The following is a 144,179-nucleotide window of genomic DNA, read 5'->3' as shown; positions in this document are numbered from 1 at the left end:
ACTTGTATCACTTGTAGTCCCGTTGATCTTTGATTTGCTCAAGCGGGCACCAGTAACGTCTCCATTTGTCCCTCTCAAGTGCTAGTTCAGCCCAATAATATCTGCTTGCTCCAGGAACAGGAAGAGCCTCAAATCGTTCATTCGGGGATTTGACGAAGAAATCGGACCATCTAGTTGGTGGGCGGCCGAGAGGTCTTCTGACGTCCCGTAGAATCCAGTAGGTAACAGCTCTAGTCCAGTGGTCATCTCTGAATCGCATTACATGACTGGCCCATCTGATTTTTGATGTCTTAGCAAATGAGACAGCATCCCTGATTTTTTATCATAGATGGAGGGCAGAACTCTGGATTCCTTCTCTCACTTGAGTGAGACATGATATTCCCTGCATAGCTCTTTTGATTCTTCTTTGGGATTTCCTAATAGCATTCTCATCCTGTTTGCCTAGGGCCCAGGTCTCTGAGGCATATGTTAGTTCAGGAAAAAGGGTAGAATCAAAAAGATGTCCCCGGAGTCGGAGTTCTTAGTTCTCTTAACCATTTCTTCAACGCTCTTGAATGCATTCCACTCTGCTCTCTTCCTCCTGTGCAGTTCTGGCACCAAGTCATTCTTCATGTTGATTTCTCGACCCAGGTACACATAGCTGCTGCATTCGGAGATGTTCGTTCCATTGAGAGCAAATGAAGCTTCAGGGACCAGTTCGTTTTTCATGAACATTGTCTGGTTGAGATTCAGCTGTAATCAGACCTTTCCACACTTGTGGTCGAAGGTGGCCAGCATTTGTGCCGCTTGGCTAATGTTTGGTGTTATGAGAACTATGTCATCAGCGGAGTGGAGGTGGTGTAATTGCTGACTGTCTATCTTCTCTCCCATTCCTTCCCATCCCGGTCGTCACATGATGTTTTCAAGGGCAGCACTGAAGAGTTTCAGTGAAATGGTATCACCCTGACACACCCCTCTCTTTACATCAATGATCATTTCCTTGTAGAATGGTGAGATCCTGGTGGTGAATCCACAATACAGCTCATGGAGGATTTTGATATACTGAATTTGAATGCCCTGTTTGGCCAGGGATTCGATGACCACCTCAGTCTCAACAGAATCGAAGGCCTTCTATAAGTTGATGAACGTTAGATAGAGTGGCATCTTGAACTCTCGTGAAACTTCAATGAGTTTGGTCACTGTGTGGATATGGTCTATCGTGCTGAATCCTCTTCAGAACCCGGATTGCTCGCATGGTTGTCCTTTGTCTAGTGCTCTGCCTATTCTAGTCAGGATGACACGAGTGAACAACTTGTAGACGACAGAGAGCAGGCAGATTGGGCGATAGTTGCCGATGTCGTGGATGTCTTCTTTCTTGTACAACAGAACAGTCCTACTGTTTTCCACTGAGACAGAACCTTGCATTCAGGCAGGTAGCATGTGAAGAGTCGAGTCAGTGTATTGATGAGTACTGGTGGCAGATTCTTCAGGTGTTCACGTCTGACCTTGTCCGAACCAGGTGCTGTTTGTATCTTTACCAAAGAAATGGCATGTTGGATTTCAGAAGGAAGAACATTGGGAACAACATATCCATCCTGCGGAATTTGATATGTGGGCAGGTGGACACGGCTGTCAAAGAGGTCCAAGTAGATATCGTGAATAATTTTCTCCATTGCCTTTCTGGAGGATGTGATAGATCCGTTGGGATGTCAGAGGGCATTCATCTTGGTCTTGTAGTTGGCGAAGGACAGGCGAGCATTGCGAATACTTTTCCTGGCTTCTGCTGCACTTGCCAACACTGCTTCTCTTCTCTCTTTGAGGTCTTCCTTTATCGCATCTCTGCACAGCTTTGTGCGCTTGGACGTTAGCTTGTGGTTGCCTGAGGCTCTCGCCAAACCATGTTGACTAATGAGCTCGAGGGTTTCCAAAGACAGGTGTCTATTTGTGGCTTTCTCACTCACGACATTCTTTGCATAGACATGGAGGTGCTGAACCAGTCCATCGTATTCCTCATCGATGTTGTCAAGGACGGGATCTTCCCACGTAGATGCAATAGTGCCAAAGAGCTCCCAGTTGGTGGTCATGCTGGGAGTTGCCTTCTAGACTTATGGGTAGGTACTCTAAAATTACAATGTTCTCAAACATAATGACTCAGAGACTTTGAAGAGTTTATCCAGAGTCACCAAACACATCAAGATCTTGTTAAAGGTCTTTATAGACTTTATAAGTTTCTCTAGAATCTAGTTTCATAAGCTGCAGGTTGCAACCCCATAAGGTACCTAAATGTGGGGGTTGTGAAAAATTCTGTAACAGTTGAAAGATTGTAAATGCACATTGATCAAACATTAATTCAAAATCAGCCATGGAATGAATCTGAAGTGTTTTTGTCAGCGTTCACCCATGTTAGATTTCTTGGGCAAAAAGGAGTTATGAGTGAAAAAAGTTCAGGAATACCTGACTAGCAGGAACAATAAGTCAGAACTGAACAAGATCTGTGAAAAATGGTATCTACAAGAGGGAAAACCATTAGAAAAAAACAGATTCTGTCAGCCTGGACTACCTTCTGCTTATAAGTCAAAAGATATCATTTTCCTTCTTGGGAAACTTCATTTCAGAGATATGCATGTACTCACAAATACAGTAATCTATTCCACTCCTTCTTGGTCCTAAATATTCCAAGACAACACTTCTTAATTCCCAAAATTGGAGGTGAAGCTTTGTTTCAAAGATGTACAAGTACTCTCAACCACATGTCCATTTGATTCCCCCATTTGAGTCCATCAACACTAATTGTGAAATGATACAAATTGCTTCCACATCTGAATTCTTACATGTGTTATTTAATATTCCAAAGTCCCAAATTCATTGATGCTGCCTCAAAACTCTACCATCGCTTGTTGATTTTTCAGATTTTGAACACCCTTCATAGAGCCCCGCCACATTCACTTTCAATTAGATGTAGTTTTCTCATCACAATAGAAAAAAAACCTCAAGTGTTAATGCATTTTTCTTCCAGCTCTTCCTTTCACAGCTTTGACTGAACCATCTTATAACTACCTGGGGCCTTCTTAAAACAATGTTCCCATTCCTTCTATATTCCAAGACAACACTTCAGATAATTCTCATTATTGGAGGTAAAGGATATCTCCCCCACAAAACCAATGAATTTACCAGTGTATTCATACAGTGACTAATTTTATTTCCTTTCTATTTTTCTAGCTAAAATAATTTAACCCCCCTTTTCATACAAAGCCTGGTTTCCCAAACCCACATTCACCACCCACTTAGTGGGATCAAAGGGGCATTAAATCATAAAGGTTTTACCAAATTTCTCCATTGCTCTTTTGCCAACAGAAGGAAACTGTGTTTCTGCTGGATTTGCTAGTAATGGAATTCTTTTCCCTTTTTCTTAACACAGTTCTATAATTAATGCATGTTTCTTTGATTCTACATTTATATTTAACACATTTTAAAAGGTACAAAATGTGTTTTAAAGTTGCTTCTTGTTCCCTTGTGATTATTCAAGTACAGAGGAACCATGTTAGGATTATGAGAGGAACTCACAGAAAGGAGGGGTAGACTATTGACTGAGACTCCCCAGAGCGGAAGCCAGGCACAGGGGAAGTTCATGGACTTGGAAACTCTTGCACCACCTGCTGGTAATTTAGAAAAACAATTAAAGAATTAGACAGGGACTGAAACAGTAACTGTGGTATTTGGGAGGAACCACAGGCACTTTGGATATCATTTCATCATCAGAGTCTGGAGGGCTGACAGATTCAGATGCTGTGCTTAAACTTATGTAAAACTTAGTTTTGGCATCTCACACCCCTGGAAACGCAGCTGATTTTAAAAAGAAATTTTTCTCTTCCTCAATTGGCTCCAACTATATACTTCATTCTTCGGAGGGTTTTAAGGGTTTGGATGTCTTTATTTTAACTTTAATATAAACTGCCAAAGTGAGTTCCTCTCTATATCTGGGAATTTATTCCTAAAGGATAATAAGGTCCATTTTGGTGTTAGTTAGAAATGCCCCCGATTGGGCTGGAGTGATAGCACAGCGCTTAGAGCATTTGCCTTGCACGCGGCCAACCAGGATTTGATTCCCACCATCCCATATGGTCCCCTGAGCACCTCCAGAGGTATTTCCTGAGTGCAGAGCCAGGAGTGACCCCTGTGTATCGCCGGGTATGACCCAAAAAGCAAAAAAGAAAAAGAATACCCCCCAATGAATTTGCTAATGGCAAAGATACTTAGAGATCGGGATAATTTCGAGGGACTACAAATCATAAAAGCAAAAGCTCTGGGAGAAGAAAGGGGATGTACAAAGCTGAAACAAGGGATTATTTCTTTTTTCATATCTAGAACGGCCTGAGCTTCTTCCCTCCACTGCCTTAGAGAACTCTGAGCTGTCAATGCATTCCCAGGACATGACTAGAAGCTGCTCAGCATGTAATTGTCAAGCAGTATGACAGAGCATTACTCAGATACTCTTAAATTTAAATTAACAAAGTAATTACTCAGCCATAGTCTCAAATCCTTATAACAATACATTAAAAATCACCTGGGAAGCTGTTAAAGTTTCAAATTTCAGTCTCTGTATAGAGTTCCAGATTAAACAGACCTGAGTCTGGCTCAAGAATTTGAGCTTCTAGAAAGATCTACAAACAGTTCTGGGCTTCAAACCGCACTTTAAGACACACTTAAAATAGTCAAAATGTAGGTGTTTCTTACTTCTCTTTGCAAGAACTATTTTTCAATAACATCCTCTATAATGAGTTCTCTGTGAGTCTGTTTACTCTCTCATCTTCATTGTGACTATTTTGTAAGAAAAAGAAGGATTATTACAGGGTGATTTGGAAATATAGTTAAATAAAAATGAAAAAAATAGTATAATCTAAATTTATGCCTAGAGAGAGATAACCTTTTTTAAGACTAACTTTTATTGTGGATTTTATCAGAATTTTAGATATACACTAAGACATACAATTACAATATTTATATACTGTACTTTATAGCTTCTTTTAACTTATTAATCATGAAAGTGTTGTGTCAAAACCTATAGTATCTTCTTCACTACAATTTATTAAAAGAAAATAAGCTCTTCATGATTATTCTATGAAACATTATATAATCAGTGCCCTGATGTTGAACATTTTGATTTTTCAGCAACAGTTCTATTCTTATAAACAGACCTGTGATGAACATTTCTGTACATATGCCTACTTATTCAATCTTTTCATCCAACAGATTCTAGTATTGAAGTTGTCAAGTCAGAGGGTAGTAGATTTTAAGGCTTTTGTTAAATTGCTATATATCTCTCATGTAATGTTTCCTGATTTACCCCCTCAGTAGCACTTTACAAAAGTGAGGAAACACACCCTTGCCAATCTGGATATTTAAAAAAAATATTATCCATATGCTCTCATATAAAATTATCTTATCATTTTATTTTATTTTATTTATTTATTTGATTGCAGCAAGAATGAAGCATTTTAACTGTGTGTTTGCCATTTAAGAATTTATTGCTAACCCTCATTCTTTGTTCAATATTGTTGCAACATTTGTCTTTTTTTCCAATTATTTTTAAATTGAGGTAAATAGCTTACAATGGTATTAAGCCCTTATTTTATAGTCGTTGAGTGTTACACCAATCTTTCCACCTTTCAATGGAAGAACTGCTCATATCATTAATTTGTTGACTATTTTCTACCCACTTGCAGTTGTGCCCAATCAATTTCTCAAGACATTTTGTTCTTGATGTTTAATTTTATTCAAGTATGAGCAAATATACTACAGTGCTCAAGGCACTACTGGCGGGGCTCTGGGGGCCATCTGTTCTGCCAGGGATCGAAAACAGGCTGACTGCATGCAAGGCAAAAACTTCTTACTATTATACTATCACTCAGGTCCCTGTTCTTGATATTTTATGTCCTGTTCTTAATATTTTAAACTGGTTGGCATTTTTATTACACAGTATTTTTTTCTGAGATAAACATGATTTTTTAAGCATTTCTATTTTTAATTTAATATTTGGAAGTATCCTCCTACTTTAAAATTATATGAATACTTGCTTATTTTTTTTGTAATTTGTATAGTTTACAATGTATTTCTAAGGGTAAGCTCTAAACATTGCAGGGTATCTCCCAAAGACCAAATAAAATAAGATATCAAGAAATGTTTTAAGAAATATATTGAGGCACATTTGCAAGTATAGTCAAGAATATAGAGAATATAGTAATCCTTGATGTATCTGATTTTTTTGATATGAAAGATAATTTTTCATATTGTCTGTTGTTCTAGAGCTATCAATACCAGCATTTCTTTTGGGATAGTGTGTATGTGTGTGTGTGTGTGTGTGTGTGTGTATGTGTGTGTGTGAGAGAGAGAGAGAGAGAGAGAGAGAAAGAGAGAGAGAGAGAGAGAGAGAGAGAGAGAGAGAGAGAGAGAGAGAGAGAGAGAGAGCTGACTGTGCTCAAGGCTTACTCCTGACTGTGTATTCAGGAATCACTCCTGGCAGTGACCTGAGGACTGTATGGAGTACAAGAATAGAACCCAGGTCAGCTGCATGCAAGGCTACTGACTTACCAATGTACTATCTCTCTGACCCTTCAATGCTATAGTGATTTTATGCTTGTGTGTTTGTTGTTTGTTTTGGATTTTGAACCACACCCAGCTGGGCTTCAGGCTTACTTCTGGCTTTGTGTTCAGGGATCACTTCAGGTAGGCTCAGGGGAACCATATGGTGTGTCTGATTTGAACCCAGGTCAGCCTAAGGCAAGGCACACACCTTACTTGCTGTACTATTGATCCAGTCCCAATACTATCATTTCTTATAGGGAGAAAGTCTCTTCACAGCAATCAAGGTTATTTGAATATGAACAGTCTGGGAGAGACAAAAAAGTGTTTCTTTAGAAGAATGCTCCTTACATTACCTCTCTGTAAAGCTTCTTACAGTTGATGTTCAGATTTGTTAAATTGTATGTCTTCCAAATTAAGCTAGTAGTTTTTTCTTCCCTTCCTACTACCTGCTGAGGAGTAGGTTTCCATGGATTGTTTTATCTCAGATAAATGGACTGGCATAGGAAAAGACAATACTTAAAAAAAAATATCTGACTATGGTTTAATATCAAGAATTCACTTGTATATTCCAATTCAATTCCTTCTTTATCCCAGCATTTTCAACACCTTCCAATTGCAATATGAGAGTGAAATAAGCAGAACTTGAGAACAGATGTGTATTTTGTTCCTGGCTTTGTTACAGTATGATCTCTCATTTCTTAGAATCTTTTGTAAAATGGGTGGGTAGGTGTGTGTATTTAGCTATTCCAGCTGCCTTAGCAAGATAGTACAGACTGGATAATTTAAAGTACAACATCAAAGTACCAGAAGAGTTAGTTTATGGTGGAACCTCTCTTTCTGACTTATAGACAGCTTTCGTCTTACTGTGTCATTTCTTCTGTGCATGTGCATATAGAGAACACTGTGGAGTTCCCAGTCCCCCGCCTCACACACACCCTGCTTTTTTAAAGAAACACCTCTCAGTCCTTGAAGCTGAGAGATAATATAGCCAGGAAGAATTACCTTCACATTGCCAATGAGATTTGAATCCTGGCACCACACATGGCTCTGTGAGGGCCCCCAGGAGTGATTCCTTAAACCAAAATTAAGAGTAAACCTGAGCACTGCCATGCGTGCCCCTCTCCCACTGAAAAGAGCACTGGTCCTCAAGTGTCTTTGGTACTTTGATGTTGATGAACTTCAGTTAACTTTGCACACCATTACTGTTTATAATACTTACACACAGATACCAATAGTATTTGGTATCCAATAAATAACAATAATATGGGGAAGTGGGGTCATGCATGGAGGTGTTAAGGGTTTTCTCCTGGCTTTGCACTCAGGGATCACTCCTGGCAGGTTCAGGGGAACATATAGAGTTCTCAGATTCATCCAGGTTGGCTATATGCAAGGCCTGCACCTTACCCACTAAACTATCTCCAGGGCTCCAATGTTAATATGATTTTAACCATTAAATTACACTAAGGTAATTAATTTATTAAAAATAAGGAATCCAAATCTTATTGATTTATTTCTCTGTTATGACCTTGCTTCTCAGTATTTAATTTTATCCAAGTTCTATGTACAGAAACAGTCACATTGGGGCAGGGTTTCAGTCTATGAAAGGAGAGGAGAGAAAATGCAGCCTACAACAGTATGGATATCCATAGCTCATACAGATGTAAATATCTTGAAAACACTTTCAAATGAGTGTCAGTGGTTTCAGAAGAAGCCTGAAAATGCAAATTGCATTGCCATTGAAGACAGCCAGTGTGTTTTTAGCATGTCAAATATGCTCAGGGCATGCCGGAAGACTTCAGGATTTTAAAACCAGCACACAGAACAGTTCAGCCCCTACCCCCAAAGAGCAGTCTTTTTTTTAATGTAGGAGAAGTAAGACCAACCTTTGGAGCAAATAGCACAGAATTCAATTCTATTAAGAATAAGATGGGGCCTCATACAAGCACCTATGTAGTAGGCCATTGCAAAAGCTCTCCACTTTTGAGCCTTAATACTAAAGATGTGCTGAGCCTTTGGTCTGCCCCCTGGGACTTAACACCTTCACTGGCAAAGCAGAAGGATATATATCACATTTCCCCAGAGTCAAGTCCCTTATTTGAGAGTTGACTTGCTCTAAATAAAGACAGCTTGGACTTGTTGTGAACTGGTGGAATCAGACATTAGTCAGGAAAGGAGAGTTGCTCAAACACATTTAGGCACAACCCCTTCTGAGAGCCCTTCAGTTAGATTATAGGAGTCATTGGCTGGATTTTTAAATCAAATAGAGAAAGAAATTGTATCAACATTTTCTGTTCTGCATAATCAATGTTTCTCTAGAAAATGGAAGTTTGGGTGAATGTGAAGGCAATTTCCGAATCTGAAGCCGTTGTTCCGGTCAGACCTCTCATGTCCTCAGAGCAGAAAGCAGGGAAGTTTAGATTTGCCACATTAAGGACATGGAGTATTACTAAGGTCCTAAAAAGTGACAAATACAAAACTGGCGAGAAGCCGGGCAAAGGCAGCAGAGTAGGAAGAGCCCAGCACAGCTGGGCTGCAGGTCCGGTGAATAAGGAGAGCTCCAGGGCTAAGAGAATGAGTAAATCTTGCCCTCTCCCCAGTGGCATTGCTTCTTTCTCTTCTGCCCCTTTCACATCCACTGCAAAGCAGGCTACTAAATACCTGGTTGTAAGCCCCACAAGTGGAGCTACCTGAAGTGGTTTAACCCACTGCAAGTGTTGTACCAATCATTCAACAATTCCCATAGCTGCTTTTGTGAGAAGCCTCTCTCTTAAGCCTCTGGTTTAAGAATTTAGAGTAATCATGTAAAAATGATACCCCTGTGCTCCATGATCCGCTGAATCTCGCTAATGCCGGATCCCAGAAGAGGGCTTATTAATGGTGAGACGCAGTGACTCTCTCTCGGCTCATGTTTCACACAGATCTCTCTTATGGATTCAGCTGTAAACCTCACTGCTGATAAAGGGAGTTTAATGAAACTCCCTGCTCCATGAGAATGAAATCTAGGACTGAAAGAGTTAGGTACCTGCTTTACCTCCCGGTACCCAAGGAAGTGTCAGAGGGCTTGTGCGGGCTGTCGGAAAATATAGGCAGAAGACCATTTCTCATTATATCTCAGGTTTTCTCTAACATAACGAAGATGTCAAGTTTCCAAGTGTCTTAAGCAGCCAATAGATCCTTGGCTGAAATATCGCTTTACTCCTTCTCACAGGATATATGACTCATGGTTGGATGACTTTGGTATGCAGCCAGGGTTTTGACCACTGGACATGTGACTGTAATAGAGGTCATTGGCTATCCTGGAAGAATCTTCTAGTGTCATTCAAAATATGTTAAAGTCATTAGGGCAATAACATGCTAGGAAATTTTGCCCTTTGGTGTGTAGTGAGGAAATAAACACGGGAATTGACCTCTCAGTTCTAAAGAAATAACCAGAAGTCTTCGCTGTTAAGACCAGTGAGCCTACAGTGTGGCTTCGATGGAAAGATACACAGACACATACAAGTATCTACAGATGACACGAAGCAGCATTTGGTCATAGAAACCATTCTTCCAAAGCAACCCCTCAGGTAGCCACTCCTGCCTCATCTGAAGTACTTCTGCCATTTTACATTTGCTTCTCACTTAACCTTTAAAAAAATGCACCTCATTTTGCTCTGCTTATTGAATAGAGGATTAGTATTATTTTCCTTCCTCCTGTGAACTTCGTTGCACTTCATCCTCAGTAGATTGTATGTCTTTGTATTTCTCTGCCAAGATGTCACTATTGAGCAAATCACAGGTCTTAATGCTGCCCAGTTCACGCAGTGATAACTTTTTACTTAGAATTGCTTGAGGTCATCTCCGGGGAAGGAACGGGTAGAAATGAAAATTTACCCCCAACATGAATTAAAATAACTTCCAAGCACTTCCTAGAGCAGGAACAAAGATGAAAGGGGCCCCAAATTATGGAAGTATTTGAAATAACTAGGCAAGGGTGTCCTTTGAAATATACTCTGACACATTTGTTTGCCTTTAAGTCAGATCACCTTAACCAAGGACGTTGGTGGCAGGAACAAATGGTTAATGATTGTGGAAGCAACCTGGCCAATTGGCTTTTCTTCCCTTCTCTTTCTTTAACTTATCTTTTTATATATTTTTTAACTTTGGCTAGAATGCCCAGTAGGAGTGCAGACTGGAAGATCAGCTGTCTTTTGAACCGGAGACATCACAGGAAACTGGGGAAGCTCCAAATTGCTAACCTGAGGCCCGAGCAAAAAGTTTTTTTTTTTGTAGAAGTGAGTTTTTTTTTTTTCCTTTTCCCTCCCCCTTATCGAATGGATTCCCAAATCCTGCTGGATTGCAACCGTCTTTGTTCCTGCAGCCAAGCCTTATAGCTGGCTCACACTCTGCCACGCTCATAACCTCACACTAGAAACGAGATTACAAAGAGGGGCAAACACCCTAGAGGGTTCCCCTTTATCAGAACCTTCCCTGTCAGTTGGGCTCCTCATTTCCAGAGCCCTCGTCTGATTATTAGTGTACTGACGGAATAAAAATAACCTCATATTCCTACATGAATCATAAATAAAATCCTTTTATTTCATCAAAGAGGTTGGCAGGTTTATAGTCCTTTGCAATGCAGGCACGATGTGAATGACATACCTTTAATTTTGCTGACAAGCTCATCGGGGTTCAAATGAAAAAGGAGTAAAAAGCAGGTGACTTCGAAAATGGTTGCGCTGGAGCTTTTTGGTGAGGATAAATATTTCACCTTGCCACTGTAATCAGAGAACCAACTGATCTTAGTAATGAACTCTTCAATTACAGCCCACTTCTGACTCATCACAACTGCCTAAGCAATAATATCAGTGATTATTGCTGACGTGATAGTCAGGAGAAACCTGAAAAGAAAGAAAGAAGAAAAACAAAAGAAAAGAAAATGGTGGTGACATGAGACAAGAAAGTCATTGTAATTCAACAGTGTTGAGTTATTAAATAAGAAAATACTATGCTGTGCAATAGGGGAAAAGTGCATTTCCCCTCCTTGATCTATCTTGATCATTCATAAATGCTTCAAATTTTTACTAGACTAAAGTTCTCCAAATTAAGGAACATAGCAACAAAAATTTCACTTTGTATACAAGCTCATTTGTCTTTGATTTCTATTAATATGATGAATTTGTGAAGTTCCTTCTCTTATAGTATGAGCAAATACGCAGAATTGTTATTGATACTGATTTGAGTATAAGTGAGGTTCCTGCCTCCCCTAATTAGTGTAGGGAACAATCAAAGGAGAAAGCCAAAGTCTTAATGTTAGTACATAAATGATTGACTTTTATTTCTCCAATGATTCCATGAAGCTATAGAAAACATCATTTTATAAAGAAAATCATGGGAACATAGAGGAATCTTTAGATTATATAGAAGAAATTCCTGAAGCAAGAAAAGATCATTTATTTGAGGACAAATGATGACTGAGAGATGTGTTGTACACATGTGGGTTTCAACAATAAAATGGATAGTAAAGAGACACTGATCATGTTTCAAGGCAAGGGACTACATGGTAGTCCATAGGAAGAAAAATACCTGTAAGTAGAGATGACAGTTCTATGGCCAAGGAAACATGGTCTGTCTTAGATTTCCTGGATTTGTCACAGCTGCAGTGGGCATGATCCTTCATGGGGCACTTGAACTGCTAGAGAAAGCTCTAAGAGGGTATGCCTAGTCTCAGATGACCTGAGAAATAGAGTACACTCAAACTCCAATCAGAGTGGTGAAATAAGTTAATGTAAACAACAAGACTTTTAGGAGCAAGCACTTAATAATGAACTGTTATTCCTAGCACATTTTTGACCATGAAAGGAATAAATATGTATTACTTCAAAATACTACATAATCTCACATTTAAAGTCATTTGCATGTTGTTACCAAGCATATGCAGTGCAAAAAATTGCACAGTGAAGAACTGGATATGGGACTTAACATGCAATTATTTTTTTATTTTTATTATTTTTTATTAATGAGTCACCGTGAGGGTACAGTTACAGAGTTTCATGCTTGTGTAATAGTCATGCATTACTTGAGTATCCATCCCTCCACCAGTGCCCATTCAAGAACTAATATGACACAGGTCTTCATTAAACGTCTGTATGCATTTGGCAAATATCTGAGCATTTTACTATTCAGCAGACACTGTTCTCATGTTTCATGATGATAATTATCATTGCCCCTTCTAACAATGTTGGGAGAAAGGTGGGTTGGTCAGAATCCAAACAGTAAAATGAAATTCTCTAAACATTTATGATAGAGAAGATTTAAGAGGTAATTGATAAAATAAAAATTTAAGACAATGAACTGCTAATTCAGGTAAGGCAAAAGCTTGAGAAATTGGGCTCACAAGACAGAGTAGAGGTAAACACGCATGTCTTTCTCACCTTAGTTTGATTCCTGGCATCAAACATGGGCCCCTGAGCACTTCCAGACTAATCCCTAAACACAGAGTCAAATATAAACCCTGGGCCTTTTTAGGTGTGCTTCAATTTCCCACCTTAACACAAAATAAATAAATAAATAAAATGATTGAGAAGTCAAACCAGAAGAGGTGAAGCACCCATAAACTGTTAGAAAGAGTAATAGTGTGGAATTATTAGGGCCCTAGAAATTAAACCCAAGAACAGAGTAAGGACAGGCAACACAGGTGTTAACAATGCCCATATGAACAGAGACACTGAGTTTCAGAGGAGTTATGGTTTCAGAGGAGTTACCCAAGCTCATATAATAATAATTGAAAAATAAAGATTCTTACCAATAGTTTAGCATTCACCAGACACTGTTCTAGGTTTACACACACACACACACACACACACACACACACACACACACACACACACACAATGGTGACTTCCCTTCATAATACCATGGTTAAAAATCTCATCAATCTGCATCTTTGAATAATGCTAATTCTTTCCTATCTGTTGGACTTGGAAGAAAGAGGGAAAGGTCCACAGAAACTTGGGATGCTCCTATCTTAAAAAAATCAAACTGAGCCCTTCCATCCAACTGTGGTTAAGACATTGAGCTTCCAAATAATAAATTATCGCACTTTATAGTCTGCTTGGCCCAACAAAAATCTTAGTGTCGTTCTGAAGGTCTTGCATTAAAAATTTTTGTAGTTCACTTCCTTTTTTTGTGGATGTAAGCTCCCTGGCAGTACTTTAAAAAAAAAAAACAGAGTCAGTCACAGTTAACAGCAATACTAAGCCTGCCATGTCTGAAGATTTTTGCTGCTCAGCTCTGGAGTTCTGCAGTCACCAAGTCCACATTGGTGCTTGGTTGCCACCAAGGACCCAGTGATGCTGGGTGACAAACATTAAGTGCTTGGAATCATACTAAGGGCCTAATGCAGGTAAGACTTGTGCTTTAGCTTTATGAAATATCACCCAGCCCTCACTACTCATTTTTTTCCACTTGAATTTTGCTCTTCTACCCTCAGCTTTGACTTTAGAGCCTGATTTCATCTATTAGTTCTGGGGGTACAACACTTTTGTCTTTTCTGGTGTGCTAGTTTCAGCTTCCTCCTGGATACTCATGTTAAGCATGTAGGTGTACAGATTCTATTCCTGGATCTTGATAAAATAAACAGTTTACAAATCAAGATACCCAGACAAATGCCATCTGCCAAGATATATCTTTGAAGTCTGTCTAAAATTGGCTGCTTCTTTTTCTGCGGAACATTGTCCTGCACCTTGAATTAAGTTTGCACCAATAGTAACTGTTTATTAATGAATTGCTGTTGATCATATTCCTAACTCTGCAAGAATATTTTCTTTAAAAATTTACATGTACTTTCTGAAAAATAGTGCTTTTATGCATATAATGAATATACCAAGAAAGAAGACATGTGTCTATATTTGAGAGATGGGAAGAAAAAGAAATAGGAAGAGAAAAAACTGACAAAACCATAGAGAAAGACCAAATCAACTCTATTGAATTCTAGATTGCCATCTTGTCAGAATTTTTGCAAGATTCCTCTGCTACTCTTTTAATTTTCATTACTTTCTATTTTCCTTGAATAAGCATAGAAGCAGGTTCTAATTTTACCAGAGGCTTTTCATCAAATCAGACTCTGTATTCTCCCTAGGTTATCCCAGTCACAAAAACATTTCTCTTTCAAAGCTTGCATAATATTAACTAACTCTAGTGGGGTAGAGCTTCTTGAACCTACAGTGAAGAAGCAAGCATTATTCTTTAACCTGAAACCAGTTATCTTTCATCACAGAGACTGATTTTCTTAGTAGCCAGAATCTTCACAGAACCTCTACGGTTTATAAAAATCTTTTCTTAATCACTGGCTGTGCAGATTTGAACTTTTGCAACTTAAAGCAAATCGTCTGTCCCTTCAGTGTTTAGAGAAAGAAATCACATGCCTGCTGCTCCTCTTTCTAACCTGCTCTAAATGAAAAGGCTTCTGTGTTTGGGGAAGCCTTTTCCAAGCAAGGTTTGCTGTTGCTTCTTTGGCATAGTGACCACATCTTATGCAGTTCATGTGAGACATCTAAATTGTACTGGAGCAATATCACAGAAGGTGTTTGGGGATGGTCAATGTTCAAAAGAACCATTCTACCTAAATTCATCAGCATGGTCTCACCATTCTCTGTGTCAAAACATAAACTTCAAGACAGATACCAGCAAACTAAGCCCAGAACTGATAGTTGGGAGAAAGGGACTAGCAAGTACCTTGTGATCATCGACAAGTGATTTCTAAGATTTTCCTTTTTTTAGACACAGGCAGTTCCTCTCTGGTGTACTTTCCTTAGGAATGAAAATAGGTGTGTATTTCTGAAAGGAAAACAGGTGTGGACTTCTGCAGACTCTAAATGCAGTCGTATATTTAAAGCCTGGCTTAAACTCCATTGATTTTCCCTCTTTTAAAATAGAGGTCACAGTGCTCTCTTAAAAGGAAACAGCTTATCCATATCCATTAGGAATTTTCACTCTGTTAACTACTGGTAGATTTTTAAAATGGTCCTAGGCATAGCCCATTTTATCTTAGAATTGAAAGTATGATATATACCTGTCCTCTAACAGACCTGAACTTTAGTCCAGATTTGAATGTTCATTGGATCTACAGCTCTGTATTGTTTTGGGATTTACTTTCTCTGGACTTGAGTTTTCAAATCTGAAAATTATATAGTGATTCTTGGAATTTTTGCAAAATTTTATAAGATAATTTAATACATGTATGCATCATGCCTCAAGAAATATTTTGAAGGAGTTGATACATAGGTATAAAAATAGTTTTTCTTGACTGGCTCTGTCAAGGTGAAAACCAAAGTAGAGCTGCAGTTTTTAAGGTTTGTGAGAGTTCTTCGCAAAAGGAAAACCCTATTAACTGAAGTGATTAAGAAAGATTATAGAGTGTGTGGCAGAGCCTTGGCAAATAGGAGTGCTTTGGGAAAGCAGGTGTAAAGTAATTTATGAGAGGCTTGGTCAGAGGGGAAAAAAATAAAATGTGGGCATGATAGGTTCATAGATGTACAAGTAAGCAAATGACTTGACTTGATCGTAATTAAGTAAGGAACCAGGGAACATTAGTCACAAAAGTTTATAGGAATTGACTAGGAAGTCTTTCAGAGAGAAAAAAGATTTTCATCATAAAAATTTTGGTAAGAGGTGGGTGGTTAGTTTGTGACAAAGGAAATAAAGATAAAGTCAAGTGCAAAAACTAGCAGTGTTGCGATGTCATATAAACTGTTCAACAGAGGCAAACAACAACAACAACAACAAAAAGATCTGTGTGACCCTTGAAAAGAAAGAGTCAGTTTTAATGTGTAAATAGATATATGAGGGGAAAGGAAGAGCTCACAATTGATTCTAATCCTTTGATTTTGCATAATGGGGAAATGGTAGCAGCTTTACCACAAATAGAAACAATCAAGAGAAGAAAAGAGAAGCCAAATTGCAAAACAGGGGGTATGTTGCCCTCCATTTACTCCACAAGTCCCTTTGGGGTCTGAGATAGAGAAGAACAAAAATTTCAGTGAATTCCTTACAAATTCCAACTATGTTATATAAGATATATTGAATATGGAATAAAATATAACATCTTTTCTGCTCATGGCAAGGAGGGCTTTTTGCCAAGCAATGCTGGAACAGCACATCTATTTTGTTGGGCTGACTCACTGAGCCTTCAGAAACAGTTCTAATCTCAGCTCTGTATGATGGCTGTGGAAAGTTTACTTCGGATATTTTTTTTCTAAATCTCAGGGTTTTTTTCTTTTTCTAAAAGGAATATAATGACATCAACTTGTCCTCCACTGCCACTGTAACACATTTTGAGAGAAGTTCCCATACTTAGTGAGAACATGTTCAAGGCTCCTTCCAATTGCTCCTGCGTAGTGTTCCCAGAGTATACTGCAAAGTGCCTCTAGGTGCATTAATCTGTCTTCTCCTTTAAGACAAGATGAGCTCTTGAAGACTGGTATTTTATTTCTATATTCCAATTATTCTTGAGTTTAGCATATAGAAAGTGGAAGAATAAATTCAGTGAAGTGTGTATCCATTTATCCTTTAGACTTAGAATCATTGATTTAAAATATGGCTTTGGGGGCCAGAGAGAATGTACAATGGGAAGGACAATTGCCTTGCATGTGGCTGACCTGGGATCAAACCCCAATACCCATATGGTCCCCTGAACTCACCAGGAGTGATTCCCTGAGCACAGAGTCAGGATGAAGTATTAAGCCCTGCCAGGTATGCACTCCCCTGTTCCCCTTCACCCTCAAAAAAAGAACACTACAACCAAAGAAAAACTTCTTCTGGAATCAGAGTTGCAGGGGTATGATGAAAAATAAACCCTCATTCAGTGTTGGTGGGAATGTTGTTATGCTCAACCTTTATAAAAAACAGTATGGAAATTTCTCAAAAAAGCAATAATAAAGCTCATATGCAAATTAGTGATTCTACTTCTATGCATTACTCCTCATATACAAAGTCATTATTTCAAAATGTTTTAAGCACACCTGTGTTCCTTGAAACACTTAGAATAATAGACAAGATACAAAAGCAAACCAAATGACAGGAAATAAAGAAAGAAGTTTCATATACATATGTATATAACATATTGAACACTTGAAGAATCTGCTGCCAGTACTTGTCAATACACAGGCTTGGCACTTCACTTGCTACCTGTCTGAATGTAAGGTTCTGTCCCAATGGAAAACCAGCAGAACCATTCTGTTGTACTAGAAGGGAGACATCCATGACATCTGCAACTATCGCCCAATCTGCCTGATGTCCTTTTTACAAGTTATTCACTCAAGTCATCCTGAATAGGATTGGCAGAACACTAGATGAAGGACAACCATGAAAGCAAGCTGGGTTCCAAAAAGGATTCAGCACAATCAACCATATCCACACAGTGACCGAGCTCAGAGAGTTTTTGTGAGAGTTCAAGATGCTGCTTTGTCTAACATTCCTCAATTTAAAGAAGGCTTTTGATTCTGTTGAGACTGAAGCAGTCATTGAAGCCCTAGTCAAACAGGGTGTCCAAACTCATTACATCAGGATCCTCCGTGAGCTGTATTACGGATTCACCACCAGGATCTCACTGTTCTACAAGGAAGTACTCATCAACATAAAGAGAAGGGTTCAGCAGGGTTGATACCATTTCACCGAATCTCTTCTGTGCCACCATCGAGAACATCATGTGATGACTGGAATGGGAAGGAATGGGAGTGAAGATAGACGGTCGACAACTACACCACCTCCTCTTTGTTGATGACATCGTTCGAACAAAACTAAAAATTATCCAAGAAGCACAAATGCTGGTCAACTTTGACTATGATTGTAGAAAGTTTGGACGGCTGCTGAATCACACAAAAACAATTTTCATGAGAAACGGACTAGTTAGGAGAAGTTGTTAAGAGGATGAAGAACCTTCAGCTCCTGGCATATCTTTTTGAATCCATCATTCTCTCTGTAATAACATATGCCTCAGAGGCCTGAACCCTATGAAAACAGGATGAGAATGCTATTCAGGTCTCTCAAAGAGGAATTGAAAGAGCTATGCTTGGAATATCATATTTCACTCAAGTGAGAGAATGAATCTGGAGTTCTGATCTCTGTCAATGATCGAGAATCAGGGACGCTGTCTTGTTTGTCAAGGCGTCAAAAATCTGATGGACTGGACATGTAATGTGATTCGAAGATGACCACTGGACTAGAGCTGTTACTGACTGTATTCCATGGATCATCAAAAGAACGCTGGCCACCCACCTACGAGTTGGTCAAACTTCTTCTTCAAGACCCTAAATGAACGATTTTAGGCTCTTCTTATTCCTGGAGCGAGCAGGCGCCATTGAGCTACACTGGCATGTGACAGGGATGGACGGAGATATTACTGGTGCCTGCTTGAGCAAATTGATGAGCAATGGGATGACCAGTGATACAAGTGATATAACATATATATATATGACATATATATATATATCACATATATACACACAATACAGTCAAAAGAGATGAAATCATGCAGTTTGCTGAAACTTAAATGGAACTGGTGGTGATCATGTAAGGTAAATTAAATCAGAGAGAAAAGGACTATTAACAGATAATTCTATGCATCTATGGTATATAAGTAAACACAATAGGAACATGAAAAATAACAAATGATAACAAATCATTGGCTCTAGATCACAAAATGGGAACTACCCAGCAAATGAGGGAGTGCGGGTGGATTCTTAGAAAGGGAATAAATAGGCAGATGGAAGTAACAGAAGTATTTTGTCAGAGTCTTAAGCACTTTGGTGGTGGGGTAGTTGTGAACAACAAAACCATAAACTCTAAAACTATTATAAACTTGTGTCCTGAATGATAATAATAACAATTAATAAAAATAAGTGAACATAAAAACATGGCTCTCCTTGATGGGTTCAGTCCCTTTCTGAGAAAAATATGAAGCAACTATAAGTGATTAGATCCTCTTGACACTTTTCTGTTTCTTCATTGTAAATATAACTATACATAACAATTATAAGTAACTCTTCTCAGTCAATGAAAAGGTGTGACACTTAGGCATTTCAGCATAACTTAGGTAAAGGACATAGTCATGGACAGAGGCTGTGTGACTTAGGGTATTTATTTATGTGATTGATACCATCAAAAGCATAAGTCAACATGCTTAGTTTGTCTGTGCATTTAATACATCATATATCTTTTTCCAGTAGCATTTGCATCTACATGGCATGGATAAATGGGTATAGTGGGGATAAAGTAGGTGAGCCCCATGGGTGGCTTATGTGAGGCAGAAAGGAGAGAGATGGGCACTTTCTACTGATCTAACTCTGCCACCCCAGACCAAGCTGGGAGACCAGGACCAATAAAGTCTGTGATGTGCCCCTGCTTGACATAGACAAGAGCCCTGCCATCCCCATGAGATGGCCATCAAGCCACACCTGACATCCACTTGGTTTTCTCAGCATGGGAGTTGATCCCTGTCACCTGATTTCTCAGGAAGCCACAGACTCAGGTTGAGGTAAAGAATTGCTCTTTTCAGGAAAGGAAAGTCAGTCCTAGGCCTTATCAAGGTTTGCTGGTTTCTTGTCTTGCCTCGCAAACAGGAATTTCAGAAGTCAACTAGCAGTGAAGTGACACAGATTTTATTTCGAGGCTTTTAAGAAGGGAAGAAGGGAGAGAAAGTGAGAGAGAGAGTAACGTTCTCGAGACAATGTAGGCTTCTCCAATGGCCAAGAGAGCCCCAGCACGCATCCTGGGATTAGATATGAAACTCCACATCTCAAGAGGAGAGATGCAGGCGCAACATGTGCTTGGATACCACATGTTCTTGGCCACATGACACATGGGTTTGGGCAGCATATGCACACCTTTCCTTTGTTCAAGGTGACTTTCATAGGGTTTCTCCAATCTGCTAGGTAGGAGTCATTGCTAAGGTTGTTGTCAAGGGGGTAGAGTTGGGAATGATCTTTGTTGAAACTCCTTTTGTTCAGGCCTTTTGTGTAAGAGGTGGTCCAATCTCCTCGAGGTCTGCTGCTGGAGAAGGTCTTATCAGGTCTTGCTTACTGTATCCATGAGGTGGGGCAATCTTAGGCTGGTGGCTTTATTATTTCCCAGAAATATTGCCAGGGTTTGTGTGTGTGTGTGTGTGTGTGTGTGTGTGTGTGTGTGTGTGTGTGTGTGTGGAGGGGGTTGGAGGCTTCCCTAATCTACCAGTCTACATCATAAAAGCCAAGCGTACTTTCCTATGTGACTGTTTGTTGGAGTATAATGATATGTAGACTTGTGCTGAGTGGAAATGAGTGAGAAGAGAGATGAAGGGATCTAAAATTTATTTCTTGGTCATACAGCTTGAGACCATTTACAATACTGCAGAGTGACCTTTATATACATCAATAAGTTTCTTGATATTGTTTTAGATTATTCTTGATCTTCCATAATGAATAACTCAATAACATTTACTTTTCTCAATTATTATTACTATTCCCTCCCCCCCCCAATTCTTAGGCAAATACTTGACTATGAATTTTGCTACAGGGAAAATAAAATTGATAATAAAATATTCTGCTACTTTGTCTCCTTTCATTATATATAATCATTAAGTACAAGATAAGATAATTTGCAAATTAGAAAAATGTAAAAATAAATTCAGTATTGGAGGGTTGACGCCTGAAGAGAATAAATGCATCATAAGATAGCTAAAATATCTTAATATTCTCAAGACTTGTGGGTAGAAGAAGCTTATAAAAGTAAGGCTTATGATCTCTTATTTGTTCTGGTTTATGTTTTAACTACAATTCATATATTAATTTAAGTGGGCAATATAAATTTGTGCCATAAAGTTCGGTCTAAAACTTTTTAGGTTTAGTTCATTGTTATTAGAACTGAGGCCTGCAGTAATAAGTAATTATTATTTTTTTTTTGGTGAGTGTTCACTTTTTATTTTTATTTTTTATTATTTATTTTTTTAGGTTTTTTAAATTTTTTTTATTATTTTTTATGTTTTAACTACAAATACAGATATGTTAATTAAACATGTTACATAAAGACTTTCAGAAGTGCTTGACAATAAGATTTTTTGGCATCATTCTATTGCTTTGTATATTGATTTTACAATAGTTAAGTAGTGATTCTCGTGTGGCTACCACATATAAGGATAAAGTATTCACCATTGGAAAGTTTGCATATAAAAATCCTATTCTCAGGTAGGAATAAAGTATGGAATAGGAATAAAGGATGGAATAGGAATAAAGTATGGAATAGGAATAAATTCAGCACAAACTGCTGTTATCTTTAGGTAATCTATTGGCCCATCAGCCATATTTCTAGCTGACATTGATGATATGAAAATATGCTATGTACAAAGACATAGGGCTAATGCCACAAAAGACATTTTCAATTTTACTGTTGAAGATGGTGGTGGAAACAAGCTAACAAAGTAGCATTTTTGTCTGAATTGGGCATGGATTTCCTTTGAAAAGGAATATTACCTCATCAAAGAGGACGTCAAATTTCTAGATATTGTTCTAAAGCATAGAGGGTATTTGGGAGACACTGCATTCATCAGAATATGATGGACTTTTATAAGGAATATGATGGACCCACCCTACTGGAGCCAGATAAATACCTCACCAGCAGACCTCCTCTACCTCACTACCCAGCCACCACCATGCTCCAGGCTGCTTTCAGGACACAGTATAGGACACTTAATACCCACTTTCCATAATTTTTGCACCATATTTGATGGGCTTCAAATATGGTATGAACCATGGGAACACCTGTAAGGGCAATTGGAGGCCGCCCTAAAAACCTCCATCCCTCTCAGAGAGCCTGGCAAGCTACCGAGAGAACCCGCCTTCATGGCAGAGCCTGGCAAGCTACCCATGGTGTATTCGATATGCCAAAAGCAGTTGACAACAATAGGCCTCATTTGTCTGACAGTGAAAGAGCCCCCAATATGGCAGCATTAAGAAGGATGAGCAAAGAGAGGCTGATAAAATCTCAGGGATGAACCAGACTGCCAAAATGAAAAAGGACTAAAATGACTGTCTGTACTTTCAACGCATGTATGCTGGCATCAGAAGCATCCATAGAGAACCCGATGGTGCAAGCGCAGAAGATCAAGTATGACATCATTGGTTTGACCGAAACGAGAAGGCATTGATCATATCACACCATTTTCGACACTGGAGAAGAACTCTTTCTCGGACATTGCGACAACAGAGGCGTTGGTGGCATCGGTATACTTGTCAACACGAACTTGGCCGTGAGCATTGATTCATTTGAACGCCTAACAAACCAAATCAGATGATTACGCTTGAAAAGATGTGGATCACTGCCAGAAGTTTCTATCTTTGTCGTCTACGCACCAACATCCAACTACAATGAAGAAGAAATTGAGAAGTTCTACATGGAGCTGGAGAAGTTCTGTAAAGAAGACCACACCTTCTACAAGATCATTGTTGGTGATTTTAATGCCAAGATAGGACCGAGAAGATCGCCCAAAGAACTCCACATTGGGTCCTATGGCCTAGAATGGAATGAACAGGGTGAGAGAGTGTCTGAGTTGATCATGTTGACCAAGATCACCCATGGTAACTCACAGTTCCAGAAGGCTGAATCTAAATACTGGACATGGGAGTCTCCTAGGGGACAGTCCCACAACTAAATTGACCACATCATATTCAACTGAAGGTTTTGCCTGACTGATGTCGCTGTTGTCCCAAAATTCCAAATGGGATTGGACCACCGTCTCCTTCTTGCAAAATTCTACTTCAAAGACCGGGAGAAAGGACTTCAAAGTTTAAGTTTAAGAAGAGAACTCCCAGAATGACCACCAAATGGGAGCTCTTTGGCACTATTTCGGCAATGTGGGAAAAAGCTATCATTGACAACATCGACGAGGAATATGAAGGACTGGTTCAGCACCTCTATGATTGCATGAAAAATGCCAAGAGTGGGAAAGCAAAAAACAGACGCCGGACTTCAGAAACTCTTGAGAGCTCATTCGCCAACGTGGTTTGGCATGAGCCTCAGGCAACCACAAGCTAACGTCCAAGCTCCCAAAGCTGTGCAAAGAGGCGATAAAGGAAGACCTCAAAGAGAGAAGAGCAGCAGTGTTGGTCAATGTGGCAGAAGCCGCAAAAGTATTTGCAATGCTTGCCTGTCCTTCGCCAACTGCAAGACCAAGATGACTGCCCTCCGACGTCCTGATGGATCTATCACATCTTCCAGAAGGGCAATGGAGAGGATTATTCATGACTTCTACTCTGATCTCTTTGACAGCGATGCCCACCTGCCCACATACCAAATTCCGCAGGATGGATATGTCGTTCCCAGCATCCTCCTTTTTGAAACCCAACATGCCATTTTTGTCAGTAAAGACTCATACAGCACCCAGTCCAGACAAGGTCAGATCCGAACACCTGAGGAATCTGCCGCCAGTACTCGTCAATACACTGGTTTGACTCTTCACACATTACCTGTCCGAATGCAAGGTTACGTTCCAATGGAAAACCAGCAGGACTGTTCTGTTGTACCAGAAGGGAGACATCCATGACATCAGCAACTATCACCCAATCTGCCTGTTGTCCATCATCTAAAAGTTGTTCACTCGAGTCATCCTGAATAGAATAGGCAGAACACTAGATGAAGGACAACCATGCAAGCAATCCAGGATCCCAAAAGGATTCAGCATGATCTACCATATCCACACAATAACCAAACTCACTGAAGTTTCGCAAGACTTCAAGATGCCACTCTGTCTAACGTTCATTAACTTAAAGAAGGCCTTCGATTCTGTTGAAACTTAAGTGGTCATTGAAGCCCTAGTCAAACAGTGTGTTCAAGCTCAGTACATCAAGATCCTTTGCATGGTGGATTCACCACCAGGATCTCACCATTCTACAAGGAAGTGATCATTGACGTAAAAAGAAAAGTTCAGCAGGGTAACAGCATTTCACCGAAACTCTTCAGTGGCACTCTCGAGAACATCATGTGATGACTAGAATGGGAAGGAATGGGAGTGAAGATAGAAGGTTGGCAACTACACCATCTCTGCTTTGCTGATGATGTCGTTCTCATAATGCTAAACATTAGCCAAGTGGCACAAATGCTGGCCGACTTCAACCATGAATGTGGAAATGTCGGACTGTAGCTGAATTTCAGCAAAACAATGTTTATGAAAAATGAACAGTCCCTGATGTTCCACTTTCTCTCAATGTAATGAACATCTCTGAATGCAGCAGCTATGTGTACCTGGGTTGAGAACTCAACATGAGGAATGACTTGGCACTAGAACTGTGCAGGAGGAAGAGAGCAGCGTGGAACATCTTCAAGAGTGTCGAAGAAGTGGTTAAGAGGACAAAGAAACTTCGGCTCCAGGGACATCTTTTTGACTCCACCGTTCTTCCGGCAATCACATATGCCTCAGAGACCTGGGTCCTATAAAAACAGGATGAGAATGTTATTCAAGTATCCCAAAGAGAAATCAAAAGAGCTATGCTGGGAGTATCATGTTTCACTCAAGTGAGAGAAGGAATCCGGAGTTCCGAACTCTGTCAACCGTCAAGAGTCAGGGATGCCGTCTCATTTGCCAAGGCATCAAAAATCAGGTGGGCCGGACATGTATGCGATTCAGAGATGAGCGCTGGACCAGAGCTGTTACCTACTGGATTCCAAGCGACGTCAAAAAACTACATGGCCACCCACCAACGAGATGGTCAGACTTCTTCATCAAAACCCTGAATGAATGATTTGAGGCTCTTCCTGTTCCTGGAGTGAGCAGATATCATTGGGCTACACTAGCACACCACAGGGATGAATGGATATGTTCTTGGTGCCACTAGAGAAAATCAAAGATCAATGGGATGGCAAGTGATATAAGTGATTCTCAGGTAGGTCATTGTAATAGAAATCCATAAATGTAAATAGATTCAAGGTTTTTCCTCCTCTCCCCAACCCCTAACCTTAATAAGAAAATTTGTTCATAAGGAAGACATAGGCAAATGGGAAATAGGTCAAACCTGCTAACTAATTTTCTGTGTGAAGATTAGAAGAGGAAATTGACCCAAAAGAGAAGCAAAGGAAATTTTTTTTTTGTAATTTCATGTTGCCTAGAATGCTATGTGAGTATCAAATGGTTTCATTTCATATGTTTGGGAGAATGTCATACTTTGTATTAGGTCCTAATGCTGTATGGTTTTGAGAATACATGGACTTGTAGAATAAAAGAACTAGAAGACAAGTTTACCCTTTGTGTAATTAGTTATGGCACAAAATGATGCATTATAGTTGTCTGACAAGCGACTTTCCAAACTCCTGTCACTGTATCAGAGTTTATTTCTATATCAGTGCATGTTCAACAGTAGAAACTGAACTCCTAGAATTTTTTAAGCAGTGAATTTAATACAAGAACTTGGTGCTTATCCAAAGTGGGAGAATTAAAGCTCAGATTTTACATTGAGTTTTTAGCAATGTCTTCCAGAGTAAGTAGGTCATCCAGAGGAGCTACCCCCACTAGCACTGCCACTAGAGCTAAAAAAAGAGACCAGAATTGAGAAGCTTCTGCCGCTGTCACTATTATGAGTTCTTGTCAATATATTAGGGAAACTTAAAACATGATAATCATTGTAACCATAGAAGTGCCTTATGTTTTCAAACCCTTGGTTCTATTCCTGAAGAGATAGTCAACCACCTCGTTAGTGTCTTTTCTCATTAGTTTCACAGGTACACATTTGGAGGAACTTAATTTCTATTGAATTCTCCAATGGAAACCTATAATATACTTTTAGTTTTGCAATTTCTTCAATTTAAAGAGAGAGGAAATGAAGACTGAATCTCCTGCATCCCTCAGAGAAGTGGAAACTCAAAACTACTCTTGTTTTTCAAATTCAGACAAAATTCAAGAAATATCAATTCCCAACTTTAATACAATCTACTCAGAGCACAATATAGTCTTTGACATATACCTCAATTGATAGAACATTTATGGATGAAGGCATTTGAGTAGTTCTGAGTGGAAAATCCAGGAGTAGGGGATAGGATTATTGCCTTGAATCAAGGGAGTGAAAGGGAACAACACATTTTGTATTTAGTGACCACCTTTGTTGTCAAGATTTGGCCTCCAAGAGAAGGGAAAAGCTATTTTTGGTGATTGCCAGGGCTTGAAAATTTCCTTCCGAGATATCAAATTCACTAAGAGTGTAAAAAGAGCAAAAAAGAGGGCACTTGTTTCAGCTCCAGTTTGAAGCTTTCGGTGGAGGAGGAGAGAGGCTTGAGGTCACATTCAGTGGTACTCAGGGATAATTCCTGGTGACTCTGCTCAAGGATCATGCCTAGTGATGCTTAGGGGATAACAAATAGTGCTGGTGAGCAAGCCAGGGTTGAAAGAATATAAGAAAAGCACCTTGTCTCCTATACTATTTCTCTGTCCACTCTGAAGTATTTTCATCAAAATGTTTACCAGTCTCTTTTTTACCACAGTGTTTTTTTCTTGTTTCCAAATCCCTGTAACATTGACTCTACACATCAGGCTTAGTGATTCAGTCTAACTTGGATTAACATTTATTTTTGTACTATCAAACCTATGCTTCTCACGATATTTAATTATTCTTACTTCCTTTCAAAGAAAGTAAATATGATACTCATTATTTTGTTTCCCTCACCACTACTGCTCTCTGGTATCTGTACTTCCCTTGAATATGAGACTATACATCCATTGTGCCTATTTATTAAAATAGAATAACATGTGTTAGGGACATGGCACCAGGGCTAACATACATGCTAGCCCTGGAATCCATCCCTAGCAACCTTTGACCACTGAGTGCCACTTAGAATGACCCTGGCCTCATAGTGCCCAAAAGTAGAAAGAGATTATGGGGAATACTATCTGCCATGGAGGCAGGGGGAGGGTGGGAAATGGGGGGTATACTGAGGATACTGGTGGGGGGAAATGTGCGCTGGTGGAGGGATGGGTGTTTGATCATTGTGTGATTGTGAACTAAACATGAAAGCTTGTAACTATCTCACAGTGATTCAATTAAATAAATAAATAAATAAATAAAAGGAATGACACTGGCCTCTCAAGGACCCTGGGAACATCAGCAAAATAATATCAGAGCAACACTTTTTTAGTTTCTGCTCCCTGTTACTTTTCTCACTGTGACTTTGTGGTACCCCCAGGCTCTTTAGCCCCCCTCAGAGTATTTTCTTTGTTCTTATCTCTCTCACATGATATTATTTCCTGCTTTGATATTTTTACCTTGTCAGTCACTCCCTGTTTTCATACTTCCCTTCCCTACCCTAGTTCACAGTCTCTTAATTTGGCTCAGTTCCCACCTCTTCTATATTTTTACACTTCATCCCATTTGTCTCCTTAATCAGGGTCCCTGATTTTGTTTGTTTCTGCCTCTGCATCTGTCACCTTCTGTGCTTTTGTTGTTGAGTTCACTCTATATACGTATACCATCTCCGTTTTTAAATTTCTTCTTGACACCTCACTGTTTTCCATCCTGTACTGCTGCTTCACCTATCCTTGATATATTACTTCTCTGTTTATATATTCTTGTTTATATATCCTTCCAATGTATGTTTTTAGATACATAGAACCTCTTGCCTCTTTCTCTTCTAGCACAAAGGAAGATCAGCAGGAAAGTTCACTTTTTACCTACTTCTCTCCATTAATGACTTAGTACTTCTGTCAAATAAAAAGGTCCCAGTGTCTACCAGCTCTGCATAAATGACCTCACTGTCTTTCTTCACAAAAAAAAATTCACCACAGAACAATTTATTTTGAATTTCAGCCCACCAAAATTTCAAAGAGGAGTACTCTCTCTGAAGAGTAGAGCAATCCTATGCAATAGTCCTGTCATTTGCTTGCTGCTCCAGAGAAGTTTACAGAGGCAAATCTATCACTTAGTGCTCATTGTTCAAAAAACATGCAAACACGAATGAACACATAAACAACCATGTATACAAAACATATGCATCATAATACTTCACTACTCATTCATATGTGTGAATGTATGTATGCAAATAATATAAAACACACATACCTACATAAACACATATCTAAAGTGTATATGCTTACTGTATTCATAATGCATTATTATAACCACAACACACATGTAAAATTCATTTATATGCACTATTTACATTATTTTTATGTTTTTTCACAGTTTAAATTACAGTCGTTGAGTTAAGCATTTACTAGATATTCAAAAATGGAATAGTAAAAGTTCTCTATCAAATTTGTGATAGATTATTTGGGGATAAAAAATAATAATGCTTTAATAGTTATCATATTTTAAATAAAGATATTTATGCCATGTAAAGTAAAATTATTTTATCCTTACTAAATGATCATTATTGTTACTTTGTTTGCATTTTCTTTAATCTCTGGAAGAGAGAAAAGTACTCTAGGGCAGCATGGAGGTGGGTTGTATTATTTAATTTTCAAAGTGGAGAAACTAGGGCAAGACTTGTTGAATTACTTACTGAACTCCTTCTATCAAGTAGCTGAGGAGCTGACCCTTAACCAGTGCCCTTTCTTTATTTCCTCTTACATTACTTTCATCCATTTCTTGCCCCATTTACAAGTCCTCCAAACTCAAAAATGAACACCTAAGGATCTGCTTTAATCACTAACAGGTTGAAGCTGGAATTACATGACTTTTTTTGATCTATATATATATATATTAGCTGAACAAAATCTAATTTCAGAAGTGAACACTATAAAATAAATGCATTGGATGCAATGAATTGAATTGTCTTTTAAATGAATATTGTGCTTAGAACTCAGCAAAAGAGAATTGATGCAAAGGTATTTGATCGATCTGATATTGTTATTACTCCAGTCATAATAAAACAGATTTAAGAGGATTTTTTAAAAATTACATTTTAAAATATTTTCTATAAATAATATAAATAGTTATAAAATAATTTGCCATCAGAAAATTCCAGAATTTCCCAAATATGTAAATACAAATATTTAGTGCTTGTTTTGAAGTACTAATATTTAAATACATCTTATTTTTATTTTAATTTATCAGTATTATAGGTTTTAGGACCACATCTGGAAATACTGAGCTTACCTCTGACTCTGTGCTCAGAGGTCACTACTAAAAGTTCTCAGGGGTCAATATGCAATGTATCAGTCTGGCCCAAGACTTATTTTGCCTTTATATAAGCAAGGTAATCCCACAAATCCTTTAAAAATCATAATAAATACAGGTTAAATTTGGATCTGGGATGTGACTTAAGTGGTACAGTATATGCCTTGTATGTGTGTGGCCCTGGGTTTAATCTGTGACGCTGCAAGGAGGTTCAAGCATTGCAGAGAGTGAGTGTCACAATAATTAGAGGAAAAGTTAATATAAATTATATTTGTGATCTCTATCAAAATGTAAGTGACACTCAATGTTTTCCTTCTTGCTCTCAATTTTAACAAAGTGGTCATCTAGAAAGGACATGTAAAAATGATTGAAGAGTAAAACAAAACAAAGTTTAGCTTGCATATGTTTGAGATTTATGTACTACGTATAAAAGGCACAGTGGCTCTACATATTAAGGACAGTTTGCTAAGTACCTTACTCTTCAAGAAACATGCACGCATGGTCACAGCTAGAGCAGTGCTAACTATGGCCTCACCCTCGTCCCTACTGTCCTACTCTTGCAGTTCTGCTGTAGTCACATCAGAAATGGGAATAGTTTCTCACAGCTGGCCAGTCCTGCTTTTTCTCAGCAAAATTGATCCAGATCACACTGATGCATATTAACCAAGCTCGTTACTACACTCAAGGAAAAACATGATCTCAATTTGGCTCCATATTAAAACTGCCAGTCCCTGTTGTCTTACCTAGCACTCTTAATAGCATACATTTAGCCCTTAGTTGGAGAATAATTTATCTTCAGATTGAAAAGAAACAGCTCTGGCCTTGGTTATTTTGGCATACAAGTCTCCAATATGACTCTGTTTTCTAAGCAGACATTAATGATTCTAAAACTAATATTCATTGTTTGAAGAGGCACAGCAGCCTTGGCATTTACTTAACCTTTTGTCTCATGTATGAGACTGAGTCAGCCTAAATCCTTTTCTTAATTAATATCTTTTCTTTTTATGGCCATTATTTATCGAACAATTTGCATGTAACAATTAGAGCCCAGAGAGTTTAAGAAAACTCTTCCAGTTAGAAGTCCACCTTTTCTGATTCTTATTTATTTATTTTGGAAGGTTTTTTGAATTACACAGACTCGGGAAGCCTGGTTGAATAGTGAGAGACAAAGTTAGTGCAAATATATTTATGTAGGTGATCCTACCTACTGGAGCTCAAAGGAAAAGAAGGTTATGTGTTTTTTTAATGCATTTTAAAAAATAAATGTGTAGACACTTTGCAAAGAGATGAATTTGTTTGACTTTATGTTTTCAGAAAATTTACATTAATATTTTGTGCATAATAAGGGAATGTTCCAAAGAAATGAATAAATTCAATGATCAGTCGTTAGATTTATGGTATTTTCCTTTTTGGGTATGTGGGTGGATTGTGCCACATCTACTTTCAGGATTTACTCCTGGCTCTGCACTTAGGAATAATTTCCAGTGTTTGGGGTCTATATATGGTGTAGGAGACAAACAGGATCTGCTGAGTGCAAGACAAGTTCTGTAATCCTTGTATTATTTCTGTGGCTCCAAAGTTCTTTCTTTTAAAATAGCAGAAAAGTCTGGAGAAATACTGTAGTGTATATCATGCCTTATATGCAGCTGACTCTGGTTTAAAACACAGCACTTCACGTGATATTGAGGACTTCCAAGTGAAACCTAGAGGTTGCAAAGAACTGCTAGGTTTACTCTTTGCTCTCTAGCGCAAGGGCTCAAATGTGAGGTGTCAATCCTTGGCACCTCACATGGACCCACAGGCACATTGCTGAGAATTTCTGAGTGTTACCCTGGCAAGCTAAGCATTCTTTGGGAGCATTCATCAAATAAATAAATAAGAAAAATAAGCATAGCACAGCTGGTAGGGCATTCACGTTGCATGCAGCTGATATCTGGGTTCGATCCCTCCGCCCCTCTTGGAGAACCTTGCAAACTACCGAGAGTATCTCACTCCCATAGAAGAGCCTGGCAAGTTACTCATGGCATAATCGATGTGCAAAAAACAGTAACAAGTCTCACAATGGAGACATTACTGGTGCCCACTCGAGCAAATCGATGAGCAACAGGATGACAGTGACAGTGATACAGTGAGTCTCCAAATACTCATAAAGCAAAAAAGAACTATGTTTCCATATTTCCTAAAATTCTTGTCCACATGACCTCATAGTTGGCATCTTATAATCATGCTATAATCATAGTTTTCCAATGATAATATTTAATAGTAGTAAATAGTAATTAATATATTAACACAGTATTAAAGCAATTAGATGCATGAACAACGAGCATTATTTATGGGACAATATATTCTTTATAAAATTTTTCACAGTTCAACTTAATACAATAAGGATTTTTAGAGTCTATAGCTTGTCCCCTTTTTGTAATAAAAATAAAATTATTAGGGCAAATAGCGTGTGAATTTCTCCCTCTTTGGCAACAATATCTCACAAGGTGTCTTTAGCTCTTACCAATGTTTAGTAAAATGGTTAGAAAATATAGCCTGTGATGAATATTAGCAAATTTCTGGAAGTTCTGTTAAGTAGTAATAAAATACTAATTTTCTTGCTAACAAAGTATTGATGTGCCCAACTCAAACTTTATTGGTTCAGATAGTGCTATTGAAAATGTATTCTCTTTATTCAGATCAAAATTTTCTCAAAACCAAATTTTCTTAATCACGGAGGTAGTTTTGAGATCTCAAGCTATTAAAAAACCAAATGCTATTAATGATCTAGAATAACAGTCTTCAGCCATGAACAGTTCATGAACAAGTGAAGGTACTTAGGTATAGGGATGTTGGGAACCACTCTGGCTATAAATTCATGTACTTCGACTAGTATATTTTTAGTGCTTGCTGCTCTGCAAGTATTAAAAACTTGAAGAACACTGATCTAAAGGTTTAGCTAGAACTGAAGAAGATATAAGTATGTTTTTGAAGGTATACTTATTTATGTTTTTGAATGACACTTACTATAACCTTATGTTATAATTATTTCCCCCATCTAGGGAAAAATCAGAGGGCAAAAATTACATTGATTAAGAGCTTTAAGGCGTTGAGATTTTACTCTAGAAAATGTTGTTTTTTCTCTTTCCCAACTGGCATTTCCAAGATATTTCAATTACCCATATTATCAGGTATTAAACACTTCAGCAAAAATTATCTAAATTTCCCAATTTGCTCCTTAAAGACTTCTTGAAGACACTTTTCATTTGTCTGTGGATTGCAGATTGTCTTTTGTACAGCACCAAATTTACTCAGGTAACAAAAACATCTCTGTGTGATTCCGGTGATTTTATCACATGAGAGAAAAGAACACCAGATCATGAAAACACCCCATCATGGTAGATTTTCAGCAGAAAATTTCTAGAAAAAGGAGAGATTAACCATATAAAAGTTTGATAAATTTTATTTTGGAGGAAAGCACACCCAATAGTGCTCAGGCTTACTCCTGGCTCTTCCTTCAGGGATCACTCCTGGAAAGCTTGAGGGACCATATTGAATACCAGGATCAAAGCCCAACCAACCGTAATATCTCTTTAGTCCCAAGGTTAAACTTAATTTTAACATGTAAATATCAATTAGGAGTAAAGGATAAACAAATGTTTTTGCATGTTAATAAACTGAAATGATTATCCTTAAGTATATCTGCAAGGTGAATACTAACATTCACAGCTACTAGAAAATAAATATTTTCAGTATTTTTATCATTGCTAAATTTGCTTCCAAAATATTTTAATCTATTTTCTTATATTCTTAAGATTCTAGGTGTTATCAGACTTCAGTTTTTGTCCTTCTGGACTGCACTCATTTGTGGAGTATAGACTAACATCACATGAGGATGACACCTAAGGACAGTAGAATCAAGGGCCAGTAGGATTGCCCCATAGCTGGAAGACTGTTTCATGAGTGGAGGGGAGAAAGCAGATGGAATAGAGAAGAGAACACTAAGAAAATGATGGCTGGAGGAATCAGTCAGGATAGGAGATGTGTGTCGAAAGTAATAATGGACCAAACATGATGGCCTCTCAGTGTCTGTGTTGCAAGCCATAATGCCCAAAAGTAGAGAGAGAGTATGGGGAATATTGTCTGCCATGGAGACAGGTGGAGGGTGGGAAAGGGGGGCAGGTATATCAGGGATATTAGTGGTGGGAAATGTGCACTGGTGGAGGGATGGGTGTTTGATCTTTGTGTGATTGTAACCCAAACATGAAAGCTTGTAACTATCTCACAGTGATTCAATATTTTTTTTAAAAAATTGTCCTAATTGGTACAAAGTTGTATTGCATTTTAAATTTTCATTTCCTAATTACTATGAAATAGAGCAATTTCCCCACCCTCACTCCTCATCTCATCTGTTTATTGTCCAATAGGGCTTCATTTTTTTCAATCTATTCTCTTCACTTTCAGAGAAATGAAGTTTTCTTGATTCAGTCCCTTAATGGTTCTTTTAAAGAGTTCAAGTAGAGCCCCAAGTCTTGTGTTATCAAATTGCTGAACTTGGAGGCATTCTGCTTTTAGGGTTTTAAGGTAAACAATTGAGAATCAATTTCAGAAATCATGGCACAAGTAATGAAATATACCTATGTGTCATTTCAACAACATGGCCCCACTGTAGGATTTTTTTTACAGTTCTATCTTTAAGCAATGAAGATAGCCCTCCAGGATTAAGTGATGATCTGTGCCCTTATAATATTATTTATCATATAGGATCTTATCAAATGTTAGAAGAGTTCTAGAAAATATTATGCATAGGATAAGTTGAGTTGCTACCTAGAAGAAAAGGATAGCAATCTTACCTAGATAACCACCTTAAAAGTGGAATTGTATATTTTATTGTCTACATTATAGTATATATTTTATATGATTCTATTTTAGTCCATTATTATATTACCTTTTATATATTATGCACTATGATGAACACTTTATATTTAATATTTCATTTGATTTACAAATATACAATGAGATAGGGTATTATCTTTATTTAAAAAATGTGGAAACTAAATGTTTATTTTTATAGAAAAACTCTATCACCTGACAAAACCTGATTGTCTAAAGGGACACATGATTTAGACACAAAATCTAGAGGAACAAAAAATGCCCAGCATTATGAACCATTAGCAACATGCAAATATAAGTTACAATGAGCTACTGTTAAGTGTCTATTAGAATGGCATGAAATAAAATGATTGATGGTGTCCAGTGCCAGTGAGATTATCACTGTATCACTGTATCACTGTCGTCCCTTTGCTCATTGGTTTCCTCAAGCGGTCACCAGTAACATCTCCATTCGTTCCTTTTGCATTCAGGGTCTGGGGAATGAGGCCCATTTCTGTTACTGTTTTTGGCATATCAAATATGCCATGGGTAGCTTGTCAGGCTCTGCCATGCAAGATTCTGCATTGCTCTCTTCCAGGATCTTTGTTTTATAGTCTCTGGATCTTGGCCATTGATGAAAGTACAAGGCGCTGGGTGATTTGTGGGTGTGGCTGCCAAGCTACTGGAAAACTGGGGACCTGGGTGGATGAGGCCTAATTCTGATCTGAGCAGGGTTGGAGATCTCAGCCAAGGATACCTCATACCTGGGTTCCTCTGTTGATTCCTTCATGGGTGAGGCTCATCTGAGTGTGTGGAGAGTGGCCTTGAGCATGGCTGTGGCTGGGTTCTGGAGGTTTTTGGCTGCAGGGGCTCTGCTTGGAGCAGGGAGGAAAACTCAACCTGCCCCCTCAGAGGTGCCCCAGTGAAGATAGCCTGGCTCTGGGGCAGGAGATTCTGCCAGTGAGATTATAGATCAACTAAAACTTACATACAATGTAGTAGGACAGCATAATGGTAACATCATTTTTAAGTCAGGGGATTTCTTTAGAAATTAAATGTAAACTTAACCATCTGACACAACAGTCCTCTTTCTAGAAATCTACATAAGAAAAAACATAGGGCTAGATAGATAGTATAGTGGGGACAGAGTTGGCTGCAGTTTATCAAGTTCAATATCGGGCACCCTATATGGTCTCCTGAACACTGCCAGGAGTGAGCTCAGAGTACTGAGTCTGCCCTGAGCACCTCCAGGTGTATCCCAGTACCCTCCCACAAAGAAAAAAAAAGAAAGGTATTAAAAATATGCCCACACTATCGACATTACCTATTCACAAATATTTATATAACTTTATATATAATGACAAAATTTGCTAGCAATGAAAATAGAGTACCAACTACCAAAGATTACTGACAAGGAGGAAATATTCTCTATATTAATTTAAGAGGCAGTTATATGTCTGTACACTTTGTCAAAACTCATCAAATTGTATTGTCAGAAAAGATAAATTTTATTGCATATGATTTTTATTTTTAAAATACCACTTTAAAAAGTTTTCCTGTGTGATGATGCTTAAATTTTGATTAATCTGGTTTTCCCCAGCTTCTTAGAATAAGGTTGACACATAGTAGGCACATCAACAAATTAATATAAATGAAGAAGAAATATAATGTCTCAATCGTCAGACTCAAATTTAACCTACTACCCAATTTCCTGTAGAGGAGTCCAGCCATGAACTCTCACTGCACCACTTCTGGAAGCTCGCGCTTATGCAAGTGATATTTCTGTAAAGCCGACCCATGAGTAATTTCTGAGTAGGTATTAAAACACCCTCACGTCTACAAGTCTAATATATTAATAAATGTGCTGTTTTCAATAAGACATCTAAATTTGCATGCACCATCCTACTTGTTATGTTCAGTACTCAATTTTTTAATGTTTCTTGGACACTAGCCAGTAAGTCTGAGTCCCTAGTTAGTTCATCTATTACTTTCTCGCCACAATAGATTTGGGTCTCTGCCAAGAAATGGACTAATATTGCATACAAAATCCGTATAATGCGTTTCCTGATATTCTGATATTTCCTTTCCAAGTGTTAAAGGAAATATCACACACACACATGCATGTGCACATACACATGCAGGCACACACATACACATCCATCCATACACACACACACACACACACACGCACACACCCTATCTTTTGCACGGAATCTAAGTTAGGTAAAAGAATTTATTGCCTTTATTAATATGGGTGGCTTCTATAATACAAGTGTTTGCCTGTCCTTTAACATGATCCTCTTAACTGAGGACTGGATGGGAGCAATAAACTGTAAAATCTGATAATAATCAGAGATAAAGCCTATATGTTTGTGTGTGGAGGGAGTTGAGGGGCTGGAGGGGGAGGAGGGAGAGGAGCCAGGATCCTAGGAAAGATCATTTCCATAGGAAAGACACATTTTCTGTATTTGATTTGGCTGTATTTTTCAGTGTCTTAATTTTAAGGATTCCAAAAGGAGATTTTCTTGAACAAGGGAGAGGCCCTGTGTAAGAGAGGGGACATTTTCCTCCCCCACTTTCATTTCTCTTAAAACATAAGCCCAGAACTAATGAACGCTATTAAAGATACTTGTAGAAATTATTCTGATTTGTATCTGATGACTAGCTAACCTATTATTTCACTTCTTGGGCAGAGATTAATGGGAAATTCCTTAAGAATAAAGACTTTAACAAGCCTTAGAAATATGTGTGGGCCCAGACAGTACCATGTGACCCCAGAAAGCCGAACCCTGGCTGTTAATATCCTTGACTAATGAACCAAGGCTTCAGTCCATGCTTGCAAAGTGTCAAGAAATAAGTAACCAGAGAGGTGACCTTTTAACATCTTTCTAAATGCAATTTTTAGCAGTACAGTGTCAATAAGTCCAGATTCCATATGCTTTGATCTGATATGGAACTGTGATGTATCAATATTAGACAGTAAAAGTAGAGGGGGAAAAGCTAGAAAAAATAGTAAAAAGGACCTAAGAGGAAAGTCTATAATTATGACACTAAAAACCTTTCTTTCCATAGAAAAGTATAAAAATGCTGGTTTACTGTATCAACATTATTATCACTGTAAAATAAATAATAACAGTTGCAGATATTACTATTAATTTCCATAATAATTATTTCTACTGCCTATATTTGAACTGCATTGGGTGACCTAGTAAGGATCTCCTTTCCACTTCTGATTTTTAATTATTAAATTTAATCTTAGGGCAAATGATTTGGGGTAAACTCTCAGGTCTGGTATTGTGTGATTAGCTCAAGTTCTGAAGAATGTCATCTTTTAATTCATAAACTTGGGTTATTATTTCCATCCTTATTTGGTCCCTATAAAACATGGGAATATATATATATATATATATATATATATATATGGCTTTTAGAACAACTTATCACAATTCTGATTAATCAGAAGTTTTAAATTGCTCTCATTATGGTGACTTAATGTTATCATTGCTATTACTTGAATTTTATTTTTATTTTAATACCTATTATTCCAGTTTCCTCCATTAGCGTGAAAAGGTTTGAATGTAATCTTTCTGCACTTTTCCTTCACCTGACATTGCCCATCACAGCACCTCCTACTAGGTGCCATAGGTTGCAGAAAAAAATGGATAAGCCTGATGTGTGTCTCATGTTTAACCACTAGTGATTATATTTTACAAATATATATCAAATGCAGATAATATGTTCATAAGTAAAAGAAAACTATGTATACTATCAGAGGTTTTCTCTTTTTATTTTATCTCTTTAATTGATACTGATATTTCTGTATATGTGAATTTAACTTTTAATAAGTGTGTGCTTACAACAGCATGATAAACATATTTATAGAAATATTTATTACTTTTTTTCTTTCATATCATCTGGATCAACAAATGATGGATGTTCTCTTGTGTACCAGTATCCAAATTAGACCCTTACTTTCAGGGGCCGTACTGCTTATACCTAGAGGGACTGTATGTAGCAAGTCCTAAGATAAAGCTGTTAATTCCCTGAAAACAAAGAGTGCCTAACAGTTCTTTAAAATTGAGAATGAGATGAGTCTGAAAGTAGATGCACAGTCCTTTATTTAACATAAAATAAGTCACCATCTTTTACAGTAAATAGCAAGAACTCAAAAACCAGGTAGTCAGTGTTTATATAGTGATCGTACATTTAGTGTTTATACAGTAACAAATAATCAGTTTGTCCTTAATCTCACATTTCTTTAGTTGGTTCTCACAAAATCGTCTTACTCAAAAAGTTTTGGGTTTACTGAGACTAAGAGCTTGAGAGTAAAAAGTAGCAAGACAGGCAATCATAAAATATAATAAAACATATTTACTATATTAAATAAAACATGCAGGGACTATAGAGATAAGACCATGTGGACTAGGGTAAGGAGATCAGAAATTTGGAGTAAAGCCTGTGTTTCAGCCTGCAGTAAGATGATCAGTTATACTGAGTTCATTGAGGAGACATTGAAGCAAATAGTAGGAAAAGATTCAGACAATAGTTAATCAGATTTGTGTTGTGCATGTGTGCATATGTGGATATGGTGAGGATTATATTGAAAAAGAAGCAGAGGAAAAAACTAGCCCTGTGATGGGTAGAATATGACCTATTCAAACAACTGTAAGGCTAGTGTGCCTGGTATATTGGAATGAGGAAGTAAAGGATGGGAAGACTTCAAACATAACTCTGGATTTTATTGTTTGCATAAGAGTCCTTTACAGCAGTTTTAGAAGAAGTGTAGAAAAGTGATGTAATCTGGCAGATGGTTTTTAAAAGTTTACTCAGACTGCCATATTGAAAAAATTCTATAGAATAGAAAACTGGTTAAAATCATCATATTATTTCCTGAAAGACTAGATGTGATGTGTTTCTTAAAGAAAGAGATAGGTTAACTCTCCAAAATCAAATTAGTGAGCACTGGAAGCAAGAGGCCAAGTGAAGGACCATTTTTCTTTGACAAAACAGACTAGCATATACCTAGACCAGGTAAATCAACTAGAGGCAGGAAGAAACAAGAGGACTGATGTGATGTAGCAAGAAGTAAGATGATGTAAGGGACAAAATGACACTCCCATTTAGCTCTCCTTTGCCTTTGTAAGCTACTGTACTATTTCACTCTGACACCAGATATGTTTTTCAGACAACAAGATATTAGTTGTTACCAGCTGAATGTTCTTTTTGCCAAACTGACTGACCGTAACACACACACACACAGACATACACACACACAAACATACTCCTGTTTAGATTTTAATTGCAAGTTCAGATTATTACCCATATTTCTGTTTGAAAGGCAATAGGAGAGAGGTTCCCAGACTCTTTCAGTTGGTTGTATTTATTTACTAGAGTAGTTCACATAATTTGGGCAAATGATTTACTTACCAGATTACAAGGCTATTATCAAACAGTATAACTCAGGAATCTTCCAAATGAAAGATAAAAGAGATGAGCAGGAAAAAATATGGGGAAAGGGTGCAGAGTTTGTATGCTTTCTCCATGCTCTGCACTGTCCTAGCAGCAGCACATTCTCTGTCACTGTCATCCTGTTGCTCATTGATTTGCTCAAGTGGGCACCAGTAATGTCTCCATTGTGAGACTTGTTGTTACTGTTTTTGGCATATCAAATAAGCCACTGGTAGCTTGCCATGCTCTGTCATGCAGGCGAGATACTCTCGGTAGCTTGCCGGGCTCTCTGAGAGAGGTGGAGGAATCAAACCCGGGTCAACTGCATGCAAGGCAAATGCCCTACAGCTGCACTCTCACTCCAGCCCTTCTTACTAACCTAGAATATATTCAATCATGTGTGTGTGCACGTGTGCACACATGCTTTAATAAACCTTCATCACACAGACATTGCTGATTAAATCATTGAACACTGGTGATTGAACAAAATCTTCAGCCAATGTCCCCTCTCCATAGGTTATGGGGTGGGGTTGTTTCAATTCTCTAATCATGTGATTAATCCTTCAAGTAACCATCCCCATTTCTCAGGTCCTTCCAAGAAGTTAGAAACAAATCAAAAGTTTGGTTGAAAGTAGCTTGCTTTGACTAGTAAAGAATGCCTTTATTTTTCTTACTACTTCGGGGATTCCAAGAGCTTTAGGGACTCTATCAGAAGTAGGGACAGCGATCAAACATATGTTTCTTATTATAAAATGTAGTATCACATCTAAGGAATTATGAGTATCCATATCTGTGATATATCACAACTCAGATATAAATCTGAATAATTAAGATAGAATCATGCCATAATAAACCCTAATAGCAATATTTAGCATTATGTGCTTATTCATTCAGTGAGTTGAAGGACCTATGGCATTAAATAAACCTTGATTCTGTTTGTAGAAAAATGCCTTTCCATATGACATAAGTGCCGGCAGAGTGTTTGAAAACTTCTGGAGTGGTTTTCTTAATACCTGCCCTTAGACAAATGTAGCCTATGGAAGCAGAGGTTGCTCTTGGTGCTTTATATGAGCTATATAATAAAGATCTGTGGCACTGAAGACCTCTGGTGGTTGGAATGCTAATCTTACTCATCATCCACAAGAACCCAAGAATATCAAATATGCGGCAACAGACCCAAATTTGTATTGCATTGTAATGTACATACTACATGTATCTACAATCTAACACAGGGCCAATTAAATAATTAAAATTATTGATTGAGTAAGCTTATTTTCCAAGATATTCTCCTGAATTCCTATAACAGTGAAATGGAAAAGCAATACTTGGAGAATATCATGCACTATGATGATTACACAGTACTATAAAATTGCCTAATTATTTACTTCTTAGACTATATCCTCATTGTTATGGGAGATATGTTTATACAAAGCATTAAAAAGACATGAATTTTGCAAGATTCTTCTGTTGGAAAACAGAAGTAAGACCTGTCATCGTAACACCCATCCTGTAGCTAGAAAGGCATCAACCATAAGAAACATGCCTCAAAGTCAATGGAAGACGACAGGGCAAAAAGAGGAAATATCTGTATCCATGATGACTTTTCTTGAGCTACTGCACTAAACTTTAGTTCCTTGAATATACTTCTTTCAGTTGAATAATTTCTTATTCAAATTGTTGAATAAGAATACCTTGCCCCCAAATAGTTGGTATTGAGTGGTCATTCTGTTCAGTCTCTAGTCTACTTTCAACACGCATCTCCCTTCCCATGCAGGATCTCCAATCACATATTACTTGGTGTTACCCTCTCTATTTGGGATGACTTTCCCCCATCGTGTGAGGCCAGCTTCCAAGCTATGGAGCTGGGGTGGGTGGGAGGGATACTGGGTTCATTGGTGGTGGAGAATGGACACTGGTGGAGGGATGGGCTCTTACACATTGCATGAGGGAAAAACAAGCACAAAAATGAGTGAATCTGTAACTGTACCCTCACTGTGACTCACTAATTAGAAAAATAAATAAATTTAATTAAAAAAAAAGAATACCGTGCCCCCTGTATGATCATTTTGGCCTTGCTACCAGTAAATTCTTTTTTTTTATGTTATATTGGAGAATCACTCTGATGTACAGTTACAAACTTATGAACTTTTGTGTTTGCATTTTACTCATATAGTGATCGTTTATCCATCCCTGTACCAGTGCCCATTTACCTCCACCAATGATCCCAGTATCCCGCTCACCACCCACACCCCATCCCCCACCACCCACCCTACCTCTGTGGTAGAGCATTCCCCTTTGTTCTCTCTCCTTTTGGGTGTTGTAGTTTGCAATAGAGGTATTGAGTGGCCATCATGTTCAGTCTATAGTCTACTTTCAGCTCTCATCTTCCAACCCAGTGGGTTCTCCTGACATCCTCTACTTGGTGTTTCATTCTCTATCTGGGCTGCCTTTTCCCCCAGCATGTGAGGCCAGTTTCCAAGCTGTGGGGCAGACCTCCTCATCCTTATCTCTACAACTCTTGGGGGTTAGTCTCCCACTATTTTATTTTATATTCCTCAGATGAATGCAATCTTTCTATTTCTGCCACTCTCTTTCTGATTCATTTCACTTAACATGATACTTTCCATGTAGATCCACTTGCATACAAATTTCATGACTTCATCTTTCTAACATCTGCATAGTATTCCACTGTGTAGATGTACCAAAGTTTCTTTAACCAGTCTTCTGTTTTTGGACACTGTTTTTTTCCAGATTTTGGCAATTGTAAACAGTGCTGCAATGAACATAGAAATGCAGATGTCATTTCAACTATACCTTTTTGCCTCTCCAGGATATATGGGAAGAAATGAGAGCAGAAATAAAAAAAGGTACAAAAAGAAATGAAGGATTTGGTAGATGAAATAAAAAACTCTGTGGCTGCTCTCAACAATAGAATGACTACAGTGGAAGACAGAATCAGTGAGCTTGAAGATGACCTGCAAGAAGCTTACAGGCAACAACAAACAATGGGAAAAGATCTCAAAATAGCTCTAGGGTGACTCAGAGTCCTAGGGGATGATTTCAAGAGGAACAACATTAGAATCATTGGAGTACCAGAAGAACAGGGAACCAACCCCAATGAAAAAGCCACAGTCAAACAAATCATTACTGAAAAAGTTCCCAGAGCTGTGGAATGCAGGCATCCAGATTCAAGGTGCCAGAAGGGTGCCAGCTAAGAGAGACCCTAACAGAAAAACCCCAAGACATATCATAGTTATAATGATGGACCTCGTGGATAGAGACTGCATGCAGCAAGGTCAAAGAAGGAAATCGAATACAAAGAAGGAGCATCCCTTAGATTCACAGCAGACCTATCAGAGGAAACCCTCCAAGCCCGAAGTCAGTGGTGTGATATAGTGAAAAAACTCATTGAAATGAACGCTTCACCAAGATTACTTTATCCAGCTAAACTCTCATTCAAACTCGAAGGAACGATACACTATTTGGGGGATAAACAACAGCTCAGGAACTTCATTGACTCAAAAGCAATCCTAAAAGAAGGACTAAAGGGGCTATTGCAAGACAAGAAAAACCCCTACAAGCACAACAAACCCTTACAGAAAGATGACACAAAATCCAATAGCAATAATCTCTCTCAATGTCAATGGTCTAAATTCACCAATTAAGAGACACAGAGTGGCAAAATGGATTCAGAGACAGAACTCAACACTCTGCTGCCTGCAAGAAACATATCTGAATAGCTACCAGTAAATTCTTCAGGTAAAAGAAAAACAATTAAATTTCTGCAACCAGAAATCCTTGTTCAAGTAATATTTAAGATGAATTGTTTCCACCTTATGAGAAACATAATTATAAGCATTAGCTTCAATTGTGCACTTAACATGGTACCCTATGCTATGCTTAGTACTTTATATTCATTAATTTAAATATCATATACCATTTTTCTTCAAATCATATAAATCTTTTGTCTTTTGCTGGACTGGAGCGATAGCACAGCAGGTAGGGCGTTTTGCCTTGCACACAGCTGACCCGGGTTCAATGCTTCCATCCCTCTCGGAGAGCCCTGCAAGCTACTGAGATTATCCCACCTGCACAGCAAAGCCTGGCAAATTACCTTTGGCGTATTTGACATGCCAAAAAACAGTAACAAGAAGTCTCACAATGGAGACATTACTGGTGCCCACTTGAGCAAGTCGATGAGCAATGGGATGACAGTGATACAATGATACAGTTAGTGACTGATAAACCAATCACTATTTTAAAGTTGAAGAAAGACATTTTATAAGTATTGTTGTTTTAACCATATCATACATGCGGATGGCAACTTAATTATGATTTGAATCAGGTTCTACTTATTACAGAACTAAACTGTATTTTTAAAACCAGTCATAGAATGATGATATTCCAACCTGTAGAAAGGTATTTAATTCTTCATTACCTGTATAAGCTGTCTCTGGAAATGAAGCCATAAGAAATCATTTGGTTGTGTTAATGACCTGCCTTTGTTAAATGGTCTCTTCATTGAAACACAGAAATTCTATGGATCAGGTTTTCCTTTTGAAGGGCTCTCTTTCCTAGATCTAGTATAGATCACTTTATCCTAAAGAATTACTCATTCTCTATCTTGAAAATATAAAATTGACTACAAAACAATTGTTTTATTCAAGTTGTTTTCAGTTTAGCAGTGAAAAAAATGTGCATAGGTAGACTGCCTGGCCCATTAAAGATGACCAACAAATAGTGCATGAATGAAAAATAACTAATAATTGAATAGATAAAACAGTTGACTGATATTTATTTATCAATATTTGATTCTCTCTGTGTTGTTATCTTTGAGGTTGGGTACCATATCTCTAGAACAAGCTATTTCCTCTTCTTTGTTTGACTTTTGAAAACAAAAATAGTTCAGTAGAAGAAAGCACTTTCATGTTCAAGAGTACAGTAGTTGGTTGTCTCGCTATCATCTCTGCTGCATGCACCTAAAACACAAGAATGGCAGAGAAGCATCAGTGCGATGTATTGTCACTTGGTTGTTATTCCAAAAGCATCATAGAGTTGTTGACCCTTTCTATTTTAATTCTTTCAGAAAAAAGAATATACACAGAGTACTTGAAAGACTATCTTGTAGAATAATCTGATTGTTGATTAGATAGCCAAGAATAGATTAAAGGCAATAAAATATAGATTATTTATATTGGACCTTAAAATTCTATTTAATATAACATATTTGCAAAAATGTAATCTATTAATCATTATAGCAAAGGATTTTATCACTGTTATTTATTATCTTGCATGTACATAAGACTAAGCATATGCCTATGGAGATATTTTATAATCTCTCCCCCTTATTACATTAATGTTTGATTATATTAAACATTAAGTAGTAGAGTTGGAAGCAGCAAAGGAGATTTATTAATTGATTCTATTACATAAGCATTTGCCACTACCCACTCCAGACAACAGATTCAGCATAACTAAAAATTCCAGTCTCACTATCCCAAGTGACTAGTCTCATTCGAAGGAGACGTTGTGTTAGAGAAGTACTAATTTGGATAAAGGAAAATATGTCTCCCATAAAAAAAGATTTAAATAACTCATCAGTACAATAATGTGATTAAAAAAAAACATGTATTTCTTTCTTTCTGCTCTCCCACAGGGTTAAATGTTTGCCACAGTTTACAAAATTGCATCTAAGTATGACAATATGTAATGGAAGCTTCTGTCCAATCTAATACCTACCTATAAAGGGAAAGAAGTATTTACAAAACCCCACAGCAAAATTCCCTTCAAATTTTATTCTGAAAGCTGTGCCACACTCATGCCCCTCAGTCAATCACTAGCAAATGAAGTGGTATTTCCACAAACGATTCTCACTAATATGGATTCATTCCTGAACCGGAGATGTGAGTGCTTCATTGAGAAATGGATACACAAATATCACTGAATTCCCATTACCCATGAAGAACTGAGAGACAGATCAGGGCAGAAACAGAAATCACAGTTGAGTAGTAGTTGTTATTCAGGAATTTTTCTATGAATAACAGTGATTGGTTTCTAACTATTGGATTTAATTTTGTATCAATCCCTCCCCCAGTTTATTCTTCACAATATCACAAAATAGTTCAAAAAATACAAACTTGATGCTTTTAGTTTTTTTTTGTTTATTCCTATCCTAATTCACATTATTTTAATTTGGCTCATAATATCCTCAGAAATAGACTGAACAAGACTTATTTGTAAGAAAAGCAGCTGATATATTATTATATTACATTGATTATATGAACTAACATCAATGTATGGAAGAGTAATACTAAATACATATTTATGAGTATGTTCATGAATAATTATAATTTTAAAATATGAGAATAATACCATATGTAAAAAAGCTATTTTAAGGTCATATGAGGTCTAGGTACAAATGTTGAGGGGGACATAAGTTAATGTAATTTACTTTGACATCCCCTTGTATTACCTACCTTCACATGTTCTATTATTGATTTTTCTATTGCAGGCACTGTGCTAAGATTCCATGAGTAAATCCAGTTGGATAAGAGGAGTAAGCTAAAATTATTAGGCTACCTATGAGGGGTTGAGCATTTTGAATTATAAATCAATTTTAAATTACTACATACATTTATAGTAAAGAATGCTGTATACATACTTTTCTAGTTTTCCCCATACTTAACTTTCCAACATAATATTGATGCACTGTCTGCGTGTGGGTATCAGTAATCTATGGCTACATATAAGTTGTTATAAGACATATCTTCTAAAAACTACATTAATTTGTATGTGTATAGATAGATATACATATTAGTTACTAGGCCACAGAAATGTATCTTGAAAAATAAATCCATTAAAATAATAACACTGAATAAGCATGTAGTTTTTGAGTGGATAATTTGGGAACTTTATAGAGTTTTCTCAGCTTTGTAAAGATGGTTCCTTTTTAAAAACTAATCCATGATTAATGATACATTGATTGAGAATTAACAGCTATCTTGTTTATACAATTCATTTAAAGGGCTGTTAAGCCCCGAGCTATGATTTAAAAAATGATCTAGGCCCAGTTTAGCATTCATTACACTAAACATCTCAGCCAATGGCAGTCCAGAAAAGTAAATACCACTTCATCAAGGAAACATGGAAATTCTTACAGACAGCTGGCAAAGTCCAATCAGATACTTCTGTTGACAACTGACTGGCTACTTTTGTAGCATCTGTTTCATCTGTTTCATAAACTCTATTTCCTTCATTTGCTCTTTTGGATAGCTTAGATAACTGGAAAATTTTTTAAACAATTAAAAATATGTAGGGATAAAAAATAATAAAGGAATTATGCTAATTGCCTTGCAAGTGGCTCGCTCCAGTTTGTTCTCATACACCACCCCTAAGCAAACCAGTAGTGACCCTTGCACCAGAGTTGAGTCAGGAGTAGCTTCTAAGCACTACTAGGAATAGTCTCAAAGTGCAAAAACAAACAAAACACCAAAAGCTTTGGTGTATGTGTACGCTGATCTTAGTTTGGGAGAAATAAAGCCATAGATATTTTCACTATTCATCTTAAATTTCTTGGGCAATGAATGTAAATGTTAGTAAATTTAGGTGTCTAAGTTTAAATGTTTTGATGTTAAGTACCCACATTTTAACAAACACAGCTAAACTAGAAGACAGATAGAATAATTTATGTGGAAAAAGTTATATTGCATTTATGTCGATACATGGTGAGTGACCTAATAATCACATCCAAATAGTCTATATTTTTCTTGCATTAGATATCTGATTAGTTCATTTGATCATAGGAAATGCTCATGTAGTAGACAGTAAAATAGAGGAATTATTTTAGATTGAGGATTGCCTTTGTTAGACACGATGCAATTTCTATAGTTAGTAATAACCTTCTCTACCCCTCTTCCACCCCAGCACACAAAGAGAAAGTAGCAAAGGATGAGAAAGAGAATAGAATAGAGCTGGAGGGAGAAAGGGAAAGACTCAGTTATTTAATATGTTTGCCTACATGGAATTCTACCTTTGAACCTTCCAAATGCAACTTTGTACATTGTCTTTTGACATTATGCAGTTTGGAATCCTGAAAGCTCTCAGTTTAGACAACTAAATTATTGCTTGTCAATTTAGCTTGGGATGAAAGACAGGTGTTTTGTTTCACAGTAAACTCCATTTAAAGCTTACATTGGTTCTAAATCCAATCCCAGCATCCTTTTGTGGGCTAGCATTGAAGTGCATCATAGTAGAAATTATCAGTCAGGACCCCAATAGTCAATCCATAGGAGTTCCTTCACCTTGGTTCCTCAGGATGGGCATGCCTAATGCTGTTTAAGAGCAACTGAGATAAAGACTCCTTCCAGCTCCATCAGAATCCATCCTGATACTCTACTATCATTTTGCCTCTAATAAAGAACTAAAATAGCTAAAATAAAAATTCCTAGAAGTCTTCAAAGGAACCAACATAAAACTTCAGTAAACAATCATTGGGACTGTTTCAACTTATTAGAAAGTTATCTAGTTTTATATCTAAACTTCAATGAAATGGTGTGAAAATTTATTAGCATATAGAATCATTATTCCAATTTGAGGGATTTAATGTAAAAGGACCAACTAAGTGACAAAAGTTATCTTAATCCCTTTGCTTATCCTAAAACCATTGCCATTTTTTCCCCCAAGAATTAGTACCTACTGTCTTCTACTATCTGTAAGTTTTCCTGTGAAGTAACTCAATTGTCTCTGAATCATAAAATGCGTGATGGGCACTTTTTTAAATTTAATTTTATTTTTAGAAAGTGGCTTACAATAATTGATTACACTTAATATTCAAACACCAATTCCACCACCATAACACCTTACTACCACCATGTTTCAGATGTTTCCATCGTGAAGTCCAAACCCTGCCCCTAAAGCAGAACCAAAATAATTTATTTTGGATTGTTTGTTAAGAATAATCCGCTAAAACTGAAAAAATGATACCCAAATTTTTTCTTAGAGGAAAGTGTGTGAAGATTGTTGTAATTCACCCAGGAGTCATTAAGCCCATCTATAATTCTATAAGAGATTAGTAAAATGTTGTGAAAAATTGAGACTTGTGTGCATATATACGTATATGCCTTTAAGATTGGTTGCCTACTACTTTAAACCCCATCGAGTGTGGTATGCTACTCTTGATATATCAGTGGTGTAAAATATCAGATGTCTCTCAGCCGCCAATGCAGTCATGAGGTGCAGGAATAGATTCATTCATGAGTGATGCTTGTCCACCCGTGTGGAGAATGGCCATGAACATGGCAGTGACTGAGTTCTGGAGGCATGTCAGTGATTGAGTTCTGGAGGTTTTTGACTGCCAGGGATGGCTGCTCCCTTGGAGTGGGGAGTGGAATTCACCTGTTACCCCCCACCCCTGCTGGGCTCCCCCAAATGAAACAGCCTGGTATGGGGTCTCGAGGCATCTCATTGTGATATCGTTCTGTGCTCTCTTCTGAGAGTTTTATTGTTGGGTCTCTGGATCATGACAGTTAATGAGATTATATGACACCAGAAGTGGTTTGTGGGCAGGACTGTCAAGCTTCCGGAAACAGAGGGACATGGATGTGGGTCACCCATTCCCGACTCCACTGAGCCTGGGATTTTCAGTCACAAGTCCCACATACCTGTTTTTTTTTTTTTTTTTTTTTTTTTTTACAGATTCACTCCTGGGTGAGGCGGCTCACCCTAGCGTGTGGACAGTGTCCCATTTCCATTTTAAAAACAACTTAAGCAACTTTATTAAAGTCATAAAGTATTTCATGGTATAACCAGGATAAGATTAAAAATTTTTTTTTTTTGATTTTTGGGTCATACCTGGCGATGCTCAGGGGTTACTCCTGGCTCTGCCCCAGGAATCACCCCTGGTGGTGCTCAGGGGACCATATGGGGTGCTGTCAATCGAACCCGGGTCCGCTGCATGTAAGGCAAATGCCCTACCCGCCATGCTATTGCTCCAGCCCCAAGATTAAAAATTCTTATTGATAGACTAGTAACTAGTTCTCAATCTGACATACAAACTGCTTTTTTCTTTAATCATTTATGATCAAGTCTTAAATTTAACCTTTAAAGAAAAGGTTTATTTCAGACAATATTACTACCAAATATTTATTGTAGTTACTACAAAGACTCAGCTAAATTTTGAACATTAGTAGACATTAAAACTAGGTGAAGAAAAGTAATAGCTGAATTAAGTATTACAAATCAGAAAACTGCCTGGGAAGGATGGTTATTGATAATGTCTCCTATATATTATTCTTAAACATAAGAGGGTGGCAAGTTTAATTTTTCATTTAAGTAAAATGTTTAATATGAGTATCAATAAACTAATACATTTCTTTTGATGTAATAAGATACCTTAAAACTAAAAATACTATTATATTTATTATCAATTTTTATTGTCTATCATAATTACTTGTCCATACAAATTCCATAATGGTATTTGTAGAAATTTAAGCTTAGTAAGTGATCAGATAGGGCTCCCTGAGCAAATTTCTTTTATTTTGCTGTAGGATATATATTAGGGGAACTTATAATTAAGGAAATAGGTGGAATTTCTTGAATTCTCAGAAACTTTCTGTATTGAAGTCGACAATAAGTCTGATTTGCAGTCTTGAAAACAAATAACCAAGAGTATTTTTCCTGTGTCAAATGAAAATACTAATACAGTCTATAGTGAAACATTCAGTGAGATTAGAGGTTATGGTACATTAAATGTTAAAGTAATATGTAAACAGAAAGACATTGGGAGTGGTAATCATGACAATAACAAAAATTGCAACCCTGAAGTTTACTGCCTATTCCGGGTTAGAGTAAAAATCTTGGGTCAATTTTTAAGAAACAAACAAAAAGAGTTCCTCAGGTTCTAGGGCCAATGACTCAAGACATAAAACATGCAGTAATTGACAACCAAGGGTATCCCTACTGGCCTTTTCCTCTTATTCTGCCTATAAAAAAGAACTTCATTCAAATGCATGGTTGACAATGAAATGGAAGTTTCATCACATTGCCCCATTCCTGACCTCAAACCTGACCTCCAGATCACCCTTCAGTCAAAATGTTAGCAGATTTACTGAATGCAGCTTTAAACTGTATTCAGCAGTTTTAGAAAGAAAATGCCAAAGTATTGTATTTTCACTAGCTGCTTTTAACCCTGTGGCATGATTATTGCTGATAATAACATTAATTTATCAGTTTACTGCCAAGATTATTTTCTTCCTTTATTGTCCAGGTAACTCATAAGCAGTTAAGAACAAGCTTTCTCTATATCTTTGCATTGAAAAAGATACGCATTATTGGACCTGCTTAGCAGTAACCTCAAAGTTAACTCTGAATTTACTTGAATAAAAGGTAAGTTAACAAGTTAGACTAAGAACCCAAATAAAGGGGTCGTGTGTTAAATGTTTAAGTCTAACCTTTCTTAGCTAATCTGAGGACAATTCAGTTAACTACTCAAGTAATGAGCTCTTAGAAGGAATCAATCAAGTCCAAAAGTCATAGAGCGCATAGCTAAAGCAACTGTTTGTATTAAATGTTTCTTAGCCAAACTGATTTTCTATGATTTAATAAAAAATGACTATAATTAAAGTCTCAGAATATGTAAATCAGTAAGCTTATTAAACTGCTCAGTCAAATTTGCTTTATAATGTGGTATCCTTACATTTTTGGCGTGGACATTTAGTACTCTACAGAGTTGTCTAGGCTTCTGAAATCATTGTCACTGTCACTGTCACTGTCATACTGTTGCTCATCGATTTGCTCTAGCAGGCACCAGTAACGTCTCCATTGTGAGACTTGTTGTTACTGTTTTTGGCATATTGAATACGCCACGGGTAGCTTGCCAGGCTCTTCTGTGCGGGTGAGATACTCTCAGTAGCTTGCCGGGCTTTCCGAGAGGGATGGAGGAATTGAACCCAAGTCGGCGGTGTGCAACATATATACAAAATATTATTCAAAAGATAGAAAATAAATTTTATGTGATTTATACACACAAAATAAACTTTATTTTTTACCTATTTAATGTTAATTAAAAGTTTTCTTTTATACAATCAAAAAGATAGCTCAAAAAGGCAAAGCACATATTTTGCATGACCCAAATCCTTAGCACCCATCATTAGTCATGATTGTAAAGGCCTCTAGCACCTCTGGACCTGAGCAGCACCATTTTGACTAACCTGGGCAGTGAATCATCAGGCTAAGTCCTGGAGAATATACAATCCTTCTGGAAATGCACTGCCTTTATATGCTTCCATGTCTCTTTGTTTTGTTCCTGTAGCCTAAGATTTTCTCTACATTCTTTAATCTTATGCACATTTACTTGGAAACTGAGTTCAATGACACTATCTCTAAGAGTTTTTAAGTCTGTACTCACCCTTTCATGTTATATTAGATTTTTAGTCTATATTATTCCAATCTTGGACTGGATCGAAAGCACAGTCGGTAGGGTGTTTGCATTGCATGTGGCTGACCTGGAGTCCATTCAGCTGTCCCTCTCTGAGAGCCCACACAGCAGAGCCTGGCAAACTACCTGTGGCGTATTGGATATGCCAAAAACAGTAATAACGAGTCTCACAATGAAGATGTTACTGGTGCCCACTTGAGCCAATCGATGAACAATGTGACGACAGTGCTACAGTGGTATTCCAATAGTACTTTACACATTCTTGTTATAATAGCCATACAAAAGGAACTTAGATAATTTGTCAAATATCTTGAACAAATTAATCAATGAATTATGGAGACATGAATGAGTGACTAATGCCAAATTTTCCTACTGAGCCATGGCCTGAATAGAAGTTCTACATGGGCAAATAATCTGTAATGCTTTTTATCCCCAAGACCTGAGAATTGCTTGGCATATAGTAATATGGTAGTAGAATTTTGTTGAATAAATGTTGTGAGAGTATATCTCACCTATGTACACACTTATTGAGGATGAAATTTACTCTTTTAAACACTTTTATACTTGGTGGATGAAATAGTTCTGATTCTCAACAAACGACCACAGCTAGATCCCTGAAGCTAAGTATGTGTTACAAATATCCACTTACCTGTCACTACTTGTATGTCATGCTTGTTTATATTTTACTATTTAAAATTAATCACCCTTGTTTACCCTTTCCTTCAAGGGCATTATTTCTCATTAATTTGAATGAAACTTGTTTGACTTCAGCGGAAGTTTTTACCTGCATAGAACAGTGAAGAATCGGGACAAATATCTTTAAGGCTGTCATTTGTCACCATGAACAAAAGAAATAGAGATCCTTAGGCAAGAGCTACTATCGCACTTTTCACACGCCTCTCTTAATTCTATCCTTCCTGACAACCCATGACTGCCACATAAAAGGAAGCATCAGAATTATAATTGAATGGTTCTGAAATATCAGAGACAGAACCTCTGAGAAGGAGGTTCACAAACTTATTATTTGGCAAGGTTAGTGATTTGAGTACCTACAAATGGCCAGAACATTGTTGACAACATTTCCAATGCATTGCACAGGTACTCACTTTAAGTCAGTGTAGAGTAGGAAAGTGTGATAGACTACATCACAGCACAAGTTTCATGAACAATCCTCCTCTACTCAAAACACCCCGAGAAATAGAAAGTTAAGGAGAAGAAAAGGGCATCTGAGCAACCACAGCATTATCTAGTAGCCATTCCTTAAAATAGCAACACTTTATTTTACACAGGAGATGATATATTAGCAGAGCTTGGTGAAATACATGCACCTACCTGGTATTTTGTGTTTATTTTAGTATTTGGTGCTGATGACATAAAAATTATTAGTGTTTAGAAGTTCTCTAGATAATCAATCATCAAAGCAAGCTAGGCTTACTGGTCACTGAGTTATTTAATCATCATAGGAACAGACTACAGTTTCCCAAAAAAGATGTTCTTAAATCCCAACTTAATTATACTACAAACAAAAAATACTACTGTATTCTTATAACCTTTTATAGCATTGTTTTTGCCAGTTTTTAAATGAGATTATATATCCCCAACTCTATGTTCAGCACTTGTTTCTTTTTTAACATCCTATATCTTTGGCATTAAATAGAATTATTAGCTAAATAACTTGGAGAAATAAACAGCAAAGAATTATTGAGCAACCCACATCCAGAAAAGTAGGCATTTAATGAAGTTTAAGGCTACATATATAGCCTTAAAATTCTTTATAAGAATTCTCTAAACCTATATAAGATGGTTTATTTAGGTGATCTCTTGAAAATACCCTAAATGGTCCAATAAAAAGCTTAGTGCCTTCATTGATATTTGGAGCTTATAATTAAAAATTTTAATTTTAATTATAAAGGGACTGTTAGCTAAGCCTTATGCATCCTCTGCTACTCCAATTAATTAGCTTCTCTCCGTCTAAACAAAATATCTGTTCTTGCTGAAATTTCACCATTCAAGTCAACCTTTTGGTTTAATACATTGTCTCTGCAAATATCTTCTATTAAAGTGCAACTTACCAGGGTCAAAGAAAACATTAAGCTCTTATGATGCACTAAATGCTTAAAAGAATCAAGTACTGATATTAAAGGTATTTACCTCTGGAAGTAAATAAAGAGTAAATGGGAATCAGAGGGGGAAAGCTAGATCTTAGATATAGAAAGCAGAAAAAAACCTAGGTTTTTGGAAGTCTAAACTGCATAAGGTACTATGTATGTTGTCCTTTGGAGGGGTAGAGAACTCCATGACTAACCTGAGCCTCTTGGTCGAGGAGTGCACCACAGTGAAATGAAATGCACTTAGAGTACTAGTGAACACAAAAGGAATTGCAGAAAACATGAAACCATCTTTTTATTTCCTATCCTCAAACTAGAAAGTCCTTTGCCTTTATTAGTATTTGACTTCCTAACAGAGCAGCAGACAAGATTGTGGTAGATGCTGGAAGCTTGCACATTGAATTTGAAAGTGATTCTCACTCTGATAATCCATCAAACCTGTTTCTTCTGTATTTCCTGTATCAAAACTAACATGTGTTGGTGAAAATACACTCAATGCATTTTTGTGGACTATATAAGTAAAGAAATTTCACAGTTAATATAACCCCATGTGGCCATCTATCATGACTTGACTTCTGTTAGGGTCTTGAGCTATTTATTCTTCTCCATTTTAATTCTGTTATTCTAAACAGGCTCTCTCATTTTACTCAATGTAATTTCAAACTCCTCAATTGGTTTGCTTCCTTATGCTTTCTCCCACAGTTATCTGTAAAAGTTTTACTTAATGCCTGAGAAATACTGTGGAGGTTAAGGAGCTTGCCTTGCATGTGACTGACCCAAGTTCAAACCCCATACCACATGTGCCTCTACCCCCAGGCACAACTAGGAATGATATTTGAGTAGTGAACAAAACCTTGCAGGGCCCCTAGATACTAAAAAATTAAATAAATAAGTAAAAGTTACCCTTTAAGTTCTTATATTTTTTTTAAAGACCAAATATTCCTGAAATACAAGTGCAACGCACCCTCTCCATTCCCAACCCAGAATAGTGTTTCTAAAGTCTAGAGCCTGACACAGAATAAGTCACTTACAGATCTATAGATGTACTGTTTGTACTCAAAGTTGTTCTAACCCCATCCTTTATCTTTTAAGTTTCACCTCTAGCTCAATCTACACCAACTTCAGTGTATCCATAGCACTTGCACAAAACTGCACCCATTCCCTGCACTCCCCACAATCATAAGGCCATATATATTCCTTTCCCTCCCCGCTCTCCTTCCCTTATCTTCCTTTTGTTAAAATTCTGCCTCATGTATCAGTTATTTTTTCCTCCTTCTATTTCCCTTCTCAACAAGAAATTCTAGTTTCAACCATGGAGCAAATTCCTCAAATTTTCTCTTTTTCAACATGGTAATAGCTCTACTTGAGCCCAGATCAAGATCCTGTTGTGTTCCCTTCCTTGATGTTACAACATCCCATGTTCCCTCTGTCCCCAATATAATGAGATCAATAAAATGTCCTGAAACCACCCTGGACTTCAGTTTATGTGATTATTTTGGCTATCCTCAGACTACAGGATGAGTAAATTTCAGAAGAATTGACTAGTGAGTGGATTACACTTGCTGATAGCTGCAGTCTGGGGGTATTATGTACTGACATGCTGATTTTTTATGACTAAGTCAGATATAGGATAAATTTAGGATTCTACTTGACATTAATCCTTTTGCAATCTCTGATTTTAGTTATGTATATGGGTTATTTATTCATCTTCATCAGCTTACATTCATACTAAGGATTAACCCCTTGTCACCTTCAGTAACTATGGAAAGTGAGGATAACTATAAATGTCAGTTTTCCAGTATGTCCATTATTGCTAATGTTTCGAAAGTACAATGCCATTTTTACAGACCCAGTATGTCAGACACTGGTGTGAACTTAATCTTTCATTTAATGGTAACCCAAATCATTAATTCACATTGTCAATAGCCCTTTCCCATTAAACTGTTAATGTCGTGATTATAAGTTATTTTGTCACATCTTACTATCCTGCACAATTTTAATGAATATCTTATACATATAGGATGTGTATTTTAAAAATTAAAGTAGTAATACTTTGAAAACATAAATGTTTGTGTTTTCAGTGTCATCACACCACATCCACTTCCTTATGCCACTGCAAATAGGATCAATCTTCTTCCTATATTTTTCCCCAAGTTTACAAGTCTACCTACCATGTAAGACATCTGTATAAGCCACATGGAAGAGATCACATTGCAGTATTGCACTTGTATCCTGCTATTTCAAGAGACAGTATGGTTGGAAGATGAACTGCTCTATGTATACAATATATAGTTTCTAGCTGTAAACTTAATGTGATCAGGGAATAAGTTGTAATTCACATTTCCTTGCATTTACTAGACAACTCTTATATTTATGGCTGTCATAAAAGTAGAGCATGAACAATTTTTGAGAGGATTACTGAAAATCAATATGCACAGAAGGCACAATAGATTACTGTGGTAAAACATCAAATATTTTAAAATAGTGGCCAGAGAGATACTACATAGAGTAGGCACTTGCCTTGCACACAGTCTTCCCCAGTTCAGTCCCTGACAACTCATATGGTTCCCTAAACACTTCCAGAAGTGATCACTGAACATTTCAGGAGTATTTCTGAGCACTGTTGGGAATTGTCCCAAAACCACCACAACATTTTTTTTAACTAGCATTTTAAAAAATCAGTAGTAAATAACTGTAAAAACAAAAAGACTTATATAGCCTCAATATAAATAGGTTCTACAGAGTCTTGGTATTAGATGCATTAACAACTTTGCTATCCTTACTTAGGAGTTATTGTCAGAAAGATTAAATTTTGAAATTGAAAAGTAAAAGGAAAAATATGTAAGAAACAGTTTCTTGCCTAAATAAGAATAAAATATATAAGGTCATTTACTTTTTTTTTCTAAAAAAAATGGAGTTGTAGAGATAGTACTGAGGTTCAGACACTTGCCTTGCATGTGACTGACCCAGATTTAATACCACGAACTGCATATGGTCTCCCTAGCACCTCCAGAACTGGTTTTCTCTCCTAGCACAGAGACAGAAATAGCCACTAAGCACTGCAGTATATGGACATGCACCCCCACATTTCCCCAGAACTTACACAGATAAGAGTTTAAGTTTTACTTCTCTGCCCATTTTTCAAAATCTCCAATGATTAGTCTTCAAATTTCACAGTTCTGTTTACATTGCTGTATAGACTGAGTTGTTTATTTATCCTGAAACCCTACATATGTTAGGACCAGCCCTGTTGATGATACTCTATACTAAGAAAGTTATGTGCAATATTTTCATATGCAGAATGATTCTATGAGGCATAACATATAAAATAAAATGTGGAAAATTTTAGCAAATAACCTAAGCACACAGTAACTAGATTTAGATATATATATCAACCTTAAAACATGAAAAGAACAAATCTTTTGAAGTCAAATTATATTTCTGACTTTAGAGTGACTATTCTTTTGTGGATTACAAAGATGATTAACATTTATTACCATTAACAACATATGTGTCAAATATCTGTTACATGCCAGGTACTTTTCTAAGCATTTAATGTTGATAATATTTCCAGTGTGAAAGTGGGGAAATTAAGGACACAGAGTATCTAGGTAACTTATTCTATGTTCTCAGCTTTCAGTGATAGGACATGGAATTAAAGTTTCCTGATTGGAGTCAGACAAAACTACAAACCCATGCTTTGGTTTCTTCAGCCTGTATTCTGAAGTAAATTGGTCTGACTTGCTAGTGTGTCACAAATATGTCTAGAACTGATCTATGATCTTACTCTGATTTGGGAATTCTTTCCATCTATTTTCACAGATCTTGGCAGAATTAGAGGGCTTAACTTTCCAGTTTAATGGTGTCTCTGGTTCTTGCAGATAAAATCTTACTGGAAAGATTTATATGGTCCAAATGGTGAGCTTTGCAGCTGGTTGTAGTAGGATCATAGGAGTAAACCAGACCTCAATCATCACTGAGAAAGAATACCAGGAAAGAGATCACATTTTTTTATATTTTTGCTATTTAAGAACATGAAATCATTAATTCATGAGAGATCCCTGTGCTAGACAATGTTTGTGTTAAAATTAATGTGAATATTTAATTTCTTTCATATATTGTTTCTATTACAGGTCTTTTATTTCCATGTATGAATTGAAATTTTTTACAAGTGAACTTATATTTTTAGCCATAACACTGACATAAAGAATGTATCTAATATCATATTCACTAAAGACACAAATACAACACAATTCCAAATATAAGGTTAAAAGACAGTAATAGTAATCAATTATCTAAGCATGTGGAACAACCTGGAAAAATTCAAATAATTGAACAAAATTTTTCATTTAGATTTCTGCTATCATTCTTTATTTATCTAAATACATAGAACAAGAAATAATTTATACCTTCAAACATTCAGCAACATGTACAAAACAAGGTGAAATAAAAATATAATGGATTAGACATTTATAAATTATTTTTTTATCTTTACAAATTCCAATTCAGAGGGGAAAAAATTGTTACAGTTCCTTATTTTGCCTCAAGAATTCAATGATCATTTATTAATGGTGGAAACAAAGCTGTCTTTTTTTTTTTTACCTGTGCTTTATATTTCAACACAGGTAAACAAACTCTGCATTTTGATTTCTAAATGGGCAGATAGACGCAGTGTAATGAGAACACAAAGAAACGGGTTTATAACTTGGTACATTATGACCCTGGTTCACAGCAATGTGTCAAGCCTTTGTTTCTGACTGATGCAGATAAACTCCACAGTTCTCTAGGACTGTAATAATGCAGAATATGAAAAGGAAGAAATGAAAGTTGCCAGGAAGAGAAAGAAAAAAAATGAATTAAAACAAAGCAAAACTCTTGGGATGGTTTCGGCTGCAGGGTATTTTCCCAGAGTTCTGTCCAAGAATAATCTAGTAAATATGTGGACAGAGAACCACCGACCCCTGCTTTCCCCTGAACATATGCAGCTCTGATCAGTCTGGTATTTCAAGAAAAACAAGGTCCTGAACCCGAGTCCTCAGACACATAACAAAGCGCACTTCACAGCTGTGATGCACAGCGACGATCGGCTCCGAGGCCTGAGTGGGTCCCAAGACAATGCCTCCTTTATCACCCAGAGGACAAATATCTAGACAGCAATATTTTCTGCTTGAATGCTTCAAGCAGCTAGCACAACTCCTGACTGAAAGGAAAAACTGAGCTCAGAGTGTTTGCTGAGTGATTATTTTAATTTACTACTTGATGTAAATCTAAATGAACTGACACCCAGCTCAAGATGGACAGAAAACAATCATCGCAGGGGGTGGGGGTGGACTGCAGGAATAAAGCAGGAGTCGATAGGGGCTGATGTTCCACTTGCATCCGAGGTTTGGTGCAGGTTTAGCCAACTTTCGCAATGGCACTGTAATAGATAGGGGGGCAGGCTCAGCATTCTGCTTCCTTCTCTCAATTACCATAATAAGTTGGGTAATTTTGTGCTGTTTATTTATCAGGCGAGGATAACAAAGGAAGCCTAGGAAGTCTGCTCTGGAGGCACCATGACAAAGCACCAGACAGAAAGCGGTCACGTGTCGGATGTGAACAGAGACTCCATTCCTCTAGCACCTGATTATTCCTTCTCATTATTTAGAAGCAAAAATTATCCTTAAGAAAAACAACCGAAAGCACAACAACACATCTAAACAGATGAGAAATGGGGTAAGATGGGGATTGAGAAAAACTGAAAGGCCACCTAACAATTAAGTCTTAATTCCTTATAAAAAGGGATTTTTTTCCTTCATGTTAATTATTTGTCCAAACTTAATGGTAGAGAGAAAAGGTATTTTTTGAAAGAATTCTTTGCCTAGGCTCCCTTTTACCCTTGTTAACACGTCGCCCTAGTTTCCTGGAGAAGAAAGTTTTTCAGATACTATGAATATTTCCAAGAAAACTAGATAGAAAAATGATAACTGTGGCTGGGAAGATGAACGTCAGCTATCTTTACGGTGCTTGAAAGAAGTTCTACAAAACGTTTTTTTACTATTCTCCTCTTCTTTGTCTCTGTGTCTGTTTGTCTGTCTTGTCCCTTCTCTTTCAATTCAGCATTGCATTGAATTAAGAACCAAGATACAGATGTATAGCTTTCTATTTCCAGGTTTGCCTCTTCTGTCTAAAAAACTTCCCTTTCAGCCATGTCTGCTTAACATCCCCTTCAGAAAAGTAGCAATGTTTACTAATGAGCATAATCCTCATTATTTGCAGCACCATTATAAATGGCACAGAGTGTGCATATAAATCCCTTCACATGGTTCTGAAAATATGCCCAATAGAGGAAAAGTATATCATCTCTTGTTTTCCACAATTGCAACAGAAAATCAATCTTCTGTTATTTCTATCTTTTTAATTTGTCCATACAAACCAGTTTAAGAGTGGTTATTTAGATCTGAAGAAAGTATATTTTAGTATTAAATTTAGAATATCTGTGTGCTTGTGCACATGTCAGGGTATATATATGTATATATGTACATGTAGTATATATACGTAGATTTATATATATTTACAATAAATACTATAATGATATATATTCACCTGCCAGATACAGCTGGACACTATCCATCTTTTGTGAATCTGCATCACAGCTTTTTAATCTAAGAGTTTCTTGAACACTATGGTGAGTAAGAAGTCAGCATAGTGGGGCTTCTGCCTGTGTCGTTATCTATTTTCTATCTAGGGTTAGTAAGATATTATTTTAGTAAAGATGCAGTTTTTTCACTAAAAAATGTTTTTGAAGGAAGAGCTATTTTTCTTCTAACGCATTGCCTTAGGTTATCCTTAAAAGACTATCAGAGGAACAAAATAATAATTCAAAGCGATAAAAAATGACTACCCAGCTGAGGTGACCCTGAGACTGCTGGCATGGCCCTGACGACCCTTTATACCTTCAGTCTTAGAGCAGCAATTGCATCACCTGGCTCAAGTAGCAAAAGTCACTGGGCCCTCACCAGAGTATGGCTAAGAGTAGCTCCCTGGACCCTGATCACAACTCAGCAGCCTGCTCCAAATGAAAAAGATTATGTGAAAAGCAATGGAGAAAATGTCTCTCTTGTAATAGATCACTTGCACATATTGATGTAGAGAGTATCTCAATTAGCATCTAATAGTTCCTTGTTAGTACCTTAGGTACTAAAACCACAGAGATAATTAGACCACTATCCCAAAACACAAGTCATTGGGACTCTTTAATATATATTTTTTAATTTGGAAAGCAAAATAGGGTGAGAAAATTGTGTCAGATATTTTAGAATTCAACTTATAAGCCTACCTCGTAACAAAGTAAGGTCCTGTGACCCCCGTGCCTTTTGGATTAAAAGAATCACATTTTATGAATCAAATGAAACATTTCATTGTAAATAGAGCTAAACCAAAACTCTTTGACTACATCAAAATTGCCTGTTGTATGCAACTTTCAAAATATCTAGCTAGGAATTCTTCATACATTTCTTCTTTAACAAATTAACTAATCAATACTTGAAGCACAGAGAAGTCTTTTGTAGAAGAAATCTGGTTCCCTCCTGCCTATTTTGTTGCATAAAAAGTGTGACTCAAAACTTGATACTTCTGATAGTGTCAGGAAAAAGAAACTATGTTTGTGACATATAGTTGCATCTAATTGTGAGTTGTAGACAAGGAGTAGCAGAAAGAGTTGATTTGATTAAATAATACTGGTGAATATATTTGATTGAATAATCAAAATAGGAATTTTCTTCTAGGCTATCATTCCTCACTCAGAGGAACTTGGACAAGCCTAAGCAGGGACTTTAATAGGCTTTTACAATAACTCTTTCATAATACAGTAGACCATACAATACTGTTTAGATTATTTTATTTCCATAATAAACCCTCATTAAGTATATTTATCTAATGATATGACAGAACTGAAAGGAAACGGAATATAAAAAATATGTGCATGTGTTAAACATTAGCCCTTGTAGAATATTTATAAATAAATTACAGATAATTTATAGAATCATGCCATATTTATAATTGCATGTTTAAAGCAATCTTCTTATGGTAATTGTATTGTATGGCCTACTCTGAGAAGGGGAAAATTATAAATTTATATTTCCAGAGTTTTCTGAGATGTGCTGTCTTTTATAGGCAAAATTGCTTTGTGTAAAATTCAGAGTAGAAAATGAAGCTTCTATTTCAGTGTGACTCGTATCCCATTACTAAACATTCATAAGGCTCAGAATAAGAAATTAAATGTTGACTATTTCTCAAAGAGGTCATTGCTTAAATTCAAAATTAATTTTCAAACAAGTCTGATACAGGAGAATCAATAAACTTTGTATGGCAAAGCAAATCTCACCAGCGCCTTCAAGATAAATAGTAAACAGATTCTCCTTTGAGAAGAATGAAAGGTTTTAACTTTTCATGAAGACTTCTAATTCATGCTAGCACCAATAGTTGCTGAAATAATTTTAAAATAAACAAAAATAAAGCTATAAAGTACCAAAGGAAGGAATAAAAGGCAAATCCTCTGTTTTCAAAGTGCATCATTTAATGTTGGGAAGTTTCTTCTTGGTCCCTTAGACAGTAATAATTGTGTAAATTAAAATCCATTATGGGGTATTTTTTAAAAAATAACTAACATAGTCTTATAAGGTAGGCTGAGGTTCTTGTTCATCCATATTTTAAAAAAAGATAGATTATATAGCCCCAAATTTATTTTTAAATGTTTAATGTTTAATAATAATCTGCTTTGCTATATACTGTCACTGTCATCCCATTGTTCATTGATTTGCTTGAGCAGGCACCAGTAATGTCTCCATTGTGAAACTTGTTGTTACTGTTTTTGGCATATCAAATACACCACAGGTAGCTTGCTAGGTTCTGCTGTGAGGGCAAGATACTCTCGGTAACTTGCCAGACTCTCTGAGAGGGGCAAAGGAATCGAACCCGGGTTGGCCGTGTGGAAGGCAAATACCCTACCTGCTGTGCTAAAATGCAAAATCTACAAAGTCAAGAATTTTTTTGAACAATTAGTAGTAAGTATTAGAAAATATTGTTGAAAAAAATTCTTGACTTCATAGATTTTGCATTTTAGCTTCAGAAACAAAATGTAAGATGATTTAAAAACAACTTTCAAATGTAAGGAGAAATATAAGAAAGTTAAGCAGAAAGAGGTAATCAAAAATTTTTCTTTTAGGTATATAACTAGAGAAATTATCCCTAAAAGAGATATATTTGAGCAAAAATCTAGATGAAATGCAGGATCATGTGAAGAATTTATGTTGAAGCATTTTAGAGTGCAGATAATAGAGCAGGAAGTAAAGCTGTTATGATCTAATATAGGAAATAAAAACAGATCATCACAAAAACTGAGAAGAAAAGGGTGGAAATGGAGATTAGAAAGGTAGTTAAGCGTAAGATCACAGATAAGTAATTGTGAGAGCCTAGTAGACACAAGTCAAAATAGCAGTCAGGATATGTCAGATCATGCTGCAGTAACAAATAACCCTGGAATCTCAGTGGTTGAAGTGATTTCTTGCATATCTATCACATCATCTATCACAATTTGGCTGGAAGACTCGGTAGCCTTTCTGCTTATTCTTGGGAATTAGTAGGACAAAAACGCCACTATGAGAAACACTTCTGGGTATAGAAGTGGAGTAAAAGAGATCTCTAATGTGTTTTCTATTAGTACTTAAGGTTTAATTGACCAGATCAAGTCAAAGAGTCACATTCAATGATGATGATAATAGAGAGAAAAGGAAGCTTATGGGCAAAAAGTAAATTCTAATAACAGAGAGCTTTACATGTTAATAATGGAAGTAAATCCATAGTGAATTTTATTCCAGTGAGATGAAAAGCCGTGAAAGTTGTTAGTATGGAATAGTTTGGTCTTTGTGTAAACACTATATTCAGAGTGAAGGGGTCAAAGGGAAACAGAAGGTAAGTGCTTAGGTTATATCTAATATTTAGGTGAGTAATGATAGGTTAGGGTAATATAAGTGGTGAGACATGATTGCATTTATGCCAAGTAGAGTTATGTTTAACTATGCAAAATAGTCTTATGAGATATAAAAGGAATAATTTTGTGACAAAACTGTATAGAGAAAACCCTAACTCATCCCAAATCATGTTAATTTCATTTTAAAAAAGCATTATCCGAACAAAATGTTTGAAATTTTTGTATTAGAACATGTTTGCTAGTTAAACAGAAATAGATTAAACAAACGAAGAATAAAGAAACCAATTTACCAGTAGTAGGTCTGAAGAATTTTAGTGATACATTGACAGACATGCTAAAACATAAACCTGTGTTAACAAAGTGTCCACCAGCCAAGATTAAGCTCAACTTAATCAGGAAGTGACAGACTGATATAACATCTATTCAAAACCCACTGCATAATTTCCACCTCAACTGAGTTGAATTGAATTGTGTAAATCTAGTGATTCTAGGCACAACACATGGGCTGCTAAACTCTTGTTCCTACTCAGAATGGTGGCTCTACCCACATGTTGCAGTGTAAAGGAATTAACTGGCATGCATTACTGTAGCCAGATGCAATTAAGTCTGAAGTGCACATGGAGCACATATTCCCAATAAATTCTCCATTTGGATGTGGGCAATTTTGGAACCACACCTTTTAAAAAAAGCATGTATCTTCCTGATTCTTAAAACAATTGTAAATTTGTCTTTTACTGAGCAAAAGAAGAATTTCCAGTCTCAGTAATACAATAATAAGTTGTATTATTTAACATGTGACAAGTTACAACTATTACCACTCAGGCTTAACTCTGAGAGTGAAAGTTCTCAGAATAGTGATTCATCAGATGCCATGGCCCATTGGTTCCTTCTTTCCTTCCTTCCCATTACTTCTCTTTCCTTTCATTCCATTCCCTGCCAAAACTTTCCTTCTGCTTCCTCCTTTCCTGGTTGAATGATTATTGTGTGCTGACTCTCCTTTCCTCCATCTCTCCATTGAATATTATTGAGCTCCTCCAAAATTTCAGACAATGTTAGGTTCTGAAATATGTATAATATATATATATGTGTGTGTATGTATATATATATGTAGCTTTTAGTTTATAGGGAATTTTCATTCTAGTTCAGAAAAGTGAGGCTAGCAATATGTCAGTGATTAAACAATATTCTCTACTAAGGCAAGACTCTTTGGCTACAGTCAAATGGCAGTCACCACAGAAATGGATTTCATAAAACTTAAATGTCAACTCAAAATTTGGGTGAATTTAGAAGACAGAAATGAGTCAGATGGCACAATGAAGTCTTGTTACAACTGTGTGTCCTCCTTTACTAAATGTAACTTTATGTTTCTTGAAACTTCCACTCTAGAAAACATCGAATCTTTCCCAGGTTTCCCCAGACCCTTTCCTTAGGACCGATACATTTATTTATATGTATAGAGGTCAACTCAGGGGTTAAGCAAGTAACATAAGTGAGTGACAAGCAGCTGATAAAAATGCATGTGTGAATGTCTTGTTTGAATGTCTGCCAAGAACTGATTCAAACAGCAGAGGATTGAGTGTCATCTGATTGTTTCATGTAAGCATTTGGGCACAATGTTTACAAAACTAAGTTATCTTACACTGAAAATATGAAATAGAAATATAAAAACTTCAACTCAAATCAATAACTCAAAAACTTCAAAGCACTACAGTAGTCAAATAAAATGTATCCCAAACTATAATTGATCTGTCATTCCCAGTTTGTGGTTTCTGCTTGTATCCCATGAATACTATTGTTAGATAAAATTTAGCGATCTTAATCCCATTTAGGTTATAATTTTGAGGGCAGTATAATCTATCCTTTACATGCTGCAGCACAGATTTGGTCATATGAAGGGTGATTGGAAGGTAATGTTCAGTGAACAGCGTCACAAAACAGGATTGTGTTTGAATTCTTGCAACATCATTTACTAGCTACATGACTTTGGGAAATTTCCTTAATTTATTTTTGCTATTCTTTTCTTAATGGTTAAACAGAAATGATGCTAATTATACTATCCCATAGGGTTATATTAAAGATTAATGAGTTCATATTTGCAAAGCATTTAAACTATATCTGTACATAATAAGAACTCTATTGGCTGTTTATATGCTAAAATAAATACATAAATAATATGTTCGTTATTCAGAATTGAGTGATCAACTTATATATTCAGTTTCACTCAATGGTGGGAATTCATTTAGAAATAGTCCTTCGATGAAATTTATATATGGAATCAAAGTGATAAATGGATGACCAAAAAGAGTGTCAAAAAGTACAAAAAAACACAAGTATATATCTATTTTGATATTCCAATATCACTTTCTTTGGTTAAGTCTTTCCTTAAATATATATATTTTCAAAAAACTAACAAAAGTATATAAAATAGTCTTCACTTTTAATTCTGAACTACAGGTGTGTATGGTACTCAACAGCTGATGAACATCTGGGCCACTTAGTGCACAGGTTTTAAAGTTTCCCATTATTTATTCGTGATGCGCTAACACATTAAAACTGTTTAGTGATTCCTCATAAATTAAAATAAACTGATTAATTGCATCAAATGCTCTAACAAAATATGTTTTAATGTAGGAGGATTTATATGTACTTTTCACATGTAGATTTTCTGCATTTAGATTTTGGGATCTGATGCATAATTTATAATGTAATGCTTATGTTAAAGATTGCCTCCTATTATTTTTTTACTGCTACGTAAATTCTTTTCACCCATAGTATATATTTTTAAAAAGGTATTTTTGCATGCAAGCACAGTGCTAAATGAAGTTTAACAAAAGTAATTTTATTTAGCTCTCACAATATCCCCTATTTCTCCCAGTTTATAACTGAGAAAGCTAAGATTTAGAAATGTTAGATAATGAAAAAAAACTTCACAATTTCACAAAGCTGGAAAGTGTCACAAATGGGATTTGAACTGAGCTTGGGGTATAGCCAAAAGAGAAATGCTTTGGAACCTGTTCAACTTCATAAATTGTTTTTGCTGAAATGACATAAGTATATAGAGGGAAGCATCATTATAGGCAGACTCAATTCTATCAACCAAAAACATTTCCTGAGCACCTAGTATATGCAGGGTACTATTTCACTTATATTCTTTTGTTATCTATTTTTATGCATTAGGCATTAAGAATATTTTAGTCAACAGCATATAACAAACATTATTTGTATAGAGAAAAATGGTATGCAAAGTGCAACCCCTGGACAACACCATCTGTTAATGTGTTGGAAATGCACATTCTGCCCCCTCCCCACTGCAAACCTACTGAATTTGAAATTGTGGGAGGGAAGTCCAACAAAAAGCACTTAAAAGTAATTCAAAGAAATTATGATGCACATGTAAAACTGAGGCAAAGCGTTGGCACACTGGCAGAGAACCCTAAGGAAGAGTAAGTAAAAGGTTCATACACACATGACCTTTAAAATCTTGGGCTGAAGAGAGAGTAAAATAAGATTTTGATTGAACTTAGAGTTTATTGAAACACCACTTCTAAGCATCAAACTTGGTGTTTCTGTCATGTTTGTGATGTCATGTATAATATTTCAGCCATATAACAAAGAATGAACATGAAGGGGCCAGAGCCCTTTACCTTGCATACAGTTAATGCTGGTTTGAACCCTGGCAACATATGTGGTCCTCTGAGCAATCCTCAGAGTGATTCCTGACCCCAGAACCTGGAATAAGCCCAGAGTACTGCCGGGTGTGGCCCCAAGCAAACAAGCAAACAAAATATTTGGTGTGGACTTCTACACCAGACCAGAACATTCATAAATGAATTGCATTGAATGAAAGATGAAAATTCTGAAAGAGATTTGATTCCCTGAAGGCAAGTAGGTTTCTCTAAAAGTATTCCCTTCAGCGCAGAAGTTGATACTACCTTAAAAATGTAGCAGTCCTATCAAGTGCACCATTTGATTTCTGTCTAAAAGCTTCTGATTATGGCATGCCACGTGAGACATAAACTGTTCTAATCTGCCAAGCACACACCCCTTCTCATTTACCCACCACCCCTTCCCTACTCATAAACATTCCTCTCGGAGAGCTGTCATCTAATCTGCCAAGTCTTCCTGTGTGGCTCCCGATGTGTTCCTTTCATCATTGATTTCTTCTTTTCCCATTATTTTACACGAACTGGGGGCTAGTGAGGTGCCTTAAAACTACCAGTGTTTTCACAGGAAAACTTTGCTAGTGCTTTCTGGCTATTCATACAAGCTGTCAGCTCTTCCAGCTTCTTTTGCCTCATCTATTAAATGGGTAAGTTTTCTTCTTGGATCCTTATTCCACTTGTAAAATTTGACTGATATCAATCATCTATGATGCCCAGAAAAACAGTGCCCTTACATGAATTAGGGGACTTCCATTTGATCATTTTTGACACTGTCTTGACTAATGGCCAAAGCCATAGAATCCTTGTGTCCCCATGTGCCTGCAACATCAGTGCTCTCTCCCACAATCATCCCCCAAATTTTCACACTACTGAGGTTAGAGCGATGGTTGCAAGGGGGTGGGGAGGGAAAAAAGTAAGAGAACATGAGATCTCCTTTTTGCTGGTACCCATTACTACTGTTCTCTTTCATGGTTTTATTTAGATTACAAACATGAAAATTCACTATTTATTTATATGTTTTGAGTAGTACACTAGTCTTAAAAATTAATCATAACTTTTCCGGGGAAGGAGAATGGTCAAGATGAACCACAGTGGTGCCTTGCAGACTTAAGATGCCCATTTTTTAAGCACTATTTGGAAAGTGGCACATTATAATTGACAGACTTGACAAGCATTCTGGTTTCATGGGCTGCATGTCAGGATTCCTGCCCTATATTTCCATATCACCGAGCACTTCCACTATGTCCTTGAACTAATTTAAAATCTCCCTGGGTTTCAGGTTCCTCATCCTCATTGGAGGCCCCACCTAATTTGCCATGTACTTGCCAGAGTTCCTAAGCATGCTGCCCTTCTGCCTGGAGAGATTTCTTATCTCTCTATCCCCAATGCTGCTATCAATTTGTTTATCTTTTAGAAAGAGCAACTTATATTATATACCTCATCCCCTAAATTATATGTGGATTTCATCATTCAGCGGGGGAAAAAATGACAACTTGTATAGAGCCATAAACTCAGACGAGGGGTTTTTCCCAGTTTTTAAAACCTCTGACTTTTACATTATATAAGTAGGAAATAGCTTAAATTTATTAAGACTTCTAAAACCCATATTTAAGGTTTTAATGTTCTCTCCTCCTCCATTTTGGTAGTTTTAAGTGACTTTTAATTAATTCCCTGAGGGGGCAGGAGGTGCAGAATGTCTGATAGTATCAGACTCCAATACCTTCATCCTGAGTTGTGGCATAAAGACTCTCTTTAATAATCAGTGGAATATTTTTAAAGCAGAAATTTATTTCATGTACTGAAGAGGAAACAAAGGGCTCATCTTGCTAGGTATAAAGAAGCAAAATGCAATTAATAAAGACAGTCAGAGGAGCCTGGTTGTTCTAAAAAGCCTTTAAAAAGAAAATGTCTAAATTCAAAAGGGGTTAGATTCATTTTTCACCCAGGGCGTTGGAAAGGAACAACTGGCATGTGTAATCTTGTCCACATTAATTTTACTGCCATGGTCAAAGAGCCCCACCAGACTGAAACTTGTGAAGAATTTTCTTTCTTTATTTGGCTTGATCATAGAGGAATTAGCTCCCTTGGTAAACTAATGTGAAAAGAAGCTAGTTTGGGGAAATAAGCAGTGTTCATACAAAAAGAGGAAGTTTGAGGTAAACATATGGTTGAAATGCTCTAGTCGATTTCAGATCAAGCTGAGAGAGTTGAGATCCGTTGGTTCAGAGATCCAGTTCACTGCACATTCCTACTGTGCCTGACTACTAATTGCATCCTATGTTTGTCAATCAAATATTTGCAATTAACAAAAATATTCCCTTAAGAGACCTATAACAGAACTGGCAAAGGATCTGGTGCTTTGCTAAGTAGAGCTAGCTGCACACAGAATTTTTTAAAAACAATATTAAAAATATTCTGCTGCTGATGACACTGTTAGACACTCCCAGTCAAAACATTAACAAGCAGAATAGGTGGCATGGGGGCTTTTCAAAGGAATTTTGTTCAAAGAACAGAAACTTTGATCTCAGTGTCTCTGACCCCTCCTCCACCTCTGATTCTTCAATCTACAACAAGTACATATAGTGGTTTAATTTAATTCTGTGCATAATTTGCCTAAGGATAAAAGTTGATCTAGATTTTTTTAACTCCAATTTTACAAATGCTCTACTTTCTCACTCCCTCCTCCTCCCCACACACAGATTTCAAGAGGGAAGGCTGAAGAGGAAGGTGACTGGAATATTAAGAACAGCGAGATATTCTGAGGAAACCCTAATTTGTAAATTGGTAGAAATACCAGTAATTTGTTGGGAATTGAAGACCTTCTGTATTCAAGAGTGAATCTTGGCAGCTGTGCACTGTTGTTTTATAAATCAATATTACATCTGAAGGTGGTGTTTGAATGTTTATGTCATCAGGGTTTGTCTCCAACATAGTTCTGTGATAAGAAATGTTCAAACAAAACAAACACAATCCCTTCCTGGTCCTTTAGGATAAAGTCCAAACAGAATTCCACAACAGGGATATAACATTCAAATCAACTACAGAACTTCTGTAATTACATAAAACCCCTCGACCACAGAAATGTTATTGAATTGGAGATGCTTTGCAATATTCCCCAAGACAGGACTGTGTGACTGTCAGATTAACAAAAGTCAAGAGGAGGTGAAACAATGCTCACCACTGCAAAAAGAGCTCTGTGCATAATGAACAGAATATGCATGCCTGTTTAGGAAATTAAGGTGAATCCAAGGTGACTTGGGGTCATATGAGGAGTCACAACGGTCACTAACTGGAAAAGTGAGCATTAAAAATTAGTCATTTGGTTTAAATAAATTCATCTCAATCATTATTAGATATCATATAGACTTAATAAAAAATAATTGCTTGAGTGAATTTTTTGATGTTATCTGGTTATTATCTGACTCTGAGCATCTGTGATTCTGCAATGCAGCTCTGGCTACTGGGTAAGAAAGGAGGATTGAGGCTGCTTTTTGATCATTGTCAATTCAATTCTCTCCACCATATAGATATATTCCACTGGCACATTTACAACTAAGGTAAGCCATGAATAATGGGTACCTGGTTAAAAAAATAACGGAGTACTTAGAAATGGGTTACTTGGTAAAAAAAAATACATTAACTCATTTTCACTGCTAAAACCTAACATGAATTTGTAGGAAATAAAACTGAAGTGCTATGTCATTCTCATCTTACTTACCAAAGGAATAATCCGTCTCAGAGAGATTAAAAGTAAAATAGACCCTAATATGTCTCTAAAACCTCAGATCCCAGCCAGTGATGGAGGTTAAGTGCCTCTACTCTCTGATCCTGAGGCTTCTTTCAAGCATATGTTTACATCTTCATCAATAAAATGTTTTGAGCACATACTTCCAATCTATCTATAATTATACTAATAAGTTTTGTACATGATAAAAATTAGAAAGATAAATTTAAATGGAGAGGATAAAAAGTAATTATAAATCAATGCTTCTAGTAAATCTAATCTTCTATGTACCTTCAGATCAGTATGCTTCATTCTCAACAATGGAGAAGCAGATAAACTTGACAGGGTCCCACGATTGTCTTTTGCCATCCCATGCACTAAGTTTAAATAAATTCATCTCAAGTTTAGGATAAATAAACTAGGAAAATTGTTACACTCCACTATAAAACAGCTTACACACTTTTAGTGGTTCATTCTGATTCCATTCACACAGAGAAGCACAGAATTTTAGAGTGAATAACCAGATAAAAAACAAATTTTTTTCAAACAATTCTTTTTGGTTATGCCCAAGTGCCATTAAATAATGGTGGAGATTTATTTTTTAACATTACTTAACACTTGTTTTGTGGGGACGTAAGGGTCATGAAAATTCATGTGCCTGTGACAAATCCCAGAAAAATCGTGGAGAGAAGAGAAAGAAAAAATAACTTTGCTTTAACAGAAAATCCTAGTAATGCCACTTATGAATTATGTGACTCTGAGATTCAATTTTGAGTTTACCAGTTAGAGTTCATGAAGTCCCTTGCTTCTCTCTCTCCCCCCGTCTTTTTCTTCCTCCTCTCTCACTCTCTCTGTTTGCTATATGTAGACATGTATATACTATACATAAGATAGAAATAGTAATGTCTAACAGAGTCATTGTGAGCATTGAAAATAATTATACAAAGTAATTCATTCTGTGGTTTGCTTTTACCAGCTCTTTAATAAATGGTGATTGTCCTTGATAGACAGATGGCAGAAACAATATTTTTGGTCAATTTTAGACTTTGATGAGAATATCAAGTTTTCAAGTGTAACATATAATTTTGTCAATTATTAAGATATATCTCCTTTAAATCAAATTTTTTCATTTCAATTTAACACATTTAATCCACAAAAATATAAATAAGAAGCTTAATTGACTTTATATTTGGAGATAGAGAAAAGTTGATGAATCATGGTCATATGATTGTGGATCTGAGAATGAAACTCAGAACTTTTAATATCTGGACAAATGGTGGGAAGGAAGCTGATACATATCATTTTTTTGTTCAAATAACTCAGTTCACGAACAGTTCTGCCAGATAGACTGTGTAGGTGTGGGGAGTCCTGAGTGGCCATCTCTGGTGATGGTCAGTTGAGCATGATAAAAATAATTGTTTAGTGCTCTGGGCCTGGTAATACTAGGCCCCTGGGTTATATCATACTGTGCTCAGGGGGAATACGAATATCCATGGGTTTCAATTTATCACCTCTCACAAGCTAGATATGTAGTTTTACCACTTTGAGCAACATCCCTAGCCTAGAATTGAACTTTGATTTCTTTAGGGTTTTTTCTATCCCTTTTCTAACTATTGTCCATAAAAGTATTTGGGAATAAGATGAAAATCACAATGTGATGAGCTAATGAAGTGTAAAAATTATCTGTATCTATATTCTCTGGTTAACACTTTGGCTGTTACTTTGACAAATAAACAATAGCTATCTGATCTTGTACTTAATGTAGTTTTCTTTTTATTTTCCTTACATAAACTTAAAAGTTGAGTGTTTTTAATACAATATGTTTACTGAAGGAGATGTGTAGGTGTGTGTGGATGTGTGTGTATATGTATTTGGATGTGTGTTTATGTTGAGGGGGGGATAAAATAGAATCAGTAAAACAATCCAGAACCAAATTTTCTAGGTTTTATGTCCACTAAAATACCTTTGTTTGTGTCCTTTGTTTATGACTTCTGCACCTCCCCCTCCCCCATTTTGGTATCTTCATTGTGTTGAACACTATTTCCCTAAACTAGTGCCAGGCAGGATATCAGAATGTGACTTAACGTTAGCGACAGGTTTGGAAACAGGATTTTTGAAGATATACTTAAATCAAGATGAGATCATGCAATATTAGAAGGGTCCACTTTTTAGTATCTTATGCCCTTATAAGAAAAGGATCATATATCCAGATCTAGAGATGCACATAAAGAGAACAAGGTCACGTGAAGATGAAGAAAACAATAGGAATGATGCAGCTACCATAAAGGAATGCCCAGGACTTGCTGCAAACATTAGAAGCTAAGAAAATGCAAAGGATTCTTCACTGAGCCTTTAGAGGCTGCTGGACTCTGCTGATGGATGACTGGCCTCTAGACCTTTGAGATAATAAGCTCCTGTTTTAGTCACAGGCTTGTAATAATCTTCTATTGCAATCTTAGGTAGTCAATACTATGGCCAAAGAAATTTGTTATAGACATGTATTGTGAACACTTTTTGATAGGAGTTTTGTTTTGTTTGATTTTTATGGTAGCACTGCAGCACTGTCGATCTGTTGTTCATCGATTTGCTCGAGCGGGCACCAGTAACGTCTCCATGGTGAGATTTGTTGTTAACTGTTTTTAGCGTGCAGGTGGGATACTCTCGATAGCTTGCTGGGCTCTCTGAGAACGATGGAGGAATAGAACCCGGGTTGACTGCGTGCAAGGCAAATGCCCTACCCACTGTGCTATCATGCCAGTCCAACCTCAAACATGTAAGGCAAATATTCTAGTTCTGGCCCAATCCCTGGCCCTTAGTAGGTTTTACTTCCTTAAGGTATCTGTCTGCATTATTGACAAGAACTATAGTATGGAACACCAAATGGTGGAATTATTTGCATCTGCTTTCACATAAATAATACAAACAATCTAGATGAATATTGGTGAGAGCCCTCCAAGTCTTAATTTATCTATTATACTTACGTTACACATGAGGGTTTATAGGACATTAGGTTTAAAAATTAATTGCAAACTTTGGATTTTATGTTTGTATGCTATTATTTGTGTATAATGTTTAAAATATAACATTATAGCCTAGACTATATGGGCAAATTTAGCCTGCTTCTGCAAACCCAAAGAAATTTTAAGGTTAAAAACTGATATAGACTCCCATTAGAATTTCTACAACTACACATAACAATTCCAAACCACATTCTGACCAAATCAGCCTCTGAGATTACACCTCCCATACCACTTGTTTTTTTTTTTTTTTTTTTGCTTTTTTTGGTCACACCCAGCGAAGCTCGGGGGTTATTCCTGGCTTTTGCACTCAGGAATTACTCCTGGCGGTGCTTGGGGGACCATATGGGATGCCGGGGATCGAACCGGGTCGGCCGAGTGCAAGACAAACGCCCTACCCGCTATGCTATCGCTCCGGCCCCTTACCACTTGTTTTAACAGATACCTTTGTCATAGCCAAAACCTCCTCCACAATTTTGTTTGCTATTAGATGAAGTAAAGGGGAAGTCAAAACTCTCTTTTGATGACTTGGAAATGTATATTGTCAGATAATTTTTTTAGTAAGCCATTTTTTCTTAGAAGAGATGCTTGCTGAGTGTTTCCATGCTTCTAATACCCATTCAGTAGTGATAGAGACTGATATCCTTTTGCTACATAGTAATGAAGCCTGTGTAATATGCTGGAATCAGAAGCTGAAGTGCGGGAACTACAATTCTGCTTCCTTTGTTCTTATGTTTGAGCCAGGGGTGACTTCCAGGTATTTTAATTGTACATTTCTATAATTTTCTAAGGGTCCACTCACAGTCAAATAAGGGCATGATACTGTTAATGATACTGCTAAAACTTAAGCACAGAATGGAAAGAATCCACATACTTATCAAATTTGCAGTGCTTACTATTTTCAGATATTTACTAAGCTTGCCATGTATTTGTTTTATTTATATCTTGCCTCTGACTTAGACATCACCACTCTACCTTAGAGATGAGATAACTTAGACTTAAAGATATAAAATGACTTGATCAATTGTAGATCATAGCTAACAAGTGATTAAGGCAGAATCAGAATCTGACTGTTTCTAAAACCCAGAGGCTTTTATTATATTTTGCTTCCTGAGTATTAATTCTATTCAAATGAAAATAGTTTGTATAGGAAACAATTTTTACATATTAAAAGGTAAAATATCATGTAAAAATATTAAACAGATGAAAAGTTTGCCTGACATAAACTCCCTGCCTACTCTACTATCCTAGTCTTTGACTTAGTCATTTATTAAATAAATATCTTTCAACTGTTAAACTAATCTTCATTTGGAAATAACATGTGAGACTTTTGAGACCTAAAATTATCTGTTTCTGTATGTATAAGATTAGAAATTCATGTCATTTGTTGAACAGCTACTTTTTATTTTCTGAACAAATATAGGTTATTTAACAAAACTTTCAATTTATGCTACATTTCTTTGTGGATTAAGAGCCTGATGACCATACTGTTTTCATTACTATAGCTTAATAATATAAATTAATGTTGGGAAAAGAAAAATCATCTTTTTTATTCCTAGCACTGCTTTGGATATTCAATTGTGTTTTATTGGTTCATACAAATTTCACCAGCATTTGGTCAATGACTTTAAAGAATATTTTTACTCTTTATGAATATTTGTCACCAATACTTTAATAGGGACATTAAATCTGTATAGGGTAGGATTGCCATTTTGACAATAGTAATTCTTCCATTTCATGAACATGGGCTCTGCATTCATATTCTTGTCTCCTTATCTTTTAGTAGTGATTTATACTTTACATGACTTCCACTTCTTTTGTTAAAATGATTCACAGGTCCTTGACATTTTAGGTGAAATTGTGAAAGGAATATTTTTCCTTTCTTCAATTTCATTGTTTGCATAAGAATACCATACACATATGTATGTTGATTTTGTAGCCTACCACATTGCTTCACAACTTTATTGTGTCTAAGATGTTTTTGGTTGTTTATTTTTTACACTTGATCTTAGCCAAAAGGCCAAGAAGCAATGGTTGGTTGTTTATTTTTTAAACAGTCTTTATGTCTTTAAATATAGAATCATGTTATCTTAAAATAATGAAAATTTGACTTCTTTTCTTCATTTTATTTTTGGAGCAATGTCACACCCAGTAGCGCTCAAGATTTATTCCTGGCTCTGTACCTAGGAATCTGAGCTTGGGAAATGATATGTGGTGCTGGGAATTGAACCTGGGTCAGCCGCATGCAAAGCAAGTGTCTGACACATTGTACTATAACTCCCGTTCCTTGACTTCTTTTCTAATCTGGATGTGCTTGATACCTGTTTATTGTCTAATTGCTTTGACAAGGTCTTCCAGTACTATATTGGTTAATAGTGGTGAGAGCGGCAATCTTATCTTGTAACTAATCTTTTTTTTAAACTTTTTATTAAATCACCATGTGGAAAGTTACAAAGTTCTCAGGTTTATGTCTCAGTTATACAATATTCAAACACCCATCCTTTCACAAGTGCCCATATTCCACCACCAAAAACCCCAGTATATCCCCCGCCCCCACCCCCTACTGTATAACTAATGAATTTCACTTCATTTTCTCTTTACCTTGATTACGTTCCATATTTCAACACAAAACTCACTATTGTTGTTGGAGTTTCCACCCAAGAAAGACAGCCCTACTACCAAGGAAGCATTCGATGATTAGTTTTCCATTGCTGGGAATGAAGAAATACGTAGCCCCACTGCTCCAAGTACATAACTCTTTTTTTCTTTTTCCTTTTCCTTTTTTTTTTCCCCTCATCCCCCTTCCCATTCCTCATAGTATGGTGTACGCCATGCCCTGTTTCTCCCTGCAAATGGGAAACAACCTGGAAAGAGGGATATTTCCTCTTCTTGGCTGGCGTGGGGCTTTTGCTTAGTTCACAGTCCAGAGAGGTGGCTGCTACATTAATAACCTTTAACATTTCAACAAAAACTTACTGTTATTATTTGGAGTTTCCCCCCAAGTCAGACCTGTTCAAAAGGAACCGCTTCACATTGCTGACAATTATAGATGTTAATATAGGTTTTGGATTTCTGTATAAAGTCCAGGGAAAATTCTGAAGAAATTGCATAGCCCAGCTCACAGTGCATTGCTGTAAGAAGTCTCTGGAATCAAAGTCTTTAGGCGCAGAGGGTCCGCTTCACTCTCAGCAGCTCCGAATTTATCTGGGCCGAAGGTGTGCCAGTTACACCCTTTCCATGTGTCCCTAGGAGCCCCAAGTGTAAAAATCGAATACCTCTGGGTTAGGACTCTTAGAAGATGGTGCCTGCCATGTGGGTGCCGCCGCCACTGCCGTTTTCTGTGCAGGAAGACAGGGTGGGGAGGAAAAATCCACCCCCGGGCAGCACAGAGTTACAGCCCAGTTCGAAGTCCCAGTGCATTGCTATTAGAAGCTGCGCTGGATGCCTGAATGTGTTAGGTCTCTGGAATCAAAGTCTTTAGGCGCAGAGGGTCCTCTTGTAACTAATCTTGAGGAAAGGCTTTCATTTTTCTCTATTGAGTACTTTAGCTGTGGGTTTGTAGTAGGTTGAAAAATTATTGAGAAAGTTTCTATCACCACTTTTTTTTTTTGGCTTTTTGGGTCACACCTGGCGATGCACAGGGGTTACTCCTGGCTCTGCACTCAGGAATTACCCCTGGCCATGCTCAGGGGACCATATGGGATGCTGGGATTTGAACCCGTGTCGGCCGCATGCAAGGCAAACGCCCTACCCGCTGTGCTATCTCTCCAGCCCCCTCTATCACCACTTTTATTGAGACATTTTTTATCATGAAAAGGTGTTGAACCTTTAAAATACTTTCTTTTCAACTATATACATATACATATAATAATATGGTTTTAGTTTTTCCTTGGACTGGAGTGATACCACAGTGGGTAGGGCATTTGCCTTGCATGCAGCTGACCTGAGTTTGATTCCTCCATCCCTCTTGGAGAGCCTAGCTAGCTATCAAAAGTATCCAGCCCACATGGCAGAGCCTGGCAAGCTATCCGTGGCATATTCAATATGCCAAAAATAGTAGCAACAAGTCTCACAATGGAGACACTACCGGTGCCCACTCAAGCAAATTGATGAACAATGGGACGACAGTGCAACAGTGCTATTTTTTCTTGTGTTGATATTAGAGTAAAGACAGATTCTCAGACCAATAGAACATGACAACGACAGATCTGCAGGTATGTGGACAGCTAATATTTAACAAAGTTTCTAAGAGTATGTAGTGGAGCAAGAAAAGTCTCTTCAGGATATGGTGTTGGGAAAAATGGCCAGTCACATGAAAAATTTAACTCATACCTCAATATCATGCCATGCACAAACAGCAATTCAAACTGGACTAAAGATTTCATTACTCATACCCCAGTCCACAAATTATATTGAGGAAAACATAGGCACACAAAGAAAGCAGGATAATGTAATGTTTGGTGAAAATAATTGGACTCAAACAATAGGAAAAGGATTTATCACATTTTTTATGCATGCCAGTTTCTGTGGTGGAACATGAACATCATTGGTAAGGGTGTGGGGAGAAAAGGATTCTCATTCATTGTTGGTGGTAATGCCAATGTGTCCAGCCTCTTTGAGGAAACAATATGGACATTCCTTAAAAAACTAAAACTTGAGCTTCTTTATGACCAGCAATATCAGTTCTGGGAATATACCCTGGGGGCGCAAAAACAAAGCAGCAATGTCATCTTCATTTCTATGTTCATTGCAGCATTCTTCACAATGGCCAGAATCTGGAAACAACAAAAGTGCCCTAAAACAGATAACTAGATTAAAACAACAACAACAACAACAATAAAACTATGGAGCATGTACACAATGGAATACTACTCAACTATTGGGAAAATTGAATCATAAAATTTGCTTATAAGTCAATGGACATGGAGAGTATCATGTTGAGTGAAATGAGTCAGAAGGAGAGGGACAGACGTTGAATGATTGAACACATTTATGGGATATAAAGCAACATAGTCTGGGATTAATACCCTAGAGTGATAGAAACAAGGGAGAGAGGGATAGGTCCACGTTTGGAAGTGTGTCTCAAGTGTTGTGGGAGAATGCAGTTGGGAGAGAGAAGGAATCACTATGGTGATGATAGCTGTAAATAATCATTCTGGATAAGAACTGCGTGCTGAGAGTAGGTAAAGCAACAAATACAGTAGTATCTCAATATCAAAATATAATGCTCAAATTGAGAAATAGAGATAGAGAGAATAAAAGTGACTGCCTTATAATCAGGCAGTAGGGGAGTGGGGGAGCCTCAGTGATGGCGGAGGGAAATTTGGGACATTGATGGTGGGAAATGTACCGTGATGGTGGAGGATGTACACTGGTGGAGAGATGGGTATTGAAAGATTTATTGAAACCGGATCATTAACAGGTGAATAACTATGTAGTGCATGGTGATTCAATATTTTTTAAAGTGAAAAAAAAAGATATATCACTTTTTTTTTTTTTTGCTTTTTGGGTCACACCCAGCGATGCATAGGGGTTACTCCTGGCTCTGAACTCAGGAATTACCACTGGCGGTGCTCAAGGGACCATATGGGATGCTGGGCTTTGAACCCGGGTCGGCTGCATGCAAGGAAAATGACCTACCCTCTGTGCTATCACTTCAGCCCCAAGATTTATTACTCTTAACAAGTGATACTTCATTTTCAAGTGAGGGACAGAGAAGAGCAAGGTGAACTAGAAGTGAATTAAGATTAGTGTTGAAGGGGTTTTGGCCCTTTGGTTGTAACAGTGGTGTAGTAACTTTTCTGTTTAATGTGATATTTTGTAAATAAACAATAATCACTTGTATCACTTGTCATCCTGTTGATCTTCGATTTGCTCGAGCGGGCGCCACTTACATTTCCATTTGTCCCTGTTGCGTGCTAGTGCAGCCCAATGATATCTGCTAGCTCCAGGCACACAAAGAGCCTCAAATTGTTCATTCAGGGATTTGACAAAGAAATCTGACCATCTAGTTAGTGGGCAGCACAAGGTCTTCTGAAGTCCCCCGTGGAATCCAGTCTGTAATAGCTCTAGTCCAGCGGTCGTCTCTGAGTCACATTACATAACCAGCCCATCTGATTTTTGATGCCTTGGTAAATAAGACAGCATCCCTGATTCTTGACCATCGACGGAGTTCAAAACTCTGGATTCCTTCTCTCACTTGAGTGAGACGTGATACTCCTAGCATACCTCTTTCGAATTCTTTTTGGGATACCCTAATAGCGTTCTCATCCTGCTTGCATAGGGCCCAGGTCTCTGAGGCATATGTTAGTGCAGGAAGAACAGTGGAATCGAAAAGATGTGCCTGGAGTTGGAGGTTCTTCGTTCTCTTAACCACTTCTTCAACGCTCTTGAAGGCACGCTGCTCTCTTCCTTCTGCACAGTTCTGGCACCAACTCATTCCTCATGTTGAGTTCTTGACCCAGATACACATAGCTGCTGCATTCGGAGATGTTCTTTCCATTGAGAGCAAATGGACCTTCAGGGACCAGTTTTTCATGAACATCATCTTGTTGAAATTCAGCTGCAATCCGACCTTTCCACACTCAGGTCGAAGTTGGCCAGCATTTGTGCCGCTTGGCTAATGTTTGGTGTTATGAGAATGATGTCATCAGTGAAGCGGAGGTGGTGTAATTGCCGACTGTCTATCTTCACTCCCATTTCTTCCCATTCCAGTTGTCACATGATGTTCTCGAGGGTGCCACTGAAGAGTTTCAGTGAAATGGTATCACCCTGATGCACCCCTCTCTTTACATCAATGATCACTTCCTTGTAGAATGGTGAGATCCTGGTGGTGAATGCACAATACAGCTCACGGAGGATTTTGATATACTGAGTTTGAATGCCCTGTTTGGCCAGGGCTTCGATGACTGCCTCAGTCTCAACAGAATCTAAGGCCTTCTTTAAGTCAATGAACGTTAGACAGAGTGGCATCTTGAACTCTCGTGAAACTTCAGTGATTTTGGTCACCGTGTGGATATGGTCTATCGTGCTGAATCCCCTTTGAAACCCGGCTTGCTCGCATGGTTGTCCTTCCTCTAGTGTTCTGCCTATTCTATTCAGGATGACACAAGTGAACAACTTGTAGACGACAGACAGCAGGCAGATTGGGCGATAGTTGCCGATGTCATGGCTGTCTCCCTTCTTGTATAACAGAAAAGTCCTACTGGTTTTCCACTGAGATGGAACCTTGCGTTCAGACAGGTAGCATGTGAAGAGTCATAAATAAACAATAATATGTATAATAAAATTTTACACATTTGTAGCTAAAATAAATTTCTGCCATTCTTGACAACAGGAGGTAAGATGGAATACTACTAATTTACGGGAGGCTGGAACACTATTCTAAATAAAATAAACCACAGCAAGAAAGAGAAATACTATATAGCACCAATTAAATATAGAATTTTTTAAAAGTTGATTTTATATAAAAAAATAAAATGATGGTTTCAAGGAGGAGAGGAAGAAACAAGGAGGTGAAAATCAAGTAGTACACAATCTAAGTTATGAGAAAAATAAGTACTAAGACTAAATATATGATGTAGTTATTATAGTTAATGGTACAGTAAGGTATGTTTGAAAGTTGCTAAGGGTAGGCATTAATCATTTCATCACTAAGTACACACACAGTTAAATATGTTAGATGAAGTCTGTGATAATCATCTTGATTTGGTGATAATCATATGTATATGTGAATAAGTACTTGTATATTTTAGTAATGCAGTTTTATTTATTGATTATTTTTTAATAAAAGATGAAAAGAAAACTTAAAACAGAAGTCTAGTAATACAAACCTTGTCAAACCTGTGTTTGTTCTGCTCCCTTTTCCTTATTTTTATTGTTATTAATGTTTTGGTTGTTGATGGTACAGTATGCATATGCACTGGATAAAATACATGTTTGGAACTTCAGGGATTATACTGGCAGAGCTGGGGATCAAAGCGGGTGGTGTGGTCTGGTGCTGCAGATCTAAGTCAAAGCCTCAAGCACAAAAGGCATGTGCTCTACCACACAGAGTCACATCCTCAAAACACAGTTTGTTCCATATTTTGTATATTATATATTTTTGGTCAATTGAGTCTAATGACTGGGTTCTTTCAAAGTGGAGAACAGGAAATCCTGTGTGTAGGTACAGAAAATCAACCACTGAAGAATGTACTCTACAAATGCAATGGAATATTTTAAGGGTTCAGTTTTGATCAAATTCATTTTATAATCACAGCCCTGATAATTCAGATTCAGAGAATGCTTTTCCATGAATATGTATATAAATTAGTGAATAAACAGTAACTCTTATCTAAAATAGGCTGAGCCATTACGTTACTTTTAGTGGGAAAATTTTGTTTAGTTTATAAACCCAAAGAAATATAAGCAGAATGTTTTTTCTTTTAGAAAAATCCTTACCTTTAGTAAAACAACATCATTTCTGAGTATTATTTATGTTACAGTAAGAAAAAAACACTCTATCCAAAACAGTACAAGAATATTTAAGGGGAGATAACAGATCAAATTGTGCTGAATCCAGCTTCAAGCTTCAGCATGATGCTATACTGGATTAGTTATGCCCCAGTCAGGCAATTATATGGGACTCATAACACATCTTCAGTTCTGGGCTCATTTTCATAATAAACCTCTGGTTTCACTTTCTGTAGCACTGTTTTCTCTCAGATTTACCATTTGAGAATAACAAATACTAAATAGAGCAAATATTTCTGCTGAGTTAAAGCTCAACCACTCAGTTCACATTTTCATGGTTCTATCTCAGTGTCTGTAGAGCCCCACCTAAAATCTATATTTCTTTCCAACAATAGTTATAGCATCTGTCTGATTTTAGACTAATCCTATATATTTCAGCAGTGAAGAATAAAGGTGGGAATAGAAGTACTCTGTAAATTTGACTGGAAATTTTTCTTTTAGTATGTTGTGCATGTAAAAACAAAAAGTATTTTGAGCATGCTACAAAATATAGTTATGCTGGTTTGAAAGAAGAAGCAGAGGTTATTTTTACTTGGAAATACTTGTGACAGAGCTAATAAAAATATGAAGCTTTAACCTTTGTTTAAGAAAGTATTATTATATTAGTATCTTTTCAAGAATATAGGTGGTTTAGGTCACACTAATCTTGGAGTTGGAACACCAGGGAATAGATAGAATCCTCTCTTCCCTGCCAAGTTGTGCTTAAAGTTTTGCTCCTTGGCAGCCAGCAGTAGTGAGTGATAAATAGCAATCAGTTGCTTCACTCAGGCCTCGTAGACTGCCCATGGGCTCTAAAACCGCCCACCGAGCTACTTTGCAGGCAAATGATGCATTTTTAAATAGCACATTAATATTAAAAAGAGTTCTGTGAGCAGATCAAGGACAAAGCCATTCATTCCTTCACAGGAATTTAAACCTCATGTAAAACGCATGTCACTTACTCATATGTGTCAGACGGCCCTGGCCTCTAAAGCATAGATACAGTCCACAGACACAGATATTACCATGTGTGTCAATATGGGATTGTGATAATGTTTTGAAAACACAGACAAGGTTTTTGTTGTGGGTAACCAATGTAGAAAAGAATTTGCATGAAAAACACTATTTCTCCTGCTTCATAGTATGTATTAACATTTTTCTTTTGAAGCAATTTTGTTCACTATCATTATTTGCGGGGAGGAAGGTGGATATTTCTTTCCTCACCTTGCTCCCATCCCACCTTACTGTCTTCTCAGTCTTCTGACAGTGTAACTCTTAACCACTTAAAACAACTTAGATCTAACTTAGACAGTATTTTTGGTACAAAACCTCCAGAATCTATTATGAAGGTTTTTGAAACAGGTGTCACTGACCTATCATGAGAACATTGATTTTATATCAATGGGATGTATACCTCTCCCATATATTTTTTGATAGAATAAATACACACCCTGCAGTGCTAAGTGGATGTTTCTGTTTTTATGCTCAGGAATGACCATTGGTGATACAAAGGGGCCAGGGATAAAACTAGGATCAGATGCATGCAAGACAAGTGTCTTACCCCTATCTCTCTAGTCCAATTAAGTGCACTTATAGGGGATCAACACCTATAAAATTAACAGGCTAGACGTGGATTGGACAGAGAAAAATTATCATGAGACAGTTCAAAGAAAATATGGTCACTAAAGATGGGGTTCTGAAGAGAAACATGCCTGTGATTTGGATTAAAGTGGCCAAGAGATATTGCCTTGCCCTCAGTCATCATTACAAACTGCCAGAAGAAAAGCAGGATCTCCATGAGGCTGTTTTTCTGCTTTGAAGACCCTGAAGAAATAGCCAAAGGCATCTGCTAGCTGTATTTTCTGCAATGCTGAGCAAGTCTCCCTTGAAGAGTCACCTAGAAGACAACGCGAGAGTCTCATCTTCATGTCCAATGCAGTTCTCAGTGACTAAGGTTAAATTTCCAAAGCCTTTAGAGTTAGTCTCATAGAACTGGGAACTAAAGATGGCTATATTAGTGTACCAAAAACCCAGTTTGTGTTGGACCCACATAGCCCAGGAGGTCTTGGGGGTGAAAAGAAATCCATTCTTAAGTTTTAGTCCATCATCATCATCATCATCATCATCATCATCATCATCATCATCATCATCATCATCATCATCCCATTGATCATCAAATTTCTCAAGCAGTCTCAGTAACGTCTCCATTTGTCCTAGCCCTGAGATTTTAGAAGCCTCTCTTTACCCGTCCTTCCCAATAATGCCGCACTGGAGGCTCTTTCAGGGTCAGGGATTGAGACCCATCATTGTTATTGGTTTTGGCATATGAATACACCATGGGGAGTTTGCGAGGCTCTCTCATGTGGGCAGGAAACTCTCAGCAGCTTGCCACGTTCTCTGAGAGGGAGCTTGGTTTTAAGTCTCTGGATGTTGGCCATTGGTGGGATTACACAGTGCTGGGGGCAGTCCCTGAGTGTGACCACCTAGCTACGGGAAAATGGGAAATCTGGGCAGAAGAAGCCCAGTCCCGATCTGATCAGGCTTGGAGGTCTCAGCCCCGGGTTCCACACACCTGGGTTCCTCTGGCAGTACCTTAATGAGTGAGGCTCATCCGAACATGTGGAGAGGGGCCTTGAGCATGACTGCGGCTAGGCTCCGGAGGTCTTCGGCCTCAGGAACTCTGCTCAGGGCGGGGAGGGAAACTGAAGCCCATCCCCTCCAAGGGGCCTTGGGGAAGACAGCCAGGTGTGTGGTCAAGAGCCTCTCTGCCAAAATATCTCAAAATAAAATCTGGAATACGTGTAGTGGGAGGAGTTGTATTCATTAGAACTTAGCCACAATTTAACTAAGATCACTTTTGCAGAAAAGAAAATGAATTCAAAGCAAACCATTTTGAATTTGGTATTGAGTCTATCTAGTAGCAAAAAAGCAGAGAGTAGAAATCCCTTACTGACTTTCAACATTGAAATTATGAGTAATGATGAATGAAAATCTGCTTATAAGCTCTGTGAAAGAAAGAGTTGCCCATATATTCAATGTGTATTTTACAATTAACATGTGAGATCAATGTTGCAATTTGTTTTCACTAAGTCACAATCATGTGTGAGCCAGCAGTGGTACATACCAGGGTCAATGTAATTTAACTTTACATACAACATATGTAGTTATATGAAGTATATGTCTGAATATATATGGCTTGGCTTCCAATTATGAATATAAAGAAGTCATAAATACTTTTTTAAACCACTATTTCCATATTTTACTACAAATATTACTGGGCTTGATAATCTATTTTCTAATACAATACCCCAGAAGCTACTTTTTACTTATTACCAGAACATTTAGTCTTCATATATTTATCACACACCTTTAAATATTACCTATGGAATTATTACCATGCCAAGTTTTAGATGTCAATGATATGGCATTCAAAAACACAGGAAGATCGTGACCCCAAAGAAGATGAAAAAGTCGCTGGCGTCCATCAACTCGTGGCTCCAGCTGGTGAAAAGGGAAAGTCCCCTCTCTCTACAAGTGGACGCTGATGATGATCCAGCAAGGCAAGTCGAAACTGGTCCTTGCCAACAACTGCCGGTGCTCAGGAAATCTGAAATCACGTACAGTGCCTAAAATGAAAATGAAAAAGAGAGTCAGAGAGAAGAAACCCATCTGTCATAGAAGCAGACTGTGGGGGTGGGGCAGGAGGGAACTGAGGGCATTCGTGGCTGGAAATGTACACTGGCGAAGGGACAGATGTTGGAACTTTGTATGACTGAAACTTAATCATGAATAATTTTGTAAGAATGTATCTCACAGCTATTGAATTTAAAAGTTATATATGGCTTTCCAGAATGAACTCTTTTTTCCCCTTCATTTCTTTTACTGTGCTTTTACTGTCCTACCACAGTACGTGTGAACCTTAGTAGGTTCCAATATACTAGTATTTTGAAATATAAAAAAAATTTTCTTTAGAAATATGTATGTATATGCAAGAAATTTTAAGTACCAAAAACAAGAAAAAAAAAAGTCTAAATGAACTAGCAATTAGTCTACCAGTACTAAACCATGTAACTACGTAGTAGACTTTCCACTTGCTTTGCCCTGACTTCCTTGAACTGAAGTCATTGAAACACTATCAACACAGGACTGCCACATATAGAGAACGGGCTATCCGATATTCAGCACACCTGATGTACGATAAAATAGTTCCTGTAAGTCAAGAAACTCTTCAGAGATTTTAGTAAAGCAACAGTACTGGTAAGATAGTATGCAAGATATAAAGAGGCAGTTAAGTGAATATTTTTTTCTTCATTCAAACTTTGTGACTTTTAGTTATGCGACCAATATCCAAAGATACTATTCTTTCATAGCACACTTATTCTCAGGAAGAAGCAATGTCTTTGGTAGTTCAATACATTTAGTTTCTCATCCCTTGGAGAACCTAACAAATGTCTATTTTGATTACTCGTGCATATATGAAACAGACATATCATATTAACATTCCCTTCATCTGCCCCTGATATATTCTCTTTTTCCCTTCTCTAAGTCTGTCTCATTATTTCTCTCTCATTTTATGTTAACAAAAAATATGCTTGACCAAAAATCATCTTCCTGAGTTAAAAACCAATTGCAAACACACTGAGACATAAACTAAAGGTAAATCTCAGTGAGTCTAGCCCAGTTAAGTCCATTAGCAAAACAGCTCTGAAACAAAAAAACAACCAGTGGATTTTGATTTGTGATAATAGAGGGATTTGTAGGTTTTATCCTTTTCCCAAATGATACATAAGTATAAAATCTCTCTTTATTTGCACATTTGCAATATCTAGCCTATGTTTCTAGAACCACGGATTTGGAGCACACAAGGAAAATGGCTGCAGAATTTATAGTGGACATTGGACTCAAACTGACATGATGTACTAGTTCATACCAGCAAAGGAACGAAGACAGAGTTGATCCCACTGAAACTCATACTTCCTCTCAACTTTCAGATACTTTTGTGTGGTCTGCACTTTACTTTTCCAAACAGATGACAAACATTTAATCATTTTCTGCAAGTATTTGGGGAAAGCGGGAAGGTTAGTAAGTAGAAATGGCTGATTGATAAGACAATCATTTTCTGGAAATATTTGGGGATGAGGAAAGTTAATAAGAAGAAATGGCTGATTGAAAAGACAAAGGTGAGCTAAAGAGTCCCAAATAAATAGTACACATTTATTCTTTCTTCTTAGGTATTTGCCAAACCCAATCTACGCCAGAGCAAATGTTTATGAACACTTCACAAGCTTTATGAGAGATTATTATTTTAAAGAGCAAAAAATTCCAATTATACAACCAATAATTTTTAAACATATAACACACAACTGAGTATAGTTGAAGGACTTTAAAGGGCCCAGAGTTACTTATAAATATCTTCTGTCAGAGAGATGTCTCCAGACCCAGCACCAGACTAAGTGTCTTCAGGAGTAACCTGGAGATGGAAGGGTGAGTCCCACCACCAACCCACACCAACAGAGCCCCAGCAACCAAAAACCTCCAGAACTCAATGGCTACTATGCTCAGGGACAATCTCCACAGGTTCAAAAGAGCCTAATTTATGAAAGAATCTGTAGAAAAACTCAGCAGGTTTTGTGACCGAAATATCCAGAGAATGTGCAACCTGATCCCATCTCCCTGTTCTTCAGGAAGCCTGGCAGTCACACCCACGAACTGCCTCTGGCACCATATAACTTCATTAACTGGCCATAATCCAGATACTCATGAATAAATCTCAGAGAGCCACAAGCTGCAAAGATGCCTCCAGATACTAAAGTCACTATCTAGTTAAATATGACTCAGATCTCTACCTAACACCATGTACAAAAGTCAGGTCAAAGTGGATTCAAGATCTCAACATCAGACCAGAATCCATAAGGTACATGGAAGACAAGGTTGGAGAAATCCTCCATGACATTGAAACTAAAGGTATTTTCAAAGATGACACGCCACTGGCCAAGCAAGTGAAAACAGAGATAAACAAATGGGACTAACTAAGGAGCTTCTGCAGCTAAAAAGAAACAGTGACCAAAATACAGAGACAGTCTACAGAGTGGGAAAGGGTATTCACCCAATACCCACTCAATAAGGGTTGATATCAAGGATATACAAGGCACTGGTTGAACTCTACAAGAAGAAAATCTCCAACCCCATCAGAAAATGGGGGGTGGAAATGAACAGAAATTTCTCAAAGAAGAAATCCGAATGGCTAAAAAACACATGAGAACATGCTCTACATCACTAATCATCAGGGAGACACAGATTAAAACAACAATGAGATATCATTTCATACCACAGAGACTGGCCCACATCCAAAAGAACAAAAGCAACCAGTGTTGGCATGGATGTGGGGAGAAAGGGACTCTCCTTCACTGCTGGTGGGAATGCCGACTCGTTCAGCCCTTTTGGAATACAATATGGGTGATTCTCAAAAAATTAGAAATTGAACTCCCATTTGACCCAGCAATACCACTCCTGGGAATATATCCTGGAGAGGCAAAAAGATATGGTAGAAATGACATCTGCATTTGCATGTTCATTGCAGCACTGTTTACAATAGCCAAAATCTGGAAAAAAACTGGAGTGCCCCAAAACACATAAATGCTTAAAGAAACTTTGGTACATCTACACAATGGAATACTATGCAGCTGTTAGAAAAGATGAAGTCATGAAATTTGCATATAGGTTCAGCAACATGGAAAGTATCATGTTAAGTGAAATGTGTCAGAAAGAGAGAGAAAGACATAGAAAGATCGCACTCATCTGTGGAATATAAAGTAACAGAGTGGGAGACTAACATCCAAGAGTAGTAGAGATAATGTCCAGGAAGTCTGCCCCACAACTTGGAAACTGGCCTCACATGTTGGAGGAAAAGGCAGCTGAGATCAAGAAGGGAACACCAAGTAGAGGATATTGGGAGGACCCATTCAGGTTGGAAGATAAGAGCTGAAAGTAGACTATAGACTGAACATGAAGGTCACTCAATACCTCTATTGCAAACTACAACACACAAAAGGAGAAAGAACAAAAGGGAATACCCTGTCGCAGAGGCAGGGTGGGGTAGTAGGGGATGAGGTGTGGGTGGTGAGAGGGATACTGGGATCATTGGTGGAGGAGAATGGGCAGTGGTGGAAGGATGGGTAAACCATCACTGTGTGACTGAAATGCAAACATGAAAGTTTGTAAGTTTGTAACTGTACCTCACAGTGATTCACTAATAAAAAATTAAATAAATAAATAAATAATATAAAATAAAAAAATATTTTATTCCAGCTGTATCACCCTATTTAAAATTTTAGAAATCCTGAAGCGATATCTTATACTCTGCAACACTGATGTACCAAGCGAAGCACATGACATTTGATGGGGTGTAAAGTAGAAAGAAATTCATCTAGATCAAAAACAAAAAAAATTTGCACAGAGGCTCAACCTGTAACAACATGTTAGTAATCTCTTGTATGAGAGCTTAATGGCTCCAGGGTGAGCTACAACAATCTTCACACACTGTCCTCTAAGGAAACATTTTCATATCATTTTTAGCAGTTTATTCATAACAAGCAATACAAAATAGATTATAATAAATTATTGTGAACAACTTTATAAAAATTAAATTAAATTAAAAATATCTCTGTCAAATGAACTGGTTATTATTTCTTTTAGCTTACTGGGTTTACTCAGGGCTACTCCCAGCTTGGTGGTCAGGGCTCATTCCTGAAAGTGCTTGGTAGAGTATGTAGAGTCAGGGATGGTGGCCAACCCCGTCCTGTATGCAAAGCATGGGCACTAGCTCTTTGCACTTTCAATTATCTCCATGGCCTGAGGATGCTTAACTTTACCTCAATATATTAATTTATCTTAATTAATTAAATTTAAGTCATAAAATGATCATGTCATTTTATGATGAATGGGAGGGCCAGCAAATGAATATGCTCTATTTGTTAAGGCAAGTGCTGTAATAGGAGCAATAGAAGTAGGAGTAGCAATATTGAAATTTTAAATAATTACAGTAGGCACTGTGGGTAAGCTAACACAAACTGATTAACTCCCCCCTCTCCCCCATGCCCCAATGCCTTTTATTCACTCTCTTGGTGATAGAGTTAAACATTTCCCTTTTCCAGGCTTCCCTGAAATTTGGGGGTGATCACAATAAGGGAAATAAAAGTTTCTAAGTGATTATTAGAGACACAATTAAAGAAAACTCTGAGATCAGTTTTTCTCTTTTCATGTGAAAGGACAGTATGAAAACCTTTTCTCTTCAGATTACCTCAAATGCTAATATCCTGGCCAACATCGAAGTGGCTATATTGTCACCATGAAGAAAAATGTCAAGAAAATGACAGCAAAAAAAAATCCTAAGATTTGCAGGCCAGAGAAACATGACTAGTTACCACACAGCTCTCTATTTTATGTTGTGTAAGAAAAGGAAAACTTCAGTTTCTTTAATCTGGAAGCCATCATGAAGCTAAATTTTCTTAACTTTGACAAAAAAGGATAACACTGGATACTAAGCAAAGGTTTTTATGAAAACTTTTCACATAATAAACTATAAAATTAAAAAGAAAAGAAAAAATAAAATAAAAATTTACACAAATGCGAAAGGATAGCTTGGGAAAGAAAGCAGATCATTTCTATTTTTCTTCTCTCTTTATAATTTTTAATTATGTGTCAAATAATCACTGAGGAGTCATCTAGAGTTTTTGAAAGTACAAAAAGGAACTGGTCATTAAAAAGTTTACTACTTATTAACTGACTCCTCCATGAAGTCTTCTAATTTTCATGTAACACTATAGAAAATAAAATAAGGAATTATTAAACTATTATTTGCTAAATTGCAAGATAACAAATGCTAATTATTTATAAATTTAAATAATCTTCTAGATATCCAAAGTGTTTACAATAATTTAAATATTTACATGAATTAAGTAATTGATTCCTAAGTGCACTCAGCCCACCCGGGTTTGATTCCTCCGTCCCTCTCAGAGAGCCCGGCTAGTTACCGAGACTATCTCACCCACACGGCAGAGCCTGGCAGGCTATCTGTGGAGTATTGGATATGCCAGAAACAGTAACAACAAGTCTCACGATGGAGATATTACTGGTGCCCTCTCGAGAAAATCAGTGAGCAATGGGGTGATAGTGCTAGTGCTAGTGATTCCTAATATAACCTTATGAATAAGTACATGACTGCCCACATATTACTCATGGTAGACTCAAAGCTCAATAAAGTTACATATGGTGAGCAAGTGCAAAGACAGTAAGTGGCAACTAGAATTAAATTCAAACCCCTTGCTTAGATTTACCCTTCTGGAAAGATCACAATGTCAGATTAATAGTCTTTTACCCAATTTTGTGACTTTGGGGCCATCATTTATAAGCTCTTCCCGCATCTTTAAAATCAAAACTATGCCTACTTATTTGGGTTGTTTTAAAGATAAAAAAATTATGTAAAGACCCTACATTGTAGAACACTGTGTAAGTTTTACTATTGCCCTGGCTGCACTCTTTCTGTCAGGGACAAAGCGAAGAGATTATTCTACGTATATGAATATACTTGAAATGTAAACCCAACCAAGAAAATAGTCCCTGTTACTTAGAAAACTTACCTATAGCTTACTATCTCAAATGGTCAAGTCATAGTCTCAATATTTTTTGAAAAAAAAAATTGTCATTGGGGTCAGAGCCATAGTGCAGTGGGGAGGGTGCTTGCCTTATATGCAGTCAACCTGGGTTCAATCCCTTGCATCCTATAAGGTCCTGTGAGCACCACAAGAAGTAATTTTTGATTGTAGAGCAAGAGTAAGTAACCCCGGAGCAACGCTGGGTATGATCTCCAAACAACAATAACAACAAAAAATATTTGTCAATTGAGTAATCCTTAAGAAAGCTAGTGAGGAAATTGGTCACAGCTAATCAGATATAAGGTCTGAATAGAGAGTATAATCTAATTATTTGTCAGATATGTATTGAATGTTCACTGTGTGCTCTGTTTGTTCTAGATGCTATCATCCCTATATTTTTCTGCCAATAAGCATTTATTAAGGTGCTAAATTATTAAGATGCTCCCTCTAGAATTATACAGAATTTTGCCACAAGAGGTGAATTTTTATTCTCACAAAGCAAAAAATATTAGAGTATAGGTGTGTATGCATGTGTATAGATGTGTGCATGTCTAGGTAAGTGGATTTTATTAATTTATTTCATTGTATAAATATTAAAAAGAAGAAAATAGATTTGGTATAAAGGAATGAAAATCTGGATTTGAGGGATAATATAGCAATTAAAGCACATGTCTAGAATGCACCAAATTAATTCAATTCTCCACAGTATATAGTCTCCTGAGCATCACTAGGTGCAATCCTGGGGTCTCCAAGCATTGCCCAGAGTGGGGCTCTGGCATCCCCTACATTGAAAGGCCTGAGCACCATTGCATCCTTGGGCCCTTGCATTGAAACGACAGCTGACTACAAATTGCAGATGGATCCCCACAGTCTCTGGAGGCTTCTGGGTATTGTTTGGGAACCCCTCTTTCCAAAAGAAGAGATGAATATCTGAATTGAAATGTGTCTTAATATGGGTTGTAAAACAAGGTAGAGAGAATTTATATAGTGAGAGAATCAGAAAGATTCTCTCATCTACCTAAATGAAAGATCTCAAGAACAAGATAGCTAGTGCAGTGAGTTAAAAGGCATTTGAAAAAATGACTTGCCTCATATGTATACTGGGGTCCATAGAAGACTTAGCACTATCACATCAGCAAAGAAGACAATTTTTGAACCACCATTCAAAAAGACACCATAAGACATTCTCCTGCTAAATGATAGCCTGGAATCAACCCTTGTCCACAGAAATAGAAAAAGAGTAACTAGTGTCAGCTCGAATGGTCTTCATTTGTATTCAATCAAATCTGTCTTCTGTTTTCCTGTGGCTAATGGGAAGGGGCACCATGTAGCGTATTCTTCTCTTAATCTTCACATTTGATAACCTTCAATTATTTATACAATAATCAACTCTGAATTGAGAGCAAGTCTACTTAATAAATTAACAGAGACTTGAAATAGGTATGGCAACAAGTCATAGTACCAATTTCCTACTTCTATCTCTATAAAAAGAAGAATTGTGTAATTATTTGGTATGCCTTTCCCCAAAGGTTGTCATCTTGCTTTACTTATTTATATATTTATTTGTGTTTTGGTGGGGCACACCTGTGATTATTTGGAGGCTTATCACCCTGCTTATTACCTGTTCCTATCCAATGGTTACTCCTGGCCGTTTCCAGAGGACCATGCAGAGGCAGTGATCAAAATTAGTACTCCAACATGAAAAGAATGTGCGACACTCCTTGGAAATACCTCCCTAAATGTCCCTTCTTTAGAAGTCATTTCACATGTATCTTCTATTACCATATTTTTGAGACAAAATTCTGGACTGATTCCTTGTGATTTTAGCTTAATTACACTCCTTGATTCAGGTTATGCATTCAACTATTATGATGACTACTGCTCTATCCTTTCTGTTTTATATGTTGAATCTGTCAATAATTGTATAGATAAACCTTGAAGATAGGTGTCACCCACAAAGACAAAATAAAATATTCCATTTTTTAGTAACAGACAAATCTTTAGGAGAAACATTGAATCAGACCAAGGACATAATCTGTTGATTGGCACCAGATATGTTATTCGGAATTGCTCTCAACATATTTATTATAACAGTATGGCCTGCCAATCAGGAATGGACCGACTTCATTAAAAAAGAATTTTGCACACAACTTTTAAGTCTTTTTCCCACAGTGTATTATCAGAAATTCTAAAAAATACAAAATTTAAAAACTTTATTGTCTGATGTATATATTCAAGTAGGCACACTTATTTTACAATGTCTGATACCATATATCAGACTATCTGTAACTCAAGAATAATGAAAGGTATGTGACCTAATGTCATAGCAATGTTATAATAATTATTCTCATCTGTCATTACTTGTTTTAGTGAACCTAGAATGGTTTAATGACTATTGGATTTGTTTTATGGACGATTCACACCCAAAAATCCTGGGACATCTGGAACCACTGTAAAGAACTCTCTCTCAGTAGTGTGGGCACAATGATAGTGCCTGGTAGAGCCATACATAAGGCCACTAGGTTCATACCCAGTCATGATTAGGGCCTCTGTAGTATGAGGGCTGAATTTAGCATCTTGTACATGCTAACATGTGATCTATTTTGAGCAAAATATTGAGCTTCAATGTTTCAGCTTTTAAATTAATCAAAAGTTAGATTTTATTTGAAATTGTTTAATGAAACTTCTAAGAAGTGCATAAAATAACTACTAACAGGAATTTTCCATAACGGACTCCCCCTTGGCTTTCTTCTTGTTGTTGTTCTCTGCATATTTGCCTACTTCGCTTTTTTAAGCCATTCAAATCCCTTTTTACTACAAGATTCTCTAATGAATTCTCAGAGCTTTGTTTTCTATGTGATCCCATAAATTCATTTAAACTTTGGGTGCACCAGTCTGTTTTATAGAAGGATATTACTACTTATATAAATACTGCATCACTTATAAAAATTTATTACATATACTTCTTATCCAATCTCAAATTTCTATAATTTTTTCTGAATTTATATTTTTCTTACAAAATTTTCCTGGTTATATTTTTCTTGGGCTGGAGTGATAGCATAGAGGCTAGGGCATTTGCCTTGCACACAGCCTACCTGAGTTCAATTCCTCACCCCCCTCTTGGGGATCCCAGCAAGCTACTTAGAGTATCTCGCCCTCACGGCAGAGCCGGGCAAACTACCCATGATGTATGTGATATGCCAAAAACAGTAACAACAAATCTCACAATGGAGACATTACTGATGCCCACTTGAGCAAATCAATGAGCAATGGGATGACAGTGACAGTGACAGTGATTTTTTTTACGTGTCTAGCACATTTTCATTATTTAAAAAAATTATTTCTCACATATATTCTTTTTTTGTGTGCCTCTTCTTATGCTACATGAAATGTACCAAACCCCTTTTCCTCTAAATAATAACCTTTATTTTTCCTCTTTATAGTTTTGATCTACTATTAGCATCCTAAACTGATCTATTCTTTCCAATAGTTATTAGTCACCAAGTGTATGGGTCAATAAACTTGTAATTGTTTCATTTGTAAGGCTTGTTTCCTGAGCTACATAGTAAAGTCTTAAAATGTCTTTGCTTTTCCCCCTTGTGTATGAGAGGGGTTGAGTACATTTTTAGTTGTGCAATAGCTTAAGTAATTTATAATAAATCAAGTACCTAATAAAGTCATAAAGAAAATTTGAATATGTGAGTTATTAGGATTTTTTGGTATTCTATAGATAACTTCATGTAGACCACACCTAAAGGTATTTGGCTACAATTGTCAATTTTTATCTGAAATTTTATACCACATTTGACAGAGTCATTCCCATTACCTATGGTATCCCTTTTCTGTCCTACAGCATAAAGACTCCTCTTGGGACAACTAATGAACACTTTAATTCTGAAAGTCATATCCTAGTACAAGTATAAGTTCTGTAAGTCCCAATAATTGTCTTAAAAATCAATGCATTCTTATAATTTCTGAAATGCAAACAGGAAAATATAATAGAATTATTTTTCACTTGGATATTTAAGACATCTGAATACACAGAAAAAAAATTACATATGTGCGGAGCTTGGCATAGTCTACCCAGTGAACTATTAATACAGGAAAAAAAATGAGCCCCAATGAATCATGTATATTAGAGTAATACAACTAAACATATCTACTCAAAATAATTCTAAGTTATTTAAAATAGCTCAGTATGAAGGGCTTAAGGTTAAAGGTTAAAGGTCTTGTCTTTTCCTTGTACAACACTGTTACAAGTGATGAAATTCGGAGACAGAAAAAGTAAAGAAATAAATAAAAACCACAATGTGCTGGTGTTTGAACACTTTGAGTAACTTTAGAGAGTAAGCAATTTGAATTTAAGTACTACAAACTCTTAAAAGCAGAAAAAAGTCAGTGTTAACAATCACCAAGGAAAAAACTCCTAAAAAGAATTTTAACCCTAAATTTTTTCAGGATATTAGCTTCTTTGCTGATCTTTTCTTACAGCCTTGAGTGAGATCCCTGTGAAGTTGCATGCATACAATACTGAATGACTTCATTCGTCTGTAGCACAGAGAAATAAAATAAAGGAGTAGACAGTATGAAGTGATGACAAGCCTTGGTTTTGAATTATAAAACAGATTTCCAAATATGACAGAGAATTAGTAAATGATATCAGCTGGACTAGAAGTGATATTTGGTCATTGGAAGAATCTATGGGACACTTTAGTGGAGGAGAGTAATGATAACTGTGTATACCAGAATCATAAATGGTTTCACAACTGTCAACGTGCTATCACATTTTAATAATAAAAATAAAGTTTTAAAACTATGAATTAAGATTCAATTGATTTAAAAGATTATGACATGTGCATTTTTTGAAAAGGAAACATTTGCTTTTCATACTCAATTGATGAGTAAAAGATTGATGTTCAAATATTACTTCTTAATCTTCCTCATTAATCTTCCTCATAAATCAAACTGGTGCTTTTTTATTTATTTGTTTAGTTATTAAAGGACAAGATTAAATTTCTATTTTATTATAAACTAAAAAATTAAATCTCATTTCAAATCATATTTGAAAAAATTTAAAAATAAATGATCATTGAAAAACCTACATTAGTTTAACATTTTCAGTCTTTTATTTGACCTTATAATGTGTTTTCAAGCATTATTTCTAATTTTTTTATTAGTGAATCACCATGAGTTACAGTTACAAACTTATGAACTTTCATGTTTGCATTTTGTTTATATCCCTCCACCAGTGCCCAGTCACCTCCACCAATGTTCCCAGTATCCCTCCCAGCCTCCCACCCTATTTCTGAAATTTTGCTTGCTCTTCAATTGCTAAATATCATATTTAATAGTTGAGTAGAAAGAGTTATATTTTTTATGTTGAACCAAAACAAGATAAGGGCTGCAAATAATAAAACCTCATGGACATAGCTAAATTCATTCCCATGACAAATGAGATTTCCTAAAGCATTCATATTATAAAAAGAAAATAATAGGGGCTGGGGAGATAGTAAAGAGACATTAAAGGAGTTAAGGTGCTTGTCTTGCACACGCTGACCCATTTAGACCCCTGGTACTACATATGGTTTCCTGAGCAGCGCCCGGAGTTATTACTGAACACAGAGCCAGGAATATTCCCGAAGCATTTCCGGATGCTCTGGGGTCAATCCCTCTACCCACAAAAAGTAAAAAAAAATAAATAAAATAAAATAATGGGGCCAGATGGACTAATGTAGAAGTTTTCACTGATATTGAAACTAGATACAGATACATGTAGGCAGAGGGGCACTCAATCCACCCACAAAGAAAAGTTAGACTTTAGGAGAGATATACAGGTCTGAATGTGTTTGTGAGTGTACTTGCATGGTCTGAGAGTACTCTTAGAATGTTGAAAAGAAACAGTATGTAGTAAGTATTCATTACGTGCCAACTGTCACAGAGTAATATTCCATCATAGTGTTCATAGTTAAGCTTCTCTACATCTTAAATGATCACCACGAATCACGAATCACGAAATCCCGTTGATTGTGGAATTGCTCGAGCGGTCTCAGCAACCTCTCCATTTGTCCTAACCCTGAGATTTTAGAAGCCTCTCTCTACTAGGCCCTCCTGACAATGCTGCATTGGAGGCTCTTCCAGGGTCAGGGGAATGAGATTCAGATGATTACTGACTTTGGCATATGGATACACCATGGAAAGCTTGGGAGGAGTTCTGTCCCATGTGGCCAGGAAACTCTCAGTAGCTTGCTAGTTTCTCCCAGAGGGAGAAGTAGGCCACAAGATATCGCTTCTGGGAGCTTGCTTTTAAGACTCTGGATGTTGGATGTTGATGGAATTACACACACCTGGGTTCCTCTGCCAGTACCTTCATGCATGAAGCTTGTCCTAACATGTGGAGAGGGGCCTTGAGCATAGCTGTGGCTAGGTCCCGGTGGTCTTCGGCTGCCGGGAGCTCTGCTTGGGGCAGGGAGGGAAGCTGGAGCCCATCCCCTCTGAGGGGCCCCGGAGAATATAGCCAGGTGTGCGGGCAATGATCATGCCATAATTAATTTAACACATACCAAAACTGTGTCTATATGCCAACTAACCAGTTCCAAACATTTTTCTTTACTCAAGAACAAATAATCTTTATCATAGTAAACTTAAAACCATTACATGTGGTAAGTATTCATTCCCCCATATTAGAAGTGAAAAAACAAAAGAGCTTCATCAAATTATCCAAGGTCAAAATAACTAGGGAGATAGCTCAAAGAGCTGTTGTGATGTTCATACACAAGAGACCAAAATCCTGGTCTCCTGTACATTGTGGTCTCCCCAGCAATGCTATGTATGACCCTGTTAGCCCCTATCACTGATAGGCTAAATAGCATCTCATACATAGCTGAGCATCTAATATCAGTCTTGCACTTCAGGATTTTCTCTCCAAGAGTTGAGCTGGAAATGTTGCGAGAAAGTGCATCACTCCAACCCATATAATAAAAATGATAAAATAAAACAATCTAAGGAAATAATAAAAAGTTGGAGTCAAGGATTTAGTTTAGTTTCTGTTGAACTAGTATATTATGAATATACAAAAAGACAGAAATGAAAGATAATATTGGAAGGAAAACATCTTCAAACATGAATCTGTACAGAGAGCGAAAACCGTAAGTCAAAGAGAGAGTATTCACATGAAAAGAACAATTGTATAGGCCTATGTGTCAAAATCTCAAGTAATCCTTATTTCTTGTTGCCATATAATCAAAGTAAAATAGATCAATTTTTCACTTAAAATGTATGTAATAGCTAATTTCAATAGAAAAATAAGAATATCCTATTTTTCTTAACAGGATTAGTCTGGGACCTGTCTTAATGATTTGATTCATTTTGTCATTATAGGCTTAGTCTATATTTACACATAGACCGAGTTTGCCTTCATATGTATTTTTTAAATCACATTAAACACAGAAAATTGCTACATAGTCTTACTTCAGAATTATTTTATTGCCTTTTTCAATTTTCAACTATCTTTGAGTATCAGTAATATAGTCCAACAGTCTGAAGACATGTTGACTGTGATTTTACCCATCTAGAACCCTGACAGATAAACATCAGTTTTAGTCTTGTAAGTCCTTAAGGAGTTTCAAATGATATTTTGGGGATTTTGTTATTATCTAGGTACAGCCATGGAAAATACTTTTAAATACAGTCCACAAACCTCCCTAAAGGCTATCAAGTTTGAAATATAAAACTAAAAATATTAGTGTCTAAAATGAATTAGGCCTCCCTGGATCCAGAAATCCTCCCAGGGTTGATGTCAGGGCCTTTACTTAGGAAATGCCTAATTCCTTTGTTGGGGTGGGTAAAAACATCAGGAATTTTCTTCTCTGGATTTAATGCCCCTAGATTTAAAATGTAAGTATTAGAAGCTGAGCTCTCGAACATCTCCCTTCATTTCTTGACATCTTTATGACAATGTATGGTGCAGTACCTCACTTTGCTGCAATTACTGAACAGACAGCACTGTAGGCAATGTAAGTTGCTCTTAAGTGCAGCAATCCATTCTGAAGAGATGTACAAACATAAACTCTCAATCGTGGCAGGCTACTATGAAACCTGAGCATTATCTGTGAATTTTCTCTCTCCTTTTTAATCATTCTGTTAGCTCACCTCTAGAACCCAGTGGCCTAATTTACTAATTAATAACTATTATTACTTAGTGGAATTGAAAACTGAAATTACTGCCTGCCTTAAACATAATAAAAATTGGCAATCCATTCAGAGTTCTTTGAGGGGCTGCTTTATTCATTGAACAGTCCTGGCAGCTGTGTAGATGTCTGCTTGCTACAGAATCCTCATTTCCAGATGGGATGGAAGGGAAATGGAGAATTGTCTTGCTTACAATTTCGTACTAGAGAAGAAAGAGTATGCATTGCAATATATACCTGTAGTATCTTAAGACAATATTCTTTCTACTAAAGACAATATTCTTTCTACTGATAATCACATGATTTAGACATATACACTTTTTTTCATTTGTGCTTTGGCCTCCTAATTCTTACTGATCATATTTTAACGGGTATCCGCAACTGAATTTTTCCTTTACTTGCTAAATTAAAAGCTATTTAAGGGAAGGGGCTGGAGCAATAGCACAGCAGGCAGGGCATTTGCCTTGCACACAGCCGACCTGGGTTCGATTCCCAGCATCCCATATGGTCCCCTGAGAACCGCCAGGAGTAATTCCTGAGTGCAAAGCCCAAAGTAACCACTGTACATTGCCGGATGTGACGCAAAAAAAATGCAATTTAAGGGAAATGAACAATATAAATCCATCATCTCTTGTACAGTCACATCAGTTTGGCCAGGAAAACACAGTGAGAATTAATCAAGATATGATTACTGTTAGCATTTTATTTTTATTTTTATAGATGCCCTTAGAGATTGCTGAGTCTAACATATTTAAAGAATAAAGTTTATACTTACATCTTATATTTTTATTACCACATTTTGCAGTTCAGATGCTATTATTTCTCATTGACTTTATGTAAGTTAAAATTTAATTGTTAAATTAATTTGTAGTTTACACATTAATGTTCATTTCACCTCATTAATGTTTATTTCATCTAAAGTTTAGAGCTCAGTTATGGCAGGTTTAGAGCTTAGTTACAGCAGAAAAGTTGACACTGGAGATATACAAAAGTCCTAATCTTGATTTCCAAGAGTCTGTAATCTGGGACCTGAGTGATAGGTCAGTGGGTGGGGCATCTGCCTTGCAAGTAGCCAATCCAAGTTCAGTCCCTGGAAGCCCATAGGTGCCCCCAGCCTGCCAGGAGTGATCTCTGAGTGTGAGCCAGGAGTAAGCCCTGAACACCACTGGGTGTGACCCCAAAACCACAACAACAAACCAAGAGTATACTCTCTAAGAAACCAAAGTATTCTTTCATTGAGAAAATGCAGAAGTAATATTGAAAAAGTGACTTTAAGGTACATAAAAAGATTAGTGAAATACAAAGGGCCCATAATTTCTCAGCATTCTGGAACGCCATGTACAGAGGACACTACTCTCCTTCCATTCTCGCTCTTGAGTCAAAGCATCAAACAATACCAGTTTCAAATCTATCATTCAGAGAATCACTTCAATCTTGACCCATTCAAGTACTGATCAACACTCGAGAAAAATGTAAAGTCCACTAACAAATTACATGTTACTCATCTGTATTTATCCAAATGTATACTTTTAAATATTTAAATAAAATTAATATATAATAAGTAAACTAGACAGCCAAGAGAAAAGATGTTCAAGTTGATGTGTTTTAAATAAAAGAATACCAAAAGTTAAAGTCAACTCTGAATAAAACATTTTCCTTAAAATAACAGACACCAATAATGTCTATATATCTAATCCTTATTTTTAATACAAAATGTAAACCATGTAAGTAAATTAAATTATTGATCTCACTTGCATCTAGGTGAGAAGTATTCCTCTAGAACAAAATACTGTTTGCATATACATTTGAATTGGAATTTAAAAAGATAATGGAACAGGTCTGATCAACAGTAATGTTTTATTTTTCATTAAACTTCTCAAAGAAGTTTCCTCAAATACCAATAAAAGAAACCTTTGCAAACTATTAGATTTGATGCAAAGTTAATATATTATTTTAATGATGATTTTTGGATCACTGGCTAGAAAATGGCTCACATGTCAAATCTTGTGTCTTATGCATTTATACAAATAGTTATTGTTTTATTTTTGCAGTACCAGTGATTGAACCAAGTTTCTTGTAATGCAAGGCATCCCCTTAACCCTGAGTCATATTCCTGGCCCCTATATAAATCGCTTTATTGGTACACAGTTCTATACATTTATAGATTAGTTATGGACCAAAGTGTAGAATATCGTATTTGAATCAGATATAGTATAAAATAAAAAGCTAAAGCATTTACTATCTTTCCCTTTATGTAACAGCTTGCTTATTCCTATTATATAGCAGCAATCCCATTCTTTCTGTATTCAATATCTAACTGTTTTACTTGTTTTGGTTTTGGGCCACACCCATTGGTGCTCAGGTACTCCTTATTCTGTGCTCAAGGATCACTCACTCCTGGGAGCTTACGGGACCATATGTGGTGGCAGACTGAGAGAAACCAGGTTGGCTACATTCGAGGCAAGCACCCTACCTGCTGTACCATCACTCCAACCCCTAATATCTGATAGTTATTAAATATGTTTTTCTCCAAAATGTAAACTAACCTGAAATGACCTACCTGAATCTATGTTAGGTTATTTATAATTTGTATTTGTCCCCCTTGGAATAGTTCACAACAAAAATATTGATGTCTTATTACAGGGAGTTAAATCAGACTGTCCAGAGCATTATAGTATTTAACATATATTTCTCTAAACTCCAATTATTATTAATCCTAAATCTTTTTGTACCCATGAGTTTTGTAATTCAGTGGATCAAGATTGCCATATAGAAGGATAAAAGAATACCTTTTATAAAGCTGTCACTATTGAACATTGTCAAGGATATCAGTTCTATTAAGAGGGAATTGGAGGGTTGTGGAGAGCTAAACGCCACTCAGCACTATAGGAGTTTTCAAATGGGAAACACAGGTGATTTGAATTGTATGCATTTTATGCCCAGGCTTTTAGACAAAGTGCCCATGGCAAGCAGTAATACCACAGGTATTATAGAGACATGCATGCTAGAAGAGATTGGAAATAGTTCCTACACTATTATGTAAAAAGTAGTATTTTTATCTTTAAGAATTCTGTCATGTTTGTTCTATTTCTTTAAAGTCTAAATTATTTAGGATTAATAATTTTAGAAGCAACTTACAGTTGGAAAGCTTCCACCTAAAAGCAAGCAAGCAAAAACAGACAAACAAATCCTCACGGATTTTGGTAAACAATCAAAGGACAATATAATAAAAAGAATTAAAGAACAAAAATTAAAATATCTTGCATCATAAAGCTAAAATTTAGTTATTTCCTAAAGGAGAATCTAAAGGCATATAAAAGATGTTTTTTTTCAAGCAACAAATTAACATCAGTACTTGTGTTTGTGAGTGTTCTTCCTACCTCTAAGACAAAAAGCTTAGCCATCAGCTGTGATGGTGCTTTATGGCAGGCCAAAGAAGAGAACATAAAAACATAATACAACTGAATAGGTGCACAAAGTAAATAGCATCCTGAGTCATCAGAAAACAAAGGGGAGTTTTTTTACTCCAGAAATAATATTACATCACATTCATGGCATGCCCAGAAGGCAAATGTTGGAAAAGCTCAGAGGCATGATATTTAAATATTATATTAAAACATTACTTTTAATTCATCATAAAGTAAAAGGTATGTTTAAAAAGTGACCCTCAAGAGTTGTTCTTTGAGTGGCCCAAATAAGTAAGACAAAACAAGAGCTAAGATCTCTCTCTCTCTCCCCCCACCCTCTCTCTCCCCCATACACACCCTCTGTATTTGTGTGTATGTATATATGTGTGTGTGCGTATATATATATATATATATGTGTGTGTGTGTGTGTGTGTGTGTGTGTGTATCACTTTTATCCCATTGTTCATCGATTTACTCTAGCAGGCACCAGTAACATCTCGGGTATTACACTCATACCAGAGATTTTAGCAACCTCTCCTTACTCGTCTTTCCCAACGATGGAGGCTCTTTCAGAGTCAGGGGAATGAGACCTATTGTTACTGTTTTTGGCATATTGAAACGGCCATGGATAGCTTGCCAGTCTCTGCCATGCGGGCGGGATACTCTCGGTAGCTTGCCAGGCTCTTTAAGAGATATGTATACATCTGTTACTGTATTTGGAATATGAATGCACCACAGGGAGCTTGACAGGCTCTTCCGAGCAGGCAATAGACTCTCCGTAGATGTCAGGTTCTCCAAGATGGAGAACTAGGCTATTACATGTAAGCATTGTGGCTGCGCACTTCCAGGAGCTTGGTTTTATAGTCTCTTGATGTTGACCGTTGATGGAATTACACAGCATCGGGGGCAGTTTCTGGGTGTGACTGCCTAGCTACTGGAAAATGGGAGACCTGGGTGGAAGAGGCCCAGTTCCAATCTGAGCAGCCTTGGAGATCTCGATCCCGGGTTCCACACACCTGGGTTCCTCTGCCAGTTCCTTCATGTGTGTGGAATGAAGGAATATGTCTGAACGTACATATATATATATCCATATACACACAGACATATATATATACATAACATATATATATATATATGTCTGTGTGTGTGATTAGGATCCATTATTTGGATGACTTCAAAGGTCTTAATGACCTTTGCTCATAATGGTGAGAAGATCCATCATGCAGTGATTTGATACTACCAGCAGTTATCCAAACCTTCCACGTGACTTTTAACTTGACATTACACTTGTATTCTTCAAAGAATGTCTCCTTCTCTTTTGAAATCTGAAAATAGTTCGTGGGAAATACGGGAATATCTTTAAAATATAGTTTAACTTCTAACAGCACCACAAATTCATACAGATAAATTATAAAGAACAGGTACAGGGTGCTAAATCTGAGTATCTTATTTATTGTCTCAACTACCAAAGAATGTCCTTGCCATACTGGGTGCATTGTCAAATTAATTTTATGAACGTTCTAGGTACATATATTCATTTATATATTCATTTATATGGGGCGGGGTGGGGGTTGCAAACATTATCTACCAGGACTGAGCCTAATGCAAATAATGCACAGAAAAATGCAAATCTTTTCAGTGAATTTCCAAGGCTGCATAAGCCCTATAATAGGTAATACCTAGTAAGTTATGTCACTGTAGCACAAACATACCCTTAAATAATACATAATGAATAGTTGGGGCCATAATTTGATGGGCAAACTAATATAATGCAGACTGTAGAATTGAGACCAGGTACATGGCATAATTTAGTATTCCTGAGTCTATCTTTCAGCTATCTATGATACCAGAAAATAGTAATTTTGAAAATTTGGATTTAGAGATTATGATATATGCTATGACTTTGATATTTTTATATTTAAAATTAGTTATAACTATAATTTTGTCAAATATTTCTCATGTGCCTCCTTTGGAAAGTTATTTAACTAAGTTTTTCTGTTTTGTTTGACTTTGGCTCACACCCAGTGGTGCTCACAGCTACTCCTGTCTCTGCTCAAAGATCACTCCTTGTGAAGCTTGAGGGACCATATGTGGTGCTAAGTCATAAGAAAAAAACTGTCTCATTAAATTAAAAATAATTAAGACCATTACTAACTGCTTTTAGTATTCTAATACTACATGAAGTGATCTACATTTATTGTTTTAATATTAAAAATATTTTGAATATTTATGTTGTATTATCCAATATGCCAAAAACAGTAACAACAAGTCTCACAATAGAGATGTTACTGGTCCCTGCTCGAGCAAATATATGAGCAACGGGATGACAGTGATACAGTGATGTTGTGTTATAATTCCATTTTAGAGATATGAAAATTGAGGATTAGTGAGATAAAGTAATTTGTTAAAAGCTAAAATATAACTCAAGTGAAGTTATTTTTTTCTTCGAACGTTCATAATATTGTTCACTATGCTTAACAAAAGTGGAACATTTTAACTATGAATATTAATATTTACTTTTTCTTTTAATATACTTGGAATTATGCAAATACACCTCATACAAACTATTTATCAAAATAAAATTTTCATAAAACTAAAGGTGCAAAAGTTTCTGTGTGCCAAACAAAATCAAAAGCAGCCAATAACAAGCTAGACTGATAAAATCACAGCTATGGGAATATGAAAATGAGGGTGAAAAAAAAACCTAGAACATTAAACAAACAAAGAACAGAGCAAGATAATTCCCCAGAGAGTTACTGCAAATGACTAACATGGAAAATGATTTTTTCTTATTATTAAATAAAATTAAATTTAAAGAATAGCTGAATTTTGTTCACATTGCGATTTTATAATCTATTAAATTACAGAGAAACAAAAATATTCACTAATAATGAGCATGTGATTAAACCGATGTCTCACACATGGTTAGTAGGAATTAATTTTGCTTAATATTTTGGAAGTTCTCTTCAAATGAATGTTAAATTACCACAAGTATGATAATTCCCAGCTCTATTATATTATGGTATATCCTATGGGAATTATCAGAAATGTCAATAAGTATGTATACAAAGAACACTCATTTCAACATGTTTTTAATAATTAATAAAACTAGGTCTATCGTGCTGAATCCTCTTCGGAACCCGGCTTGCTCGCATGGTTGTCCTTTGTCTAGAGTTCTGCCTATTCTATTCAGGATGACACGAGTGAACAACTTGTAGACGACAGACAACAGGCAGATTGGGTGACAGTTGCTGATGTTGTGGATGTCTCCCTTCTTGTACAACAGAATGGTCCTACTGGTTTTCCACTGGGACAGAACCTTGCATTCAGACAGGTAGCATGTGAAGAGTTGGGCCAGTGTATTGATGAATACTGGCGGCAGATTCTTCAGGTGTTCGGGTCTGACCTTGTCTGGACCAGGTACTGTACGAGTCTTTATGAGTGAAATGGCATGTCGGATTTCAGAAGGAAGAACTTTGGGAATGACATATCCATCCTGCAGAATTTGGTATGTGGGCAGGTGGACATGGCTATCAAAGAGATCCAAGAAAAAGTTGTGAATAATTTTCTCCATTGCCTTTCTGGAGAATGTGATAGATCCATCAGGACATCAGAGGGCAGTCATCTTGGTCTTGTAGTTGGCGAAGGACAGACAAGCGTTGCGAATACTTTTCCTGGCTTCTGCTGCACTGGCCAACACTGCTGCTCTTCTCTCTTTGAGGTCTTCATTTATCGCATCTCTGCACAGCTTTGTGAGCTCGGACGTTAGCTTGTGGTTGCCTGAGACTCTCGCCAAACCACGTTGATGAATGAGCTCGAGAGTTTCCGAAGACAGGCGTCTGTGGCTTTCTCACTCTCGGCATTCTTTGCACAGACATGTAGGTGCTGACCCAGTCGATCGTATCCCTCATCGATGTTGTCAAGGACGGCATCTTCCCACGTGGCTGCAATAGTGCCAAAGAGCTCCCAGTTGGAGGTCATTCTGGGGACTTGTCTTCTTGGACTTAAATTTTGCAGACTTTTCTCCCTGCTCTGTGAAGTAGAATTTCGCACGAAAGAAATGGTGGTCCGATCCCGTTTGGAATTTTGGGACAACAGCGACATCGGTCAGGCAAAACCTTTGATTGAATATGATGTGGTCAATTTCATTGTGGAACTGTCCACCGGGAGACTCCCATGACCAGCGTTTAGATTCGGCCTTCTGGAACTGTGAGTTACCATGGATTGTCTTGGTCGACATGATGAATTCAGATAGTCTCTCACCCTGATCGGTTCCACTCTAGGCCATGTGTCCCTATGTGGAGTTTTGACCTCTGTTGACGGTCAAAAATCAGGGATGCTGTCTCATTTGCCAAGGCATCGAAAATCAGATGGGCCAGTCATGTAATGCGATTCAGAGATGACCGTTGGACTAGAACTGTTACAGACTGGATTCCACGGGACGTCAGAAGACCTTGTGGCCGCCCTCCAACTAGATGGTGAGATTTCTTCGTCAAATCTCTGAATGAACGATTTGAGGCTCTGTTCCTGGAGCGAGCAGGTATCATTGGGCTACACTGACTCGTGACAGGGACAAATGGAGATGCTACTGGAGCCCGCTTGAGCAAATCGAAGATCAACAGGGCTACAAGTGATACAAGTGAATAAGACTAGAAAAATAATTTAAAACTTATAGGTAAATTATCTTAACATATGCCAAATCCTATGAAATGATCATTTTAAAAAAAAAGGTACTAAAATTAAAAGCAATTTCATATTGACTAATCTAATACATAAAATAGTTCACGTTGCATTAGTTTAGATATACTTATAAAAAATGGAGCAATAAGAAAGTACCTCTATGTTACACAAAAAAACTGAAATTCTATATTGCTCTGTAATATAATATCAACTATGTACACAATTCAACAAAAAATTTGGAAGAAATATGATACCTAAATCCTCTGTGTTTGGTCATTATGAATGATCTTTATTTTTCTATATTTATTTTAATCTCATTATTTATATGATAAATGCAGATTTGTCAAAAAATAAGTACTATTGTTAATGATTTATTTTTATTCAAAATCTAAATATTATCTTTCAGGTGGAGGAAATAGATTTTATAGGCAAAATGCTCATGCCCGAGCTCACAATTATATAATCATGGAATTAAATTATGTGATTTATTAAATAATTCTTCTATAGGTTTGTATAAACTTTAAGGCACAAATTCTGAGGATCATTTCTACAGTCTGAGGACCTACCATTGTTTTATTTTTATTTTGTGTTAAAGAGCTTGTTTGCAGGAAATCTGAGTGGAGTGAATGTATAAGAATTTTATAAGTGATCACTGACATATGCCTCTCGGTATTTGTATATTTACATTTAGATAGGAGATGTGATGTGAGTTATTATATTTGAGCTCTTATTTCACTTTATCCTTGACACAAAATTATTAAATAACATTTAAAAATTAAAGACTATACACTCACATTTTATTGACTTTCCAGACTCACTTGTGTCATTTTTTTTTATTTCTTATTTCTTTTGTGATTTTTATTATTTGAAGAGGTATATCCACCACAGTAATTTTACCCTTTGTTATTTTTCAAATCCTGTTTTAATAATATTCTTAAAAAAACCACAGAAATACCACATGTAACATACTAGTGTTAAGAGAGTATCTAATTATAAATAAAATTCTACAAATAAATTTTTAATAAAGAAATAAATAGAAAATGATATTACTTTGTCCTTATTGCTCTCTAGATTTTATAAACTGAATTATTTGAATTATTATTAAGCTATGTATTTGGGAGAAGTTATACAACACAATTAAGCTTAACTTGAACTTTTTTCTTAAAGTTGTCTTTAAATCTAATATGAACATTTATTTTAGATTCATATATATGATGCCTCTTTCCAAGTAAGTTTCTGTGAGATTTCTGAAATATGACAGATTAAATGGTTTTCAGGGAATCATATATCAATAATTTGGGGATGAGTCTACATTTAGATGTACTCTACCAATTCATTCAGACTCTTGATTCACCAATTATTCTTTCTCTATCGTTAGCTTGAAATGGTCTAATATTTCTCTCTCTCTCTCTCTGGAGTAGAGGCTTAGAACATGTTCAGCTATCTCTTATTTTAAAACAATAAGCTTCATTTGACTTTAGCTTTATTTTTTCTGTAACAATAGCTTACTCATTTACTTTAGATTCAAACATCTAAACATTTTTTTGTTCTTAGCGGTCAGGTCATTTTATCCTCTAATTACAATCTTATTTCAGGTCTCCGGGCTGGAGCAATAGCACAGCGGTTGAGCGTTCGCCTTTCACGTGGTCAACGTGTGTTCGATTCTTCGCCCCTCTCAGAGAGCCCAGCCAGCTACTATGAGTATGGAGCCCACACAGCAGAGCCTGGCAAGCTACCAGTGCGTATTGGATATGCCAAAAACAGTAACAATAAGTCTTTCAATGAGAGACGTTACTGGTGCCCGCTGGAACAAATCGATGAGTAACAGGATGACAGTGACAGTGATTTCAGGTCTCCACTATTTTGACTGTATTAACAAATCAAATTGACACCTTTTTTCCACATAATTTTCATTTTTTGAATTTTAGTTTCATAATGGTCAATTTAAATAATCTCTATCTTTATTTGCTGAATGTCTGTGAAAGTTAATATAAGGGCAATTAATAAAGAGAAAACTCATTGAACTATTTGTTTTCCTATTTTTCTTTCCCATTCTTTTCCTTCATCAGTTCTTCAAAATCTCTGTGTTTCCATCTCTGTCTCTGTCTTTTTCTCACACACATGCACACACACACACACACACACACACGCACACACACACCATACACACATATTTCAGTCCTCATCCTAATTTGTCATTTCTGAATCTGAACAATCTATATGGGGGTACATACACTTTCTTTTCTGTGGATATGATTGCCTAATGAAAAGAAGAGGAGCTAAATTGAATACCAAGTTCCAAGCGTGGTCTAACAATGGTCTGAAAATAGACATGACTGACAACAGGGTGGAGTTAGATAGAGGACTAGAGAAAGGGATGCCTTTGAGGGCTTCCTAGAAGTTTGTCTGATTTGGAGAAATATTCTTTCCTTAAAAACATATGCAACAAGATCTTATTGAGAAAGCAAAAGCAACAAACAGCAATATGCAACAATCCTTGTCCACATGAAGTTTACATTCTGCTGAGAAATTTCTTTTCATGACACAGCCTTAGACTTGCAGGATCAGATATCCATCTGACGGATGAGTTCGTCTTTTACAGCTACATATAAATCAACTAGCCAAGAAATTGATTAATAAAGCCAAAAAGTTAATGTGATGGATAATTCTTTTTACTTGGGAAAAGTAATTGTGTCAGAATGATCAATGCATTCTCTCACTCTGTAAGTCCATAGTCAAGATATTTGGAAAATTCAAGTCAATATCAGGCTTCTCTTTTTAAACTTAGAGAACTCCAGCACATTTATTTATCCTAAAAATGATGTGAAAACCAAGTTTAACTATAGTGAGCATGAATTTCAAGGGAGGTAGTAAGGTGAACTAGATAGAAATTAGTAACATAAGGCCTAAACAAAATCCCCCAGCTCATAATACAGATAATTTTGTTCATTTGAATAGAAACAGTTCTCAGTGGTACATAAACTTGGAATACTACTGTCAGTATTTTTTCTGCAAAGCTACTGATCGAGCATTTGACCTTTCTGAAGTAATTGTAGATCAATCATATTACATACCAGCTGATAAACCTGGAAATCGTTAAGTTTCATAAAGATACTTTAAAAAACTTGCCTCTGATACTATTGTTTGTTAGAATGGATGCTGACGGAATAGTCTTACCTGTCTTGTATTCTCAGTAAGAACAGTATGAACTTTAACAAAATCCTTGACTCTTATCATGTCCAGAAAAGCAGGGGTGTAGGACAGTGGTGTAGTGTGTTTGCTTTGCACGTGAATTTGATCTTCAGCATCCCATATGGTCCTCTGAACACCAACAGGAATGACCCTTGAGTGCAGAGCCAGGAGTAAGCCCTGAGTCAAGAGGGTATGGCCAACAATTTAAAAAAGAAAACGAGAAATTTCTGCCAGAAGTTGCATCACTGCTAGATCGTACCTCTCTGCTACATTATATTCCATGTATGAGTGCAATCTTTCTATGTCTGTCTCTTTCTTTCTGACTCATTTCACTCAACATGATACTTTCCATGTTTATCCACTTATATGCAAATTTCATGACTTCATGTTTTCTAACAGCTACATAGTATTCCATTTTGTAGATGTACCAAAAAAAAAAAAAACTTTTCTCTCTGAGAAGATAGCTGGAGAATTTAGCATGGTGATAATCTCTTTTCCTTACTGAATCAGTATATGATCTCCTCTAATTAGAAAAATACCAATGCAGTTTTAAACAACTGTTGGCCCTTTGGACATTATTGCCAAGGGTCTTAGTCTGAACTCAATGGTCAGTGTTATTTACTCCATTAATTTATCCTTAAGTAAATAAATTCTTGTGTTTATAGTACCTATTTCTTTTTTCCTCCTAATTTCTATGTTTGCATTCAAATTAGATTCAATAGAACTTACATATTTTACTGCCACAGTTTCAAATCCTTCCTAGAAGACCAGGAGGGAAGATCTGTTGTTTGTTTCATTGAAATTCTGAAATATTTGTTGTATATATATTTTAAAGTGAAAAATTGGAAATAAATAGCATCTCCAAACAAAAAAAATGAAAAAAAGAAAAGAAAGACAGAAAACCAAACTGAATTATCTAAAAACAATCATTTATGTTCTAGAATAAAGGCAAACTGAAGTTGATACTACAATGTTACAATTGCAATATCACAATTAATTTCATCTGAGAGAAAAATTTATCCAATACAGGCTGAGGCACTCTGGTGAGATTGCACTGACAAAGGGTGTTAGGTGTTGTAAATAAACAATTAAAAAAATTCAAGTCAAAATCAGAAGTAATCAATTATGAGGAAAGCCTGATGATTATTTTTAGAAATGAGATAACACATAGCAGAAATAAATTCGATCTTTTATATTTTTAATCAGTGGTTCTCTATCACATCAAATGAAAAAATTCACTGGTAATGTATCTATTTTGTTATATTGTATAATAAATAGTTGATTGAAATTATATAGAGTTAGTATAATAATTATATATTATATATATGTTATCAACATGAGCTATATGGATGGGTTCAGTAGAAAATCTAGAACCATGAAGTGGGCAATAGTGTGACTTTCCAAGATGATAAGCAGTTTCCTGGAGGTATTTATAATGAAATGAGGTATGGTCTGACTTTCTGGGGTGGGGATGGGTGAAATAACATTCTTAGAAGCCATTTTGCAATAAAATTACTCTAATATGTGAATATTAACAGTTTGAGGCTCTTCCTGTTCCTGGAGCAAGCAGATATCATTGGGCTGCACTAGCACGTGACAGGGACAAATGGCGACGTGACTGGCGCCTGGTCAAACAAATCGAAGATCAACGGGATGATAAGTGATACAAGTGAATATAAATTTGAATTACATTCATAATATAACAAATTATAAATATTTGCTTACATGAAGTTGTTGTACGGACTTCCAAAGTTCCATAGAAGACAATAAATTTCTTCTTTATGATTATCTAGAATTCTTTCCACTGGCCATCATGATAACTAAAAATGCTCCTTGATATTTAAAAATGTTCTGGAGGAGCTGGAGTGATAGTGCAGTGGGTAGGGCGTTTGCCTTGCATGCGGCCAACCCAGGTTCGATTCCCAGCATCCCATATGGTCCCCCAAGCACCGCCAGGAGTAATTCCTGAATGCATGAACCAGGAGGTATCCCTGTACATCGCTGGGTGTGACACAAAAGAAAAAAAAAAACTTTGCTTGCAAAGGCAAGACTACCTCCCATCTCTTGCTCTATCTCCTTACTGGGGCACTATAAAAAATATATGCAGTGAGGGAATGTGGATAATGAAAGGAAGATTGCAAGCTTGAATACCACTGAGCCCCAAATTTTATGATGTTTATTGTTCTTGGTAATAAACTTCCTCCAGTGACTCTGTGTCATTCTAGTCATTCTATCGCTGTAAAAACTTTTTTGGGAGAAGACATGCCCATTGTTCAACAACAACATACTTAGGTTTTATTTGAACAAGTCAAATTAAAAAAAAAACTAGTATTTTCTTCAGTAAGTAGCTTTTGCTAGCTTCCTGGACTATTCCAAACCATTTAGGAAATATATCCAACTAGTCACTTAATGCTTCCAACTTACTTATAAATTTGTTTTGGGGGGCCCTACCTTTTTGCACTCAGGGATTACTCCCAAGCAGGCTCCGTACACAGGGATCACTCCTGAATACTGCTCAGGGAGCCATAGGTGGTGCTGGGTTGGCTACATGCAAGGCAATTGCTATATCCATTGTACAACACTCCAGCACCTAACTCATTTATAATTTAAGCCATGAGTTTTAGCATGAAGTTCCCTCAAGTTGACAGCTTGTTTTCTACCACAAATAGGAAGTTTAGTAAAATTTTAAAAAAAGGAAAATTTGGGTTGCAAATAAGAATATAAAATGCTTATTTCATTGCATTATCGGCTTTCTTTAAAAGCCTGCAACATGAACTAATGTTTATTTTCACAGCAGTCTAGCTTTCAAGTGGCAAATGTGTAAGGCCATGTGTATGTACATGTATATGTATGTGTTTGCTATAAAATATATTTATGAACTCTAAGAACAATTTATACTTATGCCAATCAATATGGGGCATGGTTTTTGCACTTTGAAAAACTTTGGTAACAACATGGAGATTTAAGGTAAATGTAGAGGTGGAAAGCTGATTAAGAATGCAATCAAATCACCAAATCTGGTAATTCTTTTTGGAATAACATTTTTTTCTGGCCTTCTTTTAAAAATCTGTACCAGGCATATTTTTAATATATACAAAATAGGTCAATGATATCCCAGTAGAAGACATTTCCAGATAACCACATAGGTAAAAGAAAAATGTTTTTCATGGCAGCCAATGACCATTAGAGCAAGTGTTTTATTAGGATTTCTTGAGATGTTAAGAAGAAACCAGGTGTTACAATGAAGTTACCAGTTAAATATTTGATGCATCTCTTAGCATTTGTCTATAAGTCTTAGACCAAAGAGATATACTTTGCCCAATGGAGAGTGCTAAAAATCACTAACAGCATTCACCAGAGGAATTCATCACTTTAAACATGTCAAGCAATGTATAGACTTTCCAATCATAATGAGTTCTTAGTATCTTGAGAAGAACTATATCTTCCAACTCAGAAAACTTCCATGTGATATTTTACCCAGTACTGGAAGGGTACTACCCTTCAAACACTTAAAGATGTGGTAACAGAAGTCCTTCCATATTCAGAATTTTTTTTAAATTTTATAGTGTGTTGGCATACTTTACCTTTCTCAGTCTTCATTATCTGTAATCATGATTCTGAATCATCATTATATAATGCTCCTATATAGTCAGATATTTGGAGCAAGGTCTATGTGCAGTAAATACATAATTAATATTTCTCAATGACTCATTGTTCATTCCCGCATGAAGGGAAGCAAATGACCTCAACCAAACCACACTGTAAAGACTAAAAACCTCTCTAGACTTAACTGGCCAGATTCAGAAAAGCTATCATTATGTTTTTTTGGAGACCCTTTCAGAAAATATCTATCACACAAAAAAATCCTGTTCCTAAAAATATTTATTCATTCAAAAACCCCACCTCCATATTCACCCAGTCATTATACTCTAGCCAATAAAATTGCCTTCTCTTGAGTGAGTTTTTTTCCTACTCTCTACTGAGTTACAGAATTATATTCTAGAAACAAGAATCATTTTATTATTTTAAATAACAGCACTCGCCTAGGGAAAAATGGATGGCTTATCAGCCCCAGATAATAATTACCATTTCTCAAAAATGCATTGAACAAGCAATGATGTCACTATACTATAAAACATTGTTTCCAAAGGAATAAGTAAAGAGGATTTCTGTGTATTCAGAGTCAACCTGCCAAGCCCTCAAATAGTTAAGTTGAGCAGTTTACTTAGAAGTGCTGACAAATTTGCTTCACTTCAAAATATCATTAACACCAATAACACATTTGCCCAAGCCTATTTCTAAGTTGTAAAAAAAGATTGCTACAGATTAAGACCCTTGATATAATGCTATAAGCTCCTAACAATGGTATCTTTTATAGTGAAGAGCAACTGCAGACACAAATTGCCCTCTTTCCTGCACCTTTTTCACAAAAATCAATATTAAAGTAGTATCTGCCTTAACTCTCCCATACACTATATGAGAAAAAACCACAGTCGTGCTTAGGACAGTTTAGGTCAATAAAGAATCAATACTGTGGTTCAATCTGTAGAAAGATAAAAGACTCAGAACTCTCTACACAGGGACCCCATTGTTTTCTCTCTGTTCAGTAAAGCAGAAGGACATGACTGCAGTGGGGTGGCGGCAGGGGGTGGGGGGGTAGAGGCCAGGCAGTAATTTTTGTCTCTTCCTTTTTAAGTTGATGTGCATTAAGTATTGGTGAAAAGTAAAGGGGACACAATCCAGAAAGGGTGAAGGAAAAGTACTCCATGCTCTTTTCCCTCTCTTCGTCTTTTCCTGGTTTCTTCTTGAACAATTATTTTATAGGATTTGGGGATGGATAGAGATCTGCCTGTCATATAAATCCACCAGTGAAATGTAAGATGATTCTGATGAAAAGATAGTTTGGATCAAAATCCTGGCTGTATCTTGTCATCAAAATGAGCTTCTTTAATATTTAATTCAATGAAATTAAAGATATGAACGAATTTAAAGAATTTGCAATTGACCTTTAATAAACTTACCAGTGACCTAGTACACGGCTGACTGAGATTCTCAGCCCTCCTGAAATTGATGATAGAAATAATGTTGAGAGTAAATGATACATGTCATTTCAAGGCTAAGGTAGTGAAAAACCCACGGTTGCTCTCTTTTTGCTGAGAAAACTTAGGGTGGCCTCCTGTAGCTCCAGGGGAAGCCCAAAGTTCAGTCACCTGTGTCTCTGAGTCATAGGTTATAGTTGCTCTAGAGAAACACTCATAGCTGCTGTTTTTTTTTAAGAAAACCCATCACATGCTATTATGTTTTGACACTGCAATTTTTATATCATTGTTTTGTTGTTGATGTATTTGTTGCTGATGATGTTGTTTTACATGATTGTTGTTTTATTCATTTGTTGAGAAATAGTTTAGTAAGATGTATACAAATTCCTTATCGTGGGTAATATAAGACTTAATGTTCTCAATAAAAACAAAGTTAACTCCAAACAAAGGAAATAGTTTCAAAGGGGTGGGATGAAATAGCATGAGGAGGGGCTGGAGCGATAGCACAGCGGGTAGGCCATTTGCCTTGCACGAGGAGGACCCGGGTTCGATTCCCAGTATCCCATATGGTCCCCTGAGCACCGCCAGGAGTAATTCCAGATGTGACCCAAAGAGCAAAAACATAAATAAAAAAGCTTCTATATTATCCAGTGATTGACTAGTAGTAGTCATCCACACCAAAGGGCCCAGGAACTCTAATCAGAAAGACATCTGTGCTCCAGTGTATTTTGCAGCACTTTTCACAATCGTCAAGAATCTAGAAACAAGACAAGTACTAAGAACAGATGACTGCATAAAGAGACTCTGGATATACACACAGTGGAATACATATACTACTTGGTATGAGAAAGTATAAAATCATGCAGTTTGCTGCTACATGGGTGAATCTGGAGAGGACCATGTTAAGACAGAAACAGGGACAGTTACTAAATGATCTCTGTGTCCCTCTTATATGGGATACAAGCAAATAAAGCAGGGAAATAACAAATGTCTAAAGGCAACCGAAACAAATCTGGTCTACAAATCTGACAACCTGGTAGGAAAATGGCATGTTGGGGGAATTGGTTGAAGAAAGAAGGACATTCTTTTGGCAGATATAATGTTAGAACATTGTATACACAAAACCCTATAAATTAAGAATATTGTAAACTGCAATACCTAAAGCTTAAAAACAAAAAAAAATCTGCAAACATAAAAGTGAAAGTAGGGAAATGAAAGTATCTCCGTCCTTGGATATAGTGAATAATGAAGTAATTAAATCATTTCATCCAAGTAAAACCCTCAAAATATAATGTGATCTAGTGAGTATCCAAAAGGGTACACACAGCTTTTTAAACACGTACAAAATGGTCAATCTATTTCACAAAAACATTTAGCCCAACATGAGATATAGGCTTCACATACAGTAAATTTCATCTCCTATGAGGGGGAAAGCCTGGACACTTTACCAAGCTAAATTGTGAGCCAGGAAAGTCAGGATTTGGGGGCAGATATTAGAGTGGTAAATGGAAGATGGCCATGGGGTGACACAAGCCTAGTATCAAAGGTGTTATTTGGGTTTTTTCTCAAATCACTTCTCTCTCTTCCTAGAAGCAGAGGAAGCCCCAGCTTACTTTTCCTCCCAGAGGGTACCAATGACACCTATCTGTATTGGATGAATGAAAGCTATAAAATTTCTGACCAGTATTTTTCATTTTGCTTTCTTCTTTGAAAGTTCACTCTCTGAGCACCATGTACACCCCCAAATATGACACTTGCTTTTTGTAAATGCCAAAACTTTACAATAAATCATCTTTAGGTATTTATACAACTTCTCCCCCAAGAACAAGTTGCAAATATGTTCTTTGCAAATGCTCTCACTCTATAAACAATAAACACTGAGGAATATTTTTCCCTGGGATGCTAGTGTTTCAGCATGACTAATCAGGGAAAATCACAACATATTGTTTAATCTAATTAGACAGAATTATTGATTGATTCTCAACTGAGGGTTCACTGCTGTAGTTACTGCTTACCTCACCACTCACCTCACCTTCCCTTTCCTATGATGTTCAGTTTATATGCACTGGGGAGAAGAGGAGGCGCCACATGTCTTTGACTATTTTTATTATCTTATGAGCCCTGAATACACAGTCATGGGTGTGGAGCCTACCTTGTCAAGCTCCACCTCCACTTCCCTGGGTACTTGGAGTCTAAGCTGAAGTTCTGTCCTACTATTGCCACTTCAGTGAGGTAAATATTGCCACTGTACCAATGAACCATTGATACATACAGAATCTCTATCATCCATTCCAGTAAATTTCTTTTCCTGACAAATGTAAAGAGGGTGGATAATTAGAACAAACAGGATCCGCTATGTCTAGGGTAAAACAGAAATAAAGGTTAGTCTGAAAACATAGTGAGATTTTTTCTAAAAACAGTGAAAATGGGTTCAAGTACAAACCTTGGCTCTGATGATTTGTCATTGTATTCTCATTGACCCGCTTTTTAGTTGGTTGCCCTTGACAAATTACTTCTCTTTTTTTTCTCCCCAAATGTTGGTTTTATCATTTCTAAAATATGTGGTATAATTAACCTTACAAATATTTTGCAAATGTTAAATGACTTTATACATTAAAAACTTGACAGGAAAACACTAGCCGTTAGCCATATTTTTTTCCCCTTGAAGACTGAATGTGATACCCTGAATGTAGACTTCAGGTAGAAAAGACATAAATTGAAAGAATATATTTGTGCTTATTAATTCTAAACTGCTTTAGGTAACTCTCATCTTGAGAGAGAAACGGAGAAAATAAAACAATGCATGTATCAAATTTGGTGTGATACATTTCTGCCTGATGAAGTTATAATATTTGGGAGTGGCAGGTCAGTATCTCCTTGTAACATTCCATTCTGATCCTTGACATTCACTAAAGTCCAAGGAGATTTAAACATATTTTTGCCTCCTTTTGAGTTATCTGCTAAAAGAAGATTCTTCTCCTCTGGCTCACTGTTCTGCATCATTATTGTTCTCCATTCCAGCCCTCCTTCCTTTCATATGCAATACTTGAACAAGTTCTGACAACTGGTTTGACACAAGCCTCGCATCAAGGTGTTATTTGGGTTTTTCCTTCATTGACGACTGATTTCATCCAAAACTCAAGTTTTTCTTTTTTCTTGTTTTTCAATTAACTATAGTTTTCCAGAGTGGGGAGGTAGGAGAAGATACTAGGGACATACATATGTCATCATTTATCTGGTGGCACATAGGCTAAGGTGGCATTTAGATAAGAATATAGCCTTTTGGATTCAAACCACTTTAGACATATTTGACTATTGTAAGAGAAAGAAATAACACATAATGAGTCTTTACATCAACCACCCAAGAGGACATTCAGAGTGAATTTCCAATCTATTCATGATCTGTTATTCCCAGCCCCAAAAGTTTCCATGTTATAGTAGAATACCTAGGGACTCCATATGTTATGGGAACACAGCAGAACCAAAATGAGTTGAAAGAAGAATGCATTAGATTCAAACATGGGATGAAACAGTACCCAAGGAGCCCCTGCTTCATTGTCTCTACCTGGAACCCTGGGACAACACAGCCATCTCAGCCCCATTCAAGTGTGACATTTCTTTTGAATATGACAGTGGTGGCGACCTTGTCATTAACTGATGCTATGAGAAACATTTCAGCTTTCATAATTCAGTTAATTTTCAAGCCACTGGTTTCTGAACCCCCAGTATAATTTTCATATAATTAAACCACACGCACACACATTCTCACTCACACAAAACATCAACAGAAGTGACAAACAGCAGAGGAAAAATGAAACAGAAATCCCAGAGAATCTAGAAGTAAGATTAATTCTATTTTGCTGATTTCAATTTATTATAGGCACACATATATATATGTATATATATATGTGTGTGTATATATGTGAGATGAACAAATATCAGAAGTTTGAAGAGAATAAAATTCACTCTTTGGTTCTCATTTATGTTACTTTGCAAAGGCAACCTACAGCTCAACCTTCTCTCTTGACTCACCAATTATACATTACACATGAGGAAAAGAAATACAACATTTTTTATGTATATATTATTTCCAATGTCTTATAGAGAATTCTTACAAAAGACCTTTAGATTAGGCCTTCAAATTGAAAAAAAAAATTAATGAGCACTTAAAGTCTCAAAAAAATAAGTATTTGAATAGCAAAATTCATAAAATGGCTTTTAAGAAAAAAGCTAGTTATTTGATTTGTAACAGGTGTGAACTTATGCTAAAAATTAGTATATTAGAAATTGTATATTTGCTTTTACATATAAGTTACACTAGGCATTTGCTTTCAGCATTGTGCTCTCTGAACCCTTTAATAATGTGTGCATGAAGCATAATTCAGAATTCATAAAATTCAGTTTCTTTCTAACTGGATATGATCTTTTCTCACCAATGTAATCTTATTTTCTCAAAGTGACTTGTCACATCAACATATGTACTTCTCTCTCTTGACCTTGTTTAAATAACTTCAAAATTTTAGGATATTTTATCTGCTGATAAGAGAGATTCAAATTAATATGAGTCTTATGCTGATACTATGTTTTACAGGGAAAATAAGCATGAAATATAGAGTTTATAGAAAATGGAAATATTAATCAGATTTTGCATCCCTTGAAATCTGCTTTTATCTTTTCATATTCCTCCTTCTCCTCTTTTTCTCTTTCTCCTCTTTTATTACCTTTTAACCATCATACGCCCACCTGTCCCTTTATTTTTGTTTTACTACATGGTTTGAAAAAAAGAAGGAAAATAGTAAATATTCAAAGAAATATTCTGAGTCACCTCCCTGATATAGAAATAGTTTAAACAGAATATGGTCAGAGTTTCCACCATGAATCAGTTAACATTCTAAAAAAATAAAAGGTGAAGGAAGAAAAGAAAGGGAAGTAATGGGGAGAATAGGGATCAGGGGTTTCTGTCAATGATGTGGGATGTTATAGGCTAGGCACTTAAAAATGCTCCACTAAGTCATAATTTTGTCTCAAATTTAGGAGCCTTTATTGTCAGGTCAGCAACTACTCTCTCAAGCCCAGCCTGAATGAGAGAAGCAGCCCTGAGTGTGAAAAACAAGAGTTTTTTAAAGGGCCAAACCACTTCTTAGAATTTCACTAAGCAAGCAAGCAAATTTACAGAAGCCAAATAAAGCAGTTAGCTAAACAATCCATTGATTAATACAGAAACCAAAAATAAAGTAAGCAATAGTTAAACAGAAACCAGAAATAAAGTAGTCAAACAATCAGTAAAGTAGTCAAACAATCAGTAAAGTAGTCAAACAATCAATAGAGTAGTCAAACAATCAATTGATGAATGCAGGGACTGAAAATGATTAGCTACTCTTTACTGATTCACTCCCAGTTCACATCCTGTTTAAAAGGCGAAGTGAATACACACATTCTGGATGCCAAAGCCAAAAGTAAAGTAATTTGTTTCTTTCTCAAGGGAATGAAGTGTAGCTATATACCTAAAGCACAGACAACACACGGAAACCCTGAGATCCACACTATGAGGACAGAACTGTGAAGTGTGCCTGTCAAGGGGCAGGTGGGTCCAGGGAAACAGAAGGGAGCTGGTGGAGAGAAGTTGCCACTGGTGTTGACGCTGGTGTCAAATACTGTATGCCTAAAACCCAACTACTCAATAACTTTGTAAATCACAGTTCTTTAATTGAATATTTTTTTAACTCCATGACTTATGGAGTACTCACATGTTAGGGGACGAAGATGATTGCATGGGCTGCAATTTCATTTTCTGCTTTTATTTGGAATACAATGTGGTAAAAAGTATAAGCCTGACTGTGGGGTCCCGTCCTGTCCCGCAGGGAGAACCCTTCGTGGGGCTAAGGAGGGGACGTAACCGAATGAACAGACGCAGAGCCAGAAGGAGGAGGAGAGAGAGAGAAAGAGAGTTTATTAACAGCAGTTACAATACTTATACCTCTTGGTGGGAGGGGGTGGTATGCATGCTTGGACCCCCACAGGAACAATAGTACAATGTTGATCAGGCATGGCCGTTGGCTAGTGAGACAAGTGGTGAAATGATAAGATCACAGGAATCCCAAGCAGCCTCCTCTTGACTAGACGATAAGAGCCAAGCTCTGTAAGATGGCTCCCTACACCTGACCAATCCAAAGTCATTTAAAACAAGTATAATGAAATTATGAATGCAAAAATTCTTGATTTCATCGTTACTATTTGTCAATATTATTTTAAGTAAATTATTTTCTTAGGTGGGGGAGAAGGTGGTTGGGACTGTAACTAGTCAGCAACATGCAATGCAGGTACCTTAACCCCTGTACTATATTTTCTAATCCTGTTATATTTTTCCCTCCAATATAGTTCAAAACACTTATACCTCCTGAGATCAGTGTGAAAAGTGGATAGTAGTCTCTTATTCACCTTTACTCTTATTTTCTGCAATAGCATAGCAAATAGGGCATTTGCCTTGCACTCAGCCGACCGGGGTTCCATTCCTCTGTCCCTCTCAGACAGCCCAGCAAGCTACTGAGAGTATCTTGCCCCCATGGCAGAGCCTGGCAAGCTACCCGTGGCATATTAGATATGACAAAAACAGTAACAAGTCTCACAATGGAGACGTTATCAGTGCCCGCTCGAGCAAATTGATGAACAACAGGGCAACAGTGCTACAGTGCTACAATTTTTTTTAACTTCTACTTCTAATAAATTTTGGTATACTAGGAAAAGTGATCATTCTCTTTTTTATTTTAAGTGAATAAATAGATGTTGTTCCAACTCCACCCACCATGCAGCTTTTTTTTCTGTCTTTTTAAAAATTTGTTTTACTTTAATATTCTATGATTTACAATCTGATAATGATAGTTTCTCATGTCCATAATTCCAAAACCACATCCATCACTCACTACTGTACCTACCTCTGAGCCCCAAGGACCTAATTGTTTCTCCCTTTCACTCCTCCTCACCCACCAACTCAAATGTGTGAATCAATTTTCCCATTGTCTTCTCTTTATTTTTGTTGTTGCTCTTGCTCTACACTATTTTGTAGAAACTTGAGACCTCTGATTTGCAAACGTGTAAAACTGAGATAAAGAAGTAAACAAGAGGTTCAAAGGTACTCAACTACCCAACAGTCCACAGAGTTCCCCAAGTATAGCTTACTCCACTGTGGGTATTCCTGTCTTAGAGGATAGAACTTCTTCCAACTCTCCTAAGAGGTGAACTCACCTTCTACTGGATTTCATTGTGAGAAAGACCTTCAATCTACAGTTTCATCTCCTGAATTTCTTCACTGACTTTCAGTCAGAGCTCAGATTCTAAGTGATATAAGCCACGGACCCTCTACTCTGTATTTCCATCCTTACTCCTTCCTGATTTTTAGTAGATGACAATCAGGTCTCTGCTTAGCAAAGCTTTACATATTTATTTTTTCTAATCTTCTAATCTTTATGTTAAAATAGTCTTTATGGCTTTTTGATTGTTTTTGATAGAAAGCCTACCTAATAATCATAAAATGTGAGATCATTGTCTTTGAAAGTGAGTGTATAAGTATAAGTTATTTTGAAACACATTATATTATAGTCCTGTGTGCAGGAAGAGAGGACAGAGAGAGACAGAGAGAGAGAGAAAGAGAGAAAGACCACAATACATTTTTAATGAGAGTTAAGACTTGTCTTAATTGTCTTTAAAAAGTATACACATGATTCCATGTTACTGGATGCTCGAGCCTACATGAAGAAACAAGTAATTTCCCTTTTCCATAGAAAGTAAATGTTATTTCTATTTAATAGGTTTATAGACCATTTAATAGGTTCATGCAGTAGTGAAGCCAAAGATCATTTAAAAAACTAGTTTTACTGCAACTCTCTTATGAATGAGAAAGTTCTAGTAGAAAAAGTCAGGTTATTCCCTGGAAGAGAAGGGGAATAGTGCTGGCCTCACCTTCATGCTTTTGGCAAAGACACTTGAGCTAGAAGTGGAGGGAAGTAAAGGTACATTGTGTATTTTTTTCAGCATTGTTATAAACTTCTCAACATAGCCTAGATATTTTCAAAAGCTTTCTGCTTTTGAAAATTACATTACATATTACATATTATTCTGCTTTTTACATTACAACCTGGCATAGTATTTCTCTACAGTGACATCATGGTTTTTAAAAATAAGAATCCAATGGCTCCAATATCTTAAATGTTCCTAGTCCATCAAAAGTTGACATGATTTGATACCTTCCCTTAATAACCTCAATTTTCAATTTTTCATTAAGTTTGTAAGGTTTGAATATAGATTCCAGAGAAGTTTCTACGATTTTACAAACTGTGAGGCCAACCCTGTGAGTAAATACCTTATTTTAAAAAAAAGCCTCACTGGAAAGGTGTCTTTACTGAGGGAATTCAATGGAGTGTTAGAAAAGAGACAAAATACTCTTAATTCAAATAATAATGTTTCTGTCCACCACTCTTTTTCTTTAGGTACAATAATTAGCATTCTCTCTCTCATTCCCTTTGGGTTCACTCTAACCAATAATTTTAACCACAAAACACAAACAAGCATTTTTCTTTATGATACCACCTGGCTAACTTCCCAAAGAGAAGGTATTCACTTCCTGCTTCTGATGTACCAACAAAGCAATGTAGATTCAGGGATGAGAGGTGGGGAACTGAAAATTTGATGTCTCAAAAGACAAATATCCCTACCAATATTTCTCCTGGGAAGAGTCCAGCGGGGCTAGAAGTTGGGATTGGATCAGAGATTTTTCTCACACAGTCATCTCCTCGAGTAGCATCTCCAACTGTGTATGGTGAGCAACCTATTCATTGTTTTTTACTTTGATTCTGTTTTGTTTTCAAATCTATCATGTACCATTGGGCTGAAGCAATAGCACAGTGTGTAGGACGCTTGCCTCGCACGAGGCCGACACGGTTCAATTCTCAGCATCCTATGTGGTCCCGAGACCACCGCCAGAAGTAATTCCTGAGTACATGAGGGAGGAGTAACTCCTGTGCATCAGGTGTGACCCAAAAAGAAAAAAAATCTATCGTGTACCGATAGAGGTTGTAATGATCATGATAAGCATACAGAATTACCACCCATACAAGCTCAACAACATCTAAACTGGTCTGTCCTTTATTTAAGAATAGGAAGGCACTGCTCATGCTCTTGAATATTGTGGGGATCACAGGTGTCTGTAAAAGTCTTTAGCTTCCTAACCATCTACTTTGATTTCTGTATTAACTGTATTCTAGGGACTTTTTATGCAATTGTAAACAATGGTGTCTGCAAATTATAGACCTATAGGGCAAATCTCACCTGTTTTAGTAAAGTACATTTTGCAGATACTTATAGATACTTATAGATTATCTATGGATGCTTTCACCATCCCAGGAGCTGAATGGTTGCAGCCAAGTGTGTGTCCAGGAACGTAAGATATGAATTATCTCTCTAAGAAATTGTTTATCACCCATTGCGGACTAGAACACACTTAAAAACACATTAAAAAGGATGGGCTAATCACAGCAAAGTTCATGCTAACTGTACTTTCTAATTCAATCCCTATCATGAAGAGATGATCTAATATTATTTCCCACAAACAATTTGAACTTGCCTATCCTATCTCCACAGAAAGGAAGCTATCAAGGTGCTTGTTTTGTACTTGAGCAGACAGGGAGGACTGATAAAAAGATTATCAAACAGAAGTTTTTTTCAGGGGTGTGTGTGGTAACTGTATCTTGTGTGTGTGTGTGTGTGTGTGTGTGTGTGTGTGTGTGTGTGTGTGTATTAAAAACATTCAACCACTATGAGTTTATTGTGAGAATAAAAAGCTATGAAACTGACCATGTTTATAATAAAGTCCTTTTGCTAAAGAGAGGCCTCAGGCAGAGGAAGGGAAGGGGTGGTAAAGAATTTGGGTTCTGCCTTGAAGGGGACTCTTCAATCAGAAACAGCTGTGGCCATTTTAATGCTATCACATGGCTCATATAGATGTGACATCACGCAGAACTAAAGCATAGCCAAGGAGTTTTACTGGCAAATATTTTAAACTCTAAAGATTTGGTTACAAATTTGTACGTGGCATATGTTTTTTGAATGAATTCACAACTAGGGGCCGACACCGTATCACATTTCCTTCTAATAACTCAGAGGGCTGTAAACAGGGTGGTGGGTTGGTTTGTTGATTTTTTGTAGGTTTGTTTCTAAATCTGAATTAAAACCTTTATTAATTTTAAGCTAAGGGGATGCAAATGAATTTGCCGTCCTGCCAGTTATTACATATCTAACTAGAAAAATTTTCACAATCATACCAGTATCCTGGCCAAGTAGGAGGAACTAGGAGACACTTTATATTCTAATTTCAAACTGCAGGGTATCCCAGGTGTACTGTATAGGATTTCCTGTAATTTACCAGCAAAATAAGCAGTCAACAGGAATATGTTTGCCATACTGTACATTTGTATTAATTACCCAGCAGGATAAAGTGATTTCTTTGTGATAGAAAGAGATGCAGATCTACAGGAAAATCATTAAACCAAATGGGGGAAAACAGACACTTTTCTGTTGTTAAGCAGTTTAGCTGGATTCCATTAGATTCTAGAAGTATATAATTGGTATTTGTTTTGTTTTGTTTTTTTTCACAGTCACTCAGTTTTTTCTAGGAAAGAAAGTCTCTCCAACTGAAATGAGCAATCTCAGTTGACTCTGTCATTCTGGCAAGTCTGAGTTACCAAGAGGTATGTGTTACAGTGTCTTCCCTCAGAGTGAATTAGAAAATAACTACAGCGTATCAACTTAAGGATAAAGATACAAAGGAAGTAATACAAATTAGAAAAAAAATAGTGACTGCCAGAAAAACTCAAAGAGAGAAACTGTGAAAGCTTAAGTTCTAAGGACCATTTTACAGATAGCACCAGTTTGGGACACATCTCCCAGAAGGAGTGTAGTTTAGGCAGGTCTGACAGATGACAGTTTCACACAGTGAAGCACAAGAAAAGGAGAAGCACCAGAACGAGAGCCAGGTACACGCAATGGTGCAATGTGATTTGAGTACAGTGTGACCTGATTTGGGATATTGAAAAGAAGTGAACGTAGAGGTAACCAGGAAATCAATAGCTGCTGAGCATTTGCTTTGCACCAGATACATTATGAGTTAAATTAATATTTGCAGTTCTTTGAAATAAGTTAATAATTACTTCCATTTTAGAGATGAGGAAACTGCTATTCAGAAGAAATAAATGACTTTTTCTAGGTCGTAAGGTAAATAAAGGTCTTCTCACCACCACAACTCATTCCACAGCAGAATCATTTGGCATCATTTGGTAAGTTTCCATTTGTTTTAACCTGGGAGAGTTAACCTTTTTATATAAAAATTAGTTGTAATAGTATTACATACAAAATTAACCTACATACTAGATCAATTAGAGATCTTCCACTTTTAGAGAATGAAAGAAACCTGTCAGTGAAAGACATAGACATTCTAAATCCTCTCTGTACACCCCAGCATCTATGTTTATGCGTAATGGTTCATAATTGTATTAGTCTATCAAAAATTTGTATGAAAAGTTAAAACTGAAGTAAATTTTTTTTCTATGACCTGCTCAAAAAAATTTCAATGTGGTGACTTACCCCAGAATATTCTCTTCCAGTATGAGGGGGCTTGGAAAATACAGATATTTTAGTCATTGGTATGGATTTATACCTTTAAGAGAATCATAACTATAGTTCCACACAGCTCTTTTTATTCATTATGGATTATTTAGTTACCATCTTCAAAATGTTCACCCCAAGGAAAGCCTCCTCAAAGGAAAACAAAGAAGAAGGGAAGAAGGAGAAAGAGGGACTAGATAGAGAGTACAGTGGCAAGGTTTTTGCATTTTTGCATTGTAATCCCCAGAAACACATGTGGCTCCTCAGATTCCACCACTGGTGATCCCAGAGTGCAGTCTGGAGTAAGGAATAAGCCCTGGGAAAGAACAAAGAGAGAAAGAAAAGAAAGAAAGGAAGAAAGAAAGAGAGAGAGAGAGAAAGAAAGAAAGAAAGAAAGAAAGAAAGAAAGAAAAGAAAGAAAGAAAGAAAGAAAGAAAGGAAGGAAGGAAGGAAGGAAGAGGAAGGAAGGAAGGAAGGAAGGAAGGAAGGAAGGAAGGAAGGAAGGAAGAAAGAAAGAAAGAAAGAAAGAAAGAAAGAAAGAAAGAAAGAAAGGAAGGAAGGAAGGAAGGAAGGAAGGAAGGAAGGAAGGAAGGAAGGAAGGAAGGAAGAAAGAAAGAAAGAAAGAAAGAAAGAAAGAAAGAAAAAGAAAGAAAGAAAGAAAGAAAGAAAGAAAGAAAGAAAGAAAGAAAGAAAGAAAGAAAAGAAAGAAAGAAAGAAGAGAGAAAGAAAGAAAGAAAGGGAGAGAGAAAGAGAGAAAGAAAGAAAGGAGGGAGGGAGGGAGGAAGGAAGGAAGGAAGGAAGGAAGGAAGGAAGGAAGGAAGGAAGGAAGGAAGGAAGGAAGGAAGGAAGGAAGGAAGGAAGGAAGGAAGGAAGGAAGGAAGGAAGGAAGGAAGGAAGGAAGGAAGGAAGGAAGTGTAAAAAACTAAAGGTCGCCGAGGGGCGCAAGCACTCTCGGGCTCTCCGGGTCGGCGGCTCTGTCTCACTGCCCGCATTCTGGTGCCCCAGAACTGCTGTGTGTGCTGTCGGTCGAGGGCAGGCGAGGGAAGGAAGAAGGCCAGACTGGTTGCTCAATCAGTTTATTTCATTCTATCTCTCCGCTACTCTCCAGCTCTCGGTCTCTCTCTGGGTCTGTGGATCTGGCCCCCAACCCGATCTTACAGCCTAGTTAAATCTCCCCAGCATGAGGGGGTTGGGGTCTACACCTAGGTGTGGTCACAATCAATAGGGTAAGGTTCCTTTCCCTTAGGGGATGCTTCTCCTAGGACTTAATTCTCTTTCAGCAGAAGGATCCACCCAAGGGCTGAGTCCCATGAGTGTGTTTCTCTTCTCCTCAGACAGCAAACATATAAGAATTCATAATATTAATCATTTTGTATGGACATAATAAGAGATGCATTAAAGCTTATAAAATTGCTCTCCTGGGGCCATCTCAATCTCAGACTACAGTGCTCAGGTCAGATCAGTCTTCCTATACCTAGCAGGGTCCTAGTCTCATCATTACTTTTGGATCATGACGGCATTTGTCTATGATCAAGCTCTTAACTTATAGTTAAGAATTAGGTACTTTGGCCAGGCCCATATCGATGCCAGGGTAGCACATAACTCACCGCTTGCCCTGGATCCGTCCCGTCCCTCATTGGGACCCTGCTTTTGGGGTGCTAGGAACTGAGGGCAACTGAGGCTTAAGTGGAGAAAGCAGATGCCCGGGAGGGAATAATATTCGAGGCCAATTAAATCCCAAGTTATAAAAGCATAATATTATCTTCTCCTGTCCATACAAAAAGGACATTGCTTTAAAGTAAATTATTCAAAAGGCACAAGAAGAGGAGAAAGGCAATATTAATTTATATAATATAAATTCAGTATCCTAGGAATTTCTGACCTTACAAATTAGCAGAGTCAGATTAAGGGAAAGCCTCGGATTAACTGTTTTGGAGAAGAGAGCATAGAGAAGTGATTATAGCTAAACCAAAGGGACGGGAGAGATTCGGGAACACCTTGATGGGTGTGACTGGGGTAAGCTTAAACTCGAGGGAAAACCAGGACAAGCTACTTGTGGCAAGGGGGGAGAGGAAAAAGTAATGTCATCCTACAGGAAGGAAGGAAGGAAGGAAGGAAGGAAGGAAGGAAGGAAGGAAGGAAGGAAGGAAGGAAGGAAGGAAGGAAGGAAGGAAGGAAGGAAGGAAGGAAGGAAGGAAGGAAGGAAGGAAGGAAGGAAAGAGAGCAAGCAAACAAGCTTGCACATCTCCACCATTCACACTGCACACATAGGGCACTTTTCTTGCATATGGTTTCCTGGGTTTGATCTCTAGCAATTCATATCGTTCTCAATCCCTACCAGGAGTGATTCCTAAGTACAGAGCCAGGGATAAGTCCTGAGCAACCCAAACGAAAAAAACAAAAGTTAACTCAAAATGTATTAAATTTTTTGAGATAAGACGAGGATTCATAAAGTATACTGAAAAAAGAAATAGGAAAAGCTCTTCAGAATATGAACCTCTGTGATGTCCTTAATGGTTTGACTTAAAAATGACTAAAATTTGGCTAAAATAACAAACTGAACTATATCAAACAAAAAAGTTTTGTATGGCAAAAGAAATTCAGACTACAGTAAATAAGACTCACTGAACAGGATAAAATATTTTCAGAATATACCAGATAAAAGGCTAATATCCAAGATATATAAGGTATTCACCAAACTCAATAATAACAACATAAACAATAACCTCATAAAAAATGGTAGAAGAGATAGACATTTCCCCAAAGTATAGAAGGCCAATGGGCATATAAAAAATGCAATTTGTTATCATAAAAGTGCAAATCAATATCACTTCACACCAGTGAGAATGGTATATATCAAGAATACTGGAAGCAAAAGTGTGTTGGTGGGATCATGGTGAAAAAAGAACCAAATTCACTCTTCTGAAAATGTCATCTTGTTTAACCTGTATGGAAAGCAGTGTGAACATTCCTTATATAAATAAAAGAATAACTTCCCAGTTATTCCACTTCTTGGCATCTACCCTCCAAACTAAAATAAGTAGATAAAACAATTATACAAAAAGATTTATGCATACCTATGTTAATTGTAGTGCTTAATATAATAATCAGAATAGGAAGAGAATCCAAATGTCCAAAAACAAATGAATGGATAAAGATGTGGTATGTAAATATAAAATAATACTGTAGCTGTAATTAAAGATGTAATTATACAATTCATTGCAAAATGGGTAGAAATGGAGGAGATAATATCAAGATAATTAAGTTAGAGGTAGAAGCACAAGTACTGGGAGGTCTCACTTATCTCTGGGATAGACAAAGCAAAGGAATAGATGATATGAAACCTTGGAAACCATTGACAGCCTTGTATTACCAAGAACTGGGTTTAGGTGGGGATAATATAAACAGGTTATAGGTGACATGCAGACAATGATGGAGAGAGTGCAGTAACATTTTATGTAAAAATATCTTAATTTATTGTATCCACATTACTTATGCTATAAAATTGTTGTTATTCTCAACTGTTCTCAATAGGCTACAATTTCCACTGACCACAGCCTATGATAAAGATGTTGTCCTTTGTTCTATATAGTATTTGATACTTGAGTCTGGGTTACAAAGAAAGTAGTGCCTAGGGCAATGATATATGTGATTATTTATGATTAGGAAGCCGAGTACTGCTTGGTTCAAACAGTGGACTCCATTCTAAAGGATGCTGTAAAGCAGCTGACTCTCACCACACTTGCTTAGTGGGAGTCAAGGAGATTTAACTGCTGCATCTGCTTACTACTCGTCAAGGTTCCTCCCATGGGACATTGGCTTCTCATCTCTGAGATTGTACAAATATGAGTTCTCAGAGGTCTTACAGAATTATATACCTTAGCATCAATATGGGAAAGGCCAGGTTGAGGAAGGAGACACATAGAATTGTTGGTCCCTGAATACTTAGTTATGTGACCCAAAACTTCCACAAATTAATTATCACCTACAGTTTGTAAGTGAAGGTGATGACTCATATGGCAGTACTTTTATCCTAATTCTTCAAATCTTCAATTAGTCAAAACAAAAAACAAACAAAATAACAATGCTCACACAACTGTACTGGAAAAAGAACCAGAAATCTTTAAGATCTGAAAGTACCATCCCCTGTCTTTCAAGTATTTTCCTGGAATATATCAAGGCCAGATTTCACCTTAGATACATAAGCTTAAATAATTAATTAATAAAGAAACTAATTAATAAAGAAACATAGGCCTTTTTTCACTCTGGAGAAGTCTGTGGTCTCTCCTGAAAACCCTTACCTCTACTCTCTCTTCTTTCTCTCTCTGTCTCTCTCTGTGTGTCTCTCTCTGTGTCTGTGTCTGTGTCTGTCTCTCTCTCCCCTCATATGGCCTTAATTTCTTTCAATAAAAACTTTTTGCTTCAAAAGTAATGAGATAAGAAATTTTGCTATAGAAATATAAATAGTAATGCTATAGGATTATTTGTACCTCACTAAAGGCAATATATACATGAATTAAAGTTAGAGGTAACTTGTTTTCCTTTTATTTCTCTTAAAATTTTGATTCAAAATAATCCTAATTATAGATCATTTTGATTAGATAAATTCTAGCTAATTTATTTTCAATGCACAGTCTTTCTCTATCTTTCTCTCTTTCTCATTTCTCTTGGTGAGGGGTGGTGGTGGTGTTTGGGTAACACCCAGTGGTGCTCAGGACTTACTTCTAGCTCTGTTCTCAGGTGTCACTTCTGGTGGGGCCAGGGACACCCTATGAGATGCCTGAAATTAAACTAGGGTTGGTAGGATGCAAGGTAAGCACCCTTCCCATTGTACTATCTTTCAGGCTCTTCCCCCCTCTTTCTTACTTTCTCTCCCACATCACTCCCTCCCCCCCTCTATCTCTTTCTTTCCATTCTTCCAAGTCCAGTTTAAAGATGAATTTGATCAAAGACAGGGAAAAGCTTTATGGGGGGAAAAAGTTGCATTTTGGACTTGCCTCTTTTATAACTTCCTTATCTCCTCTTACTGCTCTGGGTACAGAAGGATTCCTTTGGTAATCAAGTTGAGAAAAATGTTGCAGAGACCACATGAATGGAAATATTTGCATACATACAACAGTTCTGACATACCCTAGGATACTGAGGTCTGATTAGGTTAGTGGAAATATAGTAGCTTAAGATGAAAGAGAGGACATGTTAAGAGAGAAGTGCAGGGGCCAGAGAGAGATTTTAGTGATATGGCACTTGTCTTGCACAAGGTCAACATGGCTTCAATCCCACACTACTTACAGTGTCCAGAGTTCCACTAAAAGGAAGTATTCCTTGAGCACCAGAGTGTGGCTCAAAAAACAAATAAATGAGTAAATGGAGACAGGAGGGGGGGTGTAGCAGGGAGAGCTAGAGGAGGGTAGACTGTGAAAGGCTCAGAAAAAAAAAAGAGGAAAGAAAAGAGCAGGATATAACTAAGAAATAATAACAATAATAAAAACCTTACTTCAGATGAATAGAACCTCCAATATGTATATAGGGCAATTTGAATTTTTTTTAGTCTGACACTAGGGCAACTAGGGATATCCAATTAGTTTAAAAGATTCTTTTAAAAAATCATAAGCAAAGCTGAACCCCCCAAGTCTGTTAGACAAAGGAGTTTTTGGCAGCTTTTACAAATTCCTGCACCTGCCATGAAAACAGGACTTAACCCCCAGAAAAGTTTTATAGATATGACCTGAATTTGTCCTGTTCTCCACACTCTTCACACCCACAAAACCGACTCAGGGACTTCCATGCAAGCATCTAGCCTGTATAAACTCTATCATTCTTATATTCCTATTTAACCAAGCAGTCACAATCCTGCTCCCTGAATTTGTGCCAGAGTTTCCCCCAACTTTATTTTTTTTTTGGGAGGAGAATTTTATGAGCTGTTTTTCAAGGTCATAAAGAAATTAAACCAAAGGACCACCCCCTTTCCCTTTTCGTATACCCTGAACGGTTCTAGAGATATTTTCTAGAGAAAATAGAGCTTAATTTCTTGGAGGTGTTTTGTTGACAAGAAAATGGAAAGCATGTGTCCCTGCTTCGCTTATTGTACTTCCAAGTAATGAAAGTATTTAAGAAGGTACAATTATGATCTTGGCAAGCACCTGGGGCTCTTGGAACTGTTTTTTCACACTGAATAAACACTGCAGATAATCTGTTTACGTTACACTGTTCTGAAAAGCTATCTACAACAAAAGGCCACAACCATTCTTTAGTTTCCTTTTCTCAAAAGGAAAAAATATATATATTGCACTAATAATGCGCTGAAAATGATTTCATTGTCTCCATTTTCACTCTAGCCAGACAGAGCAGGTTTTAGTAAAAGAGTTTATATGCTTCTTTTTTTCCTGCCACTTTTCACTGAACTGTTATTCATTTTTTTCTGCATACCTGGAATCTTGTTAACAATTCCTGGTGGCCAAGGACCACTTGCCTTCCCAGAAAAATCAGCTATAATACTCATTTGAATAATGTACTCAAATTTCTTTCATCCTTTCAATCTGTTGACTTTGACTAAAAGCCATCCTTAAGTTGCATCCAAACCCGATATAGTATCAGAAAAGAGGACACAATCCATTTTCCTGTAGACCAAAAATAAATAAGTGAATAAATAAGAAGAAATAGTAACAAGCTGCCATATAATGAAACCAGTAATAAAAATGTTTGTTTGAAGCTAAGTCTGGTCCAAACATTTCTATAGTACTTATACTATGGGGGAGTGATCTTACTCCAGTAAAGTGTGTGTTACTGTTCTGGCATGGTCACCAGCCCATCCTCAGTGACACAAGGAGTCCCCTGGTGCACTCATGGTTGATGACTGTTCTCCCAGCCAGCCAACAGTAGTAGACAAATGAAGATGAGAATGGGGACTCTGGCAATCAATGGCCATTTATTCAAGTCTCAAAGTGTTATAGAGAAATCATGAAGGGTTGGGGGTAGCAATTACACATAGGCGTGTTAGAACATTATCATAAACAATGAAGAGATGTAAAGCCCTTCCTTCGGGGTAAGTTCTTCTAGGAGATACCCAAGGACAAAATCTCATCTAAGTGTTCAGCACTCTAGATTCCTCCTAGGATATCAGCCCAACGACAGAATTCCATCTACGAGTATATTGCTTCCTCCTTTCCTTAGCTAGTATCCATTTAAACAATCATCTTAAATATACTTCTTAGTAATATTTCTAGTCATTTTGTATGGATATAGTAAGAGATATGTGAAGCTTAAAGGGTGGCTCTTCCTGGGGACATCTCGCTATATATCCCAGACAACATTTCTCAGGCAAGGTTAGTCCTTCCTAACCCAGCAGGGTCCTTATTCAGTCACTACTTTTTGGATCATGACAAAGTTTGTTTCATGTTCTTAACTTGCTATACTTCTTATGGCACTTCTTAGCCAGTCCCTTTTCGATGTAAGGGTAGCTTATGGCTTGCCCTGTGTCCATCCTTGTCCCTTGCTGGGATACCCCTTTTAGAGTTGTTAGTAAGTAAGGGCAACTGAGGCTTAAGTCAGGTAAATATGATGGATGCCCAGGAGTAAATATTATTTAGAGTCAATTAACTCCCATGTTACAAAAGCATAGTATTAACTGTCTTCCAGTGTCTATACAAAAAGGACATTGCTCTAAAATAAACTATGCAAAGGGCATATAGGAAAGAGAAAAGCAATATTTCACTTACATATACAAAATTCAGAGTTTTCAGTAGGAACTGATTTCACAAATTTCAGGGTCTGATTTAGGGATATGTGATTAATAGTTAGGAGGAGAATAGCACAAAGGAGACACTAAAGATAAACCCAGAGAATCGGGAGTGCCTGATGGAATTGGTGTAATGCAGGAGCACTGTGATGGGAGTACCTCAAAAACCTAAGCTCCCTTCTGGATGTTAAGCCTAAAATGCTTAGAACTATAATCCAACACTGTGTCAGAAAAATCTAGAAAGATGACATAGAAGAAAAAAAGAAGCATATTCATGATTTTTAATGTTATAAAATTCAGTAACCAAATAAATTGGAAAAAATAAGAAACCATCAATCACATTTGAGGGTGTCTAAATTTTGCAAAACAATATTGCTAGTCAATATCCCAGAAATTCTGAACAATTGTCTCATTTCTAAATCCATACATTAAATGAACAGTTTCCTATTGTTAACAATTCCTAGTGAAATTATAAACACCCCCAACTCCTGTGTTTCAAGAGTTGGGGGTGTTTATAAAATCTTTCTAAGATTATAGGGAGTCATTTTTTATATGATTCTTGAGATACATCCTTTTGGAATATGAAAACCAACAAGTTCATTGCAGAAAACTTCAAGTTTATGTGGAAGTGGTGTTATCTGCAAGTTCATTCAAATAAGTGCTTTGACATAGATTGTCTATTGTCTCTTTTATTCCCTGTACTTACTCAGGCATTCAGAGAGGGCACAAAGGATGATCACAAAAGACAGAAGCTTTTGTTCTCAGGGCTAGCACAGTTTCATCCTCAGTGCCACATTTATCTTACACTCATTCCTGTTGAGAAATAAGCTCTCCCTCTGTGTTCTCATTTAGATGCTATGTATTGACCCCTAAAGGGGTGTGTGTGTGTGTGTGTGTGTGTGTGTGTGTGTGTGTGTGAGGGGGGTGGGTTGGGATTGGGGCTGGAGATGTGAGGAGAAACCATCAAAACTTTAAAAGTCCGCCTCTATTATCTTCAAGAAAGTGTGTGTGTGTGTGTGTGTGTGTGTGTGTGTGTGTGTGTGTGTGATCTTGTCCACTCTTCAATTTTCAGGTGTGGGAACTAGAGTCTTGAGAGGTGAATGCTGATCCCCTGGGGTGTCCTCCTGTTTACCTACTTCCTTCTTTACTCAAGGGTGAGTATTCCCCTGGTGCTCAGCTCCTGGGGGTCCCTAAGTGTCTAACCACTAGGGGGCAAAACCAACCCAACACACCCAATAATTCATCCCAGCTGAGCAGATCTGTTTCCTCCAGCCCCACTCTTGGAAGTTTCTTTCCAGTGATGTTTTGAATTAAGAAGTTGCAATAACATTCTCACAGTCCCTCTCAGCTCTGTGGGTTGGCCTGGCTGAAGGCAAAAGGAATTCAGCCTGGGGCCTGTTTCTCTAACAGTTACAAAGAGAGAAAACAATTGTGAGAAATGATAGTCAGCTTCTACCCTTGGGCCCAATATCAACTGCATCCAAAACCATTATCAAAGAAGAGAGAAGAAAGACTGTTTGTATCTGAGTCCTCTACTTGCAGTGGGGTTGGGAAGGTGGGAGAAACAATTTGCTGGTCCTGTTTTTCAGAGTAAGAAAATTAATGCAATTGAGAGTGCTGTTAAAAACAGGATATGGTTTTAGAGGGGCATGCTTTCCAAGATTGGTGAAACTTTTACACACTCAGGATCCCTTGTTAAGTGTCCAGTATACTTCTGTATGTTGAGATATAAATATTCCAGAACTTATTCTATTTAGCACTATGCTCATAACATGAGTGGAGGGTAGAGAAAAGTTGTAAGTCCATCTTAGAGGGGAAATAAGTCATCAAAAAAATGTCTCACCCAAGACCACATCAGTTAACTCAGCTTTTCAATTGAGTTAAAACAGGCTACTTATTCTCCTTCAAGCTTGAATTAGAACACTAAGTTTTCTGATGCTCAAAATATTCAACTTATGGAATTGGACTGAAAACATCTTAGTTTTTTAAATCAGTGCTATTTTCCTATTATTACTTGATTAACCCTATGTTTGGAGATGACTATTATATTTTATAAAAGATGTCATATAGTGTCCGTTTCATATTGCTTAATTTTCTTATGATTGCATCACATAATACATGAGAAGTCTCTGAATTCTAAACTGGACATCTTTTTAGAAAACATGAAAATATAAGAGCTACTTTTAGAAAACATTGGTTTGAACTGGACTTGACAGTTTTTACTTGGCATAGATACTTATGGAGTATAGAGTCCAGATTGCATGCAAATTATATTTATTTACTTCTATTAAGACTAATTGAGGGGGACGGTGCTCATTGGTAAGAGAGGAAAACATTTTAGACCAGAGGGAATTGTCAAATTCAGAGTATTACTCTGCTTCTCATTCCATTCACTGCTTTGAGGAAAGACTAACAATCAGATTGGTTCTTTCTGCTTTAAAGACTATGGGCACAAACAACAACTACAACTTGGTTCTTGTATTTGTAGGCATAACCGAAAGACACAAAGATGCTGCATGAAATTTCCCAAAGCTGTCTCTCCTCCCCGTCTCTTTCCAGCACCCCAAACCTGGACAAGAGGGCAAACAACACTCCCAACCACGTATATATCTGTAGTGTCCTACTGAGAGAGCAGGTTCCCAACTTGCCTGAAATAGGCTTTACTTTCACGAGAATATGTTTTTCTGACTCTCTACTACAGATGCCATGTTATTAAGTTCAAGAGGAAAATGATATCAGACATCCCGGACATAATATGTAAAATAGAAGGTAAATGTGAATGGAAATGGAGGCCATCATGACTATTTGATGAGGAAGGAAAATAGCAAGTAAACAGAGCCACAGTTAAGTATATCATGGGATGGACTGGACTTTTTTTTTTCTTTTTGGGTCACACCCGGTATTGCACAAGGGTTACTCCTGGCTCTGCACTCAGGAATTACTCCTGGCGATGCTCAGGGGACCATATGGGATGCTGGGAATCGAACCCGGGTCAGCTACATGCAAGACAAACGCCCTACCCACTGTGCTATTGCTCCAGGCTCTGGACTGGACTTTAATTCTGTGTCTTTTGCTACACTTAACTCCCTCTGCCATTGGCTCAGCATATTTCTTCAGGGTCCCAGTCACTGACACTCCAGACCCTTGCAAAGTCTATGGCCCTCTTCAGTAGCATGCAAGTGGCACAGAGAATGTGACAACATTAAAACATTACATGGAAAAAAAAATGAATCCCCTTCCCCAGGATCATCATTTTTAAAAACAGAAATTTAAGTTGCTTTCAGCAGAGGTATGGAAATCCAATTATACCACATTTCATTCAAGTGTCAGTGATTGGAATAAGAGTGCCGGACAGTGAGGACGCTGACATGAAACGATGCTGCCATATTATTTTCTGTTGGCCCGCTGTTTTTGTAAAGTCAGCCTTGGACCTGAGCCCAGTGATGCTTTCTTTCAAGTTCTTGCTTCCAATGTCTTTTTTTCTCAGTCTGGCACTTCATCCTTTACTTCCCTTCTGCAGACAGACCTGTCCTGCCCTCTCTTCCTTGGCCTCAGCTGGCCTATGGCACCAGTGGCTGCTCTGTTTACTGACTAGCATATGCGTCGCTGGAACAGTTCCACACCCTTTGGGCTAAATGTTTTATGTCGTTGGCCCTGAGCAGCTTTTTGGATTCTTTAAAGAGGAGCTACAAAAAACCAGGCAGCGGCCACTAGCTCACATATCATAGGCTGTTTGTATGTTATTGCCATTTCTAGTACTAGTCATCATTCCCTGAGAGTGATTTGTGCTGAAATGAGCGTTAATTAGAATGGTTCTGCTTTGCAGAATGTTTTCCTGCAGAGGCCTCCCTGGTCATTAACAGTTAAGCAGACTGCGTGACTACCTGCTGAGATGTTCTAGTCATGCACAGGGACACACCTGGAGGCAATGTCTTCTCCCAACTTGGTGTGCAAAGTGGGGCTACACTGCTATTTACTTACTCTACTTTTCAGACATGGAAACTAAGGTTCAAGTGCTTTTAGTATAAGCTTTTGTCTCAAACATATTTGCAGCACATCCAAATCGCTAAGGACAATTTTTTTTTTAAAAAAAGAGAAAACTGGCTTGTAGTTTGGTTTTCAGGTGTGGTTTCAACAGTTACCCCCCTTTTCTATTATTAAATTTATTACATAGTCCTCAACTGTTTACTCAGTGACAAGTAGATCTGAATGTCTTAGTACTATAGATTTAAAAAAAATCTATAGAAAATAGAAGGACTGCACTCATTTGTGGAATATAAAACATCATAATATGAGATTAACACCCCAGGACAGTAGAGACAAGGGCCAGGAAGATTGCTCCATGGTTGGAAGCCTGCCTCATGAGCTGGGGGAGAAAGCAGCTGGAATAGAGAAGGGATCACTAAGTCAATGATGGTTGGAGGGATTGTTCAGGATGGGAAATGTGTGCTGAAAGTAGATAAAGGACCAAACATGATGGCCTCTCGTTATCTGTATTGCAAACCATAATGCCCATAAATACAGAGAGGAAAATTGTCTGCCATAGAGGCATGGGGAAGGCTGGGTTGGGAGGTGGGGGAGGGATACTGGGGACAATGGTGATGGAAAATGTGCACTGGTGGAGGGGTGGGTATTCGATCATTGTGACTGAAACTCAAACATGAAAGCTTTGTAACTGTAGCTCACAGTGATTCAATTTAAAAAACTTTACAACTCTATAAAAAAAGAAGAAAAAAACTCGAGATAAAACTTACTGAAAGGTGATATATGAGAGTGTTTGCCTAGCAAATTTATCAGAATACTGTATCATGTAAGATTGAAAATCTTATATATAATCTATTATTCTTCACACCTGCCAAAATCAAAAGTTTGATTTTATGTAAAAAAGACTAATAATTCAAAGCAGTTGTTGAGAACATCAACTATCAATTCTTAAGCTAATTTAGGTATAAGAGTTTGTTCTCTCATGCAGTCTGCCTCACACTTGATTGCTCAATATCATAAGTTGCAGGCAAAAGAAGAATCCAAATCTTCCTATCCACTTCAGAAAGAAATTTTATGTGATTCCTATCAATATAAGTTTCTTTAAAATGCTGAAAACACTTATTATTAGATAGAAAAAAATTCAAATGCTTTTCTGGTTAGAAATGCTTGCTGGTGTGGGGGGGGCGGGCGGGCAGTGAGAGGATGGAGGTACTGTCAGAAGTCTTAACAGAAGTCCTACTGGACCAGCACGATTTTTATTTCAATGACTCAGGTGAGCTGATAAGTGGCAGAGTGCATGAAAAAACAATGGGTTGGATTGGAAGGAAGCACTTAGCTATACTTTCTCAATTATTGGCAGGACACTTTGTTAGATAAAATTTGTCCTCTGCAATATAAGGGACCTTTAATGAAGTGTTACCCTCTACCCACCCTGACTCAATCTTCTCTTCCCATACTTTATTTTAGAAAGAAAGGTCTCCCAAGCAGCACTTAGGGAACTGGGGGGCCACTCCCAGGCATTACTCAGTCCAGTTGTGTAGTCCTAATGATTCAATGATCAGACCTAAGCATTGCTGTGGGCCACTAGAGCCACCAAACAGTACTCTGGGGTCACCAGAGCTACACTGAAACCCCCTTCTCACTGTCCCTGTACTTCTCTGCTTGGTTCTCTATATTCTTAATGCTTACCCTCCAGTTTTCATCTACGCTATTTTGACAGTGCAGAACTCATCCTTGAGCAATGGTAATTTATCTGACCCTGGCATACTAGTTTCTATGTCTGAATTGAGAAATAGGATACTGACTCAAAAATTGCTTTTGAAACTTACTTTACATATGATTACCTATCCTTTGATTAGTCCTTTGGGACACAAATACTGGGATAAATATTTAAAGTCCACTGTGGCTTCAAGCAGATTACAATGACAGAACAGACTTCCTCAGCCAAGGAGTTGACCATGATGTGTGAGTAATAAATACATTTTGATGAGTTCCGATTATTGTCATAACATAACAGTGCCTATCCTGACAGTACTGCAAAAAAGTAAGCAAATAATTTTCAGTGGACAAAGCATAGATTTGTTTATTCCTCTAGAGAGTGGTAAAGAAATCTCTTTTGAGATAGTGACTAATAGGGTAGAAGGTGGTGGAAATTTTCCAGGCACAGGTTGGTATGTGGCATAGAATTTGAATCCTCTTTCACATATTATATTTGCACCTCTTTCTCTTATAGCCTATCATTGATATATATCTTGACTAGACTTTCACCTGTGGGAAATAAGATAGAACTTTGACTGAATTTTTTAGTCTACATGAGGAATGGCAGAGTTGGTTGAATGAGGTGTGGAAAAGAAGGAAAAAGAAGAGGGATATTGACACACTTCGTAGATTTGTGAAATGTACCTATTTTTAGACACATCAAATAAAGCATAAACTGAAAAGTAGAGAGACAGTGAGAAGGTGGTTTCAATGTACTGTATACAACCTACTTTACATAGAATAGCTTTATACTGATGTCTGTGTACTACTGATAGCTATTCCTTTTACTATAAAACATTTGTTTAATCAGCAATATTATTACCCTACTTAAATGGCATGATAAGATTGACTTTGGTTTAATAGTCAATGAGAACACAAGAGACAAGTTTAGACTTAGATTACAGAAATAATACTTTTGTAGCTAAACATTGCAAAGATAACTGAGTTCCTCTTAATTTTCTTTCTCTTTAAAAATAAGGACTCAGCGCTGAAGCTATAGCACAGCGTGTAGGGTGTTTACCTTGCACGTGGCCGACCCAGGTTCGATTCCCAGCATCCCATATGGTTCCCCGAGCACTGCCAGGTATAATTCCTGAGTGCATAGCCAGGAGTCAGCCCTGAGCATCGCCGGGTGTGACTCAAAAAGAAAAAAATAAAATAAATAAGGACTCAATACTCTCAAGTCCAATACCATCCAGTCTTCTTTTCAGACCAATATGGTAACGTGACTATATTTTTAACTAAAAGGTGGAGATGAGAATATTATATGAGCAACTAAGATTAAATGGGGTACACTAAATTGTACCCTCAGTATGGGCTTGGAATGTTTGTAATGGAATGCCTAACCTTGGGGGATTATAGGTCCTTACTGCCTTCATGGAGCCAATTGTGGGAGACCTCAGCTGTCTTTTTCAGATTTTTCTTATGTGGAAAATTTTTCTATTGTTTTTAGACAATATTATTTGGGCTTTTTCTACAATACGATGCTTAACAAAGTAGTACACAATAGCTTAATTC

At 37.0% G+C, this 144,179-nt stretch overlaps 1 pseudogene; it reads left to right on the top strand.

The window, feature by feature from the left end:
* Positions 1-22,594: 22,594 nt before the first annotated feature.
* Positions 22,595-114,157, top strand: LOC129400028 (uncharacterized; annotated as a pseudogene).
* Positions 114,158-144,179: the final 30,022 nt, after the last annotated feature.

The sequence above is a fragment of the Sorex araneus genome, chromosome X (assembly GCF_027595985.1).
Source record: "Sorex araneus isolate mSorAra2 chromosome X, mSorAra2.pri, whole genome shotgun sequence".
Classification (NCBI taxonomy): domain Eukaryota; kingdom Metazoa; phylum Chordata; class Mammalia; order Eulipotyphla; family Soricidae; genus Sorex; species Sorex araneus.
Note: the sequence above shows the minus strand (reverse complement) of the source record. Positions and strands in the feature narration are given on the sequence as shown.